Source organism: Prionailurus viverrinus, chromosome E1, assembly GCF_022837055.1.
Source record: "Prionailurus viverrinus isolate Anna chromosome E1, UM_Priviv_1.0, whole genome shotgun sequence".
Classification (NCBI taxonomy): domain Eukaryota; kingdom Metazoa; phylum Chordata; class Mammalia; order Carnivora; family Felidae; genus Prionailurus; species Prionailurus viverrinus.
In genome coordinates this window covers 49,916,080-50,052,402 of record NC_062574.1, presented here as the reverse complement: position 1 = coordinate 50,052,402, position 136,323 = coordinate 49,916,080, and the positions used below count along the sequence as shown (strand labels likewise).

At 60.5% G+C, this 136,323-nt stretch overlaps 5 protein-coding genes across 18 annotated transcripts in view; 3 read left to right on the top strand and 2 right to left on the bottom strand.

Moving 5' to 3' along the window:
* Positions 1 to 26,036, top strand: part of RBFOX3 (RNA binding fox-1 homolog 3) — a 450,332-nt gene extending 424,296 nt beyond the window's left edge. Inside the window, exons 5-15 of one of the 4 annotated variants that reach the window (XM_047833696.1) lie at positions 5,900 to 6,154; positions 11,581 to 11,718; positions 13,728 to 13,781; positions 14,608 to 14,700; positions 16,162 to 16,222; positions 19,349 to 19,402; positions 19,605 to 19,737; positions 20,222 to 20,384; positions 21,295 to 21,356; positions 22,432 to 22,510; positions 26,000 to 26,036. In XM_047833696.1, coding sequence (XP_047689652.1) covers positions 5,933 to 6,154; positions 11,581 to 11,718; positions 13,728 to 13,781; positions 14,608 to 14,700; positions 16,162 to 16,222; positions 19,349 to 19,402; positions 19,605 to 19,737; positions 20,222 to 20,384; positions 21,295 to 21,356; positions 22,432 to 22,510; positions 26,000 to 26,002 — 1,062 coding nt within the window. In that variant the 5' untranslated portion in view covers positions 5,900 to 5,932 and the 3' untranslated portion in view covers positions 26,003 to 26,036. Of the gene's footprint in view, positions 1 to 5,899; positions 6,155 to 11,580; positions 11,719 to 13,727; positions 13,782 to 14,607; positions 14,701 to 16,161; positions 16,223 to 19,348; positions 19,403 to 19,604; positions 19,738 to 20,221; positions 20,385 to 21,294; positions 21,357 to 22,431; positions 22,511 to 24,156; positions 24,591 to 25,999 lie in introns of those variants that run through there. The other 3 variants (XM_047833698.1, XM_047833695.1, XM_047833697.1) reach the window with 3 other exon arrangements.
* Positions 26,037 to 28,129: 2,093 nt separating this feature from the next.
* On the bottom strand, positions 28,130 to 39,341 carry ENGASE (endo-beta-N-acetylglucosaminidase). Of its 7 annotated transcripts, none has more exons than XM_047833669.1 (15): positions 39,119 to 39,341; positions 37,524 to 37,591; positions 37,170 to 37,371; positions 36,259 to 36,407; positions 35,352 to 35,509; positions 34,655 to 34,803; positions 34,224 to 34,389; positions 33,225 to 33,328; positions 32,790 to 32,898; positions 32,430 to 32,620; positions 32,076 to 32,270; positions 31,731 to 31,879; positions 31,160 to 31,265; positions 30,754 to 30,868; positions 28,130 to 30,592 (listed from the first exon to the last, which is right to left on the bottom strand). In XM_047833669.1, exons 1-15 carry the CDS (start codon positions 39,223 to 39,225, stop codon positions 30,164 to 30,166), a joined length of 2,397 nt encoding a protein of 798 aa, XP_047689625.1. In that variant the 5' UTR covers positions 39,226 to 39,341; the 3' UTR covers positions 28,130 to 30,163. The 7 variants fall into 7 exon arrangements, with proteins under 7 accessions (XP_047689625.1, XP_047689624.1, XP_047689628.1 ...); XM_047833668.1 differs by having other exon boundaries at positions 31,160 to 31,268; positions 39,119 to 39,340; XM_047833672.1 differs by having other exon boundaries at positions 31,160 to 31,268; positions 37,170 to 37,367; positions 39,119 to 39,193.
* A 13,832-nt stretch (positions 39,342 to 53,173) lies between these two features.
* C1QTNF1 (C1q and TNF related 1) lies at positions 53,174 to 74,144 on the bottom strand. Of its 2 annotated transcripts, none has more exons than XM_047833703.1 (4): positions 73,789 to 74,144; positions 58,672 to 58,836; positions 56,156 to 56,295; positions 53,174 to 55,353 (listed from the first exon to the last, which is right to left on the bottom strand). In XM_047833703.1, exons 2-4 carry the CDS (start codon positions 58,818 to 58,820, stop codon positions 54,803 to 54,805), a joined length of 840 nt encoding a protein of 279 aa, XP_047689659.1. In that variant the 5' UTR covers positions 58,821 to 58,836; positions 73,789 to 74,144; the 3' UTR covers positions 53,174 to 54,802. The 2 variants fall into 2 exon arrangements, with proteins under 2 accessions (XP_047689659.1, XP_047689660.1); XM_047833704.1 differs by having other exon boundaries at positions 58,672 to 58,833.
* Positions 74,145 to 80,674: 6,530 nt separating this feature from the next.
* CANT1 (calcium activated nucleotidase 1) lies at positions 80,675 to 96,417 on the top strand. Of its 4 annotated transcripts, none has more exons than XM_047833687.1 (4): positions 80,675 to 80,784; positions 90,594 to 91,246; positions 93,202 to 93,405; positions 94,203 to 96,417. In XM_047833687.1, the coding sequence occupies exons 2-4, from the start codon at positions 90,616 to 90,618 to the stop codon at positions 94,571 to 94,573; spliced, it is 1,206 nt and encodes a 401-aa protein (XP_047689643.1). In that variant the 5' UTR covers positions 80,675 to 80,784; positions 90,594 to 90,615; the 3' UTR covers positions 94,574 to 96,417. The 4 variants fall into 4 exon arrangements, with proteins under 4 accessions (XP_047689643.1, XP_047689646.1, XP_047689644.1 ...); XM_047833690.1 differs by lacking the exon at positions 80,675 to 80,784 and adding an exon at positions 81,424 to 81,649; XM_047833688.1 differs by lacking the exon at positions 80,675 to 80,784 and adding an exon at positions 82,528 to 82,688.
* Positions 96,418 to 102,085: 5,668 nt separating this feature from the next.
* Positions 102,086 to 111,071, top strand: LGALS3BP (galectin 3 binding protein). The gene is made up of 6 exons (XM_047833682.1): positions 102,086 to 102,239; positions 103,617 to 103,691; positions 104,660 to 104,851; positions 105,428 to 105,559; positions 106,785 to 107,043; positions 109,675 to 111,071. The coding sequence occupies exons 2-6, from the start codon at positions 103,640 to 103,642 to the stop codon at positions 110,726 to 110,728; spliced, it is 1,689 nt and encodes a 562-aa protein (XP_047689638.1). The 5' UTR covers positions 102,086 to 102,239; positions 103,617 to 103,639; the 3' UTR covers positions 110,729 to 111,071.
* The last annotated feature ends 25,252 nt before the right edge of the window (positions 111,072 to 136,323 follow it).

Below are 136,323 nucleotides of genomic sequence, written 5' to 3'. Positions count from 1 at the left end.
AGCCAGCTCTCCGGGGACAGACCCAGCCCTGAAGGGTGGCACTTGCCAGATCGTGGGGTGTGGATGCTCCCACCCTGGCCGATCTCACGCTGCCAAGGTGAGATCACCAAACATGGAGTCGGAAAACGATGTTCCGGGTCAGCACTCGTGCACTCGTGAGCCGGCAGCAGCTGGAAGGGGCGGGTTCCAGCCCAGCACCGGGCAGGCCACCACCCTCCGCCTGCAGACTCGCCTCGGGCCGTCCCCCCCTCGCATCTGGAGTGAGCACACGTGCAGCGGAGGGTGTGGGACGGGAGGGCTCTGTGTGCTCACCTGCTCCGGAACCCCCGGCGGGTGCCCTGGTCTCTGCCTCCGTGCCTCCACTCCCTCTCTGTAAACGTGGCGATCGAAATACCCGCCCTGCAGAATTGAGAACATGAGATGCGGAGCACGGCCCAGGCTGTCCGCCCCCCACTTTCCCACGGAGCCCGGCCCCCAGGCTTGTTGTGGGGACTCCGTGCAGTGGCACTGGGGACACACTTAGCTCTGTTGGTGACCGCTGTCACGACACGTTCGCTCGTCCGCGAGGTGCGCCTCTGTCACAGTCCTACTGTGTGTCCTCACGCTCTGGGTGCAGGAGATGATCCGGCAACAGGTGAGGTCTGCCTGGAGACGGCGTCCTGGGGCGGGAGGCAGACCGTGCATGATGGCCGCGTCGGGACTCTGAGACAGAGAAGGGCAAAGCCAGGTCAGGGGATGGGGAGTGCAAAGCGGGGGCTTCCCTGAGAACGCGACCCTGAAGGAGGGGAGACCTCCATGGGGTGTGCGGGGAACGGCATCCCTGCGGAAGGAACAGCCAGTGCAAATTCCTTGAGGCCAGAACTGGATGTTTAAGGGACAGCAGGGACCCTTGTGACCAGCAGAGAACAAGCGAGGACGGTGAAGCAGGACGTGAGGACCCAAGATTAGGGGGTCCAGGTCAGGCAGGGCTAACGGGCCACGTCGGAACTCTGGATTTTACTCGGAGAGGACGGACTGTAGGGGCGGGGGCAGAAGCAGGGAGACGGGAACGTCGTGGGGGCCGGACCCAGGTGGGAGCGGTGAGTTGGTCAAGGTGGTTGGGTTCTGGGCACGTGTTGAAGGTGCAGCCGACAGGACTTCCTGCTTGATCGTTTGCGGTGGACAGAAAGGTGTCACCCCAGGTGTAGGGCTGAGCCCTGGCCTGTGGGCAGGGGTGTTTCCTGAGATGCGGAAGACCTCAAGAGGGGCAGTTTGATGGGGACCATGGGGAGGGGGAGGTCAAGCTCGACTCGTGCGTATGAGGCGTGCAGACCGCGGAATTGTGGGGAAGAGCCCGGGATGGAGATAGAACTTGGGGTTGGCCCACATACAGCGGCTATTTTAAAATTGAGACTGAGAACCTTGAGGTAGTGAAGATGGCCACAGAAGAGAGGGTCCAAGGACTGGGCTTTGGGGGCCTCTAGCGTCTACAGGTTGGGGAGAGGGGAGGAGACAGTAACGCAGACGTAGAAGGAACTTCCAACGGAGCCAGGGAGCGAACAGAGTGTGGCTTGACCAGACCGAGGGAGGACAGTGTCTCTGGAGAGGGGAGCGGTCCGCACCTCCAGTGCTGCTGAGGGATGAGGCCCAGCGAGGCTTTCAGCATGGCAGACGGCGGAACCTTGACGAAGGTGGTTTCGGGAAACGGTGCCGGGAAAGCCAGTTGGGAGTGGGGCTGAGAAAGTGTGGGAGCAGAGGGACTGGGGGCCAGAGGTCCAGGCGGCTCACTCAAGAGGCTCTGTGGGGAAGCAGTGAATCGGGGGTGTAGGCTGACGAGGCTGCGGGGTCCAGGGGGTTCTCCCATTCCGGTCACGGGAGGGATTGCAGTGGTCCCCCAGAGCTGAGCGACAGCCGAGTGGCCATGCCAGGCCTGCTTCTATCAGGAGTCAGTGAACTTAAGTGAATCGTTCAGGGTGATCTTCTGTTTTTCTCCCGCGGTGTGGGCCATGGAGTACAGTGGGCAGAGCTGGATCTTACTGGTTTTATCAGGCTAATGTGATGACACGAGAGAGGAAAAGGGAGTGGGATAATAACTGTCCAGCTACTCATCCATTCACCTGTCCACCCATCCATCCATCCATCTGTCCATCCAACCGTCTTTCCACCCATCCATTCATACATCCATCTGTCTGTCCATCCATCCGTCTGTCCATCCATCCATCTGTCCGTCCATCCATCCATCTTTCCACCCACCCATTCATACATCCATCCGTCTGTCCATCCATCCATCCGTCCATCTTTCCATCCATCCATCCATCCATCCATCCATCCATCCATCCATCTTTCCACCCACCCATTCATACATCCATCCGTCTGTCCATCCATCCATCTGTCCATCTTTCCATCCATCCATCCATCCACCCATCCATCCATCCATCCATCTTTCCACCCATCCATTCATACATCCATCCAGTCATCCACCCGTCTGTCCATCATCCATCTGTCCGTCCATCCATCTTTCCACCCATCCTTTTATCCACCCATCCTATCCTCCGTCCATCCATCCATCTTTCCATCCTTCTATCCACTCATCCATCTATTCACCTCTCCATCCGCCCATTCATCTACCTATTTGTCCATTGGTCCGTCCGTTCATCCCTCCATCCACCATCCCTCCATCCACCTATCCATCCATCCACCCGCCCACCCATCCGATGTGCATTGAGACTCTTCCGAGTGCGGTGAAGTGCTGTGCTGAGTGCAGGGACGCGGGAGCAGAGAATGAGTGAGTTGCCCTCGTGCTCTGGGAATTTCCAGTCCCCTGGGGAGCCAGACATGTTCACAGGCTGCTCTGAAATGCCGCCGGCTGAGACGAGCCCCCAGCCCAGCAGGAGGACTCTGCTCGGCTCATGCCTCAGAGCCAAGCCTCTCCTTGACTCTGGCCCCAGCAGACCAAGAAAGAAGGAAGAAAAAGAACGTGGTGACACTGGCCATGCTGCCCTCTTTGGGTCAGGCGTTGGCGAGCCCCGAGGGTGCACCTGGTACCCCCTGCTTTCCCATCAAGTCCGGCCCGAGGGCCCTCAGCCCGAGCTGCACATCAGCACCTCCTGGGCCAGTTTGGATGTAAATTGACTCAGACGCCCTGGGGAGGGCTCCAGGCGTGGGGTGTGCAGCCAGGGTGAGAGCCACTCGCTTGACCACAACCACCTCCAGCGCGGGTGTGGGGGAGACACAAGGCAGGGCTGGTGAGGATCTCCCCAAGACCCCCCGAGTCACAGTCGCCAGCCTTCATGCTGCACTTCCTCTGTCCGGGCGCCGTGACGACCTCTTGCAGATTGAGGGAACTTGTCAAAGAGGATGGATGGTCCCCCAGGGCCACCCAGGGGCTAAGAGGGAGCCCTGCCTGTGTAGCCCAGGCTCTGAACTCTGTCACTCAGCTGTAAAACCTCACCCCCCGCAGAGACACCCCCGCGAAGGGCCACAGTTGTGCGTGGAGGGGCAGAGGCAGAGGTTTGAGGGCCGGGCAGCCTGCGCTGCCTTCCCAGCTCCTGCCATGGCAGCCTGACCAGTCACTTAGCCCTTGTGCCTCAGTTTTATCGGCTGGGAAATGGGGAGCGCTGTTCGCCTTGTGGGTTGGAGGGGGATTAAGTGAGTTAATGTCTGCAAAGCAGAGAGCACCATGTTCTCAGACGTGCTGATTTATTGTCCTGTGCTAAATGGCCCAAATGCCACCTCCTGCCCACCCAGACGCCTCCGGACCCCGGCACTCAGTAACCACAAACATGCTGCCTGGTGTCCCGCCTTTGTGTCCAGCCCAGGGAGCCACTGCAGTGTGGGGCGGGGGCGGGGCGGGGAACGCCGGGGCTTCTGCTGTCACTCAGTCCCGAGGGGACCCAGGGAAGAGGGCGCTGGGGAGAGGTGGGGGTGGGGTGAGAAGGCACGGAGGGGAGAAGAGCCCCTCCTTCCCGGGCCTTGGAGGAGGTAGGGAAGCGGGGACACTGGGAAGATGTTAGTGAAGGTTCTGATCAAATATTTATCAGTTAATTGATCTCTGGAGGCTTCTGACAGTGCCCTCCCCCTTACCCTGGCCATCTCCTCTTCCTCCTGCCCCCTCCCGCTCCCCTCACCCCTTGCCCTGGCCTCCAACCCTCCACCTCCCCTCACCTGACCCTTCCCCGCCCTGAGCCCACCCCCTCCCCCGCCAGCACATCTGCTCACAGCAGGCAGTGGGACCTCCCGGGCTACTTTGGAGCGGTGAGGGGGGATGTCCAGCGAAGGGCGTGCACTCGCGAGTGTACGTGTGTGCATGCACACGCGTGTTCCCCTCCTGCTCTCTGGAGCTCCGGCACTGCCCGGGCTTCAGTCTCTGCAGACAGAGGTGGGACCCGGCAGCTTTGCACAGGACGAGGAGAAGGACAGGAGTTAGGGGCAGTGGGCGCTGAGAAGGGAGGCTGGCACTGGGTGGGGGGTGCTGGCAGAGAGTGGGCCCCCAGCCCCCCACTAGCAGGGAGGTGGGCAGGTGGACAGGGCCCCGGCCGGAAGACAGAACACCCAGCCCGGGGCGTTCGCGCGTTCGTCAACACCCTCCTGAGGCCAGGGCACCTCACGCTCTGGGTAATTGTCCGAATTTACCCCCGCTCCGGATTGCAGTCTGCACGGGCCGGGCTGCCCATCCCGCCTGACTCTCCGCCACGGGCCCTGGGCCTGGCGCCCCCACAGTTATGGGTGAATGAGTATAACCGATGAAGGACGGGGCAGAGGAGCACCTATCTCATACAGGGGGAGGGGTGGACAAGGAAACAAGCCTCGAAACCCGCCACGGTCGGTCGGCGTGACAGGGGCAACATGGGAGTGCACGGGGCTCCTCCCCAGGGAGACATCAGGAAAACACCGTAAGTCTGTGCAGGGGTCCTTCTGCGCGGGCGGGCGGGATTCTCAGAGATGGCATTCTCTCCCCTGGGGACACCCTCAGAAGGCCAGAGAGTGTCTCGCCTGCTCAGAGGGGCTGCTGAAAGCCCGCCCTCCCCACCACCTCCCCTCTGACAGCCTGAGGACCCCAGTCCCTTCTCTGGGCCCCTTTCTCCCAGGGCCACATCAGGGGCTCCCACAGGTGCCCGGGTTGCAGCAGGAGGTCTGGGGTGAGGGCGAGACCTTGCACTGCTGATAAGATCCCAGGTGATGCTGCTGGGTCCAGGCTCCCCATTTGAAGACCCCTCTGCTCTGCCGGGATCCTGCCCAAGGCCTGGGGCAGCAGCCCTGCAAGGGTGGGGTGGGGTCTTCTGGAGATGTGCTCAGGGGTTGTCGTCGAGACAGAGCCAGAACCTTCCGTGGCCCACAGACCACACCTCCATCAGGGCCATCAGGGGGGCCGTGTGGTGCGGACTCCGAGTTCTGTGGGATCAACTCTGATCACCTTCTGGGCAGAGGTTCTCCTTCACCTCCTTCACCAATGGGAAAATCAAGGCTGAAAGCCTTCCTCGGGGAGGAGGGTGTGGGTGTGGCGCTAAGGGTAACGAGAGAGAGTTCTGTGTCTTGTCTGGATCAGTGGGATGGCGTCACGAAAGGTCACCGCTGGCTGATGCTGGGTACAGGGTGCACGACGTCGCGTGGGGCCCTTTCCTACGGTTTCCTGTGACTTTAGTGGCCTCAGGTCCGACAACGACAAGTGTGTGCATGAGTGGTCTCGAGCCCTAAGCTCCCCAGACACCTGCCGCCCCGACAGTCCCCTCTAATGGCTCAGATCTGGAGCCCCGTGTCGGGGAGTCCACCACCCCGGGGGCCTGGGCAATGCAGAGGGGCCACGGGAGCTTCTGGAACCCGCCCCCTTCCGCCCCCGTTCAGCCCGTGAACTCTCACAAGGAAGGTGGGCAGGGACGGGGCCCGCCAACGGTCTAACCAGCCACTCTCTTTCCCCCCACAGGGCAATCAGGACGCCACGGCTCCGCCTGAAGCGATGGCCCAGCCCTACCCCCCCGCCCAGTACCCCCCTCCGCCACAGAACGGCATCCCCGCCGAGTACGCGCCACCCCCTCCGCACCCCACGCAGGAGTACTCGGGCCAGACCCCGGTCCCCCCGGAGCACGGCATGACCCTGTACACACCAGCACAGACCCACCCCGAGCAGCCGGGCCCCGAGGCCAGCACGCAGCCCATCGCTGGGGCCCAGACTGTGCCGGTAAGGGGGCCCCTGAAGCCCGGAGCCTCTGGGGGGGGGGGGGCATGCCCACCCAGAGGGGAGGCTCGGCAGGGCCGTGCAGGCCAGCAGGTCAGGGGCCAGGAGGGGCCTCGTGCTGGGGAGCCAGGTCCTTGCCCCCAGGGAAGGGGCTTTTAGCCTCGGACACCGAGGGTCTCTGTCACACCAAGGCCAGGCACCTCGGGTGGGCAGTGACCCCGCGGCCGGCCAAGGCCCGGGCCCGGGTGTCTGTGCAGGCGGGGACGGGGCAGCGGGAGAGGAGGCCTGGGGCCCCTCGCGTGTCTCGGGTTGCGGGCACGGCGATCGTTTCTAATCGCTCGTAATCTACCCGCCCAACTGCCCTCCAATCAGAGAGCCTTGATTATGTGGTCGTAATGCGGCTCCGAGGAGAAAGTGCTGAGCCGGCCGCTTCGCAGACATTCCCTGAGAAGGATTGTGGCCGGGAGCGAGCGGCCGGCCTGGGAGGGTGGGCGTCCCACGAGGGCAGCCCCCTCCCAGGGACCAGCCTGAATGAACCCCACCTGCTCCAGCCCTTCCCCGGCCCTCCCAAGTGCCTCCTCCAGGCGCCCGCCCCTGCCCGCCCCAGGGCGTTGGGGGCATCCGGCTGTCCCTGCTGGCTCCCTCCCAGCGCTGGCTGGCAGGGGTTGGGCAGGAGGCCAGCACACCCTGTGCCGCCCGGGAGGGGCCCCGCCCTGGCAGCGTCCCGATGGGCGCCCCTGCCCTGCGCTCCCTCAGCCCTCCCCCTGCTCCAGCCTGGCTGCCGGGGGTGTGGGGGCACCGTGTGGATCCAGATACTACCCACCTTCCCTGTGTGGGCGCACCTGCCCGCTGGGCTGGCCCCAACCCTCGTCTGGGGCCCAGCCGCTGCCCCTCCTCCCCGTGCGGACTGCCACCAGCCTCAGTCAACTTGACCACTCCCTGCGTCCCCACATCCCATGGGTGCCCCCCCCCCAGGGTTCCTACAGGGGGAAAAGGCGACACCGCGGGTCCTGGAACCCGGAGCTGACACGTACTTCTGGGGCCGCTCTGTCTGCTTCTGCTTCCTGAAACCTACGAGGGGGTGTGCTCACACCAGAGCCAGAGAGAGGGGCCTTTCTGTGCACTGTCAGTGCTGGCAGATGGGCCCGTTCTGATGGGAAAGCATGTGTCCGGCCAAACCTCCCGCGATGTGACCTCATGAGCAGACACTGAGGCCCGGGAATTTGCCCTGGGAGCAAGCACAAGAGACAGGGTGGCCAGACGGGCAGATGCCTCGGAGTGGGGGGCCGACCACGCAAACCTGCACGGCAGACACCAGCCAGGGGGCTGCTTGACATCCTGCGTCACCAGATGAGGCCTAACAGGGGAAAGCATGATGTCTTCCTTCACTGGGCAGACGGTTGTCGGGGGCGCGCACCGAGCCAGCATTGGGGGCACACGGAAGAAATGACCACCCTGCCCCGCGGTGGCCACCGGCTCCCACCAGTCAAGGACGTAAAAGTCAACAGGGGGCCAGTCATGGGACAGAGTATGGGTCGTGGAAGGGACTCAGGAGTCCCAGAAAGGATTCGTGCCAAGAGGTGAGCATCTCACTTCCCAGGCCGAGAGCCTCCCAAGGAGAGCGCCCGGGCCTGGTGAATGGGGAGCCTTGACCTTCCTTCGGTCGGCTCGGGTCTCTCCAAGTCCCTGCAAGGGGGTCAGGGTCCATAGGTCTTCCGTCCAGGGATATGGAGGAGGAGCGACCGGGACTCATCATGCCCCGGGGCCACCTGAGCCCTGCAGAGGACCTGAAGACACCCAGGCAAAGAGCTGGGCCACCGCTGGAGGCCAGGAGCACTCAGCCCCTGGAGTGTCTCCACAGGCAGAGGCTGCCCACCTTGGGAGGAGAGGAGATCTTGCTCTGAGATTCCACTGGCTACCTTCTTCTTTCCAGAGAAGCTGCCCAGAGCTCCCAGCTGAAGCCTGAACACCTCTGTGCTGGGTCACACATCCCATCCTTGTGGGCGGGGTCCTCCGCTCACCACAGCCTCCTCTCTGTCCTCCCCAGCCAGCAGGTGCCACGCTAGCAGGAGCTGTGGCCTTCGGTCCCCTGCATGCTTCGCTCCTGGAGCTTTAAGCTAAAGGAAAAGGGTGGACTTTGGTCGCAGCGCAGAGGGGAAGAGCAGATGTATCCGCCCCCCCCCCCGGTCCCCCCCAGCCCGGGGAGACTCAGCCGCATGCCGCCACCACGCTGGCAGGGTGCCGACAGACAAGGCCATCCGTCAGCGTCAGTGCAACAGGTGCAGTGGCCGGCAGAGAGCTTAGAACGTTCCGTGGCTCAGAGTCCGAGGTGGGAGCGCACGGCTCTGCCCAAGGAGGGGGCTGCCCCTTACGACGAAGAAGACGTCGCAAACAGATGGCTTGAGGCTACCCGCCCGTGGAGAACGCCTCCTCCCAGGCCAGCTTGCCAGGTCCTGGCCTGCTGCCTGAGTGCCCGCCAGGCCGCTGGCCCCCACTAGGGTCTCTCTAGGCCTCTCTCTGTGCTGAGTGACCTCGGGGAGCCCCAGGTGAAGGGGCTGCAGGCTCTGGGGATGGAGGTGCCCTGGGTGGCATGTGGACCCTGCCTCTAACCCACCAGGGGTCAGCTCCTGGCCTTGAGTGATGGCTAAGGTGACACGGAGAAGGACAAGGACGCTGTGGCCAGACGGGGCAGGAGGGAGGCCGGTGGGGAGGTGGTCACTGTTGCTTCATTCTTCCCTGCCTTGGAGCCCTGGGGCCAAAGATTGCTTTAAAAGAGACAGGAAAGAAATGGGGAGTCCCAGGGAAAGGCAGCACAGCCCGGCCCACCCCCCCACCGCATCCCCCTCCCCGCCGGGGACACTCGCCCATCTTGCTGTCTTACAGCCACTGAACCCGTTCACCTGCCTCTGCGTGTAGCTGCGCTCGGGTGAGGGGGCTCCTTTCTTGCTTGTGCCCTGGCCCCACTCACGATTCATCCCATATGACCCCCCGACGCCCCATTCCCCCTCCTGGCCCTCAGCTGGCTCCCCTTAAAGGCCTCTACGGTGAGGCCCGGAGGAGGCCCCCGGACCGTGGAGGCTCACAGTGGGCTCAGCCCTGCTGTGAGGACAGGCCCAGGGTAGAGACTCAGTCCAGGAAGGCCGCAGGCGCCTCACTTCGTCAGCGCCCTCCCGCGCCCCTCCACTGTGTGCCCAGGGCTCCCCCGCTCCTTTGGGTGCGAGCTGGCTAAGCTGACCGCTGCCCTCTGCTGGTCCCAAGCCGGCATTACATGCCCCTCCCCGGCCGAATCCCCAAATTTAGGGGGATTCCGTCACCCATACCCAGGAGCAACTGAGGGCACGGCTGCGTGAAATGCACTGGGCAGGGCGGGAGTGACAGAGGGCGCTGGGCCCACCCTGACCAGTGCACGGAAAGAGCCACACTTTGTCGTAACCTGAAAGCGGGAGAGTCAGCGGGTACGTGGCCGGCCCTGCTCTGATTCAGGGGCACCCACGAGCCTCTGGAGGACTAGCACAGGCTTGCTCTCTGCACAGCAGAGTGGGACCAAGGGAGGAAGACAACTGGGGGGGGGCGGGCCGGACTGTTGGGCATTTGCAGGTCCCTAGCTGGGCAGGAGGAGCCCCCGGCTGCCCCCCAGCACCCCCCAGGTGCCCAAAGGCAGCTGCCAGACGTTGCTCCCGCAGACCTGCCACCCACCCCCCCATCGGGATGCCTCAGCAGACTGGCTCCTGGGGCTGCTTGGTGGCCCCCAGGCCCAGGCGCCGCCATCACCTACAGCCCCACCCTCGGACACACGTCACTCTTGCCAGCCCGATAGGAGGGCTCAGAGAACACACACTCAGCAGAATGGGGCCCACCGCTTGTAGGATGGCCTCCCTGGGTCACACACGTCCCCAGGTGAACAGGAGGACGGTGGCTTCAGACCACACCTGGGATCGCACACCGTGTGCTGCAGACCCGAGTGCGAGGGACCAGTGGCCCCGGAGCTGATGACGTCCACCCCCCTCGCCTGTGGCACCCTGGCGCCTGGCCAGAGGCCTCCTGGCCGAGTGCCGAAGCAGGGCAGCGGCCCCCTCCTTCCAGAAAGGAGGAACGGTTGACCATTGAGGGCAGCCACTCAGGAGCCCACAGACAGACCTCTGGCCACTAGCCATCGCCTTGGACGAGGCTCTGACTCTCGGGCTCCGTTTCCTCAGCCGGGAGGAAGCCTCGGGCACAGGGCCTCCCCCTGCTCACCTGTCCGAACTCTGGGAGGCCTGTGGTAGCGGCCAGCGCCCCCTCGATTGCCGGCAAGGAAACCCGGCAGAAAGGAAACCAGCGAAGCGGCAGTTCTCGGAGGCCCGTGGGAAGCGGTGTCCGGGCGTGTCTCCCCGGGCTCTCTGCACCCCGACCGTCGCCGCTGCTCAGCTGTCCGTGCTCCTCCAGCCGTGAGCGAGGCCGCGGCCACCAGCACCTCCACTCTTGCGAAGTCCAGCCCGGGCTTCGGGGGACCCTCCCCCTGCGCTCCCTCCGGGCAGAGAGAAGCTCAGGGCGCCCCTCGTGTGTCCAGCCAAGGTCCCGTCCGAGGCGCAGACCCTGGACAAGGACGCAAGGCCACGCAGAGTGCCGGGGACGCGACCCCAAGAAAGCCTTGGCATCCCTGCGGGGCACCTGGGGACACAGTGGAGCCCCCGGGGTGGGTGCCACCCACCGTGTCTGTCGCTGGCTGATAGCTGCCCCTGGACACTCCCACTCGCCTCGCCAGTGAGCTGAGCCACAGTGAGACTCAGGTCGGTCACCTGCTCGCCCACCAGGCACACGTCGATGGAGCCCAGGCCGCGTGCCGTCGGCACCGTGCTTCGGCAGCGACGGAACCAGGCTGGGGGCCGGCCTGCTGGTGCGCTGGTGGCCTGTCCCTGCGGAGGGTCCGGGTGCTGCACAGCACGGGGGCTAGGATGAGGGGCAGCACCTCGCGGGCATGTGTGCCTGGGGGCGGGCTCTGACATCTCCCCGGCTTCTCATCAGGCCTAGGAAGCCAGAAAGGCCCCCGTGCTCCCAGAACTTGGGTTGTGTGGGGTAAGGGAGAACCCTTGACTTTGAGGGTCAGGATAGTCGGTGCAGCTGAGGGACTGCTAAGGTCAGACCTGTGTGCTCAGGGCTGAGCCAGGCGGTGACAGCGCACCCGGCCAGGGTCACCGGCCCCACGTTGGCGTCTGTGGTGTCGGGCACAGCCACGTGCAGAGGCCTGGAGGGGGGGGCCTCGGAGGTCAAGGTGCCGCCTGGCCGCACCTAGTGAGAACCGCCTGCCCGGCCCCCCTGTGGCCCCCAGCCCCAGGATCGGGAGGCCCAGGGAGTTGGAGGGTCCGGCCTTCAGAGCCTCCGCTCTGGACGGGACGGGACTGGACGGGGGCCGAGAGGGGTACCTCACAGCCCGGGTCCTCTCCCCGCAGCAGACAGACGAGGCGGCACAGACGGACAGCCAGCCGCTCCACTCCTCCGACCACACAGAGAAGCAGCAGCCCAAGCGGCTACACGTCTCCAACATCCCCTTCCGGTTCAGGGACCCCGACCTGCGGCAAATGTTCGGGGTGAGTGCCTGCGGCCCCTCCGTGCCGGCTCTCCCGACGTGGGGTCCCCTGGGTCCAGCTCTGACCTGAGCCTGCAGGGTGGAAAGAAGGGGTGGCAGCCAGACACGCAGCACCTCCACGTCCCACCCCCACCCCCACTTCCCCCGTCCTCGGCGCTTCTCAGAGGCCCCTCGAGGCCCAAAGGTTATCAGGCGCCCGCTAGGTTATCACTCCGCAGTCCCCACAGTCTGACAGGAGGGGACCACCACCCCTCAGAGGGCACCGGGAGGGGCAGCTTGGCCTCCTGGCCCCACGAGGCCCAGCAGCCGACCAGCCCTGCCTCTCCTGTGTGCCCGAGGGCTGAGCACTCACCCTCTCTGGGCCCGTGTCCTTGGGGCTCCGGGCAGACGCTCAAACCGTGGGAAGCAAGCACGCGCCACCGTCCTTCTGGATTCCCCCAGCTGGTTCCAGCAGGGCGGGCCTCCAGTCTCGTGGCGACTCTTTTGGGCCGCCTGACTTGCATGCAGCTGCCCGGTGGGCGAGCAGGCCGGCACCAGCCAGGCCATCCGTCCCAAACAGCGCAGCCACGGAACCCCGGGGGCCTGGCCCGCGTTTCTTCCCGCGCCTCCGCCCTCACCCCAAACCCTCTTTCCCGCCGCCAGCACTGTGCCCGCCCCCACCCCTGGCCTCTGAACCCCAGCCCCGCCTTCACGCCACGCCCCCTCCCCTTCCCCCCCCCCCCCCCCCGACCCAGATGGGATTTGCCAAAGGGGAGGTGCCATGAGGGGGGACTCAGGATGGACCTGGCACCCACACTTGGCCCCAAGTAGCCACTCCCCTTCTTGGAGGCCAGGCCCCATCGGATTGGGGGCTTAGACACAGTGAGGGGCCTCTGGGATGTGGAATCATCAGGATCCTGCCCCACTCGGCCTGGGCCCCGGCAGCTGCCAACCCCTTTGATCCTGGGGGTCCCCAGTTAAAGCGGCCGCTGTACAAAGCTCGCCCTGACCTCGGTCCCCAGGTCACGTCCCATCCCTCTTCCCCATACAGCGGACACCTACTGGTGTCAGCTGGCCTGTCCCCTCACCAGGGTGTCAGCTCGCCCATCCCCTCACCAGAGCGTAAGATCACCTGTCCTCGTCCCCGCTCCAGGGCGTCGACTCGCCTGTCCCCTGTCCCCTCACCACAGCGTCAGCCCACCTGTCCCCGCACGAGGACAGGCAGCACCAGCCCTGTTCCAGCCTTCGTCAGAGTTGAGATTGCATTGCTGTCCTCTTCCGTGTCACGTCACTGCTCCTTTGACACCCTAGTCCCAGTGTTGTGGGATGAGGGGAAGCCCATCGCCTACACATACCAGAGGCCTCGGAAGGGCCCCCCCGGGACCTGGTCTCGGGGATTTGGCCTTCACAGGTTCGTGGTCTCCTGCGACAGTGAGAGAGACAGGGCTGCCCCGGGGGATTCTGGGCCGGTGATGGGGCAGGAAGGGGGCAGCCAGAGCATCCGGGCCTGCCTGGCCGGTATGTCCCAGTCAAGTAGAGTTTGGGATCGGTTCTGTCCTGCACCCCACACAGCCCGGCCCCAAACAGCACAGGTCGCTGGCAGCACAGGTCTGTCCATAGCACTTTGTCTCTTCTGAGGGCTCCCGCCCATCGGCTTTTGGGAAGGACCTGTCTGTAGCCCTTTACCCTCTAGTGTGAATGAGAGGTGGCTATCGGTAACTGGGGGCAGGTCCCGGCAGGGAGAGGAGAGCGACTCCAACCGCGCTGCACCCTTCCCTGGTCCTCGGCCCCCACGCGGGTCTCAGGCAGGGAATGCACGCTCCGTGAGAATGTGGGGAGGCGTCTCCTGTCCCCCCACCATGCTACACCTAGAGCTCCTCCTACTCCCTGCAGGAGGCTGGGGGCGGGGAGGGGGGCTCGGGCCAGACCCGGGCAGCAGGCGAGGGTCTCCTGAGAAGCGGGCGAGCCGGCCGGCCGGCAGTCTTAACCCATCCTCCCTTGTCTCCCCACCCCCCCTCTCTGTCTCTGCAGCAATTCGGAAAAATTTTAGACGTGGAGATCATTTTTAACGAGCGGGGCTCCAAGGTGGGTGCCGCCCAGAGGCCGCCACCATTACAGCGCCGGCTGTAGGTCCCGCCAGGCTAACGTGTGAAATGTGCGTTTCCTTCCTGGAGAGCTTCGAGCCCGAGGACCCCTGAGCTACACGGGTGCTTGTATTCCCCGCTCCTCCGCCCCCCCCGCCCCCCCACCCCGCTGTCTGTGTTGTTGCTGCAGCTGCGATGCTTTCTGTCTGAGCTGCCGGGACCTCTCTGTCCGCGCCCCCGCTGAGCCCCGGGTCCCCAGCCGCCTAGCCGCCCCGCCAGGGGGCCGCCGGCCTGCCTGGGAGCTGGCCCCGAGGCCGGTGGGCACGGCCGCAGGGTGGGCAAAGACAGGCCCTGCTCCCTGCTCAGGGAAGAGAAGACCCCCCATCCAGGCTCCTAGGGTGATGGGGGGTGGGGCTGCCCCCAGGAGGTCCTGAAACCCAGCTTTGCCCCCCAGGTGACATTAGGGTGACACAGTCCTGGCCCCTGGCCGGGTTGGCATCTCTTTCATGGCTTTGGCCTGTCCTCTCGGAGGCGCCAGGCGGTCAGCTCAGGCCGGGCTCAGGCCAGGCTGGCAGCTGCCCCCGCCTGGGGCCGGACCCTTCCTGGGCATCCTGCCGGTGGTACCAGAACAGACCTCTGGGCTGCCGACCTCTCCTTCAACTCACCTGACTCAGTCCCTCTCTCTCTCTCTCTCTCTCTCTCTCTCCCCCCCCATCTCCCCCCGCCCATCTTTCTCTCTCCCCCTCCCTCTCTCTCCCTCCCTACTCCTCCTGTTTTTTTCCTTTCTCTCATCCTTTCTCTCCGTGTCTGTCCTTCTCCGCTCACAGGGTTTTGGGTTTGTAACTTTTGAAACTAGCTCAGATGCTGACCGAGCCCGGGAGAAGCTGAATGGGACGATCGTAGAGGGACGGAAAATTGAGGTGCTCAGATAAGTGTGCTGCGCAGGGCGCGCCCTTGAGAAACGCCACTGTCCCCCAGGTCCCCCACCCCAGCCCCGCGGCCACCCTGCAGAGATCCGGGCCAGGGTCCCCAGGGCAGGGAGACGGGGCGGGGGGCAGAGCCCAGCCCATCTCCTGCCACCCCTCGGGGGCCTACGCTTCAGGCCCACCCAAGGGCCCCCTCCCTCTGCTTTCTGGAAGAGGCCCCCCAACTGTGGGAGTCAGCCCGACACTGGGAGGAGCCCCCAGAACAACACGTTTGAGGCTGGCCAGCTCTAAGCACCACAGCCAACCCAGTCTGTCCCCCAGTGGGGAGGTGCTGTTAATCCCCTCCCTCCGGGGAGAAGCAGCTGTCCCCTGTCCTCCCCCTCCCCAGCTGCCAGGGCCTGGAAAGGGACCTAGCCCAGAGGAGCGGCAGAGAGAGGAGACCACGGGTCCCCTTCGGCCCCCCTCACCCCTTCCCTGGTGGGCTGCCCATCCCCCTCGCCAGTGCTGCGGCCTGGGAGCTGGGCTCCTGGACAGGCAGGGCAGCGGGGGGTAGCCAGGGAGGGGAGGGGTCCGCAGCGAGTGTAAAGTCCGTGGGAAGAGAAGCAGCAGGGCCTGGGGGGGCGAGGGGTTCCAGAAGCGGCAGCCCTGCAGGCACCGACCTCGGCCAGGCTCTGGTGCAGCACCCGGTGGGCACCGGGGGATGCAGCCCCAGGCCCAGGGGCTCACACAGGACATGGGGAGGCAGTGTGGCCCCGACTCCTCTCTTGAGTTCCACCACCCGCCCTATTCTCCGTCTCCTTCCACAGAGGCCGAGCCCCACCCTCCCTACACCCCAGTCGGGCCCCTGCAGGGACTCAGATGCCTGGAGTTAGGACCCACCCCCTCGGCGCCCGCTTGCCCCCTCTCCCGTCGGCCTTGCCCTCGAGGGGCACACGTGTCCCATCAGGAACTCTCCGCCGGCCTCAGGGGAATGGGGTGTTACCCCCCCCCCGACAAGAGGGGTGCCCATGGCTAGGAAGGCCTCGGCAGCCACCGAGGGCACAGAATGTCTTGGGGGCCGGTCTGCTAAGTTGGGCTGAGAGCACTTTGTGGAGAGTCCACCAGCCAGCTTCTCCAGTGGCCTCGGGTTGCCGGAGAGAGAGGCTGGGGCTTGGTCTGCGGGCGCGGCGTGTGGAAGGCAAGGGCCAGCGGGCCGGACGTGGTGCCTGAGCCGAGCGCTGGGAGCCGTGGTGGCCCAGGCTCGCTGGAGTGGGGGCAGCACGGTGGGGAGGGGAGGCCTGGGAGGAGGGCCAGCCAGGGTGTGGGGCCAGGCCGGCCGCAGATGCTGTCCCTAGCCCCCGGGCCCTCGGTGCGGCTGTGCAGGAGCGGTGCAGAGCAGGACTGGGGTGGCCGGACGCTTGCAGGGAGCCCAGTGCCCTGCACACCCTCAGCTTCTCCTCCCTTCTCTCCGGGCAGGTCAATAACGCCACAGCCCGCGTCATGACCAACAAGAAGACTGCGAACCCCTACACTAACGGTAAGGGCCCCAGGGCTTCTGGGAGGCTGCAGGGGCCCACCTCCCCGGATGCTGAGCGCCCCCTCGTGTCCCAGCTCCGCCGGGTCAGAAGGGGACAGATGGGCCGGAGCAGGAGGAGAGCTGGGGCCGGATGCCCCGGCCTTCCCAAGCACGGGACACCCCAGGGACAGGCCCCGGGCACAGTGGGCGGTGGTTATTTTCCAAGCGGTGAGGCGGGGCCCGGGCTAGAGACGCTCCCTAGTGAGGGAGTGTGACGATAATTCGGATAGTCCTTCATCCGGGCCTGGGGGACCCAAGTGTCCCCAAGGGGATCTCCCCAAGGGAAGCCTTACGGGCACATAATGCTCGTCAACTTAGTGGTCTTGTGCACCCACACACCTGACTCTAAGCAGAAGCAGCCAGTCTACCCTGAAGACAGAACCGCCGAGGCTGAGGGGAGGGGTGGCCCTCGACGCTTCGCGTCTTCACCCCGCCGGCCAAGGCGGGCTGGTTTGGGCGCAGCTGGCAGTGCGCTGGGGCCCGCTCGACTTCGTGCCCGTGCCGGTGAGCGGTAGCCTGCTGTCAGGATGAGTCTCCCTGCAGGGTGGGGGCTTGACGTCTCACCCCCCAGCAGGGGCAGAGTGACCAAGCCACCCCCCCCAGCGCTCTTGTCCTTGTGTGATTGGCCACCCATGGAGTCAGGTGACAGGTCAGCAAGGGTCAGGGCGCTGGGGGGGTGGGATCTGCCGCGTGGTGACCCACCAGCGGGGCCTCCGGGAGCAAGGCAGGGGTCTGGCTGAGCCACATTTAGACTAGATTATGGCTCCCACCCTGCTTTTTGGAGGACTGTCAGAGCTCACATTTTTTAAAGAAATTCGGGACACCCGCCTTTGCCAGCGTCCCGAGCTCCTGCCGAATGCTTGACACGGTAAGGCACAGTGGTAGGTGTGTTTGGCAGGTCAGGACGATCATCGGGGGCCCGTCGCCCCCATCACCTGGGAACCACACCCCCTGCTCTCCAGCCAGAGCCGGGAGCGTCGGGAAGCATGGAATCCAGAACGGAGTCCATCCCTGAATGACCACGTTTCTAGCCCGGGATGGGCGCGGAACCCACAGTGGTCTCACGACAGGGAACGGTGAGATGCTCACTGCCAAGGTTTGACCTGAGCATCCTCACCGGCCTGAGCAAGAAGGACGTGGGCTGCGGTCCGCGGGCCCCAGGTTCTCTGTGGGTTGATACGGAAGCCCAGCACGTGGGCTCTGGCAGCCTGGGTATGTGGCTTGCCTTCACCTGAACCCTCCAGAGAATCCATCGAATTCAGAAATTCATCGGCTGCGGGGCGGGGGGCCGAAGTGTCCACTGCAGGAACCAAACTCACCAGATTTGACCAGGCGTTAAGACTATTTACAGAAGAAACAAAGGAGTCACCCAGGGGGACCTCAGGCTGCCTCTGTCATCCGGGGTCCCAGACAGTGAAACGGGACCGGCAGCGACAGGAGGAGGCATCAGAAAGCCAGAGTGACAGACAAAGATGCCCAAGATTGCAGAACTGAAGGACCCACGGGAGCCCCGAGGACGGAGCCTCAGCAGGAGGGTGGGCTTGGGTCATTGGCCCCAGGACTCCGCTCCATCGTGGTTCTTACTAAGAAGACTCACTTCCTGGGACGAGTTCTTTTTAGGAGATGAAACATTTCTTCCCTCCTGATCTGGGATTTAGAGAAGATTCCAGAGTCTCAGCAGTAACATTCAGACACAGAATGGACCCCCGGGAGGAACAAGGCCCCAGACACTCCCGGCCGCCCACCCAGCAGTGGGGATGTTAGAATCTGGGTTGGAGGCCCACAGGTAGGGTCTGACACTGATGGCCTGGTCTCGTCCTTCGCCACGCTCTCCAGAGGCATGTTGCTAGCTGGCCAGTGGGTACGGGTCCCTTCCCTGTCCCTCCTCACAAAGCCAAGCGGGATAGGGAGCCAGGCTGTCAGGACATACTGCCCAAGATAAGACCAGGTACAGCGAGGCGGTCAGGGGCTGGGCTCGGTCAAAGACACCATGCCGCGCCCATGGTATCTGAACGAGCACCTGGGGCCAGAACCCACTCAAAGCCGGCTGCCGTCCACCCCTCGGACCCTCCGGTGGAAGCGGGCTTCACTCCTGCACGTGGGTCCCTGGTGGGAGGGGAAGACTGGTCCAGAAGCGGAGGGCCCTGAGCCAGTCCACCTGCAGAGGGGGACAGGTGGGCGCAGATTCGCTGGAGGCCAGGGAACGGCCAGGAATGTGGGCTGGGTCTGGATCTGGCTCTGCCACTCCCCCCGGCTCTGGGATGTGAGGCTGCCCTTCCTTCCTCCCCGAGCCTCCGCTAGCTCGTCTGTAAAAATGCGAGGGTGTGACACTTGGGTGGGTTTAGAACAGTGTGGCGCGCGGTGAGGTGCTCCGGAAATGTTAGTTGTCCTCCTTAGTACCTCCAGTCCAGAGGCCCTTCCTCCTCAGGAAGCCCTTCCCCTGGCTGCTCCGGGGAAAGACAGACCCAGGACGGTCGGGGCGGGACTCAGCCGTGGGGACGGAGAGCTCCACCCCAGGACAGGGGCTTTGGGACAGGAGGTGGCAGAAGCCACGCCCCCTCACGGCAGCCTCTGGCCCTCCTGGAAGGCAGCCCGGCCCCCACCGGAGACCGCGCTCCCGTGACTGGGCCCCATCATGTGCCGAAGCGCAGGTGGGCCGGACCCCTCGCCCCAGCTGTGGGCCCGCAGAAGTTTACAGAAGTGTTCCGGTTTCCCTTCCTAGTTCTCTCCCGCAGAGACTGCAGACTCCAAGCTGCCGGAGCTGGTGCCCCGCCCCCCTACTCAGGGCAGTCCCAGGGGCGGGTTGGGGAGGGCCACAACTTGAAAACAATCAGGAGGACACCCAGGCAGGGGGGTCGGGAGAGACTTGGTCCCTGTTATCTAGGGACCAGAAGGTCAGAGCCGGTGAGCCTGCAACATCCCCAGAGGGGCCCGGGGTCTCCTCTCCCCGCCCTGACCGCGGAGGGAGGTGGGCCGGCCTCCCGCCGGGCTGCAGAGGCCACGCCTAAGGTGGGAGGGTCCCAGGATAGTGTGAGGTGGGGAGAGAACGGGGGAAACGGTGACTGGGTTTCTTTGCTTCTCTTCTAGGCTGGAAGCTAAACCCCGTGGTGGGCGCAGTCTATGGGCCTGAATTCTATGCAGGTACAGGCTGGAGCGGTCACTCTGGGCGGAGCCGGGCCGGTGGGGGTGTGGCCGGCGGGTGGGTGTGGCCAGGCAGGGGCGTGGCCGTGCGGGCGTGGTTGGGCGGTGCCGGGCTAGCTGTGGCTGCGCCCTGGCCGGGTTGTTTCGACCTGGCCTCAGGCTTTCCCTCTCACCGCCTCTTCTCTGGCCCCCTTTCCTGCAGTGACGGGGTTCCCCTACCCCACCACGGGCACGGCCGTAGCCTACAGGGGCGCGCACCTACGGGGTCGGGGCCGGGCCGTGTATAATACGTTTCGGGCTGCGCCGCCCCCGCCCCCCATCCCAACTTATGGAGCGTGAGTATCTGGGGAGGCACTTGGGAGGGAGGCATGGGGGAAGCCCAGGGCGCGTGGGGGGGGGGGGGTGAGGCCCTGGGCAGCCGGAGGGGCTAAGCAGCCTTTCCAGAACTGCGGGAAGGTGGGGGGGAGGGGGTGTCGGGAACCCCCAGACCTTTGCACTGCGGTCGCCTCCATATCAGTACCCCAACCCCATCCTGCCATGGGCGCCAAGGCTCACTGGCATTTGGGGGGACATTTAGAGCCCTGGCGCCTTGCCAGCTGATTTAATGGGATGGTGGTTGGCCCTTGAGCTCAGCGAGGGCCTGCTCGAAGCCCTCCCTGGACCATTTCCCCGGGGCCCAGTGCCCTCTGCCTGGATGGGGGGACAGCTGCCTGGGCTGGGGTGGGGGGAGGGTAAGCAACAGGGGCCGCGGGGCCCCTGGCTTTGTGGGAGAGAGGAACTGACCAGCAAGGGTGTTACTCTATTGTTATACCAAAACAGGGCACTGGAGCAAACGCTTGTTAAAATGCCAGTCCCATGGGCAGGGCTGGCACCCTGCCCCCTCCCTCCTCAGCAGACGCCGGAGCCGGCCTGCCCACCACTCTCTTGTCCGTTTGCTTCCAGGGTCGTGTATCAGGACGGCTTTTATGGTGCTGAGATTTATGTAAGTGCGGTCCGGAGGGGAGGGCGGGGTGGGGCTTGTCCAGGCCTTCAGCTGATTTCCAGGGTCTTCCCCTCCCTCACCCCATCCCACTTCATCCTCGGAACCCCGGAGGGTGAGAGTGCCAGGGCAGTGGGTCCCTGGGGACCTCGGCACAGCGGAGCCTGGGCTGTCTGTGCTCATGTCTTCTCCAGTCCCCAGGGCGTTTGGGTGATGGGGGCAGGCGCGACTCTCCCGTATCCCTAACTGCATTGGGGTCACCGAGTGAGCCCCGGTGGGTACCCCATGTCCCGTACAGAGGCCCAGAGAGAGACCAGGAGGCAGGGGCTCGAGGGCAGACCCCTTGGTGGATTCCTATGGCTTCTCTCTCCCTTCGTGGGGCTCCCCCTGCTGCTTCCTCTAGCCCAGAGCCCCAGCTGACAACCCCTTCTCACACACCTACCCAGCTCAACACGAGACCTTGCTTCCATCGTGGGCATTTGCCCATAATCCAACAGTCCCTTTGTGCCAGGGCCGAGACGTGATCCGGGTTTGCCCTTGACCTTTCCCAGTATCTAGGATGGCACCCAGTCACCCATGGGTTCTCCACGCCCACGGGCATCAAAATCAGGGGCCCACTGGACTGCTGGCAGGTCTGTGGGCACTTAACATGTGTCAAGGCCACGAACACAGCCAGGCACGTAATTGGTACCCACCAGTGTGTTGAATGGGGAAGTGAACAGACACCCCTGCCTCACCTCAGCCCGGCCCACTTGATAATCTGTGGTCCTTAGGTCTCCATTAGGCCAGAAGCGAGGTGCCCCCAGGCCTGCACCCACCAGCCAGTCCTCACCTGGCTGAAAGGGGAAGGTTGACAGGCCACGTCAGCCCCACTAAGCCTCTGTGCCATCTCTCCCTCCCCCTTACCCTGCAGGGGGGCTATGCAGCCTACAGATACGCTCAGCCTGCAGCAGCAGCCGCGGCCTATAGCGACAGGTATGGCTGGGGCCGTGGTCGGGATAAAGACAGACGATGGGGTAACAGGGTCCCTGCAGGGCTGGGCTCAGACAGACGGGAAGACTTCACTACTGCTTGGGCCTGGGGCAGCTCCCCCTGGCGGCGGCACAGAATCTGGACAGGGAGAGCAGGTCCGAGACCCCTGAGCCAGCGCCACCCCCCCCCCCCCCCCCCGTTTCTTCAGTCCCTTCCTGCCCTGGAGGCCCCGGAGTGGGAAGGGTACTCAGGAGGCTGTGTTTCTGCCCGTGGGCGCGCCTCCGATCCTTCTCGGGGCTTCAGGGTCTGAGGCCCTTTAGCTCGGAGAAGGAGAGGCAGCAGCTTGGGCTCCCAGGGGCCGTGGCCATCTGAGAGCAGCCGGCCCTCTGCCCAGTGGCGGGCACACCCAGGGGCTGGGGGGTGGCTCTGTGTTTGGAGGCAGGTCCCCCAGGGGTGGCCTAGCCTAGCACATGGGCGCTTGGCCCATTGGGCACAGAGTTCCTGCTTAGGGGAGCCTGGCATGCATGTGGTGGGTGCCGGCCTGGGGACCACCTGACTGTCCCTCCTGGTGGCACCCGGGGACCTGCACCTTTCTCGAAGCTTCTTGCTGCATCTCACATGTGGGTTTTGTCCGGTGCACGGCAGGCCCTTCGGCCCAGCCCTGTCCTACAAGAAGGTGGCATTGCACACACAGAATTAAGTTGAGAGGAAGGCCATCAGGGGGACACAGGGCCATGTCCCCCCCCGTCCCCCCTCCCTGCTCTGAGCACTCTGCCCTCTTTCTTTCCGGGGATCGAGGTTTCTCTTCCTTCCACCCCAGCTCTGTGAGGACTCCCATTTCCTTCCACGAGGTCCCTGGTAGAACAGCCTGTCCCTCGTCAGGGTCAGCACACGCTGGAAGAGCTGAGAGGAGGGTGGCCAGCTGTGTTCCTTCCAGACGCTTCCTTCTCAACAGGCAGAAAGGATGGCGAGGAGGGAGGGGGGGCCTGGCAGGCGGGACCACACTGGAGGAGGTGGGGGGCCCGTTGCCACCCCTCACCTGCCCCCATCGCCCCCCCACACCTCCCTCTCTCCCCAGTTACGGCAGAGTCTATGCGGCCACCGACCCCTACCACCACACCATCGGCCCCCCAGCGACCTACAGCATCGGAACCATGGTAAGGAGCGGGGGCGCCGCCTGGCCTTACGCGCTGGCCGTTGACGAGGCTGGGGTGGGCAGGCCCTGAGGACAATGACCCAGACCTCTGACCGGCGCCTGGGAGGATCAAGGCCTGGACTGGGAGTCTGGGGGAGGACTTGCCCCTTTGAGCCCCCGGGGGACTTCGAGGGAGGCAGGTCCAGTGAGGACGTCTGGCCCTCTGGGGAGCATCCTGGTCCGCCCGCTCTGCCCAGTCTTCTGAGGCTCCAGAGGCTCGTGGGGGTGTGTCCGCCACCGTCCCCCTGTGTCCTGTCACTGCGCTTTTCCTCACGTCAAGGAGAGGGACAGGGGCTGCCCCCCACTTCCCACCCAGACCCGTCGGCGGCCCTGGGGCCAGCGCTCTCCCGGCACCCACCCCCCCACGCACTCCCGGCCGGCTCTCGGCACCAGAGGTGTGCAGGCCAGTGTGTCTGTGTGTGTGTGTGTGTATGGCCAGCTGTCGACACATGCAGCCCAGCTCACTCTGTACCCCGAAACCTGCTTCCAGTGGTCACCTGCCTCCTGTGCCCATCCACCCCTGGCCCTGGGGGGCGTTGATGTCGGTTTTTAGCTAGCTTGGCATCCAGCATCAAAGATGAACACGTTTTTCGGGGGGTAAGGAGGGAGGAGGTTCGGAGCCAGTACGGATATGTTGTTCCATCTCCCTTGGTCTTGATTACTCCCTCCCCATTTTTGTTCTGTCTTTGATTTTTTGACAAGTTCCCGGCATCCCAGGCAGCCTGCAGTGACAGCTAGCAGCCACAGGGGGCAGCAGCAGACCTCTTGGGGGCCGGCCCCTCCCTGGACAGAGGCCCCAAAAGTGCGCTCTGTGGGTCCCTCGGCTCCAGGCTCAGCTCAGGGCGCCCCCCACCATGCAGCTGCTGGCTAAAAGCTTTCGTTGATTCACAGAGGGGCCCCTCTTATGTTCTCATTTTTGCTTGTAAGATTTTCTTTTTCTCCCCTCTGGCACTTGCCGCTCCCATTTCCTGTTGAAATTGGTTGGTGGGGAGGAGGTTCCTGTGGAGACCTCCCTGACCCAGCGCAGCCCAGGGACACAGGAGCTGGAGCATCCAGGACCCGTCCTCCTCAGCCGGACGCAGGGCCAGGCCCAAGCGAGGCCCTGGTGGAAGAGGAGGGACCCCAGGGACCCCCTAAAGCTCAGAGGAGCTGGGCGAGCAGCCACAGCCTCTCCTGGTGGAGCCGAGGCCTGGGGAACTCTGACAGAGGAAGTCCGTCCACCCGCCAGAGCCCCCAAGGGGCTCTGAGGAGGTGGGGCCCTCGCTCAGACCTCCCCCGACCCATTAAAGAGAGAGGGGCCCCCGGAGGGCCAGGCCCGAGCCTAGAGAGTCGTCAAGAGACTTCTCAAACCTCCTTGTCCCGGAGTGCCAGGGCTGATGACCCCAGCAGCCTCCTGGCCCCCAGGCCACCACCACGACAGAACGAGGCCCAGGGCCCCCCCCCCACCCGCTGCCATGGTAACTGGTACCCGCTCTCCCCAAGGCCAGCCTTAAAACATGGGACTTAGCGATTTCTTTTTGGTTTTCCTTATTTTTTTTTTCTTTTTGCTTTTTCCCCCCCTACCACAAGGCGGTACTGATTGGCTGTTTGTCATCTTTGATGTTGCAGGCTAGCCTCTGCCGAGGAGGGTACAGCCGCTTCACCCCCTACTAGCAAGAGGGCCCAGCCCCTAGCAGCATTCACACTGACTGCCCAGTACACACCACACCCAGCAGGCCAAAACCAGGCACAGCCACCGGGAGGACAGTGCGCCCCCCCCAGTCAGCGGCACGCGACGCTAAAGTCCATAGGTTTTTCCTCCAGCCAGCTGGTGTCCCTGCCCCTCACCATGGCGTGTGTGTCTTTGACCCTGGTTACCCCTGTGTGTCTGAAACCTTGCTTCCTATTTTGACTTTGTTGACGTTGTGACCCCCAAGCCATTTCAGGTACGGTATGCACACAGTGGGAGGGGCTAGGCTGGGCACGACACCCCCTCCCCCTCCCCGAGAGCTGGCAGTAGAGCCCACCAGGGCGACACCCACCCCCCCCCCCGTCATCCCCCGGGGTCTGTGGAGCCACAGGAGAACCCCCCCCCCCCCCGCCAGCGACCAGCGGGGGGCCACAGCCACTGCCCCTCCCCTGGGGTTCAGGGAGGGACGCGGGGACGGTGCCCCCTTCCCACCTTCACCTAGTCACAGGAGTAGCCGTCTCTGCCCCCCTCACCCCCGTCCGGCTGAAACTAACATTTCTGATTGAAGTTTATTGACGTTTCCTGCCGAAGCAGTCACAAGCACACGTGCAAGGCGGAAACTGCCATGGCCACACCAGCCTCGGGGCTGCTGAGCCTCTGTTGTAAGAAAGGAAAATCTAGGAAGAAATTCCCCTGCACCCCGCCACCCCACACACACGCACGCACGCACAAAGCCATCCGCCCTGCAGGGCCCCAGGGGTCGCCCTCAGCCCACCCGCGGTGACTTCTGGCTGCAGGCTCTCCCAGCCCCCACCCCGCTCCACCAGGCCCCGAGGATGGCACCTTGGCCCCGCCGGACTTGGGGTCCCGGCCAGCCCAGCACCTGTGTTGGTATTTGGGCTACGGCACCCTTCCCCTCCCCCAGGCTTGGAGACATCTTTTTGCCAGGGTCCATTTCAGGAGGGGGGAGCAGGGGGAGGCCCATCGCGGGACTTCCTGGCGGAACAGCACTCGGTGCCAGCCTCCCCTCTAGAAAGGTCCCAGGACCGTGCGGGGTCCGGGGAGGAGAGCCTGGCTGGGGCCGCCGGTAATCCTGAGACAGCCCCGGTAGCTTCTGGAGGAGGCTTTCTTCTTACAGGAGAAAGTGTCTCGGGCCGGGGAATCCCAGGTGCCCTGACGCGCCAGAGTTGGGCTTCCGGGCGCGGCCAGCCAGCGGGTGTGGGTTCCCCGCCAGCCAGGGCACACCGGGTCCCGGCTGGTGGAGTGGCCGGATCGTGTCCTGGGCGCCGGGCCCTCTCTTCCCACTGCCCAGAGCCCCTCCTTCTCAGCCGCCTGGGTCCGGGCCCCTCGTGGCCTGTGCTGTGCCGTCCACCCACCACGCCCTCTGTCTTCAGCCGGCCGGAGCCAGCTGCCCCCCCCCCCCCCAGCTCAGCCCTAGCAGAGCCCGCAGGCTGCGCGTGCCAGCCAGCTTCACTGTGCTCTCTGCTCCTGCCGCCCCCCCCCACCCTTCTTCCCACTGCCAGCCCATACTCTCTGCCCTGGAGAACGAGGTCTGCTTTAAAGTCAGCTCACGGAGGATGATGGGTTCCCGGAAGCTGGGGGGGGGGGTGGGGACAGGCTGCAGCAGGGGGAGGCGCTAGGACCTTGGGGCCCGGGGCCCGGCACCCGTCCGCCCGCCCTGCGCCCTGCGCCCTGTGCGGGCCGCTGGGGCTGGTCCCGTCCTCACCGCTCGCCTGGCAGTTGCTTCTGTGAAACTGCAAGTCCTTTCTGTTTCTGTTGTAGTGAAAGCTTCCACCGTTTCCTTCTTGGACCATGAAGGGCAAAAACAAAAAACAAAAACAAAACAAAACAAAAAAAAAACAAAAAAAATCACAAAACAAAAAACAAAACAAAAAAAGATGTTAAGATCCAAGCAGCAACAAAACCAACCAAACCGAGAAGCATCCACCACGTCCGAGTCGCGCGTGGCAGCGCACATCGCAGCGAGGGAGCACGTCCGGCGGGCACCGCGCCCAGGAGAGCGCCCGGGCCCCCGCCCCTCCCCGGCCACGGCGCTGGCGGGATGGGGAGAGCAGGAGGGGAAGGGGCCTCGTTTTCTACCAAGTCTTCCTTTCCGGCCCCCCGCTCCCAGGGCACGTGGGGCCCAGCGGAGGAACGGGCCACAGGCCTGCGCAGGGGAGAGCAGCCAGCGGGACCTGACCTTGTTGCCGACCGTGCCGGTGGAGGGGACGGCTGGGCTGGGCTGGGCGCGGGGGGCGGCCACTCATCCCCGGGGTCTCTGGCTCCAGCCCGTGCCCGTCACCCTCACGTCCAGCTGTCTAGGCCCCAGCTCACCCACTCTGCCATGCCGCCAGTGCCCACATCCCAGCGAAGGCGTTTGCAGGCCACCAGAGCCGGTCCGTCCAGCAGCCCTGGGGCCCGACCCCAACACCAAGGAAGGGCTGACATGGTTCCAGAACTGTGGGGCGCCCAGGCCCCCCAGTCCGGTGAGGGGGCTCCCAGGCAGCCTGGACAGGATCATTCCCCTTACCTAAGAGCATCGGGAGGGTAAGGGCCTCGGGGCTGAGGACACGCTCTGGCTCTGGCCGGTTCCTGGAGGCGGCCCTGGGCCTGGTCTGTGGGAGGGAAGGCAGGCCTCATGCCGCCTGCTGGACCGGGCCCTCCTCACCACTGCCCTGCAGGGGAGCAGAGGGCGGGCGGGCCAGTGCAGCACGGTGAGGTCCGGAGTCAGGGTGCCGTGGGGCTGGACGGCCAGGCCAGAGCAGGGAGAGCGAGGGGGGGGGAAAGGCCCAGAGGGGTGCCCGGGTCCGGTCCCAGGGTGGCTGGAGAGCAGACCGTAGGCAGCAGGGAGGAGGCCCTGGCCAGGCAGGGATAGCTGGAGTAGGGAACAGCAAAAAATAACAAACATAGGCTCCCAACATGGCTCCACTGTCTCATGAAACGTAAAAATTAAAAAAAAAAAAAAAAAAAAAGAAAACCACCTCACTTTATATATTCAGCATCAGCTCCTGAAGTGAGCCCCTTTTCTATTCCTGTTGTACAGAGCCCCGCCCCGCCCCGCCCCGCCCCTCCCGTCCAGAGCCCCCTCTTCTTGCGGCAGCTCTGCCCCCGGCCCCGCCCTCCCGGCCCCCCAGGACTGCAGCCGAGCCCCAGGCTTTCTTTCTTACCATTCTGTATGCTTCCAAGGTGTGACCATTCAAATCAACAGTATTATTATTAAGATTATTAATAAAGATTTCTTTCTTCAAACCAGGACGACGCTTTTTGATTTGGCAGCTCCCGGGCGGGGCGCAGAGGGTGGAGGGCCGGGAGGAGCCCCGCGGCCCGGGAGGGGGGTCCGAACGCCTTTCTGGGCCAGACGGCAGAGCCCCCGCCCTCCGCACTCCTTTCCCGACCCGACCCGACCCAGAACAAGCCGGAGGCAGGGCTCACGCGTACCCCTGGAGCCTCGCCTCGTCCCCGCTGCGGTAATGCTTGTCACGTTTCGAGCACATTCCGGGGGAGACCGCCACCGGGGCCCCTTCCCAGTGAGCAGAGGCTACCCCACACCGGCGCCTGGCCGGGCCAGCCAAGTGCGAGCGGGAGAGGGTACGGGGCTGGGGGCGCCGTGGGGAGGAGGGCCCTCAGATCCCAAGCGCGCCCCGGGCTCTACCGGTGTGATGGGCGATGGGCAGAGCCCCGGTCCCGCACTTCAAGGAGAGCCCCGGGGGCGGGGGAGGGGAAGGGGGCGCCCCTGGAAGGCTGGGGCGCAGAGCCCTGCCATCCTCCCCACCCCCGAAGAGGGAGCAGGACCGGAAGGAAAGCACAGGTCAAATCAAGAGCTGAGAAGCCTTGGGCGTGGGGGACTGGGCCAGAGTCCAAAAGCAAGGTTGCCCCACGCACCACTCAGCTCACCAACTTGAATTCCTCCTGTTTTCACCCAGAACAATTTATTTGAGAGCGATTACACCCACCACAGGGGCACAGGCTGAAATGCTAACATACTAAGTTTCCTGCCCAGAGCCTCTGCTGTCTGCAGGCCGGGACGGAGCTCCCGGGGAGCTGGGGTTGCGTGGTCTCTCGCTTCTAATCGCCTGCCCCCCCAGACTGTGAGAAGGTCATGGCCGCTATAAACTTTCCCTCCTTCTCTGCATAAAACATTTGGGGGAACCAGCAATTAAAGAAGCAAACAGGCCTCGTGAATGAAGAGCTGGACGTCACAGCAGGCGGTCGGCTTCGGGGCACCCGGGGCTCCCCCCGCTGGGGACGCAGGGAGCAGGCCAGGAGCCTCCACCCCGGTTCCCCAGGGCACGAAGCAGGAGAGGCTCAAAGCGCTCCAGGGATAGTTCCAAACCGCGAACACGCTTGTGTGAGCAGCTCCGAGTGGCTCAGGTCCTTCCCACCAGTCTGCTGAGCCGTCCAGCTCCGCAGGGACAACCAGGGGTCGTGGGTGGCCTGCGCTTCCCAGCTGGTCAGTGGAGGCACCATCCTGTTCCACATGAAGCACTTCCCCCTCGGCCGGGCAAACCCATTCCCCACCGGGGGCTGAGCTGGGTAGGCCACGCACGGGACTCGGAGAGTAAAACTTTGTTCCTCTGTCTCACCGGGAAGGGGGCACGTGGGTGCCTGGGCAAACGTCAGCCCCGAAGGAGACCCCCTTTGCTGTCCTGCTGGCCGAGTTTACCAAGGCCACCCCGACACCCCTCTGAACCCCAGGCTGAGGCGGTGTGGCTGTACTGCCGCCTGGTGGCCTCTCTCCTCCCTACAGCGTGAGACCAAGTCCGTGGACCCCTGGCCTTGGACCCGAGGCCACCCCTTAGGTGTGACCCCCTGGCTGGGACTGTCTGGCCCTTGGGACCGCTCCACCTCTCATAGCACGGGTGGAGGACAGAGAAATGGGCAAGTGACCCCCAACGTTGGCCCTGGGCAGCCCCAGGGTGAGACCCCGGGAGTGACGACACTGCTCTGGCCCAAGAGACGAGCCGGGCAAGGCCACGGGGTGGAGAGCCCACCCCTAGGAAGTCAGCACAGTGGCCCAGCGATCGACAGGGGAGCTGTGTGACTGCAGGAGCCATCTCTGGCTCCCTCACCCCCTCCCCTCCTCCCCATGCAGAGCCACTGGCAGAGGGAAGGAAGGTGCTAGAAGATAGAGAAGGAGGCAAGAGAGGAAGGGGGCCCAGTGAAGAGAGTCCCCGAAGGGCCTTTGCTAACACTTCTCAAGGGGCCATAGCGCGGCCCACCCTGGGAGAGGCCGAGGCAGGCGGATGTGATGGAACAGGGCAGCCAGAGTGCCCGCGGACAGGCTGGGGCCGGGCTGCAGGCCGAGGGCCTTCCTGGGCCTCCCGGGCTGCCCCAGGGGCCCAGAGGACGACGTCCGTGCAAGCTTCGCCAGGACCAACAACCCGGGAGAGACACAGCAGGACCCGCGGCCCGTGAGATGCCCCACAGGTGGCCCCAGCTCACGGGGACAGCGAACTGGGAAAGCTGCAACACAGGATGGTCTGGACTGGGGCAGCCCACCTGGCCCGGGAGCAGGTACGACCTGGTGCCAGCCCGGCCAGGGGCTCAGTCCTCAGCACCCTCCCCCCACTCCGCCCTCAGCCCTCACCCTGGGAATCGCCCCTGGGCTGCTCAGGGGCCACCACCTGCCTCCTTCAAGCCTGGTGAGCGTAAGCGTCTCTCGGCCCATTGGGAAGCGGCCTTCGCGGACGGACGGGACTCACTTTTCCCAGTTCTGTCACTTGCAGAACCGTATTCCACAGAGGAGACGGAACAGAGCTCCTTCACCCCAGGAAATCGCCCACCCAGCAAACGGACCTCTCGGGTTTCCGATTAGCAATGTCCCCCACAAGAAAGCCCCAGCCCGCAGCCTCCCAGGGGCCTGTGGTCATCTGCACGCTTCGCGGGGCCCCGGCGCAGAAGCAGCCGTAGCCTCGAGGCCGGGAGGGTCTTTGCTTTAATGCTCGCTCACGTGTGGGGCCCGGAGTAGAGCAGGGCCGCCCGGCCCCACTCGGCCTTCGGCACCAGAAATCCCTCCCTGGGGACGGGCTCCACCAGGAACTCCATGCGGCCGTCCGTGCCTGGCCCCGCGGCTGCCACCGCCAGGTCCACTACGCGATACTGGTTGACAAACGCCAGGCCCAGGAGCGCGGGCTTCTCCGGCCCCGGGGGCCCCTCCGCAGGAGAGCCGGTCGCTCTGCAGCAGTGGATGCGGAAGCATCGGACGTGAGACAGGGGGTAGGACCAGTGCAGAGCACAGCTGAGCCGGAGCCGGGCCGGGCGCTGCTCCTCCTCCTCCTCCTCCTCCTCGGGGGCGGCCCGCTGCCAGCGCACCCGGGAGACACTGACGGCCTGCACCCGGGGCAGAGGGCTGAGCAGGCTGTTGGCATCCACCACCTGGCGGGAGGGATAAGGCTCAGCCCGCGGGTGCCGAGGGCGCCCGGCCCCACGCGTTCCCACTGGCTGGCACCCTCACCCCTCCGGCCCGCGAGCCGCGGGCGCAGGCGGGGCTCGGCTGCAGGCGGCACCCCCCTCCTCTGCAAGGGCGCCCGCCTCACCTGGAGCTCTCCCAGGCGGCAGACAAAGGCCTCCTGCTCCCGGCTGCCGGGAGGCCGCGAGAAGCTGACCCAGAGGTCCTGCAGGACGCAGCCCCGAAGGTTCACCTCGTAGCAGCTGGGGGAGGCAACCGGAGGCCGGTCACAAGGAGCCCACCTCAGCTCAGCGCCCTCCAGGCCGGCCGCTCCGAGGCCCCGAGCCACGTCGGGAAGGGAGACCCGTCCCAAAGCGGTCCCTGTGGTCAGCGGGAGACCCCAGCCGTGAGGCATGACCGTGACGGTTCCCAGCAGCGTTCCTGGGTTTGTGTCACGGGGCCACCTGAACCCCTCCGGTTCTGGGGCTCCTCGGGTGCCCCCCACCACGTGGCCATCCCCTGCCGGAGTCTCGACAGGAAGAAAAGGCACTCACCGCTGGACCCAGCCCCCGCTGAGCTGCTGGCCGCAGTGGCCCATCCATCTGGCCAGCTTGGTGGGGGGCACCCGGAGGGGGCGGGGGCTGTGCCTGGAGCTCGCTTCTGCTGCGGGAGGAGACCCAGGACGTGAGAATGAGGAGAGTCCAAAGGAAACCACACGGGGAGGCGTCTCTTCTGGAGGCCAGAAGGCTCCCTGGTGGCACCAGGCGCCCAGGGCCTGCCAAAACAGGCTGAGGCCCTCGGGGGAGAACAGGGTGGAGAGCCCCCACACCCCCAGGCCCCACAGACGTCCTCCTTCTCAGTGCCATGGCTGGCAGGAGGCCTGATCCCCACATCTCCGTGGGAACAGAGACCCAGTCCCACAGGGCACGCTGTGCTGCCCAGTGGGGGCCGTGGGCCGCAGGCTCTGGCTGGCTGAGGAGTCTCCCTGTCAGGCCTGGACCACAGCAGAGGCGGGACCTGCCTGCCTCCGCCCACCCCGGTGCACTTTCTAGACCCCCCTTCCCTGAGGCGTCCCCTGAAACAGAGGAGGCCTTCAAGAGGCAGGGGCCAACCCTACCCCCTCACCACTCAACGTCGAGATGCCACCGACGTGACAGCTGCCCGCGTCCCCGGTGGTGAGCTCCAACGCCACCCCAACATCCGAAGGCCCTTCCAGCTTATACACCATGGACAGGAAAATTTTGGGGGGCACCGGGACGTGCAGGGAGAACAGCCTGTGGGAGGAGGCCAGCGATGAGGGGCCACAGCGTAACCGCGGAGATGCCGCAGCTGGCTCCGGCTCACGCCCGCCAGCCTCTCCCCGCGGGACCCGGGAGCTGGGGCAGCACAGGGCGTGCGCTCTGGTCCCGCCCGAGGCTGGGGACGGCCCTCCCCCCGTCCCCTTCCCCCCAGGCCACATCCTTCCGTGACCCAAAGATCTTGGTTCTGCGACTCCACAGGAACGAGAAGCGGTCGGACTCGGCAACGGCGAGCAGGGCGGTGGCCGGGTGGGGGGCGGGGGGACGGGAGCTGCTCTGCGGGACCAGGTTCGGTTTTGCGAGGCGAGGAGGTGCCGGGGTGGTTTGTGCAGCCAGTTCGCGCTGCCGCCCCACCCGCTCAAAGACGCTTGAGACGGAGAACCGGAGAACCGTATGTAAAAACCACCCGGTTCTGTCTGTCCTCATCCCGGCTGCTGCCGCCCAGCCGCCCGACGGGTGGGGGTTCGCGATCGGCAGGGGTGGGGGGAAGCGGATGACCCCACGGGTCTCATCCCCACCCGCCTACCTCACAGCCACGTGCGCGACCTCGGGCGGGATCACCCCGCGGATGAGCAGGGAGCTGCCCCCGTTCCAGGCGTCCTCCAGGCAGCAGTGCGTCCTCACCCAGCCCTGCCCGTCCCCTTCCGGCCTGTGCTCTGCAAACAGGGGCTGGATTTCCTGGGCGCTCGGGTGGTACCAGGGCCCCACCGCCTCCTCCTGCAGGACGAGGCCACGTCAGAGGAGGGGGGGGCTGGGGGCCCAGGGGGCACCGTGTACACGGGGGGACGGGGAAGCGCAGCACGGCCATCCCTCGCACGCCCCCGAGCCCCCCACCTGTCCCAGGGCACACCAAAGGTGACGCGGCCCAACCGGGAGCCCCACGCACCTGGCCGTAGCACACTCTTCGAGTCCCCATGCCCAGGCAGAAAGAAGTGACAAAGGGCAGAGAGCAGATGCTGTGTGGGGGCAGGTAGCGTCCCAGCAAGCCCCAGAACCTGCAGAGACAGCCTGGACTCACTCTCTGCGACCCGAGGCCCCCCCCCCCCCCCCGCATCCCTCCCAGAGTGGCCACAGCTGTCTGCGGAAGCGGCCCCTCAGGGTCCTCAGGTTCCACCCTTGCCGCTTAACTGGTCGCCAGGACCCTCCCGCCCGCAAGCACCCCAGGTAGCTGACTTCTCTCGAGCTGAGCCCCTCCCCCTGCCCGGTGTGCCCTGGGAAGGTCAGTGGAGAGCAAGGCCTGAGCTACCCGGAGACACCCTCGAAATTGCCGGAGCCCCCATGCGGCCATCACTACGCCCCTGGGCCGCGGGACAGGACTCACTTGTCCTGGTTCTGGAAGAAATCCCTCTTCTCCAAACACTCGTACACCCAGCCAGGGGCAAAGAGAGCGGCCGAGAATCCGTGCTTCCGGATCAGCTCCAGCGACTAGGGAGACAGCAGTCAGGGGACGCCCCTTCCCCGCGAGCGCGACGCCTCCCTCCCAGCTCCGAGGGGGCCTTCGAACTCAGTCCCCGTCGTTCCTCAGCCCACCAGCAGAGGCCGCTGCAGCAGTGCCGGGAAGGAAGGCTCTGGGCCGGCAGGGGGCTGCAGGGGGGCGGCTCTCACATGCTGCCTCTCCCGCGCCGTACCTGTCATCACGTTATCAGACTCGCAGCGGGTGGAGAGGGTCTTCGGTTATTGGATTAATTTATTCACTTAGAGCTTAATTAATGAGCAAGAACATCCCCGTGGCACTGGGGACGGGGCGGGACTGACAGCCCGGGAGACAAGCTGACTCCCTACTTACCCCACACCAGGAGCTCAGCCCCAGCAACCCCTCCTCTCTCTCCTCACTGCTGCCTTGCCAGAAAAACCTCTCTAGCTATTAAGCCAGCAATTCCCCAAACCGCTCTTTTGCCTGGGTCCTTAGCCCTGAGCTGCCGGGAGAAAGACCCCCAGCTCCCTGCCAGGGTCCCCCCGGCCCACCCAGTGGCTCAAACTGCCGACTCAGTGCCCTTCCGGAGCACACGGTCCCGACAGATGTAAAAGCGAGTCAGAGACTCGGGCCGGAGGTCCGAACGGTGCTTCTGCCCATCAACACCTAACACACGTACCGCCCGAGCACAAGAAGGGGCTGGAAGTTAGGATTTCGGGGCTCGGCTTGGCCTCGGGGCAGGTCACCGGTGTTCCCCGGTCCTCAGTTTCCCCACTCTGGGAAGAAGGTCGCCTCAGTTTCCCTCGAGTGCAGGTGGGAACGGAAGGTCCACAAGAAAACCAGGCCCACGGAAGGCACGCCGGCCACCGCCCCCACCCCACCCCCGGCCCCGAGGGCCACCCCCACCTTGTGGGTGTCGAACTGGCCCCCGACGACGTTGCCCCGGGCGAACACGTCCACTCCCACGTACACGTCGGCCCGGCGCCCGCCGGCCTGCGCTACCATTCTGTCCAGGTGCTCCTCCCGCCAGTTGTAGTTAGTGAAGAAGCCGTGGCAGGAGTCGAAGAAGATCCTGGGAGGTGGCGGGGACCGGCCGTGAGGCTCGGACCCGGGGGCACGGGGGCCGCCCGCGCTGGACCTCCCCCTCCCTCGCCTCCACTCATAACCCACAGCCGGGGCTGCCTCCAGGCCCAGGACGGAGGCTGCCCCGGACAGCGGGGCCCCCCGCCGCTCTCTCCCCTCCCGCTCCCCCCCCGGGGGCGGCCGAGTGCGCCAGGCCTCCGGGAGACACGCGGCACTGCCGGCGACCCCTCCACCCAGGGGGCCGCCCGGCTCACCGGTTCTGTTCATTGAGCTCATTCTGCCACTTGACCTGCCCGCTGCTCACCACGCTGTCGTACCAGAGCACCAGGCCCCCCGGGACCTGCCGACAGAGCTGCGTGCTCAGGTACCGGAGGAAAGGGGGCACGTTCCCCACGGCGGCCAGCTGGAGAGGGGTGAAGAGAGGGCCCTCGGTGAGGCCCAGGGACGTCGGGCAGAAGTGCCCACACAGGACGTAGAGGAGGACCCTTCACCCCAGAAGCAAATGGATGGACACACACCAAAGAAGCCACGGTCCCAGGAGCCCCTCCACCCCACAGCCTCCGAAGGGCGGGTCCAGCCACCTGTCCTCTAACTCTCCTCCCTTCCTGAGGCAGGAAGGCTAACGGGCACGGCCACCAAGAAAAGATTAAAGGCCACGAGGGGGGAGGCTGGCGGGAAGGGAAGCCGCGCGCGTGGCCCAAGAAAAGCAAACAGAGGAGGAGAGGGGTCTCCTTGAAGGAGAACACGGAGCTCGGCCAACCCAGGTTTCTGGACACAGCGCCAGAGAAGGTTCTGCGTCGCTTCGAAGGAACGGAGATGCGTGGGGCCGGCTCCCGCCGCCGTGACGGGGAGCCGGCCGCAGTGCGGGCCCCGCCAGGCCTAGCTAGGGAAGCGGCAGGGGGACAGCGCCTGCGACAGGGCTGGGCAGGCACCGGAGAAGGTCGTGCTCACACTCAGAGAGCTCTCGATGTTGATGAGCCAGCCATCAAAACGGAAAAACTGGGCGATCAGGACGAGCTGATCGGCCACCGCCTGGTAGGAGTGCTCGTCCCCGGCCAGAAAGGCTTCACAGAGCCGCCCACCTTCTTTCCACTCGGCGATGAAAGTCCCTGCCAGGACAGAGAGAGACGAGGTCAGGCGAACCCAGCAGTTAGCAAAGCGCGGTTCCTGCCACAGTACATCAGCGTGGCCTTCAAGGCAGACGTTCAACTTCTCGGCTGTCCCCGGACAACTAGGGAACCAAACGCCCTGGGGGCAGGGCCCAGCAGTCAGTGGTAAACAAGCCAATACATGTTTCAGAAAGCTTGAGAAGCCTCACTCCATCCAGGGACCGGCCGGCCACCTGTGGCCTGCAGACCACCTATTTTTATAAACGCAGGTTGTCGTTTCGTTTTGTATTGTTTTGTTAAGTTTATGTATTCATTTTGAGAGGGGAGGGAGGGATGGGGGCGGAGAGGGAGAGAGAAAATCCCAAGCAGGCCCCACGCCATCGGCGCAGAGCCCGACACGGGGCTCGAACTCGTAAACCGAGATCACGACCTGAGCCAAAATCAAGAGGCGGACGCTCAACCGACTGAGCCCCCCGGGCGCCCCTATAAACGCCGTTTTCCAGGAACAGAGCCATGCCTACCGGTCTGCCCGCCGCATATGGCTGTGTTGTCTCTCTAGCAATTGCAAGAGTGGCCCCGTGGCCGGCCCCTTCCCGAAGTCCGCCTTGGCCGGTCCTGACCTATCGAGGCGGCCCCAGGCACCGAGCTCTACTCGCTCAGAAGCAAAGGCCTAGCCTTTTCGCCCCTGCGACACCTGGCAGGTGTGCGACCGAGCCTGGCTGAGCGGGAGGTGAGCCCTGGGATCTTACCCAGCACACAGACCCCGTGCCTGTGGGCAGCATTGGTCCAGCCCACGGGGGGGATGGTCACCAGGTGATGGCTGAAGTACACAAAGATGTCAATACACTGCCAGTGGTAGAAGCAATAGGGATTTTGCGCCGCCGAGCCCTGAATGAACCTGCGTGAGAAACACAGCAGTCGGGACCCGGGACACGGGACCCCAGAGCGAAAAGAGACTAGCGAGGCCCCAAGGGAGGATCCTCTTCAGTCGCGGCCAGTGATGCCGAGAGCTCGCTGCGCACGGTGTAGACGCTGGGTCGAGTGAGAAACAGAACGACACCTCAGTCCTTATCTCGGGAGGTCTTAAGGGAAACGTGTTCACCGGGCCGCGCAGGCAGTCACCCCCGGACCCCACGGCGGGTTTGAGCCTCCACAAACCCAGACAAGACAGAAGAAAGGAGAAGCGGAAGGCCTCACGCAAACGTTCCAGGCGCCTGGTGTCCCCCACACTAGTCCCTTGACGGTTCCTCCAGGATGGTCTCCGTGCACGTAAGGTCGGGCGGGTAACCACATGAGCCGCACCCGAGACGTCACCACCTGCCTCGGCCTGTCCCTTGGTGGCCGACTCTGACTCAAGCCTGCCCATCTATCGTCCCGTCCAAGATATTTTATAGACGTTTAAGACCCCTGAGCGCACCGCCAGCGACTCTGGAGGAAGCGTCCCTGGCTGGGGGAGAGGCGGAGTAGGACACTCAGAGCGGTGGGCCGAGCACGGAGTCAGAGCCAAAGGGACGGGCTCCGGGCCTGGCGGTCTGGTCCAGAGGCCCGGCTCCTGGCTGTCTCTGCCACACCGTCCCTCCCTCCTTCCCCTCCATCCGGTCCCACAGAAGGAAAACACGCAACAAATTTAACGTCAGGCGATGTCCTCGCAAAGCCTTACTTGTCATCCAGGTATCCGCCCATCATGTCATGGCACAACAATGTCCGGGGCCTCTGGCTGCTCAGAGGGGGCTGCCGACACTTGAGGGGTTCCAGGGCCACATTAAAGCTGTCCTCCACATCGGGCGTCCACGCCAAGAGTTCCTCCAGCGAAGGTAAGTAAAAGCTGATGGGTTTGGTGGTGTCCTTGTCATAATATCTAGCTGGTCAGACGAGGGAACAGTGAGGAATCGATGGATTAGCAGAGACGCTCTCACAATAACCGAGCGAGAACGGAGACCAGGAAGGGGCGGGCCTGCCCCGAAGCCCCAGGGGTGAACTCGGAGACAGCGTTCAGAGCCTCGGTCCTTCTCACCTGGCAGAGGATCCCGGGTAAAACTGACCACTTCACGAAAGACTGCTTCTTCTTGTTCCTCCTCGATTCTAAGCAAGGAGGAAGTTAAAAACATTTTTTAAGTAAAAGGGTAAAGAAAAACAACACTGAGAAGCACACGGACTAGGCTCCATCCAGACGTGTGGAGGGGAGGCGGTGCTATTCTCTGACTTAGGGTTTGAATACAAGCTACGGGAATATACACATAAAGAGGCCAGTAGGCGCCGATGTTCCTGCTGTCGGAAGAACAGCCCATCCTCTGTACCAGCCACCCAGACATCACCCTGCAGGACCAAAGTCATGCTTCGCAGAGTCCACGGGTTCTTGGCCAAGGGCCAGGAAACCTCACAGAACCAGAGTTTCAGGGCCCCAGAGAGCAGGGCCACACTTCCTCCCCAGTCCACGTTTCCGTGGGTATGTTCTGTGGATGCCACACTAACTCCCCAGCTGCCGTGGAGGATTCTAACAGAAAAAAAAAAAAAGGGCACTTTCAGTATGTGAAGTTGGAAAAGCCTGGATAAAACCAAATTAGCTTTCTTTTTTTTTTTTTTTTTTAATGTTTATTTTTGAGAGAGAGACAAAGTGTGAGCAGACAAGGGGTAGAGAGAGGGAGACACAGAATCCACAGCAGGCTCCAGGGTCCGAGCTGTCGGCTCACCCTCGAACCGTGAGATCGCGACCTGAGCCGAAGTCGGATGCTCGACTGACTGAGCCCCCCAGGCGCCCCCAAATTAGCTTTCTTTTAAAAACAATTATTGTCATCAGGGTACAAGAAGACAGGGCCAGCTACCATTTATTGGCCGTGGGCTTCAAAGCGGAAGTTTTCTAAACCTACCAACATCCATGGCCTCTTCTTTGTGACTTTCTTAGGAGACCCTGAGACCTGCCAGGCGAGTCGATGGGATGAGACATTCAAGTCTCATTAAAGTGGATGTGCTAAGTGCTTGGGAAGTGCTCCCTTGCGAATTTCGTCCCATCGCTGTGCTCTTCCCTCTCTCTCCCTTCATGATTGCTCGGTCCTTCAGCTTGTCTCCCCCAATACCCCCACTCCAGGAACTGTCAGAACACCTGTTGGTCTGTACTAGAGCGTGAGCCATCTCAACATTCCTATGCAGGAGCAAAAGCGTCCCCACCAGCGGGCAGCCGCTTGCACTCCATCCCTGTTCCGTCTGAAACACCCCTGGTCTCCTTTTGGGTTTAACACGAAGCTAGGGATGCTGTTTCCAAGAAGGCCATAGAGGGGTGCTCCTAACGTCCCCCCAGGTGAGCAAAGGTCCCAACAAAGAACCAAGCATGGGCGCCGAAGGGCACGTCCATCCCTTCCGTGCCTCAGCCTTTGCCCACTCCGTTCCCTCGTCTGGAACACCCTTCTTCCCATTCGCCACCTGCTCCCTAAAGACTCGGTACAGATATCCCCGCGCCAGGCACCACCCCCTTCCTGTCCAGCAAGGGTACGAATGACACCAGCCGGCCTCCTCCGCGAGGACCCACGGCCGACGGCGGTGGGCGAGGGCGAGGACACACAAGCTTCCCACCCACAGCACCGCCAATGGCGGCCCCGCCGGACCCCCGCCCACCTCCTCCGCTGCCACCGGCGCACAGGCCGCCGCTTCCGCTGCTCCTCCCGCGTCGCGTGCGCCCCAAGCCGCGCAGCCGCCCGGGTCCTAGGCCCCGCGGTCTCCATCACCACGCCGCTCCCGCCGCCACGGCCGGCCTCCGGCCAATCGCAGGCCTGGATCAGACCCCGCCTCTGAACACCGGCCAATCGCTGGCCTGGATCCGGCCCCGCCTTCGGCCGCTAACCAATAGCAAGCCAGGGCCCGCCCCCCGCCCCCGCCCAATGGGGTGACTGCGCCGTACGGCTGTTCCGCCCCACCAGGCCGCAGGACTTCCAGCTCCTGCTCTGGGCTCGCCCCTGAGCGGTGGGGACTTTGTAGCCGGAGGACGGCCTGGGGCGGGGCCTCGGCGGAGGGCGGGGCCACGGCGAAGCGCGAGGGCGGGTCCGTGGCGGCGCTGAGGCCGGCTTTTGGAGACCTCGTATTGTTTCGCTCCGTTCCCCCCAGCCCCCTTTTGCAGACGAACAACGTCCCGAAGGTCCCAAAGTCAGTAAACTGCAGCAGTGAGAGCCGAGCTCGGTTCGTCTGAGATAATTTTCAGGAAAACGTGAAATCCTAATTCTCATTCGGGTTTTAAGTAGGGAGAAGTGATAAAGGCTTTATTTCTACTCGTTAATCAGAGAAGCAAGCAGCCAGACGTTAAAACCAGTTCAAAGAGAATAGAAAAGGAGACCCGTTTATAGATGAGGCGCATTGAAATGAACATGTAAGTGGAGACAGAACTAGTTTTTCTGCAGGGTGGGGTTGGGGGCGGGGATCCCTGAGCTCCCCAAGAGACAGTCTACACCTTGTGAAAGAGAGCAAGGCTGGGGTCAGATGACTGCTTGGATGTGTTCCACTGAGGCATGGATATTTTTCTACACCCCGAATCTGCACTCTGCAGTAGGTAGGGCCCCCAAGCTCACAGGGCCTGAGGGTTTCTCACAGGAGGCACGTTCCCAGCATCTTGGGCACTATTCACAGTAAAAGTAGGTGGAAGGAGATCTGAGCAGGGAGAAGTGTAGTCCGGCAGGAGGAATCCATGAGCACCTGGCCCCCGCGGTCCCAAACAGACCAGTCTCAGGCAGTCACCGCTGAACAGAATCCAAAGACAGAGAAACAAGCAGTGGGGAAACAAGAAAGGAATTTATTTCAGGGAGTCCAGCACTGGGAAGACAGCAGACTATCGGCTCAAAGACTGTCTCCAAAGTGCTGAAAAGACTTCCAGGTTGATATAAGGAAAATGTGGGGCAGAGGTCGGTGGATACGTGCAAGTGGGCAGCGGAGGTCAGGCGGATCACTGTCTTGGGGTCAATCATGCGGGGTCTTGCCGGCTCAGGGCAGTTCTTGATGCTTGAGGGGGGTAGTTTTCCGTTCCCACCACGGGATGCTTTGCCCGAAGGATCTGTTGCCCGAGTTAAGAGATAAGCTGGAAGAACTGAATCGGAGGTCAGAATGGAAGTAGTTGACGTCCTGTTTCAGACGCAGGAAGTTCAAGGAGGCCAGACGCAGGGCTGGGGCCTGCAGGGCCAAGCGTGGGCCAGCCTGAGGCTCTCCTCTCCCAGCTGCTGACACCCCTGTGTGCAGCTGGGAGTGTCCAGCGCTGGGCTGCAGCTGTTCCGAAGCCAAGTTGAGTGGGCCTCTTTACCGTGGTTGCAGACTTTGAACTTGATGAGGCCCCAAGCGTCCATAAACCTTGAGCGCGGCGTGATGATTCAAGCTGTGGAATTTGAGCCCGGGCCACACTGCCGGGAGGACAGCCCATCGTGGAGCAGGGGACAGCGATCCACGGGGAGGACAGAGATTGCAAAGTGCTGGGGAGTTCGCCGGGAGAAGGGGGAGCAGGGCCACAAAAGTCACTCCAGCTGTGATCAGGTGAGCACAGAGGATAGGAAGTCTGTGGTCCGTACTTAACCAGTTGTTCCCAAGCACTTACCCGCAGCTTAGTGATAAATGTAAATAAATAAGCTTTTTGTCCTAACAATTAAAACATAGTTCTTAGAGATACATTAAACAGTCCTTAGGTAATGCTCAGTCTCTGGGGGGAAAATATGCCCAGGCCTCTCTTTTCTGCCCCTCTGCACAGCATTAGCCTCTGGTCTAGGCGGACAGGGGACAGTCAGGTCTTGTGACCTCTGTGTCGGCCCCTGCTTGCTGCCTTCCCGGCTGACCCTCATGGCTCCTGGCCTCTCTGGGGATCAGGACGAGCCTGGAGGTCCCCGTGTCTGCCTTGAGGTCACACTGCTCCCTGCTGGGGCTCTAGACCTCTCTGAGATCTGGCTGGGCCCCCTAGAACCCTAACCCTTGTAGGATTTCCAGATAAAATACAGGATGTGTTCCCCTGCATGTGGCCAGCCTGTGTGCCTCCCTCTGTGGACACACAGTCACTCCAATGACACTAAAATGGCATACCCAGACTGCCTGCCCTTGCCCGGCCCCTACACAAACATTACATTCACTTTCCCCTTTTAAAAATTTAAAGTGCTCTAGAGAAAATTAAGGTTCCTTTTAACCCCCCTCCCTCCTGGTTTCCTGGCCTCCCCTTGTCCTTCAGAGATGCCTCAGTGTCCTACTGAGGACATCATCAGCTAGGCCTCTTTCCTTCGAGATGTTTTAAAACATCTGGGGCTCTTGGGTGGCTCAGTCAGTTGGGCGTCTGACTTTGGCTCAGGTCATGATCTCGCGGTTCACGGTTCGTGAGTTCAAGCCCTTGTGTCAGGCTCTGTGCTGACAGCTCAGAGGCCTGGAGCCTGCTTCCGATTCTGTGTCTCCCTCTCTCTCTCTGCCCCTCCCCCCATTCATGCTCACGCACTCTCTTTCTCTCTCCCTCTCAAAAATAAATAAACATTAAAAAAATAATAAAATACTTCCAGTAGTAGCTGGAACTACAGAACATTGTTTGTGTCTTATAAAAATAGCATCATGTTGTACAGATTACTCTGTGTCTTGCTTTTTTCACCCAGCAATCCTTTTGAAATCGAACCATGTTGAATTACATGGCTCTAACATGTCCGATTTTACTGTTATTTAATACGCTGTCACTTTAACACATCACCGGCCGCTTTCCAACCTGCCCACCTGTGGCCATTCAAACAGAAGCATTTGTTTGCTTTTATTTTTTGAATGTTAAAATGAACATCTTTGTATAAATCTTCTGGGACACCCATAGGCTATTTTTTTTTCTTTTTCAGGTAAAAACACAGGAGTCGAGTTGCGAGCGGTGATCACGTGCGCATTGTCATGCTTTACCTCGCTAATGAGCTGGTCCAAAGGGGCTCTCGCGTTGACACGCTTCCATGCACCCGGTATGTATGTGTTGCCCCCCAGCCTCTTAGTCCTGATATTATTTAACTCGGATTTTCTGCTCACCCGATGGGTGCACCTAGCAGTCTCTTTTTTATTTATTTATTTTTTTTTTTACATTTTTTTTTTTTTTTTTTTTTGAGAGCGAGACAGAGCACAAGGGCAGAGAGAGAGGGAGACACGGAGTCCGAAGCAGGCTCCAGGCTCTGAGCCATCAGCACAGAGCCCGACGCAGGGCTCGAACTCACAAACCGTGAGATCATGACCTGAGCCAAAGTTGGACAGATGCTTAACTGACTGAGCCACCCAGGTACCCCAAATATAGTTGTGGTGTGTGTGTGTGTGTGTGTGTGTGTGTGTGTGTGTGTGTGTTGCAGATATATAACTTCCAGATGCCATTGGAGGTAGGTCTTTAACATTTTATTTTCCTTTTTGGTTGTTGGTCTGTTCAGATTTTTCTTTCTTCCCGGGCCAATTTTGCTAATAAATGTTTTCCTGGAAAAGTGTCCTTTTCATGAGGTTTTTCAAATGCGGGGTATTAAGTCCTGATCCTAGTTTTTAATCTCTTGGTTATGCCCTCTCTTTAATTCCAATGTTGTTTATTTGTGTTTCCTTTTTTTTTTTCCTTGATGCTTTTTGCCGAAGGACTATTTTATTAGTCTTTGCAAAACACAAGTGCTTGGGTTTGTTCTATTTTTTGTTTGTTTGTTTTCTGTTTCCCTAATCTCCGCTTTTATTTTATTTCCTCTTATTTTCTTTGGATTTCTTTTGTCATTCTTTTTCTGGCTTCAAACATGGACAGTTTGGTTCACTTAGTTTTAAATCCTTCTTGTGTTTACATAAATACAGCAGGGGAGGGGCGCCTGGGTGGCTCAGTCGGCTGAGCGCCCGACTCTGGCTCAGGTCATGGTCCCCTGGTTTGTGGGTTCAAGCCCTGTATCGGGGTCTGTGCTGACAGCTCAGAGCCTAGAGCCTGCTTCGGAGCTTCGGATTCAGAGCCTGTGTCTCCCTCTCTCTCTCTCTCTCTCTCTGCCCCTCCCCTGCTCATGCTCTGTCTCTGTCTCTCAAAAATAAATAAACATTAAAAAAAATTTTTTTTTTGAATGAAGCAAGGGAATCCATGTGTCTCCGAGAGTGAAATTGCACTGGAGCCCACAGGTTTTGATAGGTAGCACTGACATTTCCATTCAGTTCTAAATACTTCACAATCTCTGTTAGCTCCTCTCTACCCCGTCCAAAATGGTCCTTAATTTGCTACAGGAGAATTCATCAGTCTGGTCTGTTATGGTTAGTACTTTTGTGTCCTTTTCAAAACGTATTTCCCTACCCTGAAGGCATGAACATATGGAATGCCCCATCATAGTGTTTTCTAGAAGCTCTGTTGCTTTGCCGTTCACCTTCAGCTCTGCATCTCGGGCTGCATTCATTTGTGTTTACGATGTGAGGGAGGAGGACGCGTGTTTATTTTTTATCATGTGGATCCCCAGTCATTCTGTGGTTTTTGGAGGAAAGACCGCCTTCATCCAGTGCTCTGCAGAGCTCCTCTCTGGAAAATTAGTGTCTGTACATGCTTGAGTCTGTTTGGGGCTCTGCGATGCTGAGATTTTACAATAATGTGTATTTGGTCTTCGTTTCTGGCACAGAGCTCCTAAACCCTTGGAATACTCCCTAAATGATAAGAGCCATTAAAGTATCTTTTGTTAATCCCAACAAGCCCCTTTCAACCACACCAGAGTTTATGCCAGTGAGGAGACTTCTGGAAAGCCTCTAAGCATAGAAGCTGGTTTGACAGGGAACCAACCTGGATCAGAGAGTGGGAACTTTCAGGACCGTCCCCACCGCCTCCTGGGAGGGGAAAGGAACTGAGACGGAGTTCATCACCAAGGGCCAATGATTTAATCAACCGTGCTTGTGTAACAAAGGCTCTGGAAAACCCCTGAGCTACAGGGTTGGGAGAGCTTCCTGGTTGGCGAGCCCATGGAAGTGCCGGGAGGGTGGCACGTCCCCCAGCGAGCCCATGGAAGCTCCGTGTCCCTCACCCTGCCTTATGCGTCTCTTCCAGCTGGGTGTTTGTTCCTGAGCCATGAACTTCTAGATCGTAAGTGTCGTGTACATCCCGGGCTGCCCTGGTGTTTGCTTCTCAGAGGGCAAGAAGCAACAGGCTGTCCACAGACTGAGACTTTATATCGTCTGAATAATACTGTGTAGTTCTCCACACAGACATCCTACACACCTACTGATAGATTTGCTCCTGTAGGTAAATGGCAGGTGGAAGTGGCATTTTGGATGGGTTACAGGTGGTTACGGGTGGGTTACAGGTGGGTTACGGGTGGCTGCAAATTCACTTCCTCTCCTCCCAACAAAGGAGGGAGTCTATTACCCACTCCTTCTCTGGGCTGACCGGTGGTTAAGTAGCTGTGGGAGGGCTTCTCGGTCTGGGTCTCCAGAGGTCTTGGAGATTCCGCGCCTGCCCTCTCGGCCCCTGTGCTGAGAGCACCGTGCTGTGAAGAAGCCTGGCACTCACGTTAGGCTGACAGCCACCCTGCCATCCTGAGGCCCACAGAAGCGCCCAACCAACCTGCAGACTCATGAGAAACAACGAAGTGTGCGTCTTTCAGGATACTGAGTTTTTTAGGTGGTGTGTTATCTTACAATGGATAATGCATCCAGCATGTTTATTTAGAGAGCAGGGGGAGGGGCAGAGGGAGAGGAAGAGAGAATCCCAAGCAGGCTCAACACTGGCAGCATAGAACCTCACGCAGGGCTCGATCTCACAAACTGTGAGGTCGTGACCTGAGCGGAAATCAAGAGTCAGACACTCACCCGACGAAGCCACCCGGGCGCCCTTATTTACTTTTTTAAAATACTTACTTATTGGGGCGCCTGGGTGGTTCAGCCAGTTAAGTGTCCAACCTCACCTCAGGTCATGATCTCGCGCTTCATGAGTTCGAGCCCCGCATCGGGCTCTGTGCTGACAGCTCGGAGCCTGGAGCCTGTTTCGGATTCTGTGTCTCCCTCTCTGTCTCTGACCCTCCCCCGTTCATGCTCTGAGGTCTCTCTCTGTCTCAAAAATAAATAAATGTTAAAAAAAAAATTAAAAAATAAATAAATAAATAAATAAAGTAAAATAAATTATTTATAAATGGGGCTCGAACTCACGAACCCGAGGTCAAGAGTCACACGCTTCCCCGACTGAGCCAGCCAGGTACCCCCTCCAGCATTTGTTTTTAAATTTCATGTTCAGCTTGTTGCTGGTACAGTGATCTTTGTGTATCGACCCTACACCCATCAACTACTAATTCTAATCATCGTCTGCAGCTTCTTTTGGATTTTCCGTGTAACTTACCAGCTGCAAAGAATGGCAGTTTTATTCCTTCATTTCATAAATCCTTACATCTTGTATTTCCTTTCCTTTCCTTACCACACCGGCCAAGACCCCCAAAGCAATGCCGAGTACGTGCCATCACCCATCACCGAGTCCTTGCCTTTGGCCCCAGGGCCCGAGAAAGAGCTTGCCACCCTCCGCCTCTAGGGACAGTGTTTGTTAGAGGACTGTCCGCAGACCTGCTTTGTCCAGCAAGGGAACCTGTCTTCTGTACCACGTTTACGAAACTTTTCCATCCGAAATGGAGATGATTTCTAGAAGCCTTGAAGTGGTGATATGACTTTCATTCTTTACTTTGTTAATGTGGTAAAACACATTGGCTTGATGACGTTCTGCAAGGCTGCCTTCCCGAATAAACCCAGTGGGTTTGGACAGTTCACTGTCCCTCTTACCGCTGGCTTCGGTTTGCGGGCACGTTGTGGAAGATTCTCCCTCCTGTGCTCGTGTGTGGCACCCGCCACGCTCTCCCTCTCCCGCGGTGTTCTCCCAGGTGTTGGCATCAGCATTATGATCACCTCAGTAAACTCACGGACTGTTTTCCGTGTCTACAGCATCTGGGGTGATGTTTGTTTCTTTTCCAACTTCATTATTTTCTTCCTTGTATCTTTGTTGTTTCTTTTCTTACTTTCTGTGGGTTAATTTGCCCCTCTTTCCCTAAGTCCTTAAAGGGATGCTCATCTCATTGATTTTCAGCCTTTCTTCCTGTATTGATACTTGAGTAAAAGCTGGACGTTACGCCTGGCTTTAGTATATCCCACGGGTTTTGATACATAGTGGGGGTGATTTCCATTTTAGTTAATTTCAAAATAGTTTCTCATTTTGTTACGATTCGCTCGTTTTTTTTAACCCATCGGTTATTTGGAAGGATATTTCCTAACTCCCAAACATATAATTTGCTTTTTGTTATTGATTTTTGGCATAATTGAATTATATACTTGGGTATACACTGAATACACACAGAGAAAATACCGTGTATGATTCAGTCCTTTGAAAGTAAAACTCACTTTATGGCTAAGATGTTTTTGTTGTTTTTTTTGTTTTGTTTTGTTTTTTCCAACGTTTATTTATTTTGGGGACAGAGAGAGACAGAGCATGAACGGGGGAGGGGCAGAGAGAGAGAGGGAGACACAGAATCGGAAACAGGCTCCAGGCTCTGAGCCATCAGCCCAGAGCCCGACGCGGGGCTCGAACCCCCGGATCTGGTCACAGCCAGATCGTGACCTGGCTGAAGTCGGACGCTTAACCGACTGCGCCACCCAGGCGCCCCTGGCTAAGATGTTTTTAAAAACAGGCCATGCGCTCGCCTGAAAAGACTGTATTTTGCAGTTGGTGTTCTATAAATGACCGTTAAGTTAGATTTTCTAATTCTATTTCTCCAATCCTCTATTTATTGATTTTTTTAAAGAATATGATTATTCTATCAGTTGCTGAGAGGGGTGTGTTAACATTTCCCACTATGATTCTGCATTTGGCTTTTCCTGTTCCTGTGCCTTGACGTATTTTTGAGGCTATGTTATTAGGCACGTACAGACTTTAAATTTACCTTCTCTCGTCCTGGTGAATTGACTGAGTGGTGATCTTGAGATGCCTGCTTTCTAGTAAGCTTTATGCTTTAACGTCTGACATTATAGTTCTTTTATATATATATAATGTTTATTTATTTTGAGAGAGAGAGCATGAGCCGGGGGAGGGAGAGAGAGAGAGAGAGAGGGAGAGAGAGAATCTCAAGCTGTGAGCACGGAGCTCGACGAGGGGCTCGATCTCACAAACTGTGAGATCACGACCTGAGCTGAGATCGAGAGTCGGGTGCTTAACCAACTGAGCCACCCAGGCGCCCCAACTGAGTGCTTTTTAAAATTCCGTCCCCTTCCATTAGCTTGGATGTTACACCCCTTTTACTACGATTTACTGGTTATTCAAGAGATTACCGCACACATCCTTCATTTATCCGAGTCAAATATTATGTTACTTTTACTTATTTCCAAGCCAACGTATGGATGGCAGAACACCTAAAACTCTATATGCCCCTGGATCCATTATTTGCGCATGATCGAGCTACATGTACAGGCAATATCTGTTTAGAATTACCACCCAGTTTACCATGTTTGTTAGCTCATTCGTGTCTGCATTCCTGACCTTCCCTCTGGGATCACTTTCACTTCATGTGGGTTTGCCAGGGGTAATCGGTCCCACGTTTTGTTTGCCTGAAACCGTCTTCGTTTTGTTACATCATCCTGGGGAATAGAACTTTAGATCAAAAAGCTGTCATCTTTCAGCCTTTTAAATGTACCATCCCGCTCTCCTTCGGCTTCCTTTCCTTCTGTTGAGACGACATTGTCAGGTTCATTACTGCTCCTTGGAAAGACAACAAGTCCCCCCTTCGTGTTAAGATTTCCTCTTTGCCTTTGGTTTGCAATGGTTTCCCCACCCTGTCCGTGCGGGGCGCGCCCTTGTTTTCATTCATCCCGCTGGGGATTCGCTGCGCTTCTGGAATCTGTGCCTTAGCGGCTTTCCTCCATCAGGTGACGTGCTCAGCCGTTGTCTTCTCAATATCGTTTCTCTTGTGTTCTTTCGTTTCTCCTTCTGGGACTCCAGCTGCACAGACGTTGGGGTCTCCTTCTGGAACTCCAGTTCCCTGTCCTGCCTGTACAGACATGTTCCCCATTCTGTAGCCCCCATGCCCTCACCTCTCCGTGCTTCTTTCTGAATATCTTCTTCTGATTTATCTTCTAAGTCACCGATTTTTCTCTTTGGCATACAACATGCTGGTGCCCTCGGCCACGGGGCTCTTCATGGTGGCACCTGGTTTTTTTTCCCCCCACTTCTGGAGTTTCCGGTTGATTCGTTCATGTTCGTCAGTTATCACGAGTTGCAAGTTCTCCGCCACAACTCTCGGTCTTTATCTCCTCAAATGTGGCGAGAACGGCTGTTTCCATCTCTGATTGTGAGAACGCTAATGGGGTTCTTCCTCCCCACGCGGAAAGCGTGCTGTACTCACCTGTCGGATGTCTTAGTAAGGACAGTCTCAAACTGAATGGACAGCTCACTGGATGGCTATCTCGATTGAGCGGTTGGCCCTTTTTCTTATCTCTAGGCACGGAGGTTTCCGAGTTATCTCGAGTGTGCAAACCTCTCCTCCTACTTGTGGCGATCTCTAAAGTGGAAATTTCTTGTCCTCGCCTGACCATCCGCGTAAAGAGCAGTGGGCCCCGCTCCATTCCGCCCCAGGAGGAGCCGGCTAGCAGGGCCAGCTGATGGAGGGCGTCTGAGGTCGCTTCGCCTCTCCAAGCCCTGCTCCAGCTGCGAGGGGACATCGGAGAGAAAGGCACGGTCCTCAATTAGCTGTTCCTTGTGGAATGCTTCCCTTGGCACCTGTGTCAGCCTCCCGCGTTTGAGTGACCTCATCCAACAGTTGGTTCCAAAGTTCTTGTTAAGTAATGCTCTCGGGAGAGCTAAAACCCTGACCGTCCCATCCCATCTCATGAACCTGGACCCTGACCCCACCCTGGGCCAAGCCCAGAATAGTGAGACTGGCTCTGAAGGTTACCCGCCTGGAGCTCCAGGGTTTCCCGGGGCCCGAACAGAGAAGGGCAAGGCTTCCAGCGTGTGCACAGGCGTGCGCTTATAACTACTGAGATCTGATTTACGCAGCACACAATCTGCCCGTCGCGAGCGCGCAGTTCAGCGGTTTCGGCGTCCTCACGGAGCTGCGTAACCACCACCGTCGTCCCTTTTGGAACGTTCTCATCCACCCCAAAAAGAGAACCCTGTACCTGTTAGCAGTCACCCCCTTCCCCCAAACCTCAGCCCCTGCAAACCTCTAAACCTATTTTCCATCTCTCCGGATTTGCCAGTTCAGGACATTTCCCACACTTGGTCTTTTGTGACTGGCTCCCTTCACTTAGCGTCGTTATTATATAGCAGGTGTCACTGCCCCCTTCCTTTTTTTTATTTTATTTTATTTTTTTTTTTTTCAACGTTTATTTATTTTTGGGACAGAGACAGACAGAGCATGAACGGGGGAGGGGCAGAGAGAGAGGGAGACACAGAATCGCAAGCAGGCTCCAGGCTCTGAGCCATCAGCCCAGAGCCTGACGCGGGGCTCGAACTCCCGGACCGCGAGATGGTGACCTGGCTGAAGTCGGACGCTCAACCGACTGCGCCACCCAGGCGCCCCCCCCCCCTTCCTTTTTACAGCCGAGTACTCTTCTGTTGTGTGGATAGACCCCATTCTGTCCATTTATTCATCACCTGATGGGCATTTGGTTTGTTTCTACTTTGTTTTGAGTAATGCTGCTGAGGACCTTTATCTACAATATTTTCATTTCTTTTGGATACACACCTAGGCGTGGGATTGCTGGGTCACCTGTAGCTGTCTGTTTAATATTCTGAGGAAGCGCAAGACTGTTTTCCAAAGCGGCTGCACCATTTTACACCCCTGCCAGCCGCGTAAGGGGGTGACAGCCTCTCTACGTCCTTGCCAACGTTTGTCGCTATGATGACAGCCATCTTGTTGGCTGTGAACTTGTATCTCACTGTGGTTTTGACTTGCATTTCCCTGGGGGCCAGTGATACTGAGCATCTTTTCATGTACTTACTGGTCATTGGTAAATCTTCTTTGAGAAATGTTTATTGACACCCTTTGCCTATTTTTTTTTTTATTTTAGAGAGAGAGAGGCAAGTGGGGGAGAGGGATAGAGGAAAAGAGAGAGATACAGAGAGAGAGAGAATCTGAAGCAGGCCCCATGCTCAGCAGGGCTCGATCCCACAACGCTGGGATCATGACCTGAGCTGAAGTCAAAAGTTGGACGCTCAGCCAGCCGAGCCACCCATGAACCCCCCCTTTGCATATTTTTTACTTGGTTTTCTTTTTTGTGTGTGTTTATTTATTTTTGAGAAAGAGAGAGAGAGAGAGAGTGGGGGAGGGGCAGAGAGAGGGGGAGACAGAGGATCCGAAGTGGGCTCAGCGCTGACAGCAGAGGCCCCAGTATGGGGCTCGAAGTCACGAACTGCCAGACCGTGACCTGAGCCGGAGTCAGATGGCCAACCGACTGAGCCACGTAGGTGCCCCAGTTTGGTTTTCTTTTAATTATTGAGTGGCAAGAGTTCTTTGTATGTTCCAGATAGAAGTCCCTTATCAGATCTATGATTTTCAAATATTTTCTCCCATTTCGTGCTGCCACTTTCTCAGTCACGTCCTTTGAAGCCCAGAATTTTACATTTTGATGATATTCTGATTTATCTATTTTTCCTTGTGTGGCTTGGGGTTTGGTATCACAGCTAGGAAACTACTGCCTCTGATACAAGGTTGGGATCATTTACAGCCAGACTGTTTCCTAAGAATTTCGTAGTCTTAGCTCTTCTGTTGAGGTCTTTGATTCACTTCGAGTTAATTTTTGTATACGGTGTGAGGTAGGGGTCCCGCTCTTTTCTTTGCCTCTGGGAGCGTCTTGTTTTATTTTATTATTTTCTGTAAAATTGTGAGTTTTCTTTTCATGATCTGGGCAAGAAGGGCTCATTTTATTCCAGTTACTGTGGCCCCCAAAAGAACAGTTTGCCATCATGCCATTGTGTTCCCATAGCGAACACCACAGAAACTCATCCCTGAGTGCAAACGCGCGCGCGCGCGCACACACGCACACGCAATAACCCCATGGGATGGGATGTGTACGCCTCACCGCTCCCACCCCTGGCTCCAGAAGCTCGTGAAAGTTGTAGCATAAACAGTTCTCCCCTTTGGCGGAGTCATCAGCTGTTTCTAAGTCCTTTTGCTAAAACACTAGCATTTGTTTTGCGACTGAGTTTATCAGGTCTTTTCCAGGAACGGTTAGCCAAGTCCTTACTAGCTGAGGTCAGGGCACAGGGCAAGGAGCCCATGCAAAGTAAGTTGCTTGGGGAGGGAGTCATATGGGGCAGATAACTAGGTGCCAAGCATCCACTGCTGAGGAGGCTACATCTGTGTCACACCACAGTTAACACCCCAGAAGAGTCCTCCGGAAGGCAAGTACCCTATCTCATTCGTCATGGCGTCCCAGCACCTAGCACATGGGCAGCCACCAAGCAGGCAGGGTAAATATTTGGAGGGTCAGAAGTGCAAACAGGAAGGGAACAGAACAATAGAAGAACAGGGGCAGCAAGGACTGGGTGCGGGGAGAGCTCAGAGAGAGAGAGAGCATTGGAGCTCTCCAATGGAGAGCAATGGAGCTGCTCCATTGGGCTCTGGAGCAAACGCAACCTCATCCCCCGCGTTGGCTTGGCGGGCGGTCGAGCAGGTGTTCCGCGCTCCGTGTCCCTGGAGACAGGGCAGGCAGGCGGTGGGCACCTGGAGGGAGCTGGCCCGTTCTCTCCGTGCGTCTTCAGGAGATAGCCTCCCCGCTGCGTAGACGGCACATCCTTCTAAATGGATGGCCTCGGCTGGGTGGAGGTGGGGGCCTGCCCACAGCCGAGCAGGGGCTGATCCCAGGACCAGGCAGAGGAAGGACACCAGCCCTGCTGGCACCAGAGGGAGCAAAGGCAGCTCCGGCACTGCCTGCTGGCCGCCGTCGGATAAGGGCTCTGGCCGCTAACCCAGTTGGCAAGCGACGGAGAGAAGAAGCGTCCACTCTTCAGTGCCCGAGCATAAGGGAGGCTGTTGGCGGGTGTATTCAAGCCAGCAGGTCATTGTATTGGGTTAAATCATGTCCCCCCCCCCCCCGCCCCAAGAGGTACGTCCAAGTCCTAACCCCTGATTCCCGTGAATGTGAAGAGGTCATTAAGTTAAGGATCTTGAGGGGAGATCATCCTGGGTGTAGGGTGGGCCCTAAATCCGGTGACTGGTATCTTAATGAGGAAAAGGAGAGGGAGGTCCGAGAGGCCCAAGAAAGAAGACAGAGACGGGCAGAGACCGGGGTGACACAGCCACACACCACGGAATGCCGGGGACCACCAGAAGCTGAAGGGTCCTCCCCTACGGGCGTGAGAGGAAAAGCGACCCCGTCAACACCTTCCTGTAGAACCTTTGGACTCTCGAGCGGGGCGACAGAAATGTGTGTTGTTGTAAGCCATCGGGCTTGTGGCGGGTTGTCACGGCGACCCGGGGACAGCAGCACAGTTGCCCGAGGCCTGCCTCCCGCCCGCCCCTCACAGACCCCCTCCGGCACAGGGCGCCCAACGGGCCACGCCCCGCTGAGCCCGGGAAACACGCCCGGAGGAACAAGGCAGTTCGGGGCCCGGCCTGTGCCCGCCGGTACCTAGGTTCCCGGTGCCAACGCCGAGGGCCCCCAGGCTTCCCGCGGGCGGCCGGTGGGCTGCGGGGAGGGGGAGAGAAAGGGGCAGGATGTGGTTCAAGGACCAAACTGGAGAGGCCATGATGCTCAAACGCATGGTTCCAAGTTTAATGTTTTCCGAAAGAGCACCGGGACAGCACAAAGCAGCAGGCGGACGCTCCACTCACCAGCACGCCCATAGAAACACCGTTTTGAAAGTCTGACCAGCAGAAGTCCTTCAGAGGGAAGGAGGCACGGGGCCCAGACCCGGTGGCCCGGCCCCCGGGAGGGCGGAGGGATGGGTCAAGGCCCAGGGTCACCAGGGAAGGACCGACCCTTCCCTGAGGGAAGGAAGGTTCCCGTAGGGGCTTAGGGGCCCGAGCAGGTAGGAGAGGGACCTTGGCCTTGGGCGTTAACGGAGAGAGGCAGGGAAGGGCCACCGGGCCAAAGTCAGCCACGGGCCAGAGCACCAAATCTAGGCAGCAGCCGCTTCGGGTGTCTCTACACCCCACCTCCCAGAGAGGGTTCTGACTCCAGTGCTTCAGACGTGCTTCTCTCCTGGTCAGAGGGACGGTGCCCCGCGGGGGCCCCGAGGCAGGCAGAGCCTTCCAGCCCCTTCTGGCTCTTCCCTGCCCCCGGGGCCCAGAGGAAGGCTCTCCCGCGGTGTCCTAGGCTACTGATCAAAGAGGCCTGGGGAGAGCACTGAGCCCTCAGGGAAACAGGACTGGAGACGGTGTGCAGGGAGCTTGTATAGCAAATATTATATAACCACGACAGCTGTTACAAAACTATGGCTCCAGTGCCTTCCATGGCTGACCCGTCTGAGAGGAGGAGCGGAAAGCCCGCGCCAGGGTGGCAGGCGTGAAGGCCCTGCCCAGGGCTCCGGGGCAGTCTGGGGCCGTGGGGGCAGAACCACGCCAGATGGATGGCTCCGCCTTGGTTGTGCCGAGCAGACCCAGGGACTCCCGAGGTCCCCGGCTGTTGTCAGGAGTCTGCGGGTTCCAACAAGCAGGCTGTTCGTCTCAGCCCAGAGGCCGAGGCCCAGGGCTTGGCTGCCCTGCTGAGAGCTGACATTCGCTACCCCCACCCCAGCCACCACCACCCCCCCTCGCTGTTGTGGCTCAGACAGACCAGCCGAACCCTCGGGGCAAGGCCGTGCCGACCCCAGGACGTGGAGGTCAGTCCAGCGGTTGCCAAAGAAGGCTCATGAATGGCCGAGGAGGGCCCCACGCCCTCCGCCCCCCTCCCCCGTGGCCCGCAGCGTCCACGTCGGGTCTCCTCTAGCAGGAGGCTCACGCAAGCTCAAGCTGGAACGGCCTCCCCGGGGAACCGGTGCGGCCGGTGGGAAGGCAAGAATCACAATGCCTCCCTCTTCCCACACGGCCCGATGTTGCTTCTTTTACAAACTTTACAATTTCCTTAATTACTTCCAGCCACGGGAGGGAGCGGGATGACTCTGGGACACCCTGCCCCGTGGCCGCGCCCCTGCTGGGTCGCCTGGGGATACGTGCGTGGACGGGAGCCGCCCCCCCCCCTCCCCGCAGGTGCCCACCCGGGAGCCCCCAAGGCCTGGAAGCACAGCCGATTCCCTTCCCCTTCAGCGAGGGGCGTGGTGTGGAGGGCCGAAGCTGGGCAGTGAGGCGGGGAAGCCAGGCCTGGGGGAGGGGCTGCAGCGAGACCCGTGCCCCCCACCCCTCCCCAGGCGGGGGTGGGGGGGACGCGGGGCCGGCGGGGCTAGGGCTCCAGGGCGTGCTTGACCAGGTAGCCGCTGAAGGTGATGTACGTGTCAAACTCGTCGCTGAAGATGGCGTTCTCCCGCTCGCCCTTGAAGAGACGCACCCACACCTCGTCCTGGTCCCGCAGCTCCAGCATCAGGCTCTGACTCTGCATGATGCTGCGGTCGCTCACCTGGGCAAACAGGATCACCACCTCCTCCCCGTTCTTCATGATGTGCAGGTACGTCTCCTTCTGGTTCCAGGTGTGCACGTTGAGGCTGAAGAAGTAGATGCCCGGCACGTAGCAGTAGAACTTGCCGGTGAACATGTTGAAGTGGCCGTAGAGATTCACGAACTCCGTGTCGAAGATCACCGTCTGGTAGTAGTCGTTGCTGTGGAGGGGCTTCTTCCGGCCCACCGAGAAGGCGGCGTAATGGTTCTTGCAGCGGTCCCCGGGGGCCCCCATGGACCCTTTCTGCCCTTTGGGGCCCGTGTGGCCCCTGGCGCCCGCGGAGCCTGTTTTGCCGTATTTCCCCTGCAAGCCTCGGTCTCCTCGGTCACCCTTCTCACCTAAAAGGGACGAGAGAGCAAAGCGGCGTCGAGCAAAGCTGGCCCAGCCGCCACGGTGGTTCTATTTTCATCCAGAAGCCTTCATTTTTTCCCCCTCCGGAAAGTGCTGGCCAAGCAAAGGGAACATGTGGGTTTGTCCAAAAGCGGCAGGCGCTGCGGCCGGGCCCACGGCCGACTCGCAGCAAATGAACTGCAGATGTCGGGCTCGCCCGGGAGCTTCCCGGTCAGATTTTTGCAGGGCTGCGCGAGGTTATCCGGACCGCGGCGGCCGCTGGCATTTCAGAAAGCGGGCTGGGGGCGGGGGGTGGGGTGCTGAGCCCCAGAACAGAGGACACAGAGGCTCGGATGCAGCCAGGGGCGGCGGGGGGTTGGCGAGACCCTGGTCCTGCGGGCCACTTCTTTCAAATCTGCCCTCTTGGAAAGGGGACAGAGCCTCGGATGGAATTTCCTCCTCCTCCACCTCTAGAGGTCAGCCTGCCTCTGCTCTGTGCCCTGAGGGGCGGCCTGCCTCATCCACCCTAAAGACCACCATCTTCCTGGGGTGCCTGGGTGGCTTAGGTCATGATCTCACAGGTTCATGTGAGTTCAAGCCCCGCATCGGGCTCCACGCTGACAGCACGGAGCCTGCCTGGGATTTTCTCTCTGCCCCTCCTCTGCTCTGTCTCTCAAAATAAATAAACTCAATTAAAAAAAAAAAAAAAAAAAGACTACATCCTCTCCCCCTCCCCGCCCCCCGCAGAACAGAGCACTCCCCACCCCCACCCGGGAGAAGGTCCCCTCGGTGGCTTGGCAGCAGCCTGACCTTTCAGGATGGTGATGTTGATCTGTGGCACCGGGACGGCCTGGTACACGGGCGTGCCGGGGTCACAGCAGCGGAAGCATCGGGAAGCGGGCTCGTCCTCCCCCTGCCTGGGGCTGTATTTTTCATGGTTCTTTTCATCCCTAAGGGAATAAAGACGTTACCGTGGAAGCCAAGAGCTCTCTGAGCTGGGACCTCTTCTCTCTCCTGCTGCCAGGGGGTCTGGTCTAACCTGCTTGCCTCCCCTCTCTCCTGGGCGTGCCAGGGCGTGCACTCGCTTTCCCTCGACAGAGGCAGCCTTGGCTCTTGGCGAAGTCTGGGACCCCTGAATGAAATTTCTGGAAGAGCCCCACCCCCCGCCTTCCGGTCACAGCAATCCTCACCAACGGCGATAACAAACACAGCAGTAATTTGCGGGCCGTGGGAGCCGAGCCCGGGCTGCTTGGAGAGCTCTGCCCCTCCGGGAGGGGTTTCAGAGGATGTGTGACAGTGCTGTGAACCCCCTCCATCAACTGTGGTTCTAGAAGATACTACATGAAGCTGACTCATTTGTAAATGAAAGGGCTCGGCCAGATCTTTACGGTTCCTTTGAGCTTTGAGCTGGAGACTCCACTCTAACATTTGCTACCCACGCTACAGGGGCGGCCGGGGCGGGGTGGCCGGGGACAGCTCCGTGCTGCCACCTCGCGGCCTCGCCCTGCGCTGCGCGGTGCTCTTTCTGGCTTCCCTGTTTGCTCCCAGGCTCTGGAGCTGACGGTACCATCTCAGAGGTAGTCACTCCATCTCAAAAGGCCGGTTCCTTCTCTGCCTCCGCTCCTGCTTTGAAACCCCAGATAATCCAGGAAACGGATCTGCACACCCTAAATTCAGGCCCCACAGGTGCCAGGTGGGGACTCCCAGGTGGACCCCCGCCTCTTGCCGGAAGTCTCCATCTAGACCCCGCAAACCCCACAGAGGTGATGTGTCCCAAAGTGTCGGCCCGTCACTGTGCCCCCGGAACCTTCTCCCTCCAAGCCTGCCTCACGTTACCGTCATCGGCCACCCAGAATGGAGCTTCAGGCTCATTTGGGAGATGTCTCTGGCCTCGCCACCACATTCTGAGGACCACGGGGTGCTGAGCAGTCAGCACCCCCCACCAAGGCACCTGCAGAAGCTGGGTCCTCAGGCCTCCCCATCTCTGGGGGACCATCACCACTCTGACCGCCCTCCTGGAATCTGCCTCCCCCCACGCCTCCCATCCATCTTCTCTGCCTTCTCCAGCATTCTTTCTGGAACCCCAGGACCCTGAAACCTCTCCATGACATCCCCAGACATCCCCACCTTCTCCGTGATAATCGTCCATGACTCCCTGTAGGATTAAGTTCAGGAGTTCCCTTCCCATTCCTACCCTCCACTACCCCAAAGCCACCCGGCAGGGCCGCAACTTCCCACACACCCTCCTTCCGCACCCGGATGCCCCCCAGGGTGTCCTTCAAGATGAGGTCACTCCTCTGCTCGGTCCCCCCTCCCACCGCCACCCCCAGCATTGCGGGCATACCTGTCCTACCTCACTGTTCACCACTCTGCTCCCCCATAGCCTCAGGGTTCCCGGAGGCCAGGGACTGTCATCTGTGCAGGTCCCCCCGTCCCTAGCGGATGGCCAGACCAATATTAGATGCTCAGTGTTCATTGAGCGAAAAGAGAGAGGAGGAGGAGGGGGAGGAGGGGGAAGTGGAGGACGAGGAAAAGGAGCAGGAGGTGACAGATGTCACCGTGTGCCGCATCGCATGCAATTCCATCGTCCTGTAAAGCACACCTAAAGCCTGGGGCATCAGGTCGGCCCGAAGCTGAAACTAATGCAGAAAGTCAAAGCATCGGGCTGGAACCTCACATGCGAGGAACGACAGTTTCGTGAGTAACACCCTAGGCATTTGGTGTGTCCCTACAAAATATTCCCAGCGGCGCTTCTCAGAGCCCTGGAAGATACTCTCAAAGGACAAGGCCAGAATGGAAAGACAACCCGAGGGCTGGGGTGGGGGCTTGGTGTACTCTTTTTTTTTTTTAATGTTTATTTATTTTTGAGAGATAGAGAGAACATGCAAGGAAGGGGCAGAGAGAGAGGGAGACAGAATGTCAAACAGGCTCCGCGCTGTCAGCGCAGAGCCCGATGTGGGGCTTGAACCCACGAACTGTGAGATCACGACCTGAGCTGAAGTCAAGGGCCAGACACTTAACGCGCTGAGCCACCCAGGCGCCCCTTCGGTGAACTCTTTATTTAAGGATGTGGCTGCAAAACCGAACAGACCCAATCCCTTTGGGGTTAGAAGGAGGAGGGGTACAGTGTTCGGTTTCAGGTAAAGCTCGCTGAAAGGGGAGATGGCTGGTCTGTCCTCAAGGATCGGCCCCCGCGAGGACCGTCCCTTGGCCTTGGCTGTTGCTCCCTCGCGTCCGGCCCCAAACGAGCCCCCTGCGGTGCTCCGGACCCCAGGCTCAACCCGCCAAGCCCGAGCGCCCGCGTGCACACCGCCCCGGTGTCTCACCTCTCCGCGTGGTCCAGCGGCGGCTCCTCGGTCCCCTCCTGCTCCTGCAGCTCCTGTGGGCCGCGCGGCGCACGGCCCAGCACCGGGCCACAGGCGAAGGCCAGCAGCAGGCAGCTCGCCAGCCCGAGTCTCAGTCCCCGGGAGCCCATGTTCCCGCGCGCCCTGCTGGGAAAGACACACGGGCAAGGACACGGGCTGGGAGGGGGCCCGCGGAGAGGCAACCGGAGGCGTCGCCAGACCCGCGAAGCCGGGAGGGGCTTCGGCCACGGCCCCTTCCGGGAGGGCGACCGCGCACGGGCCGCCGCACTCACACGCTCCGCGCACACTCATGCACGCGCCCTCGCGTCCTCTTGCACGAGACACGTGTGCACCCGTGCACTTAGTGCCCTCGTGCTTACACACGTGTGCACGTATCCTCGGTATTCTCACACTCACATGGACCCGTGCACTCGTGTACTCTCACGTGCCAGCGTGCACACGTACACTCAGTACTCCCACGCGGCAGGTGCACACGAAAGCTCACACTCTTACACGTGACACACTCTTGCGCTCACACACTTTTGCACAGTCCTAACACGTTTACTCGCGCTCACACACGCACACACCTCCGTGCATACCCACGCGCCCCGTGTACATATTCTCACACACTTGACACAGTCACACACTCTCACACACTCCCACACGCATTCAGCACACTCAGTACCTGTGTATACGCACACTTTCAACACACTTGTACCCGCGGGCATGCTCACACAGTTAACGTGCACACCCGCGTACTCTCCCACAGCCACACACGTGTGCACGCACACACATGCACACACTCACATGCACTCACACACCGTCATGTGCGCACGTCCTCTGCCCCCGGAGCCTCAGCCAGTGGGCTCTCCGGGTGACCATTTATCAGCCCTGTTAGAACAATAAGCACACTCCCGGATGAATGCGTGTGGTCACTGCCCTGTGCCGTAGGCGTGGATGGGGAGGGAGGGAGGTTACGCATCTCACTCAGGGAGGGGGTGGGGTCCAGCCCTTGACGCCTCGGTCACTCATCAGAGCCAGCTCTGTCACATGTCTCTCATGGTGTTCTCAGGCGAACGCTCTGGACAGGTCCTCACCCAGTATTGAAAACAGTCCTTCTAGAAAGACACATCCACTGGGGGTCCCCAGTGAGCCCATTAGGAGGCAGTGCTTGGGCTTAAAATAGGCAAAAAAAACCCCATCCTATCCACTTCCACCATTAGAGCCATCTCCCCCAGCTAACTTGGGGGAGCTTCTGGATGGATAGATAGACAGCTAGATGGCCTTGACTGCGTCTGGTGGGTTGGGAAACCTCCCCACTGCAGGAGTGAGTAACTGGCCAATCCCAGCCAAACTTTGTTCACCAAAACATACAATTCAACAGCTCGAAGGGCCTGCCAGGACACCCTGCCCAACACTTTCAGCTGCCCAGTGAGAGACAGAGGCCCAGTGACGATGAGAACCACCCTCCCCTTGAAGCCAAGTTAGGAGTGGGATCCAGGTTGTTACTGGCAGGCAAATCGCAGAAGGTCCCAGGTCTGATTTTCCTTCAGTTCCTCCTTTATGTTTAAGGAGAATTAAGTACTGAGACAGATTTTGTTTTTTGTCAGTAATTATCCACCCAGATGAACGTTCCTTTCGCTGATCATGGGAGGCCGTGGACTTCCCTCAAACACCCCGTTGCTCAGAGGCCTTGTAGCTGGTAGGTCGACTTGGGGGCTTTGTTCTTTATTCTGTGTGTTGGTGGGCTCGCTGTTATAGCTCTGCGGAGAGGGTGCTCCATTAGCCCTCCCTGCTGGAGCCCCTGGGCCAAATAAAGACAACATGGGGGAGGCAGACCGCCAGGAACCAGAGCCCTGGGATAAAAGGCAGAGGCCAGAGGTTCTCCAGATGGATCCTTGGAGATGTAATGAGCCTCTGCGCTAGGGAGGCTGCATCCCCAGAAACCGCCTCCTTCCTTGTCACCCGCACCTCCGCCAAGTCTTCAGTTGGCTGCAGCACTCCCCATCTCATACACCGCAGTGGATTAGCTGGGCCTCCCTACCTCTAAGTTCTCTGCCAACCAGCTATCCCTCCCAAGCTCCAGGACCCAGTAGAGCTTCCCAATGACCAAGAGACTGCTTGGACAAGCCCCCCACTCAGAATCTCTACTGTACGTGTTTATGTGAATTTATAAAATACATATTAAAATTATCTATCCGTCTATCTATTCATCCATCAATCCATCCATTCATCCATCTACCCATCTATCCATCCTTCCTTCCATCCATCCATCCATCCATCCATCCATCCTTCCATCCATACACCCATCTATCCATCCTTCCATCCATCCATCCTTCCATCCATCCTTCCTTCCATCCATCCATCCTTCCATCCATCTACCCATCCATCCATCCATCCATCCACCTATCCATCCATCCTTCCATCCATCCTTCCATCCACCCATCCATCCTTCCATCCATCCTTCCTTCCATCCATCCATCCTTCCATCCATCCATCCATCCATCCATCCACCCATCTATCCATCCATCCATCCATCCATCCATCCATCCATCTATCCATCCTTCCTTCCATCCATCCATCCACCCATCTATCCATCCATCCATCCATCCATCCATCCATCCACCAATCCATCCATCCTTCCATCCATCCACCTATCCATCCATCCTTCCATCCATCCTTCCATCCATCCATCCATCCATCCATCCATCCATCCATCTATCCATCTATCCATCCTTCCTTCCATCCATCCATCCACCCATCTATCCATCCATCCATCCATCCATCCACCATTTATGCCTGACAGATCATACATGACACCCCACTCTTCAGCTACCTTGTACAGCACCCCTCATCCTACGCCCAAGCTCCCTGCTTTGCAAACACTAACATACACACATACCACCTGGGAAACCTGATTTAAATGCAGGTTCTGATTCAGAAGGTCTGGGATAGGGCCTTGAGGGTCTGCACTTGCAAAAAGCCCAGATGCTGCCAGTGCTCCTAGTCCTCGGACCATACTTTGAATCCCAGCTTCAGCCGTGCTCCCCAAACTCCTGGCATCTGTCCATCTGTATGTATCCTTCTCCCCTGGCCAAGAGTTCCCCTTCTCGTCCTTCTACTAAAAACCAGCCTTGTTGGGCCACCAGTGCACCAGGCGCAGCCCTGAGCATCCACCCCAGGCATCATTTCAGTGCATCCTTCTAGCCCGGCAAGTTAGGGTTAGGTCTGAGAACACGTCCTCATTAGCAATTCTTACCCCGACATAGGCCTCAGAGGGACCTCCAGTGAATCCTTTAAGAAGACAATACTCATTCGTTATTACACCAACCTTACAGATGAGCAAACAGAGACGTAGAGAAGTTATTAGCCTCAGACTGCCCAGTCTTTAAGCGGGGGCTGGTGGGGGACACTGGTTTTGACTCAACAGGCTGTCCTCAGATCACATCATTATCCTACCTGGTCCTCCAGACCAAAGCCAAGTGCTTCCCCTTCCTCCCGACGCCTTCCCAGACCCTCAGCGGCCAAAACCTCTCCCTCCCCTTTTAAAACTTTGTTTTTCCTGTTGTCTTATTCTGCAGAGTTTTGCTTGGCCCGTAGGATTCTGCACAGCAGCCCGTGACCTCCTAGTCGTGTTCCTCTTGGACCGGCCAAGCATCCTGCAGCACCCTGAACTTGATTGCTACTCAACAAATATTTGTGAAATGGAGTTTTCTAAAGTTGTTTATTTCCCTTCTTCTGTATTTCCTCTGTTTTTCCTCGGCCCCTCAATAATTACTTTTTTTTTTTTCTGTAAATGCCAAGCTTGCATCACTTAAAAGGACAAGAGGTTTTCCTTTCTTTAAACCTTTTTCTTCCTGAATCCAAAGTTATATATATTCATTCGGGGAAAGTCAGGAAATAACAACAAACACACATAAAAAGCTACCTTGGATTCTTTTGTCCCCAGGGTTTCTCAACCTCAGCACTACTGACATTTGGGGCGGACTCACTCTTTGTTGTGGGAGGTTGTCCTGTGCGTTTGCAGGATATTTATCAGTATCCCTGGACTCCACATACTAGATTCTATTAACACGCCCCACTCCCAGCGGTGACTGACAGCCAAAGATGTCTCCAGACTCTGCTGCGTGTCCCCTGGGAGGCAAAACTCCCCCCCACCCCCAGCTGAGGATCAGGGCTCTGCCCCCAGTGGGAGCCCCGTTTGGCGTGTTGGCTTGTCTCTTACCAGTCTGGGAAAGGAATTTTCTGGACTTTGATCGGAAGAGGTGGGGACGAGGACGCAGCCGACCTAAGGGGGATGATATCTATGGGGACAGAGCCAGCAAAGAGTCCCAGGCGCCAGGCTGACGTCGTGAGGGCAGCAGAGGCTGGTGATTCTCCTCAAGAACCTCCTCTTTGGGGCCAAAGCAAACCGTGAGTGAAATCTTTTTCCTTCTTCAAAAATATCTTCAGAACCCGGGCGCCTGGGTGGCTCAGGCGGTTAAGCGTCTGACCTCAGCTCGGGTCACGATCTCAGGGTTTGTGCGTTCGAGGCCAGCGTCGGGCTCTGTGTGGACAGCTCGGGGCCCGGAGCCCGCTTCGGATTCTGTGTCTCCCTCTCTGTCTCTGCCCCTCCCCCGCTCATGCTCTGTCTCTCTTTCTCTCTCAAAAATAAATGAACATTAAGATAGAAGAAAAAATTTTACCAAAGGCCACAGAAAAGTCAGCATCACGACACCACCGTTTTCGTAACTTTTGGGCAAAAACAGTATTGCCCAACATCCAAACCAAACTTGCCTCCAAATCACTTTTAGCAATTTCCAGTGAAATGAAGTCACCTACAAAGGGTGAGGCTCTGCCCCCAGTAGGGTGACTCAGAAGAATATACACACACACAGCAAAGGCAGGTCCGGGAGGCGGGAATTCTCCGCCAGCCGTGGACAACCCTCACCGGCCCACACGGCCCGGTCTCCAGGCTGCCTTGTGGTCAAGGCCTCTGAGGCCAGCTCCAACGTGACTCAAGTTCCCGACTTGCCCTTCTGAAACCCTGTGAAGAAATTCATCTGCCAAATCCCACGTCAGCTCGGTGAACTCCATTTTTCTCCCGTTTCTGCCCCAGACTCTCCAGCTGGGGGTCTCCAGCTGCTCTCCCCTCGGCCCTGCCATCTGCCTCCTGCTTACCCTCCCCCAAAGGAAGAACCCCCCCCCCTCCCCAGGTAGGAGTGGGGGTGCGGAAGGGGGAAATGGGCCAATGGCAGGGTCTGGCGGAAGCCTGAGAACACGTCCTCGTTCATGATTTTCATCCGTTTGGGGCGCCCGGGTGGTTCAATGAGTGGAGCGTCTGACTCTTGATTTCAGCTCAGGTCATGATCCCAGGGTCGTGGGATCGAGCCCCGTGTCGGACTCCAGCTTGGAACCTGCTTGAGACTCTCTCTCCCTCTCTCTCTCCGCCCCCTCCCCAGCTCAGCTCTCTCTCTCTCTCTCTCGCTCTTTCGCTCTCTCTGCCTCCCTCTTTAAAACAATAATAGTAATTTTCACCCCCTTCTCAGACCTTTTGTGGACACGGGGTAAATCCTTCAAGCAGATGGAATTCATACCCACGTTCAAGTTTCCTGGTGTCTGTTCAAGACGGGCCCCACCCACCCCCACAGTGTCCCGCCTGCCTGTGCTCTGATGGGAAACTCGCAGAGTTTGGGCACCACATGTGTGCATTTTTGCCTCGATGCCACACCCAGCCCAGTGCCATTTGACAAAAGCATTTATGAAGTTTTCCCTCTTCCGAAATGCTCATCGGGTGGCCAGCTGTTCGGGGAGGCAAGGAGCCTAGGATCTCCCTGGATGAGAGGAAGCTTAGAAGACAAGTCCCACGGCCTGCGCGGCTCGAGATTTCCTCTTGGCAGAAGGCGTCACACGGGCCCGGCTTACTGAATGCCCACGATTTGCCCAGCCTTGCGTCGGAACTCAGGAGAAACCGACTCCACCACCAGTGAGGTTTCCTCCCTGACCTCGAGAAGATTACGGTCCAGCGAAGGAGACGGATGGACGGACGTGTACCGTATAGCTCGGGACGGGACAGGAATTGTCGGATCAAAAGGGTGAGCGGGGAACACCCCGGGCCTGTGCGGTCCGGTGTGCCTGCCGCTGGCCACGGCTGGCTATTTCATTTTAAACTGACCGACTAAGATTCAGAACTTCAGTTCCTCTCTCACACTAGCCACGTTCCACGCCCTCCGCAGCAACACGGCTTTGGTAGTTACCACGTTGGCCACAGCACAGAACAGGGCATTCCGATCGTGGCAGAAAGCGCTGTCGGACAAAACGCAACCAGCGGGGGGAGGAAGCGGGACTAAGAACAAGCAGCCGGCCGGAAATCTGGGAGTCATTTGGGCTCGTTCCTCTCATGCACCCGCCACATCGAATCAGTCACCGACCGCCTTGAATGTCTCCTGAAGGCCTCTTCTCCGTTCTACCATTTGCCTCTCTGTGTGATGCCTTCCAGGGGCTCTGGCTGCATCCCAGACCTCAATACCCCCAAGGCAAGTAACTTTGCCTGGCTTTTCTAGGGCCTGGACATCACTCCAAAATTTTACACGCGGCTCCCGAGGAAGCTTGGCGTGAGAGGAGGACTGTCTCCCACACCTGATGGCGTCTAGGCCAAGAACGCAATTCGGCGTGGTGGGCCATCACTCCTGGCTTCAACGTGGCATCCGACATCCCTCCCCTATCTGCTCCTGCCACCTCCCTCTCCCCGGCATCCTGCCAGCCGGAAAGGGAGCCCCGAGGCTGCCCCTCTCCGCTTGGACATCTTTCTCCCACTGAGGAGATCCGAGCTCTCCAGCAGGACCTCTCCTCGATGTCGATCCTGGGGTGCCCAGGAAGGAGAAAGCCCCATGTTGGGGCATCCCTCCGGCCCTGATGACCGTCAGGGTTTTCTCACACATGACATCTGCTTTCCTGCCCCAGACACCACGCATCACACTGATTTTCCACTTACGGAACTCCTCTGGTGACGGGAAGGAGGGAGGCAGACTGACTTCCAGTTGATGAATGACATTTGCTCACCAACTCCAGAAGCCCATTTAATATCGAATTTCCTCTTCTATAATCGGGCAGCCCAGTGGGTCTCAGGCCCTCTCCTGCTTCCCCCCCACCCCAAGCCCTGAAAAGGAAGCAGCAGTGGGCAGGATAAGGACCCCCTTACTGAAGGAACCTGGGTCAGTAAGGGTGGGGTCCCGGCATCCACGCCACTCGCTGAATCTCACCCTTTCCCCTTCTCCTAGAAGCTGCTCTCTGGCTTAGAGAAGAAGGATTTATTTTCTAAGGTTTGGGGGTTTATTTGGTGACCTTCAAACACATGGCCAGGGACAGAGATGGGGTCTTTCTAGTTAATAAGCAAGAGCTTCCTTTTCCCTGCACAGCAGAGAGGCCTGGCTTGGGACAAAACTGAAAAGAACAGAAGGCAAGAATCACCTCCCCCGGCCCCCACCCCATCTGCTGGGCGCCTGGCTGGCTCAGTCTCAAGAGCGTGTGACTCTTGATCTCGGGATCATGAGTTCGAGCCCCTCGTTGGGTGTAGAGATTACTTAAATGAATGGATAAGAACTGTATATTAAAAAAGGAAAAAGAATCCCTCCCCCGATTCCTAACACGTCTCCATCGCTCCTGGGGCAGCTGGGCCTCGGGAAGGAAAGGCTCACCCGGATGCAGAGGGGACACCGTGTTGTGCCCAGGCCCTGAAAACAGTGAGACCACGTGGGCTGCCGGCGTCGGGCCTCCGGGGGCACCTGGCCAGCCCAGCCTCCACAGCTCCGAGTCTGTCCCGGTGCAAACAAAGACCTCCTTGACTAGAGCACTGTCCTTAGATCACCTCCCAGCTGCGAGGCCTTGGGCTGCAGGCCTGCCCCTGCTTTGAGAGCTGCGTGACAGAGAAGGGCCACTGACAGCTCGTGGCCCGCCGTGAGCCCGCTCTGCAGGTGGCCTGGCCCGGGGCCCACGTTCCCACAGCAGGGACGCCCTCTGGGAGGAGAGAACCTGGGAGTTCCAAGGCCTGTGTCCCACCACACCCGCCTCTTTACAAGCGGCTCTAACGTCTGGTTCTTCTGAGGCCTGGACATCAATCGCCCCGACATCTCACAGACGCCTCCCGAGGAAGCTTGTCATAAGAGAGAACGTGGTCCCACACCTAAGGGCTTCTAGGCCAAGAACAGAATTTAGCTCAGCATGCAATCTGCAGTCAGGACAGGGCTGGCCACCTCTTCTGTCCCCGCTCTGGCCCAGCCTGCCTCCCAGCGTTCATCCTTCACGGACGCGCCCGCAGAGACGGGTGGCTACGGGGGCTGTGGCCTGGGCAGTCAGCCCCTCCCCCTCCAGACCCGCTGTCCGCCTGTCACTTTCTACAGTGACAGCTCTCTGAGATCCTCGTCTCCACTCCGGCCTGGCCTGAGGGCTTTTGTCCCACGTCCTCCGGAGCAGTAGCCACTAGCCAAGGGGGCCAGTAAAATTTGTTAAAATGAAGCGAAATGGAGAATTTGGTTCTCATCCACAGCGGGTGATGTTAGGCGACCAGCCTCTCAGATGGCACACCTGGGACGACATCTCCACGATGGCAGAAAGTTCTACAGGACAGCCTGGGTTATCAGTCTTCTGAGCACCTGCGCTCCGCTCTGCCATAGACCCGCGAACCCCTGAATTAACTCCGCTCCTGTCCCCACCATACCCGCTTCTCCTGAAGCTACAGCGGCCGCCCACACAAGGGCGCCAGGCCGGAAATCTGGGGGCCACTCAGACCCCACCTCTCATGCACCTGTCACCTCTCATCCACCACCCAGCTTCCCCAGGGCCTCCGGTCCCCTCCTCGCTGGCCGGCCACTGCTTCCTTCCCAGCTCTCCACTGCCCCGTCTCCCCTCTGTCTCGCCTCTGTCTTCCAACCTGCTCACCAGAGAGGCACCTTGCAGAATCGCCAGTCTGAGTCCCGCCCTGGGTGGAAAAGGCTTCCCAGGAAGTAAGGAAAGCGGGTAAACCCTGAGCGCCACCACCTGGCTCCTGCCTCGCCTCTGGCCAAGCTGCCGCCCCCCTGCTCCCATCTGGAGCCGCTCGCAGACCCAACACAAGCCACACGCTCTCCTCCGTCGGTCCCTTCCCCACCACCCTCTCCATCATGTGTTCTTTAGAGCCCGGTCTAGGGGCACTCCTCCAGGAAGGTGCTCCCCCAGCCTCCCGTAGGGTCTACACCCCCCGCCCCCGGACAAGGAGCCCCTCCAAGGCAGCTGTGTCTCCCCTCCTCGAGTCCCCAGTATCTGGTGTCTGATGTGCAACACAGAACTCCACGCTCAACCTTTCCGCAGAGCCAACATGCAACCAGGACTCTAGGATCCCACACTTCTTGCTAGGGCCTCAAGCCAAGGTGTTCAAATCTCTCTCGCGCTCAAGGTGGGGCTGTCTGGGGAGAGAGGAGGGAAGGGGGGAGAGTGACCCAGGGTGCCCCATAGAGTGCCATCGCAAGGCTGAATCCTGGTGTGGCCATCTCCAGCCACCTTACCCTCAGAGGCTCCTCTTATCTGCGCTCAGAAAAATCTCCTGCTTCACAAAGGGCTACATCCCCTGCTTCCTTTAGCCAAGGTTCCAAGCTCCAGGGGACGCGTGCTTCGAGTAAAGGCAGGTAAATAAATAAATAAAGCGGGGAGGGGCGAGCGCAGCCAGCCGCACCAATTAGCAACCTCTGTAAACAGATGACTGTTTGCAGACGTGGAAAGACGTTCACGATGAGTGAAGGTCGGGTTGGAAACACACACACATCAGTGCCCGTCTGTGTGCTCAGCCGCCGAGATCTGAAGGCCACCCACCTGGCTGCTCACAGCAATTATCCCTGGGTGAGGAAAATAGGGATGTTTGCCATTTTCTTATTTTGGCTTCTCCGATTTCTTTCCCCTGCCATAGTTTTTCACACGAAGTACACATTATTTTCCACTTAGAACAATGACAAATCAATAAGCCCCACCCTGGGGACGAAGAGCGCATTTTGTGTCTGGGGGGGGGGGGGCGGGGAGAGGGGAGGGGACGCGGTAGAGAAGGAGAATGAAGGAGGGGCTCGGGGACAGTGCTGTGGCAAATCTGTGCCTCATCGAAGTGGGGACCGCATGGAGTAGAAACTGCCCCGGAGCTCCGGCCTCGAGTTCCTGCACCAGCATTTATTAAGCGTCTGCTGTGTACCGGGCCGAGGGCTGGATTCCAGGGGCACAGTGCACCAAAGAGACACAGCCTACCCGGCCCCCTCCCGGGGAGCAGACCCCCTGGAGTTGCCATGGCTACAGGTTGGGCCAGGGAGGGCCATCTGACTTGGGCTAGAGTCAGGCCTGGTAGGGAGATCACGTTTCCCAGGAGGGAGTTCGTGTTCCGTCCCAGGCACGCCTCTCACTGCTGGCACCTGCTCCCGAAGGAAGCTGCCCGAGGCCTTGAAACCAAAGGCAACGGTGCCAAATCCTTGAGACCCTCTTTAGGGATTCTGGGCGATGGCCTGGAGAGCTAACGGGCCCCCTGGGAGCAGCCTCGGCATTTATCAGAGATTCCTTCTAACGAAGCCCTGCTACCATCACCTCAGCAAGCACCTACTACATGCCGGGCTCTGGGCACCGTGCTTTCTGGACGCCATTGAACCTGACCCCTCCAGTGCGCCCGAATGGTGAGCAAGTGGGCGCGGAGGGAAGGTGTGCCCGCCCCAGGCCCCACAGCGGGGAGGTGCTGGTGCTCAGGTGTGTGTGACAGCACAGTGCCTTTTCCACTTCACCTCCGGGGGGCCTTTGGAAAGAGGCCGGGTAGGCAGGCGCATCCTGCCACCCCACCCCACACCCGCTTGGCTCACTTGGTCAGAGCTGCAGCAGGGGCGGTGGCATCGGCTCTGAGGGGTCTCTCCACCAGCCGAGCCCTTGCATTCATTCATTCATTCATTCAGCAGGTTCTTGAGTGCCTATTCTGTGACAGGTGTGGCACGAGGCGCGGGGCGGGGGGCGGTGGGGGGTGGCAACCGTCTCCACCGAGGCCGTGCGCTGAGACCTCGCTGGCACCAGGCTGCCGGCATCTTAAAACCCACCACTGAGTTTAATCCCTTTGGATTTAGGCACAGGATCACCAGGAACCACCCCGCCCCATACCTCAAAATGTAAGAGGAGTGGGAGGTGTGGTCCGTTGAATGTGCGTTTTTAGAGCATCGCTCTTGCAGGGCGGAGAGAGCAGTCCGTTGGTGAGCCCCGGAAGGGAGAGAGAGAGAGAGGGGAGACCACGTGGTGGAGGGGTGGCAAATGGTTTCATCGGGCCCCCAGTGCTCTCTGAGGGACAGAGGCCGACCGGAGGGCCGGACTGCAGAGGAACCTGAGGCCAAGTGCAGCCAGCAGGAACCAGTGGTATGACCAGTTGCCGTTGCGGTGGGAGCCGCCTGGGTGACCTGTGTCTGCCCATCCTTTGGAGTGCTGCTGGGGATCGGGCTCGCGGGGAGCCCTAGTGGAGGCTCCTGCAGAGAAAGGGCTGGAAGCAAGAGAGTGCAGGAGCAGAGGGTGGAACGGAAAGGCGGGCGTCAGGCTCCAGCCCACCTCCCCAGATGCCGGGGTCTAGCTCTGTTTGCTCCCTAGGCCCGCGATTGGTTCTTCCCCAGGAGCCATGGGTCTTGCTGTCATAGCCCTGGCTCTGCGGGGAGGGGGGCTGCCCTCAATGCCAGAGGAATTGAAGGGCCCCATGGCCACCCCGAAAGCCACCGGGACCTACTCGTCTCTCTCCAGAATCCGCTTTCAGACTCCTCCCGAGGGGAAAGGGCCCACGTGTCTCTGAACACACCCCATTCCCCAACTCTACAGCCCAGCCCCAGAAACCTGCAGGGCAAAGTAGCTGGGCCCAGCCCGCTTCCGGCCTGCACCCGCCTGCAAATCCACCAGGGCTGGCAACTGGCCCAGGAGAGGTCTTTCTCCCTCCCCGGTCCCCAGGGCAGAGGGCGGCTGGTAACCAGATGTCCCCATTCGGGGTGGGGGTGCCACTCAAGGCAAAAGGTTTAGGGCGTTCCCCATGTGTGGCTCTACCAGCGGCCAGCAGGAGGCTCTGACCAAGCCCGGGGCACCTTGACTCCCGCACTCCTCCAGCCCCCGCCCTGCCTGCCCCCGCCTGTCTGCCTCCTTTCCCGTCCTCCCTTCCCATCCTGCCTCCCTGCCCACAATCTCCAACTCTGCTCCGTCTTGTTTCAAGGAAAATTCCTACAGGAGCCAGGGAGATGGTCAGACACTGAGGCCCAGCCTGGCCCACAGCCATCCTGACAGCCATCCCGGACAGGGCAGGACGCCCCGCAGGAGGCCTGCGCCAGTCCCGTCCAGAGCCGGACAAGGGGTCGACTGCAGGGGCCTCCAGGGCAGGCCGGAGACACCCTGGTGGGCAGGAAGGGGGGCCTCCGCACCTCCGCCCACACCTGTTCCACTTTGAGCCCAGTCCTAGAAAGCAAGCGTGGGCAAGAATGAGCGACTAGAGGGGGTGCCGGGAGCTCACGTCTCCCGCTCACAGCCCCGAGTCCCTCCCCGCGAGGCTGAAGGACAAGGGTCCGAGGACCCAGGCTGCCACAGCAGAGCTCCCCCCAGCAGGGCCCCGAGCACCCCAAACCCCAGGCTCGCTGGGCTGCCTTGAGGGAGTGGAGAGAAGCGCCTTGCGCACGCTTCGATGGTCCTTTTCCACTCTGCCCTCCAGGGGGGCGGCCGGTTCCTTGCACCGTGCGGGGGCTCAGGGAGACGCCCTCGTTCCTGTCCAGGGAGCTGCCTTAGTCTCCCTCGACTTTAAGAGAAGGCGGATTTCAGCAGGTAAAGACAGGAAAAAAAAATTAATAACCCTAGGCCCACGGAGTTGTCACATCACCAAGAAGGCGTGCCCGGGGGTGGGGCGGGGGGAGGTATCACCTCCACCTAAATATCTGGCCTCTCGGGGCAGGGAGGTGAGGCTGCTTCTAAACACCCATTTTCCTCTCCAGTGGATCCACAGACAGGGCTGCCTTAGGCAGTGAGTGCAGGAGGACCTCTCCATTCTTCCTTTCCTCTGTGAGCTGTCACCGCCACCCTGCCCCGGGGCCCTCAGCCGCCCCCAGCGCCAGGAGCAGGGTCCCACACAAGGGGCTAGCCCCCCTGAAGACATAAACCCGATGGCAAGCTTCTGTCCGGTGAGGACACCCAGCAGCACGACTGTATCTACAAAATTCTTTTCATCTTTGTTTTGATGGGTGAAGTTCAGTGCCAGAATATTTGGTTTATGAGTCATGCTAATTATAGCTGGGGGTGGGGAGGGCCCAAGGCACCAGGAAGAACAACAGAAAGCACGTTCTGAAAGATTATGCTGGGTTGCCCTGGATAGGAAGGTTTACAGCCCGGGAATGAAGAGGGGAGACGTCTGTGCACCTTTCTGGGATCAGGTCAGCTTCTCACTGTCCACCTGTGAGGGTGCCTCTCGCTGGCTGGCTGCACCTGTCCCGGGCAGGCAGAGGCCTCCTCTGGCCGGCTGGAGCCCCACCAAAGATCCCCCCTGCACCCTTGTTTCTCTGTCTCCTTGACCTGCTGCTCACTGGGAACACCAGAGGCTGGAGAAGGGAGAAGGGGGAGGGAGAGAACCAGAGGAGACGGCAGCATTCCTGGGAAACGGAACCCGGCTGTCCGTCCTGCCCCTGGGCGCTTTCTCCGTGGACAGCTGGGAAATGGATTTTTGCAGACTTGAGAAGCTCAGGTCCCAGCCTCCGTTTGGAGAGCTGGGCATCCTTGAGCAAGTTACATGCCCTCTCTGGGCACACAGATGCTGGTCCTCCATCGGGTCCTCTATCTACTGTCTGTGAGCAAGTCACGAGCCTCTCTGAGCTCTTCGGGGGTGAGAGTGACGTTGATGGAGTCATCGAGAATCCACGTTTGCTCAGCGCCTGCTGTGTGGGACACACACACACACGCGCGCACACACATGCACACGCACACACGTGCACCCATGGCCGCCGTTATTTTTATTGCCATTATTGTAACAGGTTACCCTAAGCTCCTCTCAGCTCTCAGGTCAAGGGAGGGGGAGGAACGCAGGACAGGAGAACCCAACCCTCTGCCCCCCATCTCCCCTTCCTCTGAATTTCTTCCCTCCTCCTGTCGCTGGGAACACTGGGCAGGCTTCCCCTTGTAGCAAACACAACAGTCAAATGCAATCTAGTTGTGACCTTGCATGTGGGGCTGGCTGCGTGCTTTCCTACCCTATAAAAAGCAAAGGCCCGGCAGCCTTCGAGGACCTCACATCCTCCCCCAGGGACCTGGGGTGTCACTCATGGTTGAGAAAACTCAGTTTCCCAGGACACTCCTCATTTTCAAAGCTCAGAAAGAAGGATCTCCAGTGTGCCAAACTGCCTCCATTCCTGGAAATGAAGTGACATGGAAGGCACGGACAAGTCGCAGAGGGAGGCCACTTCCTCCGATGGACCGGGAGGGACCCCGGAGGGCCCGTGTGCACCCCCGGAGGACACGGGGCTGCCCAGGAGTCGGCACACGGGGAGCCAGGCTAACATGATGGGGGTGCCTAGGACAGGTGGGGACCACACCTGTCCCCATGGAGCGCCTAGGAGAACAGGGCGGTTGACCCAGGGAGGTATTTGAGGTCCAGAGACTCAAAGACAGCTGGGTGACTCGGCCCCAGGCCAGGCATGGTTCTCAGTGGTGCAGGCAGCCCAGGAGCGTCCCCAGGGAAAGGGACATTATTCTCCCCTGTTCAGACTGATTCTCCTCCAGGAGCACCAAGACCATCAGATGCCGGGGCCAAAGTCAGCGTTTCCTGTTCTGTGTGGGGTCCAAACTGGCCACCGCAGGGCAAACCTGTCTCTCAGGTGACCCAGGCAATATCGGGGCGGGGCCCCCCTCGGGACAGCGGGGACTCGGGTGCCACTTGTTTTCCTCTCACACCTCGAGAAGTGTGAAGCAAGATAATCAGCCCACAAACACGAGGGGAGGCACAGTCATCCCCGACGCCATCCAGCTGCCACAGAGCCCCTGCTCCCTTGTCACAAGGGGAGACTGCGACCTGGAGCCGCGGAACAGGAGCGGAGCGGCCCCCGTGGCATCCCGCCCGCCAGAGCCGCCACCTACCTCCGGCCAGCGTCCTGGGGCGGCCTCTCGGGCTTAGAGCATCTCCCAGCAGCGTCGTAGCCTCCTCCCAGCCAGGTCGGAGGGGGCAGAACAGCCTGGTCAGCGGAGAGAGCGAGAAGGAAGGAAAAAGTCCTCCGGGAAGAAGGTGCAGAATGGGGGGGCGGAGGGGGGGGGGGCAGCCACCCGCCGGTCCCTGCCTTCCCGGCACCTTGACCTCCTCTGTTCCAAGGTCTCTCTGGCCAGAAGCGGAAGCGCGGTTTCTCGAAAGTAAAGGAAGAGCTGAAGAGAGCGGGACAGACTCGTAAAGAGCAAACCCCAGCCAGATGTGAGCGGGGCCGCGGAGCCTCCAACGCTCCCAGTGCGTATTATCCAAACAGCAGCCGCCGAGGATTAACTGTGTGTGTGCCCGGCGGGCAGGGGAAAGCCAGCACTGCCCTACCCCTGGCCACCCTGGGGAGCCGGCCCAGGCCGGCGGGTACGGGTGACCACTCCCAGCCTCCGGAAGTCCCTCCAGGTGTGGGGGTGGCTGGGGGCCGAGGACAAAGAGCGTTGGGAACCCCGACTTGCTGGGCGCTGGAGGATGGGCTCCAAGCAGCCCCGGGGGCACTTGTAGCCAATGCTGTGGAATCAAGCCCCCCAACGGCGGCAGACCCGAGAGATTTTCAATCAGAGGCTCCCCCTGGGGTCCAGGGACCACAGACAGGTTTTGGGGAATCTGTGACCCCCCCTCCCCCTAAAAAAAACCATGCAAAGCTGTGTGTGCACGCACGTGGGCACACATGTGCACTGTCAGACAGGGACGGACTTTTGCTTTGATCAGACTCTCAGAGAGCCCCATGAAGACCCCAGGCTGGGGGTGCAGACTTTCCAGAGGACCGTGTGGCCAGGGGACAACGAGGAGGGACATCAGCATCGCTAGATTTCTATCGGCCTCTGGTTCCTTGATATGAAACCCAGGCCTTTTTCCCAACTTAATCGCACAAGGTCTCACCAGGCCCCTTGGGCCCCTCCTCACACGCCGATAGCTGCTACAGGCTTCTCTGGAGCTGCCCCCGGGCCGGGCTGGTCTCCATCCTGAGTCAGAACAGACAGTTCTGGAGTCTTATCGTATCGCAAAAAAGAGGAAGGATCTGGCCAGAGTAACGGAGCTGCGCTGTGGCGATAACAGCATTCTCGCTGGCTTCTTTCTGAGCCACGTTCCCACGTTCTCCGCGAGCTTCGTGGATGTCACACCTGTGCCTGTTTGTCATTTATCACCGCTCCTCCCGAGGGCCCCTCTCTCTGGCTACCCGCGGACAGGAGATGTACAAACAGGGGTGCTGGTTTGGGGTGTTGCGGGCAAGGCACAGAGACCGCACCCCACCCCACCTTGCCTTGGAAATTCCTTCCCGCCACTGCTGCCCACGTGTCTGCCCGAAAGGCTGAGAAGTCGAGAGGAAAGGGGGCTGTGCGAGCCTGACACCCACCAGGCTCATCAGGTTGCCAGCAGAGCAGGGAACGTGGAGGTGGAAGGGGAGGGAAGGCTTGGGCGGCCCAGTGGCCGCTCCGCAGAGACACCGGCAGCCCAGCTGCTCCTGTGGGAACAAAGGGGAAGTGCCCTGACCCCCAGTGGCCCTGGGGGGCTCCAAGGGCACTCCGGTAAGGTCAAGTAAACACGGCCCACTGGAGACGGCGTTTCGGCTGGCGTGAGAAGATCCAGGAATCGCTCGTGCTCTCTGGCGTGTGTCTGAGGCCTGGCGAAACTTACAACATCCCTGGCTGCTTATCGACACGGGAAGCCCGGAGATAAGCGCGTCTTCGTTTCTGTGCGCAACACGAGGAACTTTCCCGGTCAGCAGGACCCAGGCCTAGCGCCCTGACTGACCTTCCGCCGGTCGCTCGCTCTGTCCTCGGATGGCCTTCGTGGCGGGGACACTGGAGGAGAGTCCTCAGAAGTCCCGTGCCCCAGGATCTCCCTGAATGCGGAGGGAACGCTCTCCACTGCAGCACCCCGGAGGCCCAGACCTTGGGGGTCCTGGATGGACACCACGGCTCAGGGCACACGAAGCCGGGCGTGTGGCTTGGAAGAGAAGCTGATGCAGAGATCTGCTCCCTTTCCTTACTCCATCTGAGAACTGAAAGACAGTTATCTTGAAGATAAGCCCAAGACAGAAATCCAGGGGCCCGACGGAGAGCAGGGCTCTAGAAATACACCCACACGATGACCCTCTCTTCCAGCGGCAGCTTCTCGTTCTAGCCGGCGGCCTTAAGTCCTGAGCCTGGAACGCTGCCCAACCCCACTGGGCCTTAGTTTCCTCATCTGTAAAGCAGGGACAGGCCCAGGACCTCTTCTCTGGACCCCAGGCAGCCAGATGTGTTCAGAGGACGATGCAGACATCACCCGGAGCATCTCGCCCCGCCGGGCTCGGCCGGATGCTTGTGGATATTTCCCAACAGAGGAGAGGCAGAAGCCGTGCGTGGCCTCACCACACTACAGGTCACACTGTCCTGTGCCCTCACGCCACACTCAGGGGGAAACCACGCTGTCAGGGCTTTTTGTATCTGGGGGACTTGGGGTTAAAGGATTGTGACTCTGTAATTGTCACACGGCTGAGGAAAGGACCGACGGAGCAGACACAAGGCCCGAGAGTGTTGGTTGCAACGGTCCTGATTGTATGATCTTTCTCCTTCCCCCCTCTTGGGTTGAGCGCCCACATCTCCCCAGAGATTAGGAAAGGGATTACTCCTATCTCTTGAGGCAGAAACCAGGAGGGTGACGGGTGCTGATAGTAAAGGTGGCAGTCAGGACCTGGGGTTTCCCAAGATGTCCATGTGAGACAGAAGGCTCAGAGGCGTGGGGAGTTCCAGAGAAAGGGAACTGTGGTCTGAGCACCTCCTGGGCACACAGCCCGCAGCTCAAGCCAACGGACAAATGGGCAAAATTTCTCAAGGCCAGTTCAGCCCTCAGTGAAAGAAAGAAAATCTGTCACCCAAACCCAGAGCTAGTCAGGCCCCTAGTGCTCTTTGTCACCCACTTCATTGTTGCTTTGACACGGTAAGTAGGGAAGCCACGTTGGTCTTGCAGACTATCTGAGCACCCCCCGAGCAACCGAGGCAGAAGGCTCCCGATCCAGCAAATATCTTCCCGTTGGAAAGTCCTGGCCAGCGCTGAGGACAAGAGTCATGGCCAAAACAAAACAAAACAAAACAACATTGACAAATCAGAACCCAAAGCCAGCAGCACTGCCTGGGGGAGATTTCATCAGCCCAGTGATGGGCAGAGGCCAGGGCCAACCAGAACCATGAACCCCCACACCCCCAAGGTCTCTCTCTTCGGTTCCCAAATGAGTTACAGGTCACGCCCATTCTGGAATTCCCTGGGAGCTCACACCTCCCACACAAGGATGTCTGGGCCAAACACCAGGGCTTCCTAAACATTCCCCAGGGGCCCCACATTCTCAGACAAGGGCAGCTCATGGGATGTAAAACCCAGAGACTCACGGGGGAAGAGAACATTCCCTAGAATCCCTGCCCAGAAGACAGCACATTCTATGTCCTCTGTTTGGCAATCCCTTCTCTCTCCCTGGGCATATCACTGCGGCTCTCTCTGTTTCCTCATCACGGGGAGAAAGCCATGTGACCTCGGTTAACGTCTGTAAGGCGCTCGGTGCCAGATACGCACAGCCTGTCATTAGGAGCGCTGTGATTTTTTTTTTTCCCCACTGTGGCCCCAACATTCCGCCTCTCCCAGCTATTTTGGGCCGGGCTGCCCAGTCGTCCCACAAGGGCAGAGACTGGTATTGTGAACTTCTGAATTCAGGCTCGGATGCTGGCGTCCCACTGCCAAAGGGTGGGGGGGAAGGCGTCTCTGTGGACTTTGGAGGGTGAAGCTGAGGTGGAAACTTGGCGGCCAGACCCAGCCTCCCTGGCCGCGGGCCCAAGCTCGTTGCTCCTGGATGGCGGTGCCCGCGTTCTGGAAGGCTGGGGGGCAGGTGGGGATCAGGGCTGCAAGGACAGAACAGGGCCATCTGCTGCTCTGCGGCTCTCACACCTCCCCTGTCGGAGGAGGACAAGCCTTCCTCTGGCGGGTCCCCCCTGGACTCGACGCAGAGACGGGCGGCCAGGGATACCTTATGTGCTTTCTGACTCTCAGCAGGCATTTAAAGCCCCATGCCTCGGTTTCCCCACTGCTCAGTCTTAGAACTTCCTTTTCAGCACTTTCAGAGACGTGCACAGACGGAACCATCAGGCAGCATTTTGCCTGCTAGATAAAATGGGAGGGCCCCCTGGTGGACCACACAAGCCTAAGCCTTAACCGCGCAATGAGTGAGTAAACACACGGTGGATGATTAAAGTGAAGAATTTTCGGTCTTTTATGTAGAGCCACAGGAACAAAAGGAGGAGAAAAGCTCCAGAAAAAGGCCATGGCGAAGCCTCCAACGTTGCAAAGGAGGGAAGGGGGATTCAAATCGCAGGAGGTACCCACGAAAAGCAGTTTCCCGGCACCGCCTGTCCGGAAGGCAGGAAGACAGGGTCTATTCACCAGGGGATGCAAACGCCCTCTGACCTAGAAATCTTCCTTCCAGGAATTTATCCTGCAGATAGACTTGGTGCTGTGCTCAAAGAAGCAAGTTCAAGGATATGCCCTGAAGCATTGTTGTAATGTAAAGATCACAGATATCCAAAGGGACGGCATTGGGGACCTGGTAAAAGTAACGGGACATTCCCCACAGCGGAATACTATGCAGCTGTTTAGGGAAGGGAACACCTCTCTACGGAACCATACGGAAAAAGCCGTGTTGTGAAGAGAAAACTTACAAACCTCATTGAAAAACATTAACAAAGACCTAAGTAAATGGAAAGGCAAACCGTGTTCTGGGTAGAAGGTTCAACATCAGAGAAATCTCAGTTCTCTCTGAATTAATTTATGGATTTAAAGCAATTCCATTCAAAACCCCAAAAGCGAAGGGTGGATGGAATGTAGGAGGGAGGTGAGGGGGAATTGTCCCACAGCACATGAAGGTTTATTCTTTTTTTAAAATTTTTAATGTTTATTTTATTTTTGAGAGAGAGAGAGACAAAGTGTGAGTGGCGGAAGGGCAGAGAGAGAGGGAGACACCGAATCCCAAGCAGGCTCCAGGCCCCGAGCCGTCAGCACGGAGACCAACGCGGGGCTTGAACTTGGGAATGGCAAGATCGTGACTAGAGCGCTGCCCACTGAAATGTTGGGGCATCTGCAGAAGAAGGAATATAAATGGTGGTGGGGGGGGGACCATAAGAAAGGTAACACAACTTCTCAGCAATCCAGACAATGAGAAGACATTTAATGCCATCAGATTGGCAAAATGAATACACCTGATAATATCTGTGGAGCGACGGGATCTCCCATCCATTGCATATAGTTTCATTTCATTTTTGTACAAGTTATAACAGGCATATATATTGTTGAGGGATGCATGTCTATACGCTAAAATTATAAGATAAAAGATGTGAGTGATTCAAGACTGCAGTCACCTCTTGGGAGGTGGGAGGGGTTGGGAAGAGGGAAGAGTATGGAGAGCTTTCGGGATAGCAGGGCCAGCGTTTTCTTTCTCAAGCTGGAAGGCATATGTAGATACAGATAGTTCGGTAAATGAAAGGTTTGAAAATCATTTAAAAATAATAGTAATATATGATATGTAGTTAGGACTCAGTTTAGCACAACAGGAAACAAGTGAATTCCAGAAGGGTTTGTCCCCTTTCCACCCCCCCCCCCAAAATGCAGAACCGAGTGTTTAGCAAATTTCCATTCGGCTTTTTAAAAAGGTAATTTAGGGGCGCCTGGGTGGCTCAGTCGGTTGGGCATCCGACTTCAGCTCAGGTCACAATCTCGCGGTCCTTGAGTTCGAGCCCCGCGTCCGGCTCTAGGCTGATGGCTCAGAGCCTGCAGCCTGCTTCCGATTCTGCGTCTCCCTCTCTCTCTGCCCCTCCCCTGTTCATGCTCTGTCTCTCTCTGTCTCAAAAATAAATAAACGTTAAAAAAAAATTTAAAAAGGTAATTTAACGGTATGTGTTCATGATTTGTTTGTGTGTCCCGAAATACCTCTGACAATAACCACGAGAAACTAGTAATAGTGATCGCCTCTGGGCAAGGAATGCAGAACAGGGGTGAGAGGGTTATTATTACCAGACACCATTTACAGAATCTGAATTTTTCTCTCGCGCCTGTTACCTAATGCGAGGCTCCCCCGGGACGGATGGGTGATTGCGCGCACGCAGAGGCTGGAGGTGCAGACCTGCAGCTCTGACCCTCGCCTAGCTCTCAGCTCTCGTGGGACACTTCACTGCTACCAGGCTTTTTTCATGACTGCTAAAATGGGCATCTTTGCAGGACTTGGGGGTGGAGGGCAGGGATGTCCATTAAAATAGCTCAGGGGCCAAGGAGGGGACCAGAGCAACAGGACGAACTGGATACCCTTATTTGGGACACTCCAGCCTGCAGACCTGAGCCCAGATCTTTAGTTTGGAACCCGAGCAGCTTTCCAACGTGGCGGATTAGAAGGGCGGAGGAGAGAGGGGCTCTCTCTGATGAGGGTGGCAGGAAGGGGTCCGCGCTGCCCCGCCTCCCGGGAGACCACAAGCGTCCTCAAATCTCGGCTGGAGAACTGATAGCCGCCTCCCGCCGTTGCTCCGCCAGCCTTCCGCTACAAAGCGGTGGAAAGGGCCTGCGGCTCCGGCAGCGCGAAGGTCTGCGCCGCCCCGGCCCTCGCCCCGGCCCTCGCCCCGGCCCTCGCCCCGGCCCTCGCCCCGGCCCTCGCCCCGGCCCTCGCCCCGGCTCGCTGAGCAGTAAAAAAAACTACAACTCCCAGCAGCCCCCGCCCGCGCCCGCGCCGGCGCGCAGCCGCGGAGCCGAGGCTGCCGGGAGCGCGTCCCGGAGACCCGGCGAGCGAGCCGGGCGGAAGTCGCCGCCCGCTGGGTCCCCGGCCCTGCCGCAGCGAGGCCCAGCCGCCCGCGGGCCCCGGAGCCAGGCCGCACCGGGTGAGTGACAGCTGCACCCGTAGCCGCCGCGCCCTTCCTCGCGACCGACCCGCGCCGCCGCCCTCTCACCCCGCCGCGCGTCCTGCCCGTGGCCCTCGGACTCCGAGGAACGGTCCCCTTCCGACGGGCGGTGGACACTCCACCCTCCGACTTGTGAGACACCTACCTGACAGACTTGCAGGACTCTCACTGGCTCTGCCTAGTGCGGGACACCAATCCCTTCCGACTCCTGGGACTCACACCCTCTCCGACTCTCAGGACACCTCCCCCCTCTGACTCGTGGGACCCACACCGTCTCCAACTCTCAGGACACCTCCCCCCTCTGACTCGTGGGGACTCACCCCCTCCAACTCTCAGGACGCCTCACCCCTCTGACTAGTGCAGGACACCTCCTCCTTCTGACTAGTGTGGGACATCACCACTTCTGACCCTGCAGGACACGTTCCTTTCCTGACTCACGTGGGACAGCTGTCCCTGAGCGCGATCCCTTCCTGCCCCACCGCGATCTGCCCTTTGGATGATTGCCTGGCCTCTCCTCCCCTCTCAGACTGGCACTTTAGTGCACCTGCAGCAGGCCAGCCCCACCCCCCCAGGCCTTCCTCTCCTTCCCCTCAGCCCAGCTCACCTTCCTTCTTTTTGCTGTCCACCACCCTCCTCCCCTCCCCCCTGTGGCCTGACCCTCTCATCCCTGGGTTCCTCCACCCCTGTTGCTTGGGGCCTTTCCTTTGCCCTCCGTGTCACCAGGCCTGGCAGGCCCCTAGCGCTCGCAGTCCCTCTTCTGTCTGCCAGATACACCTTTCTCGCGAGCACCTTAGTGTCCCCAGGAAGCCAGTGTCTCGGCTCCGTCTGTCATTCTTGTCTCTGGGTATGTGCTCGCCGTCTCTCCCTACCACGTTTCCAACAGCGCAGAGGTTTGGGAACAGGCGCCTGCCGACGTCCACCGACTCTCGCTGGCTGTTCAGGGCAAGGACCCAAACTTGGCAGAAGCATGGCGTCACCTTCGGGAACCTAGAGTCTCTGCAGCACCCCCCCCCCACCTTGCCCCTCCTCGTAGGAGCTGTGTGGGAAAGACCTTTCTGGGCAGGCTGCAGCCCCCCCCCCCCCTCCAGCTCCTGGCCCCACCCCACAGGCCTCAGTGGCACAGTCCATCGGGAGCCCGCGGGCACAGCGGGGCTCCTTCCAGAGCAGCCAGTGGCCTCCCCGGGCCCCTCCCTGATGGCCTCAATGAGCCTTCTATTCAGGCCTGGGGGCCGTGCTGAAAGATACATTGACCAGCCGGGCCTCTGCCGTCGGGACCCGGGAGGGGCGTCTCCTCCTGTGCGGGCCCGAGCGTCCTCCGGGAGGAGGGACTCAGGTGAAGCGCGGATTTGTTCAGGCGCTGTTAGGCGGCCACGGGAGTGGTCTCCAGACAGAGGAGTCTCAGTCCTGTCGCGGTTTTCCGTCCGGGTCAGCCGGATCGCAGAAAGCGTGTTATGTGGCAGGGTGGTGGAGAAAGTCACATACTTACAGGTGTGTGGGTGCCCCACCGTGTCCCCCGCGATCCCTCGGTTGAGGTGGACGTCTGAGTATTTGGTGCCTTGTGTTAGCTGAAAGCCCTGTTCCCCCAAAAACTGTACCCCAGACGCAGTTCCAGCCATACTTCCGTGGCCCGCAACCATGTAGCAAATGTTGGTTTAAGCAATTGATAATTGAGGAAATGTTTACCCGCCAGCCTAACTGCACGTAATCCGCTGTGCTTCCCTTGAGCCACCGAGGGAGTGAGGACGGACCCGAGTGTGACAGGTCCAGCTCCCTGCGTGTGGCCACCAGGCAGCCTCGTGCAGGCTCACAAATACAGCCCCTTCCACCGGACTCGTAAGACCTTCTGAGCGGCGATGTGGCGGGCCTCGTGGCAACCATATAGGGTAGGTCTATAGATGCTCTAGTGTTTTCTTGTTCAGAAACGGGACGGCCCCGCTCTGAGAATGTGGTCCAGAGTCCTGAAACGGATCCGCACCGGGACAGAGAAGCCGTTGCTGTGTTGTGTAGACATTTGTGGAACGGTACCTGGGATACTGGAAGGAAAATCCAGAAAGTACTGCCCTCCTTTTGCGAGTGCTCTGGAACGTGGAGGTTTTCTGGAAGGCTCTGCTTAAACGGCAACACTAAGGGAACGTAAAACGTTTGTTTTGATGTTTCGGGACTTGTTGATTTTCCTTCTTGTGAGACGAAGACAATTACTTAGAAAAAAAGAAATCCTGATAATAGAGCGATCTGGGAATACGTTCGGTTTTCTCTTTTTGTCTGCGTTTCCTTTGAATCCTACTTGTTTATCTGTAATACGTGCAGTAATGAAATGGAACTCGCTGCTCGGGGTTCCTATGCAGAGCGCAGTTCTCATCCGTGGGAACAGGCCATGGGAATAAGGCAGGAGCGGGGACCCAGATGGCATTGTGCCGACACCGGGTGACAGTGTGGATGTGAGTGTCAGATCAGAGCGCATCCAGAATGGCTTCAGGGGGTCCGGCAGGGCTGACCGCTGGCTGCATCCTGGGAGCCGGGCACCAGCAGAGCAGGAGAGGAGATGGGTTCGGGCAGGTGCGACCCCACCGTCTACGGGAGCAGGCCGTGATTTGGGTGGATGGTGGGATTTTTATTGTGTCCCCTTATCTTCAGGCTCTCTGATAACAGGTAGCGTTGTTTGGGACGTTGCTTTCAACCGGAAGGGTAACTTTTGCTGAAATTGCTCCTGATGGTTCGAGTTCATCACACACGGCCCTGCCGTGATGCAGTAAATACAGGCTCTGAGGCTGTGTGTGGAGGGTCCTGGCCCCTGGGAAGCTGAGGCTTCTTTCCCTGTCTCCCTTCTTGTGGCCGGCAGAATGATGGCCCCCCAAGATGTCCACATCGTGACCCCCAGAACCTGCAGGTGTATTATGTGGCAGAGGGGGCCGAAGGTAGCAGATGGAATGAAGGGTGCCAGTCAGCTGACCTTGAAATGGGAGGCGCATCCTGGATGACCCAGGTGGGCCCAGCCTAGTCCCAGGGCCACAGAGCAAGTGGACGCAGAGAGACAGGAGAGCAGGGAGGAGGGCGTGCGAGGCTCAGAGAGATGCGGCGTTGCTGCTTTGAGGATGAGCAGGGGCCGCACGCAAGGGACGCAGGCATCTCTGGAAGCCGGAACCATCTGGGAAGAGGCTTCTCCCTGGAGCCTCTGAGGGAAGGGAGCCCTGGATTTTAGCCCAGCGGGACCTGTCAGACTTCTGTCCCGCAGGCCTATGACATAAGTGTGCAGTGTTGAAGCACCACACCTGCCCGGAGTGGTCACAGCAGCCACAGAAGCTCGCTTCGCTCAGGTAGTTGACTATAAACAAAAACAGGGCTGAAAAAGAAGTTGTTCTGAGGTGTATTTAACCTGACCCGGGAGGCAGCCGTGAGTGCCTGCTGTATGCAGAGAAAGGGGGTGGGAGACCTGACCCGGGAGGCAGCCGTGAGTGCCTGCTGTATGCAGAGAAAGGGGGTGGGAGACCTGACCCGGGAGGCAGCCGTGAGTGCCTGCTGTATGCAGAGAAAGGGGGTGGGAGATGCAGAATTTAGTAGGATCCAGGGTGTCGGCCTTTAAGGAAATGATCTGGGAGGAGGGCCTCAGTCCCTACAGCACATGCTTGGCCACTGTGACTTTTTCCTTCCTGGTTTCCTTGTGCCTCTCACCCCGTCCAAATTTCAGGTGTGGTTTCCTTGCTGAGTGCAAGGCGGAAGCATGCCGTGAACCAGGTAACGTTTTCCAGGAGCCTGGCCCCAGCGGGTGTTCGGCATTCACTTCCCTGACCCTCCCGGCACTTCTGGAGTCCCGGAGCCCGCCAGCCCTCGCCTCTGTCTTTGTCGCTCCGAGGAGCTCAGGGCCGGCAGCCTCCACTCTTTTCTCCAACCGGGAGGTGCGGTGGGCAGCGAGCTCCCCCCTGCTGCCCGGACGCGCGCCCTCTTAGGAGCGTTCGGTTCCGAGACCGGGGCCGTGCTGGGGGAGGGGAGGCAGCCACTGTGCAGGGGTGAGGCGGCGCCTGAGCCCAGATCCTGGAAAGGCGGAGGTTTGCTCTGGCAGCTGCAGCTAAACCCGTTTGTTCTGCCACCTGTCACACACCTGTCCTGAGGGAAGCGGGGAAAGAGTCCCTCTTGGCTGTGGGCTCTGTCGGGAGTGGCCACGCCTGTCGTCTCAGCTTTATGTAGAGTCCTGTCGCGGCCTGAGGATGGCGTGAGAAGGTAGGGGTGGCCGCTCCCTCCTGGGGCTCGGGCGGGAGCGTCTCCCTAGCAGGGTCCGGAGTCCGGGGACCCACTTGGGAGTGGACAGACCCCGGGTCACACCGTGTCGCTCAGGCCTGTGTTACAAGGAAGTGCTGGCGACCGAAACCAGAGATGTGGGCGAGGCAGTGAACCGTTCTTGGTGCCCGTCTAAGAGAGGGGGGGTGGGGAAGGAAAGGAGGATTGGAGCCCCCCGTGGGGGGGGGGGTTGTCCCCCCGGGTGGCTCTTTCCCGGGACCTCTCCCGGCGGCGGTGTGGCTGGCGCAGGAGAAGGGAGGCCAGCAGGGGTGCGGCCCCCGGGTTTCCGAAGGGAGATCCGGAACAGGCGAGCGTGGCCAGCCAGAGATTGTGTGACATTTTGCCGTAGCAGCTAGGTTCTAACTTTCCTGATTGTGTAGGATCAGCCCATTATGCCGCAGACGGTGGGGTTGACGACCTGGTCGTCACGATAAAGCAAACATTTAAACGGTGTAGAGCTTTGAGGAGCGCGGGCAAGGAGAGAGCCTCACCCGGGCCCTCTCCCGGGAGCGGCTCTGTCCGTTTCGCTGTTGCCCGCGCGGCGCGTTTCTCTTGGGGTTCATGGCTGCACATTTGGGGTTGTGGTGGTGGGTGGAGGTGGTGGCGTTTCCTTTAAATACGAACGCGAGGCCCCGCGCTGCACCAGGACACAGGCCCCATCAGTTCTGAGAGTTCTGGGTGCTGAACCAGCCTGGGCTTGGGGGGGGCAAATGGAAAGACATCTGATTTTATCTCCACAAAATAAAAGTAGCTCCTAGGACACTAATGGAGGGCTGTCTTCAGAGGTTGGGTTTTGGTCCAGAGAGAAATTATTCCAGTCGTGAAGCTAAAGGGATTTTTCTGGAAGGCAGACAGAGCCCCCTGTCGTTCTCTTGTTCCCGAAAGGTGGTGGGGCCCCAGGCTCTGCCCGCCGGTCAGGGGCTGGGACTAGCCTGGCGGAGCAGAGCCCCTTCCCCCCAGGAGCTCAGAGTGGAGCCGTGGTCGCAGGGGGCAGCACAGAGGACGGCGTGGGAGGAGGTGTGTGTGTTCCTGGGGCCCTGCCGTGGCAGACTACCACAAACGTGGCTGAAAACCACACACATTTATTCTCTCCCAACGCGGGGGCCAGAAAGCCGGTATCGGTGTCACTGGGCCGACATCAAGGTGTGAGCTGGCGAGTGCTCCCTCCAAGGCTGTAGGGGACAACCTGGCCTGGCCTCTTCCAGCTCGGGGGCCCCAGGCACTTCTTGGCCACGGCCCCGTCACTCCCCTCTCTGCCTTCGTGGTCACAGTCTCCTATCATTGTCTAATCCCCCTCTGCCTCCTTTTGTAAGGACGCTCGTGGCTGCATTTAGAGCCCACCTGGATCATCTCCCCACCCCTAGATCCTTCACTTAGTCACATCTGCAGAGTCTTTATTGACAAATTAGGGGACACTCACAGGTTCAGCGTCAGGCCTGGATATCTTCCGGTATCCACAGGAGGGAAGCTCACTGGTTGGGGAGTGGGTCCTTCACCATCGATGGGGGCAGGAGGGGAAAGGGACAGCAGAAGCATCACTATCATGGCACAGCTAGGGGCCTCCAGGTGGTTCTGTGTGGTCAGAGAGGTTGGCGTCCCAGGCAGAGGCATCACGCACAGGGGTTTGGCTCACGGACTATGGAATTATAAACAACCCAGCGCTGCGTGCATGTGTGTGTAGGGCTGAGGAGTTTGTCCGTTAGTGGGAGAGCTTTAGGATCTAGTGAAGGGCTTCAATCCACGTTCGCTTGTTCGGGGAATCGATCTGTCACTTGTGTGCAGGATGGGTCCGAGAGGGTCCAGGGCAGGGCCCGGCACGCTTCCTCTGTGGAGAGACGGTCCTCGTGTTTGGCCTTGCAGGCTGTGCCGTCCTCGACCTTGCTGCCGTGCCCAGTACTTCCGGGACGGTCCAGCCGCTTCTGGTCAAGCCTACTTACACGGCTAGGCCCTCCGGGCAGGTGGGCGAAGGTGCTGGCAGAGTGAAGGGGAAGGTGGGGGGGAGCCGGCCACACGGCTCTGGGAAGGTGGCCCTGTTCCGTCCCGGCTTACACGTGAAGGAGCCGAGGCCCGGAGAAGCGAGCTCAGGCCTCTGATGGGTGGCGGGATGCAGGTGGGACCTGGACGGTCCAGATCCCCAGAAGGCCAAGGTGAGAGATGGCGCCAGGTGGAGGCCTTGGGGGTGGGACCCCCATCCAGAGCTGGGGTGCAGACCAGACCAGTGAGGGGAGAGAAAGCGAGCTGCCTGCTCCCCAGGATGACTTCTGAGGGCTGCGAGTGCCCTCAGCCAGCTCAGCAGATTCCTGGGGGAACCCGTTCTGGTGCCCGCGGGCAGACGAGGGGGCCCAGCGGCCGGGCCTGGAGTTCGGGGCAGAGGTGCGGGCGGGGAAGGCGCTGGGAGCCCGCACTGTAGCAGTTCTGCCCCTGGAGACCGAGCCCACCTCACGGAAGATTCAGGAGAAGAGGTGGGCTGCAGGGAAGGAGCTGCAGGCTCACTGTCCTCCTGGCAGGAGGTTCAGCCTTGTGACATGGAGCAGGACGGAGGGGCGGAGGGGGCAGAGGGGCGGAGGGGCGGCTCCTCCAGGATGGTGAGGGGCGGGGAGGGACCGAGGTGTCACAGTCTGCGGAGGGGTTCTCGTCCCTCAGACACGGTATTTACTGGGTGCATTCGGTGTACCTGAGAGTATAACACGGGGATCAAATGGCCACTCAGATGGCTGATTTGGACACATATGTAGATGGTGGAGAAGGAACCAGAAGAGCAGACATGGCTGAACTACCCCCAAGAAGCAGGAGTGGGCCCCTTCTCTCCAGACCCCTTGGACCAGGGCCAGGCAGCCTGGTGCATGGGAGGGGTGGCCATGTGGGCTCTGCCCTGGGCCCCCTCGTCACCTGCAGGAAGCCAGCGGGCAGGAGATGTGACAAGATGACCAGGGGCAGGATGACGAACCAGGAATGGAGAGCGGGCAGGCTAGGGGCCAGTAGGGCGACACCTCACGATGGAGACCCCTGGCGGGCATTGCGTCCACCTCCCCTGAGGCCCAGTGTGACAGCCGGGCCGGATGCGGGGGTGTGGATCTGCAGTATGACCAAGGTGGGGCCTGGGGTGGAGTTGAGGGACTGTTGAGGACGTGGGCCTATTTTTCATTCCTTCCGCAAATATATGCCGAGTTTCCACCGTTCGCCAGGAGTGTAAGTTCACAGTGGGCAAGTCCCTACCCCGTGGAACCACGGCAGCGCAGAAGTGATTATGTGGGTTGCTGAGGGCCTGGGAGAGGAGGGGCAGGATGCCGTGGTAGAGAATGGGCAGGCACTCCAGGGCAGCCCCTGCAGGGTGGGCGGCCGAGTCTTTCTGGGCAGCTGACACTTTAGAAAAATCCTGAAAGGTGAGGCAGCCACGCAGAGAGGCGAGAGCGTCCTGGCGGGGGGAGACGAGCCCCGGCCAGGGTGCACGAGGGCCACGGTGCCCGGCCGGCCAGTAGAGGAGCCGGCTCAGGGAGGTGGAGGTCTGGGTGGGGGCCGTGCCGCAGTGAGGGTTTACTCCCAGAACGCGCGGCGACGCGGTGCGATCCACCCGTGTGGGTAGAGCAGGTGTCGCCGGCCGCGGGGCAAGTGGGTCACCAGACGGGAGTGGCAGCAGACGGTGTGGTTGGAGGGGGTGGGTGGCCGAACTGCCAGGTCTCTGGCTGGAGCAGATGCTGTGGGGGGAGGGGGCGTGCCTGGGTTCTTCAAGGTGGTGGTGGTCCTCGTGCAGAAAAGGGCCTCTCCTGAGGTTCCGATGGAGATTTGGCCCCGGGCAGCAGAGAATATGGTGACTCTCCGTCACCAGCACTATTCCTGAGGGAGAGGTTGGGGGGGCGGAGAAGCTTGGGGAGAGCAAGCGAGACTTAGTTGGGAATAGTAAGTTGAGGAAGCGGTAGAATCCAGGCGGAACTGGGAACGGGAGGTGAGCGGGGGTTGAGAGCTCAGTGGCCACGTGGCAGAGGAGATGGGCTCTGGGTGGCTTGGGCCCAGCCGTGGTTTGGGAAGCCCTGGGCTTGGGTGCAGCAGAGGAGGGGCAGTGGCCGGGACCCCCGTCTCCCAGCCAGGAAGGCCTCAGCCGCCAGCTCTGTGGCCACAGCTGGGCCGCTTCCCGGGGGGGCAGGGAGCCCTCGCCCAGGAGGGAGGCCTGGGACCAGCATCTGAGGTGAGGCGGGGGGCTTCCCGAGCCCACCTCCCCCGCGCAGCACCCCTGCCCCCAGGGCCCCCCTCCCTTTTCTTCACCCGACCCTACGGGCAAAACCTACACATGTGTCCAAAAGCGAGAGAAGGAAAGGGCTGGCTTCCACGTGGAACCATGGCCACGTTTTTCTACCCGCAGAGCCAGCGGCCTGTGGTGTGGATGGGAGCTCCTTGGCCCCCCCGCCGTGGGCCGTGTGGACTGGGGTGCGGCGGGAGGGGGGGCTCGGGGTGGCGTGAAGCTGCCTAGCCCCCCGCCCTTCCCTGCTGCCACCCATTAGCAAGAGGAGCATCCGCCCCTGAAGTCACGTCGTTGGCCGTTTCGGGGCAGGAGGCAGAAGTGGCCTAGCGGTCCGGCCCGGGAACTTTCTCATGCCGGGACTTACTGAGTGACAACTGAAGACGGAGACCGAGGGCCGCAGCCCAGAGCCGGCTCTCTGCCGATCGTCCCCAGCTTGTCCGGCGTCGCTGTGGCCACGCCAGCCAGGCTGCCGTGGTCCGTGCCGGCAACGTAAGCAGGGGGCAGGTGGTGAAGAGCCGCGGTTCCTGGCCACCGCCCGGCTGTGGTAGTGCCCCGGGGAGTGGGCCAGGGTCCCACGGCTCCAGGCCAAGAGGGCCCGTCAGACTCTGGTCCCTCCGTCATGTGCATGAATAGAAGGGTGCCAGAGGACAGACTTTGCCAGAAACAGAAGTATTTCTGTTTGGTTTACGTCTGCTTTATACTTGTATCTGCATGTATACAAGATGCCTGGCCCAGGAGGAGGTGCGCACACGTCCGCTCTGTGCCCTGTTCTAGGAGTGCAGGACTCATGAACACGCTGATAGTTGTGTGCCATGATGTTGGGGGGCGGGGTGGTGACAGATGCCAAGGAAGGGGACATGGGGGCTGCTGTCGGGAGCAGAGCCCTTGGAGCGGGCTTCTCGGATGAGGTGGCATCTGATGAGAATGTAGCTCAGGAGCCTGTCCTGCCCAGACCCCTCGGCACCCCCACTCCCTCCCTCACCCCCTGCTGCTCCCTCTTTCTGAGCTTGTAAAGCGCCAGCCTCCACAGAACTCGCCCTCGCCAAGCTTTCTATCCCGCCAGTCAAGACAGAGGAGATGGAATAGTTTTGCTCTGGAAAGACTTCACATCTTTCCAAATAAGTAAACAAAGATATTGCTAGAGTCGGGTTTAATGAAGCCAAATCCTAACAGCCGCACAGCAGTGACAGTGCCGTTCCAGGTACGGCAGCCTTCAGGCCGTGCACCGTCTCGGGATTGGGAAACCGCTGACCTCTCTCCTCTCTCTCTGGGTGCCCAGGTACCGCCTGCCCTTCAGTCTGATGCCCGTCCAGCCCTCCAACCACCTGGAATGGAATGAGTCTATGCACTCCCTCCGGATAAGTGTGGGGGGCCTTCCGGTGCTGGCGTCCATGACCAAGGCGGCAGACCCCCGCTTCCGCCCCCGCTGGAAGGTGATCCTGCCGTCCTTTGTGGGCGCCGCCGTCCTCTGGCTGCTCTACGCCCACCGCCCGCCCCCAGGCAGGCCCCCCATACCCAACGCCCACAACTGGAGGCTCGGCCAGGCACCCGCTGACCGGTACAATGACACCTACCCCCTGTCCGCCCCCCAGAGGACGCCAGGCGGGACTCGGTACCGAATTGCAGTTATTGCTGACTTGGACACGGAGTCAAGAGCCCAAGAGGAAAACACCTGGTTCAGTTACCTGAAGAAGGGCCATCTGACCCTGTCAGACAGCGGGGACAAGGTGGCCGTGGAGTGGGACAAAGGCCACGAGGTCCTCGAGTCCCACCTGGCTGAGAAGGGGCGGGGCATGGAGCTCTCCGAGCTGATCGTTTTCAACGGGAGACTCTACTCTGTGGACGACCGGACAGGGGTCATCTACCAGATCGATGGCACCAAGGCCGTGCCCTGGGTGATCCTGTCCGATGGCGATGGAACCGTGGGGAAAGGTAGGTCAGGCTCTCTCCGCCTCCCGGCTTTGGCTGAGGTGTCGGGGGACAGGTTTGGGTTGACTGTCTGCCGGTCTGGTTTGTGCCCGTGTGCGGTGAACACGACCAGGAGGGACCACCGGGAAGAGCCCTGTCCCCCCTGCTTCTGGCCCCCGCCCCCGCCACCCCCCACCCCGAGCTGGGAGCCGAAGCCTTACGGGGCCTCGGACCAAAGCAGTTTCTAGCAGTAGGAGCTTCTTCCTAGAAGACTGGCCACGAGGCAGGCTCCTTTCTAGGACTAGTTTGAGGGCCCTGTCCACTGCTGCTCCCGGTGACCCCAGGATCGAGCCCTTTCTTCCATCTTCAAAGGTGTCTTCAGAGCACGCAGGGATGACACCCTGTGAGTGTTTTACCTTTAAAGCCATGGTGTCCAATTGCCCTCATTTTGAACGGAGACTTTATTGAAAAGGTAAACTTGCGCTGCCTGGGGCTCCTTTCTGGAAACCCAGCCGAGGGAGGGTCTGCGTAGCAGCGACCGCACTTGAGTGGGATCCGTGCTCAGAAACCAGCTGTCACCCACTGCTCTGCTGAGCCAGAAAGGAGTTACCGCTTTCAGCCCGCGGGGAGCACAGAGCTAGGAGAGGGAGCCAGAGCGGGCCAGGGCCTTCCCCGGGGGAAGGGGCCGGGAGGCGCTAGGCACCGGGGGGGGGGGGGGGGGGGGGGGGGGGGGGGGGGGGAGCTGACAAAAGCCCCGCTCTCAGGCTGGGTGTGCACCCTCTAGGAAGCTAAGCACTGCGGCCTCTCTAAGGCCGGAGCAGTGGCAGCAACTAGCTGGCCCGTGGGGCGCGCCGTCTGCCAGCCCTCCCCCTCCCCCTCCCCCCCCCCCCCCCCCCCCTTGATAAAACCCCTTCCGGGCTTGCCCAAGCCTCGGGCAATTGGCAGGGAACTATCTCGGCCTGGGTTTTAGAGAAAACATTCGTTGCCCATTTCCTGCCATGGTTTGTCAGCGTTTATGGGCAACCATCATAGTTCTGTTCTTCCCTGTCGGATCAGGAAGAGAGCGGAATAATGGGAGCCTTGGGTTGCCCTGTGATCAGGTCATCGGAAGGGACAAAAGACTGGTCAATGGAGAGGGCCTTATCTGAAAGTGACCCCGGGGGGTTGATGAGGTCCCTGAGACCACAAGGTACTCAGCGGGTCCCTCCAGAGCCACCTGCAGAGGAACATTCTGGAGGCCACAGCTCTAGGTCCTTGGGGCCGGCCAGAAGCTGGCAGAACATGTGGGAAAGCGGGCACAGTTTAGAACACGGGGTGCGGGGAACGGCTTTCCCACACAGCCTGAGCGCCCTGCAGCCTTCAGCTGGGCTCACAGTAAGTAAACCTGCCGAGAAGTAAACACGCTGATCAGAGCCGACTAGGAGCCCCCACCAGCCCTCGTAGCTCTGGCCACTGGGGCTTCACGTCCGCTCGACGGGTGCCAGGCACGGTTGCAGAGACAGAGACCGCTCTCTGCTACAGTAACCTCTCCAGGCACTCCCACTTGCCCGGGGTCGGGGGTATCCTGAGGTTGGGGCACACAGCTTGAGAAACAGGTCGGGGATCAGAGGAGACTGACCAGTGGCTGCTGGGCCATTGGGAGTGGGGGAGCAGGCGAGGCACCAGCGGCAGGAGCCATTGGAATCAGTTTAGGACAGGCTGTCCCAGCAGAAGGTCCCTAGATCCAGTGGCCAAAGAGAAGGTGACGGGTCTTGGGGACAGAGGACAGGGAGAATAGCAGGCAGAGGGCCGGTGCCCCACTGCTGGCCCTCTGGGAATGGCGCCCTGAGCCAGACTGTTCCCCACTGTCTTGTCATCGCCTCGTGTGAGGTCCAGCATGGGTGCCCTCTGATGCCCAAGGCTGCCGGACCCCCCGCGAACCCAGGGAGCAGAGGGGTGGCTGTCATCTCAGGCGCGCCCCCTCGTCTCCTTGTCCCCAGGCTTCAAAGCCGAGTGGCTGGCGGTGAAGGACGAGCATCTGTATGTGGGCGGCCTGGGCAAGGAGTGGACCACCAGCACGGGGGAAGTGGTGAACGAAAACCCGGAATGGGTGAAGGTGGTGGGCTGCAGGGGCAGCGTGGACCACGAGAACTGGGTGTCCAGCTACAATGCCCTGCGGGCCGCCGCGGGGATCCAGCCGCCAGGTAAGGGACCCGGCCCCGCCCGGGGTCATGGCAGATGCCGGTGCGCTGCGGGCGCGCTTTCTCTGGGCACGGCGGTGTTGGGCATTTCTGCCTGTGCGGTCTGTTCCCAGCCCCCCCGCATCCCTTCGCTGTCCCTGACAGAGCGCCTCCTGCTGTCTCAGACCACAGCCCCTCCTGTGCCAGCTCTTCCAGGTAGAAGCAAGGTGGACCGCGTTCTGGTTCTCCCCTCGCCTCCCGGGAGAGTGTCACGGCTTGAGTGTGTGTGTCGGGGCGGGGGGGCCGGGGGGGTTGGGATGCTCGGAGCGGCCAGGCAGCTCCAGGCTTGGGGGGCATGGCGCTGGGGACGTTGCTTCGCCCCCAGATAGGAGGGTGTGCTGCCTCCTTTTCAGCCTCGAGGGAGCGTCTCCCCCCAACCCTGATCCCTTCCTCACAAATCCATCGTGCTGGCTTATCTCGCTCCCTTCCCCCGGGCTCGCTCGCTCATCGTGCTCCTTGGTGGGCAGCAAGAACAGAACTCCTGGCCACGGGTCCCCAGGCCTGGGCGGTCTCGGTCTGGCTTTCCCGTCTTTGTCTCTCGGAGTGACCAAGGACGAGGACGGACGGAGAGCGCCGCAGGGAGCAGGGAGGTCTCGATGGGACGGAGTGGTGACGCTCCCCGGCGGCCCGCCCGCCACGCACTGCCAGCAGCGTGGAAGCCGGCGCCGCGGGCGCACGACCACGTGGTGGAGGGTCCCGTCCGCGCCCTGCTGGCGGGCGGGGCGGTCTGGTGACCCCGGGGGTCTGTCGTGTGTCCCCAGGCTACCTCATTCACGAATCGGCGTGCTGGAGCGACACTCTGCAGCGGTGGTTCTTCCTGCCGCGCCGCGCCAGCCACGAGCGGTACAGCGAGAAGGACGACGAGCACAAGGGCGCCAACCTGCTCCTGAGCGCCAGCCCGGACTTCGGCGACATCTCCGTCGGCCACGTGGGCGCCGTGGTCCCCACGCACGGCTTCTCTTCCTTCAAGTTCATCCCCGACACCGACGACCAGATCATCGTGGCCCTCAAGTCCGAGGAGGACGCGGGCAGGGTCGCCACCTACATCCTGGCCTTCACACTGGATGGCCGCTTCCTACTGCCGGAGACCAAGATCGGCAGCGTGAAGTATGAAGGAATAGAGTTTATTTAAATTTACAAAATTCAGACCAGCAAGGCCGAGAGGTGGACGGTGTTCAGCCATCGGGACTCAAGTTTTCTAAAAACCAGAGGACGGCGCTTTTCCGTGGTGTTTTGTTTTGCTTTTGTCTCTTCCTTTTCAGAGCTCAGGTGTGTGCCTGGTTCAGAGACCCTGCCCGCCCCCCAGAACGGGGAGGTCAGCCCCAGGGTGCGAGCAGAGCAGCCGCAGGAGGGGGTTCCGCAGAGCGCAGCGGCGGGCAAGGGGCCGGGACAGTCCCCCTTGCGGCCACCTGTTCCGTGCACTGCCACCTGGTGGTGGGAGCTGGTCCCTGCGGGCGTCCTAATCCGGGACCAGCCCTCCCGCCTGCCCACCTCCCTTTCTGTCCTTCCCTTTGTGCTTTCGTTTAATAAATGTTTCTTGAGCTCCCCGTGGGAACAAAACAGTGAGTCTGAAGTGGGACCTGCCCGTCGGGAACTCCCAGGCCACCCCCTTTTCTTCCTTCCTGGGGAACCTCGTGCGTTAAATCCACTCCTCGAGGCGCCCGGAAAGGAATCTGTCTACACTACAGGGTGTCACAGGGCTGTGTGGGCGAAGGCAGACCTCCAGGGACGCATCTGCCCACAACCCACAGGAAAGGACACAAGTTTGCTCGTTTGTCCTCAGCCTCACATCAGGCAGTCTCCGCTCCGTGTGGCTGACTCCACGGTTTTTCCCTTCAGGAAGCTTCTGTGGCCAGGCAACACTTGGAAGTTTTAATTATGGCGCTCGCTTTGCCAGCATGTGTACTGAGGTTTTAATTATTAACTCTTTTTAATTAAACCAATTTCCTTTCTCTTAGTGGAGTCACCAAATCTTATCACACAGACCAAAGTCCCATAGTTAACGAATTCATTCCCAGCAGTGGAGGAGGCTGGAATTAAGTTCTGACAGGCGGGAAGACAAGTGATTAAAGCATTTAGAAGTCCTCGGTCAGAAGATGTGAAGACAGAACATTAGCAACTGTCAGAAGTTGTCTTGCCTTTAGAGACTTCCACGAGTGACGATCTTTTCCTTCCTTTATGGGCCTGCCCTGGGTCAGGGGTGCTGGGCTCTTTCCAAGAGAGGTCATGTACGAGGCCAGCCTGGCCCTGTGGCTTCTGTCCCCTGACCTTTTGTTTCTCCCTCCCCGGGGAACTTGGCAGCTTCTCCTCTGGAAACTTCACACAAATCGCTTGCTTATCTGCGTCCCTGTGGCCTCTTCGTGCTCCACGGCAAAGGCGAAGGGTTTAGGACAGGTCAGCCAGGACCAGAGCCGAGGAGGGCCCTTCCCCTGAAGCTCCCTCACCCCTCAGGGAGTTGTAGGATGCCTGATGGTCTGGGAAGGGCCATCTTTTAGGCTCGGGTGTCACTGAGGACCCCTGTCTCACAGACTTTTCCCGCTTACAGACTCTGATACCGCTGCTAGGAAGGAACCCAGGGAGGCTCCCGCTCCCACTATGAAGTATCTGGCAAAAGCATGTGACACGTTTCTCTGGAACTCGATTCCTGCTGGACGTAGGCTGGAGCAGCCAAGTGTTTCCTGACTTTGCCTGGCCGGGCTCCCTGACCCACGTCCTTGATAAACGTCACTGACGTGGAGGCCGTGTGAGTTTTTGAAACGGAAGCAAAATTAGGAAGGTTGGACTTGGGACAGTCAGTCACTAAGCCGAGACCTTTCTGATGGCACTTCAGGCCTAGGTGCCCCAAGGGGGTTTTTCACAGTTAGGGATTTGGGACCGTTTTAAAGCTAGACGTTTTCTGTTTCTGTATTTGCTGCTGTAAGCATCAGGATTGTTCCTTCCTGCTGGAGCCATTGTTTTCTAAACAATAAAGTGCTAGAGGGGACTGTGAACGCTCTGTCTCCGGCTCGGCTCCGTGTTGGCTGTTGGCCAGGGGCCTCATGCAGGAAATGTAAGAAGGGTGGCGATTCACAAACAGGCTGGGCTCTCTCTGGGGTGCGCTCTGTCCTCTTCTGGGGCGGGGGCGTCTGACAGGCCATGGGAATTGGCGGGACAGGCGCCTTCGCAGACCAGGGAAAGACTTTTCTGGAAAACGAATCATCCAGTCCCAACTTTTCCTGTGTCTGAAGGCGCCCGTTTGGTCATTGCGGTGAAGGACACGGGCTGTGAAATCACTCACAGGTTCCAGTCCTGGCCCCGACGCTTCCCAGCTGTGTGGCCTGGGACAGCACGTCTGACTTCTCAGTCCTTTGAGTTCCTCGTCTGTAAAGGGAGGATGCTGCTGTGAACAGCCCCCGGTGCCCAGTTAGCATGCGCTCGCCCGTTCTGGCTCGCCGCGTGATGGGGTGATGAGGAGGGTCCCAGCAGAGAGGTTAGGCCGATCAGGGTGCCCTTGGCGTGTCTGTGGAGCTGCGGGGATGAGCCCGTTCCCCGGGGTGCGAACCCTCAGGAGCACCCAGGAGCAGCGGATGGGGAAGGGCTGTTGGAGAAGATGGGCCTGAGCTGTCGTAGGACCCAGAGGGCGTGCTCACAGGTCCTTTTCTCTCTTCAGACCCTCCCTTGCTCTTCCCCCTCCCCGCCCTGCTCTGCGTCCCCAGAGACTGACCTGGGGGGGGGGGGGCACGGAGGGAGGAGGATGAGCCGAAGGTCCTCAGTTCCCTCTAGCGGGGTCGCCTCCGGCACGATCTCGCGAGAAGGGGCCCCCCTGCCCTCTCAGCCTGTGCTCCGGTGACTGCTCCCTGCCCTCGGCCCTTCTGGCCTGAGAGTGGTCCACACTCCAGGAACCACTCTACCCCTCGTGATGTCCCTACCCCTGCTCACTCACACCTCGCAGGTCGTCCCTTCTTTAAAGCCTCCGTCGGTGACCCCCGTTTGGAGCCATCTGTTTCCTACTGGGAGCCTGACCATCAGATACCGCAGGGAGGTCAGGGAAGAAGGGCCGCAGAGGGTCCGTGGACTGAACCACAGGGAGGACCCGGTGTTCTTGGCAGTCCTCCGGAGAACAGCTCCAGGAGGGCCGCGAGGGGGAAGCCGGAGGGCGTCGGCCTGAGATGGAACCGGACAAGGAGTCATCTCTTTGAGAAGCTCCAGATACCGCGGGGTCTGGGCTCACACCCTCCTCACACGCGTGGTGACTGTGGCCTGCTGGCTGCTCTCTGTGTTCAGGGTATAATTCATCAGCAAAAGGAGAGCTCCCAAGCACCGTCTTGGAACGGAGTGAAAACAAGTGAGATTAATCTCTTCCCAAGCGTGAATCCTGTCCTATGCACTTTAAATTGGTGAGTTTCAAGGTAAATCGTATCTTAATAAAATCGTGTAAAAGATGCGACTCAAAAGCCTTCACGCCAAGAAGATTCCAAGGCCACGTGGTCTTACTGGTGAATTGCCCCAAAGATTTAAGGAAGAAACAATACCAAGCCAACACAAAACCTTCCATGATTTGGGAAATCGAGAACACGTCCTGACTGATTTTCTGAGGGCTCCACTATCCTGATACCAAAACCAGACACATCTTTTACAAGAAACGACAGATACAGACCAGCATCCCTCATGAACAAAGACGCAGAAGTCTTTGATGAAAATCTAGCCAGTTGAATCCAGCTGTATATCAAAGCGGAAGTAATTCACGAGAGCGTGTGTTTTATTCCAGGAAGGCAAGGTTGGTTGAATAGTCAAAACGTAACATAATCCACCGCGTTGCCCGAGTACAAAGGAAAAATCCTATAATTGTCTCAAAAGACACAGAAAAAGGTTTGGACAAAATTCAACACCTGTTCATGATTTTAAAACAAACAAAACTCTTAGCAAACCAGGCATAAGAGGAACGTCACTCATCACTTGATAAAGGGCACTTGCCGTAAACCTACAGCGAGCATCATACTTTGTGCTGAAAGACCGAAGGTCTTCCCCCCCCCCCCCCGCCAAGGCTGGGAACGAGGTAAGAATGTCCCCCCAACAACCTAGTTTCTTATGTTGGAGCCATTTTAAACCAAAACTCGCACAGAAGTTGCAAAACTAGCACGGTGCCTTCGCACAGCCTTCTCTGGTGCTAACAGCTTCCGGTTTTCACGAGCGTAAGCGCAGTGATCAGACGCGGGAAACTGACCTTGGTTTCCTCACTTTGATTCACAATCATCCAATGGGGTGTCCCAGAGCGTGCAACTGGGCAAGGAAAAGAAAGTAAAAGAGAGTAAAACTATCTTTATTTGCCAGAGACAAGATCAACGGGGCGGGAAAGCGTAAGAAGCCTTCAGAAAACAGCTACCAAAACTGAAGAGTTGAGCTTAGCAGAGCTGAAGGACAGATGGCACACATACAGAAATTCACTTGTTTCTGCGTAGCTGACGTGAACAATGGGAAACCCTGTGTAGTAGTTAAAACCTGGGAATGACCCAAATGTCCATCGGTGCACGTAAACGCTTACGCAAGTTGCAGTCTGTCCCCGTGGGGCACGACTATTCAGGAAAAAAGTGAGCCGAGAGCTGGTATTCGCATGTGGCACGAATGAGTCTCAAAAGCCTCGTGCTAAGTAAAGGCGACCAGATGCAGAACATCACACGTTGTACGTTTCTGTTTCTATGAAACTCTAGGACACGCAAAACACATCGGTAGTTGCCAGGGACGGGGGCTGGCGGAGGGGACTGACCGCAGAGGGGCATAAGGAACGTTTGAGGATGATGAGAATGTTCTGTAGATTATGGTCATGGTTGCCATTTGCACACCCCTGTCAAAACTCGTTAACGCATTTTAAGGAGTGCATTTTAACGTATGTAAATCATATCTCAAGAGAGCAGGGGGGAGGGGCAGAGGGCGAGAGACCGACTCTTAAGCAGGGTCCACGCTCAGCGTGGAGCCCCACGTAGGGCTCGATCCCATGACCCCGCGATCGTGACCTGGGCTGAACTCAAGAGTTGGACGCGCAGCCGGCTGAGCCATCAAGGCGTCCTGAGCCAATTTTTTTAAAAAAAGAAAAAGTGGGGGTTTGAATCCCAGCTCCTTCCCTTCTTGCTGCGCAGACGGGCGCATTTTGCCTCCCTCGCCTCTGTTTTCTCATCTGCAAAGGGAACCCCCTTTGCAGATACCACCCACGGGGGTTTGGGTAGCAAGTGGGCCGAGGCCCGTGCGAAAGGTCTATGGTAGACCCCCGCAGGAGCCTCCGGGGCCAGTTTCTGCGCTCGGCGTGCAGGTGGGGGAGACGCAGGAAAGAATACCCTATGAGCCGGCCAAGGGTCCTCGCCTCCGAAAACCCCCAGGCCTCTCCCTGCCGTGTTGGCAGTGGCTTCCTGGTGACAGCAGCCGGACCGTCGTCTGCGGTGCCCGGGGCTTTCTGTCCTACCGTCACGGAGTCCCTCCTCACCGGACCAGGCCCTCTCAAGCTCGGTTCCGCCTGGAGGGCCCCGGGGGAGCCCACACCCCGCACCCGGATTCCATGCAGAGGCCTTGGGCTCACACCTTCCTTGCCCGAACACGAAGGACTTTCCAGGACCGTGGGGCTAAAGATTCAGCAACTTGAGTGGGAAACCGTGCCACCGTGAAAATGAGGCCAAGGAAACCTCGGTGAGAATGGAGGGGGGCGGCGGGCGGGGGGGCTCTCACCCCCAGCCCTGGTTGACCACCGCAGACCCGGCAGGAAGAGACCGAGTCACTGTCCCACCTGGAGGAAGGAGGGTTTCTTCCTCCCCGCGCTGCAGCTCAGCCACTGGGAAGCCACTTACGCCACCTCCCAGTGTCCCCCAGGGGCCTTTCTGTTTATAACAGCCCCCCCCTTTCCTCTAAAACTGAGCCCCTTCTTCCTTGCCCGGTGGAGTTGCCGGAGCCTGCTTGCTCCGGGTAGCAACTCTTAGCTCTTCGTCAACAAACTGGTTTTTGCTGGTAAGATAGCTGGCCGTTTTATGTTTAAGGGTAACGCCACCACCACCTCCCAAAGGACTTCCTTCGTACTCTCTTCCTGACGGGCGGCTTGTGTGGGCAGAAATCGTGGAGACTGTGAGAAGGGGGGGTCCTGGGGGTTCTGCACCAACGAAGCTGAAGCCCCTTCGTCTGGATGGGATTTTGAAACTCACCACGGTCTCTCCTGCCAGCTCTGTTTCCAGATGCTTCTCCCCCTGGATATCTGGTTTCTCTGGAGGGAGCTGGAGGAGCCACACAGCTCCCTGAAACCTCACCTCATGGGCAAACAGCCATTCAGGGCTTGACCTCGGCGCGCCTTCCTGGGATCGCAGTGCCAGGGAACCCGTGTGTCTCAGCCCTGGCCGCCACGGCAGCCACCTGGAGGGCTTTACGTTGCCGATGCCTGTCCCCACCCCGGAGATCGTGACGGAGTGGGCCTGCACACCAGGAGTTTGTAAAGCTCCCGGGTGACTGTCATGTGCAGACCAGGCTGCGAGCCACTAGGCTGGGGAGACCTGGGGACATTCCAAGGGACAAATCATCCAGAACCGTGGCATGCAGGTGACAAAAACAAAAGAGGGTGTTCATTGCCTCATTTAACCGCGAATCCCAGGGCGTGACCTTGGCAGCTGGACCCAGGGGCTCGGACCACAGCCTCGAGACCTACGGCCTCCAGGTCTCAGCTCCACACACACACACACCCACCCTCAGATGGGCTCTCCCCGGGGCATCCGCAGCCTCCGGGCACACGCACCCTACAGGGACCCTCCCTGAGGCCGAAGCTGACCCCCACTGGGCCGGCCGCCCTCATGGCCTGTCTCTGACACCATCCCTGTGGCAAGGGGCCTGCAGGGCCCTGAGCTGCCAGGTCTGGGTCAGACTCCGGGGGAGCCTGGGCCCCCAGACAGCCTGGGAGTGGGAGCCGGTGCCTTCCCGAGGGAAAACTGCAGTGCTGCTTTCTGTTGGGGGGGGGGGAGGGGGGGGAGGGGGGAGAGATGGCTGTGTGGGGGGGGGGGCTCCGCAATTTACACCCGCCCTGCAGGGGTGAGACGCTGGGAGAACAGCCCTTATCGGGGGTGGGTGGTGTGCCCCCTGGAGGTCACTTGCTGGCTGCGTACTTGGCCGTGCTGTCTCGCGTCTCCGAGCCCCCGCTCGTCTCCGAGCCCCCGCTCGCCTGTCCGGGGATGACTCCGTGCAGCCTCGCGGAGGGCCTCTCAGTGACGTCAGGCTTGCCGCACTCTCAGCGCTGGGTGACGCTCGGTGAGCGGCCGTCCCGGCGGTGGCTACCCTGCCGGCCACGTGCCAGACCCAGGATACGGCCCGGAGCGTTCAGCGCGAGCCCAGGCCACACTGGCAGGTGCGGCCCCAGCCTGTCTGTTCCCACCCCCTGCTCTTCTTCCCGGCTCCCCCTCCCCCACTCTCCTCCCTCTCCCCCTCCCCGCCACCGCCGCCCTCCCCCAGCGCCAGCCCTTGGGGCCAGTCCAGCTTGGAAGGTTGTTTACAATCAAGCCTAGCTGCCGCTGTGGGCAGGCCGCCTCGCCCGGGTTATCAAGTCAGTTAGACTGCCCCCGTGAGGTCCAACATCTGCAGCCAGAGCTGAGAGGAGGGAGGGGACCAGGGAGCCTTGGGCCGGCAGCCAGTCCCAGAAGAGACCCAGGTCAGGTGGTTTCTAGAAATCGAAACTCCACTGTTTTCTGTGGCGTTTCCTGGGACCAGCATGCCCCGCTTCACACTGGGTTTTCTGGGTTGAAGAGGGGATCCTGCAGCAGGTAGGCAAGAGGATCCAGGGCAGCCATCAGTAGTGGCCTCAGGTAAGCTCATGCCTCTTGTTCTCAGGTGGGTGTCCCTCTCACTAACCAATGTAATCTGGTGGGTACAGTCTCCCTTTGGGTACCCAGCTGGGATCTGGTGCTCTCCCTCAGCCCAGAAACCATCATTGCCGCTCCCAGATCCACAGGGTCTCTATGTACAGTTGTCCAAGTGGTTCACTGCACAAGGACAAAGGGCAAAGAGGCTTGGAATTCAGCCCAGTGCCCTCTCACCAGTTGGTGTATTCCAGCCCAGGCCTATACCTATCCCAAGAAAGAGTATCTTTTTTCTAATTTGCAAAGGTCAGGCAGCCTTATCCCAATTTCCCATGTGAGGGAGTCAGGCTACAGCAGGTGGCCATGACCACCCCAAGGGCAGCCATATCTGCATACCACGTACCGGGTGCTTGATCGGCCACTGTTAATGCACAACTGGGTGCTGCCTCAGGGTCACCAGCCCTGAACTTGTAGGGGTGCCCACAATGGCGGCCTCGTTGCCCACTTGCTGGGCCCGGGAGTGGCGTGTGGCCACGGGATTGTCACCGAGACAGAGAGACGATGACTGGTTCCCCCACAGCCGGGGCCTGGCGGGCAGAGGCAGGTGAGGGGCAGAGGCTGGGATTAAGGCGAAAACCGAGCCCCAAGAATTGCAGAGAAGCAAGGACTCCAGGCGGACGTTGGAAGAGCTGCGCCCCCCAGGCTGGCTGTGTAGTCTCGGTGGCCCGAGCCTCTCCGCGCCTGTGTCTTGGGGACACTAACCTCAGAGGTGGCAGCACCAGGTCCACCGCTCAGCATCTCGCCCCCAGCCTGCTCCCCCGGCCCCCATCTCGTCCGCACCCCCACCCCCACCCCCACCCCCACCCCCACCCAGCTGCAGCCAGTCCCAGGCCTCAGCCCTGACTCCCCCTCCCAGCCACTGTCTCTGGCCCTGTCTGTCGCTCCTGCCTGGATTTCTGAGGACCTCCCGGCGTGTCCCCTCCCTTCGGGGGCCCACAGAGAGCTCTCAGGCACGCCCACAGGAGTCCAGCTGCCAAAAATAAAGCCCTACCTTCAGCAAGGCCCACCAGGCCTCTGGGGATCTGGGCTCTGCACCCTCTACAGCCTTGCCCAGGGCCTGGTTTTCGGAGATGGGCTTTAGTGCCCGCTGTCCTGCTGCTTAGAGACCTCCACCAGTTCCCCCCACCCTTCGTCTGGGCAAGTCTCACTCCCTCCTAACGTGCCGAGGACCACCCCTCGGGGGAGGGGCTCCCGCTGGGGGGGGGGGGGCACCTGTCACACTCACAGCTGAGAGCAGGGACACCACACGTAGGGTCTGAAGGATCCTGGTCCCAAGGGCTGCCCAGCTCTGCCCTCTGACTCTTCCGCTTCCTTCCACCGCAGGACGGGGGCCTCCCAGGAGAGCCATGGCCCTCCCACGACTCCTCTGGATGTGGCTGCTGGTTGCAGGGACCCAAGGTGAGCTGAGCCCCAGGAATGCCCAAAGCGGCCATCTGAGGGGCCACTGCTCCGCCTTCTGTGGGGCTGACCCCTCCTTGCGGAAAATCTAGGCAATGTTCTGCCTGGGTCACCGGGGTCAGCCCGGGTTCTCTCCTGCCTAGAGCCCTGGTGATCCCCAGTGACAGTGGCTTATAGGTTCTGGGGGGACACCAAGGGATTCTCCGTTTCATCCAGTGGGACCCGGAGGGACTGAGCACTGGGAGCCCATCACACAGGCCGAATGCTGGGAGTTGGGGGTGGGGTCACGAATCAGTGCCCTGTGGACCCAGTCAGACTTCAGAGTTCTGGATGCCTGTCTTCAGAAGTGTTCTCAGGAGGCCCTTCCTTGTCCTGGTGACCCCATGGAGGCCTGCTGCACCCCCAACTGAGAACTACCCTTTGACATGGCACCCAGCTCCTGCCTGACCCTGTCCCAGAACAGCCCCACTTTCTCTCTGCACCTGGCGTTTCCTGCCAATGTTTCTGGGGGGGGTCGCTGGGCCTGCCACTCCTGGACTCCCCCCCCCACCCTCCTAGGGGTCCGTGCTGTAGTGCACAGGCAGCATCCCCGAGCCCCAGACGCCCTCAGGGGGGGTCACATAGGCCCCTCCTCCTCCATTCTGGCCCCCGGGGTCCCGCCTCCCCCGTTCTCAGGCTTTAGGGTCCCAGCTGCCCCTCCTGCCCCTTCTCTACCAACAGAGGAAGGACTCAGACCTCAAAAATAAGAGGCGTTTTACCTCCTGGGGGGGGCATGTCCTCTACCCCTCCCCTATAGGTGAACCCCTCGACGATGGATGGAGGGCTTTAAAGTTCGTTGCACAGCAGGCACCCCGCCCTGGGGGGAACTGACAAGTGGTCCTCGGGGAGGGGGGGGCAGGGCGCCCGGATAGGGAGGGAGGTGGGCCTTCCTCCCTGCTGACCTTTCTGTTCCCTTGGGGACCCTGTAGGTGTGAAAGATGGCGACATGCGCCTGGCCGACGGGGACAGCACCAATGAGGGCCGCGTGGAGATCTTCTACAGAGGCCAGTGGGGGACGGTGTGTGACAACCTATGGGACCTGACGGACGCCAGCGTCGTCTGCCGGGCCCTGGGCTTTGAGAACGCCACCAAGGCTCTGGGCAGAGCCGCCTTCGGGCCAGGTAGGCCTGCTGATCCCCAGGTCCCAGAGCTGGGACCGGCTGCCGGCGAAGGGCCGGGCCTCCTCACTCAGCTTTGGCCAACACTTAAAGCAGTGCTAACACCCGAGCTGGCCAGGGGCACTCACACTGGCCTTGCCGGCAGCCAGTCCCTCAGGCCCTGGGAACCATACCTTCCTGAACCATCCCCCCCACCCCCGGGGGGGGGGGGGGCACGTCTGTGCACAGGACCGTTTCCACTGACAGGGCCCGTGATTCTGAAGAAAGGGAAATAATCCAACTATCCAGAGGCGGGGGTCGGGTAGAGATGATGGCTAGTTTGTGGCGCCACCGGAATAACCCCGAACCCGCACTCGGATCGCCGCCAGGTCACACCTGGGGACAGACCCCGCAGGGCAGCGTGAGGGACAAGGGGCCGCCGGCATGGAGCGGGAGGGCTGCCCGGGGCTCCCGTCGCCGCAGTAAACGCCTCTGCAGTCGGCAGTTCTGGGGGAGCAGCAGCCCTGTCCACGCCCCCCCCCCCCCCCCCCCCCCGCGGAGGGCGCCCGCACCCCCAGCCCCGCCCTTGTGTGCCTGCAGGCGCGGGCCCTATCATGCTGGACGAGGTGGAGTGCACGGGGACAGAGTCGTCGCTGGCCGAGTGCACGTCCCTGGGCTGGCTGAGGAGCAACTGCAGGCACAATCAGGACGCCGGCGTGATCTGCACCAACGGTGAGCCCCGCGCGCCGCACGCCCGCCCTCGCCCTCCCCCTCCCCTGCACCGCCCGCACCCTCCCTGCGCACCGCACGCCCTGCCCCGCCCCGCCCCGCCCCGCCCCGCCCTGCCCCGCTGCACGCCTGTCCCGGAGGGAGGGGCTCGGGAGAGCCTCTAGAGCAGCACCACGCCCCAAGCGATGCCCCATTCCCCATGGCCCTTCGCCCCCTTCGCCAGGCTGCTCAGAAATGCTCCCTTTAACCGGGTCCGTGGGCAAGAGCCGCCTGCCCCCTGCACGGGACACCTGCGTGCTGCAGGCTTGCGTCTCGAAGCCTTTTACTTTCCTTGGTCCTCCGTCGGCGACACGGAAGGAGCGCCCGCGTGCCTGGACGGCAAGCCCTAAACCCTGCCCCCGTGGCTCCCGCCCCTCTGGCCTCCCTTCCCCCTCCCCCTGCACCAGCACTCGGGCTGGCCTCTCTGGGCCACTCTGCGTTCTTCAGTCCCCGATTCCTATCTTTCTTCTTCTTCCTGGGCTTCACACGGGGCCTGGGGACCTGGGCAGCCCCCCCAGGCTTGGGGACGGAGCGATAGAGCCACCCCGTGGAGGGCTCCCTGGGAGCGGGGCGCGGGGGGGCCAGGCAGGGAGCCGGTGGTGACCGTGGGGGCGGAGGAATGCGGGGCTGGACCCGCTTGGCTGACTTGTGACCCATTTGTGAAAACGAAAGAACAGGTGGGATTTTTGTTCCCAGTTAGGCTTTGGGGGTGTCGGGACAGGGGTACATCACCCCCAGCACCACCTCGGGGCTGGGGGGGGGGGCTTCAAGTGGCTTCTCTAGGCCCCTGTTCCCTGAAGGAGGCTGCTAGGGACCCCATGGCTCTGAACTGAGTTTCTGTAAGACTCTCCCTCCTCAGACGGTCCAGCCAGGGAAAGGGTCTGGGTTTTAGAAGGCACCACCTGGGTGACTGCTTGAGCAGCTGGGATTTTAAAGGGGGGGGGGGGGGCGGGGGCGCTGGACGTAGGGGGAGGTGCTGCCCGAATGTGGGGGAGCAGAGGAGCTAACTGGGGTGTCCCACAGGGGTGGGGAGGCTCTGCACCACAGAAGGGGACAGCACCCCGTCTCCCCCGGAGTCTTCCTGAGTAGATAAGGCGAGGAGGAGGCCGAGTCCAGGAGGCAGAAGTGCTCTTGGGTGACGGCCCCTGGCCCTTCTTGCTAACAGTGTGCTCCCCTCCGCCCCTTTTAGAAACCCGCGGTGCCCACACCCTTGACCTGTCGGATGAGCTCCCTGCGGCTCTCGAGTGGATCTTTGACAGCCAGAGGGGCTGTGACCTGTCCATCAGGGTGAGGGTGAAGGACGACGAGGAGGAGGGCCTAGACGTGTGCGGCCACAGGCTGATCCTGTCAACCAACCCCGAGGCCGAGGCCCTGTGGAAGGAGCCTGGCCCCACCGTCACCATGGAGGTGGACGCAGAGTGCCTGCCTGTCATCAGAGACTTTATCAGGTGACCATCCTCGGGACGGGGGGTACCAGGGCCTGGGCAGGGTCCCCAGGGCTCTCCCACCTCCCTCCGGCGGCAAACCTCAGGGGCTACGGCACCGACCTCACGGGTGCTTCCGCAAGCACGTGCGTGGGCACGACACAACACACACTCACACCCGCGTGTGCCCCCACATATCCGCATGGTCTTCAACAGGCACGCCCACACCCTCACGTGGACACACGTGTGCTTGCACACGCTCGGGCTCACAGTTGTGTGCGTCCCACCCTCTCGCGTGCACACGCACACTCTTGTGCGCACACACAGTTGCACACTCTACACTCACACACACACACACACACACACACACAAATACCGACTTTCACAAAACACTGTATAAAAAATCTCCCAGCAGTCGCCGCCGTTAGAAGAGGCATCAAACCCTCTGTGGGTCACAAGTCCACCGGGTCCAAGACCTGGACCGGTTTGGTGAGAGGTCGCTGGAGGGGCCTGGGGCAGAGCTGGGAAGGGGTCCCGCACAGCAGAGGCCGCCGGTCTGGGCCACGGCCTCCGCCGAGGCCCAGTCGTGTGTGTGTTCGAGGAGGAGTCAGGTGGTCCAGAAGCACACACACCTATCTCTGAGGTCACGTGAGGTCACGGCCCAAGATTTGCAAGAAACTTAAACGTAGTTCCGAACTCACCCTCCTCCCCGTCTCGCTCTGACCTTGGCTTGTGTGGAAGGTGGAGCGCTTGTGACCCCAGACCCGTCGGGGAGTCTCCCCCGCCCGTGAGCCGGCGCCCCAGCTGGGGACACGGAGACACCAGGGGCCCGCCTCTCCGGGTCCTGGGCCGACCCTCCCGCCAGGCCGCCCTGCCGGGGCCCCCAGGGGCTTGTGCTCCGAAAGCACGTATTTAAAAAGAGCTGCTCCTTCTCCTTCTCCGGACCTAAAGCTCTATGTAGCTGCGAGCGACAGTGAAGAGAAAACAACAAATGTTGGCAATTAAGACAGATTGAAACGGTTTCTTTCCGGCTGCCCTGTGCTGCACCGCCCCCCGCAATGGGACCCTCTCTATGAGAACCAGGCAGGCGCCCTTCCCCCCCCACTGCTGCCCTGTGCCCCCCGCCCAGTGGGACCATCTCTACGATCCGTTCGAGAACCAGGCAGGCACCCTTCCCCGGCTTCCCAGGCCCAGCTGGAATCACACCCTTGGTCAGAGCTCAGGATTCTGGAGCAGTGGTGATGCCCCCTGTCTCTTTCCTTCTCTCTCTGTCTCTTCCCTTTTCTCTCCGTCTCTGTCTCTGTGCCCTCGCCAAAGGCAGAAAGGCTACAGCGAGCTGGATGCCCCTGGCCTCCGGACCCCGTCCGGCCCCGGGAAGGCCTCAGGAGACCTGATCCCCATCGAGGGCAGAGACTCCCCCCATTCCTCTGCCCGGGGCCCCCTGATGCCCGGGGCCTCCTCACCAGTTCCCGTGGTTTCTGAGGGTCACCGACGCTCCCCGTCCTTGTTCGAGTCTGCCTCTCAGGGGCAGGCCGAGGGACGACTGGGACCCCCCTCCTCACACCGGGGCCCACCTGAGGCTGAGGTGGGCAGTGACCGGCGGCCTGGGAACCTCCCGCTCCGGCCTGAAATGAGAATTGGGAGGGGTGGTAGCCACAGTCCCTCCCCCCCTTTTGCCAACGCACCTGCGGGGCCTACCACCAAAGAGGCCGTGCTCGGGAGGTGTGCGCCCCAGTGCCCTGCCACTGCCCCAGGGCGAGGCTTCAGTGATTCGGGCAGATACCCAGCTGGTGGGTGGCCGGCCAGCGGGAAGATGCCCTCTTCCCCCTGAGAGTTCCTGTCGCCAGCAGGAATCACACATTAGGCTCCGAGAGTAGCGAGTGCAGGAAGGGACAAGGAGGGGAAGACCCACGTCTGCCACCGTCACTGGGCACAGGGTCTCCTCCCAAGGGACCCCACCCACCCCATCCCGGGAGAGGACGGCAGGCCTAGCCCAGCATTGCCTTCTAGGCAGACCCCTTCCACACCTGTTCTCAGCCAGCACAGCGGGTCCTGGTGGCACCCCGAGTCACAGAGCCAATCATAGGTTGGGTGCCACCGGCATGGGCTCCCCATCAGCAGGGGAAGCAGACAGGGAGCAACCAGGGGTGATGCCCGTGTCACGGGGGCAGGAGACGGGTGCTGGGGACAGAGGAGCACTGACAGGCACCCAGCAAGGGACCGAAGGGGCCCTGGCCCGGGCTGTGACGGCAGGAAGGAAGGGGTAGTGTAGTCCTGATGCCCGAGGTGGCCAGCAGGTCCTGGTGCCCAGGACACCAGAGGGTGATGACCGTGACGGCGGAGGCAGAGCACAGAGGCTGCTGGTGCTGCCTCCGTCGCAGGTGAGGGACGGAGCGTCGTGCTTGGGGACCCTGGGATCTGCCCGCTTGTCAGATCTGAGCAGATGTGAGATTGGACTGTGGGTTGGCCCGAAAGAGAAGTCCGTGGGGCACCGAACGCCTCTCGAAACGGGGCACCGCCGGGGGTGTCTGTGGGTCGGCGGCAAACACGGGATAGACGGTGATGTCAGAGAGGCAGGCCCGGCACACGCCCGGCCCCCTGTTGTCCCGCAGGGGCAGGGGTGCCCGGCTGGTCAGCGCTCGCTCCCCTCCCCAGGTACTTCTACTCCCGAAGGTTGGACGTCTCCCTGACGTCGGTGAAGTGCTTCCACAAGCTCGCCTCCGCCTACGGGGCCTGGCGGCTGCAGAGTTTCTGCGCGAGCCTCTTTGCCATCCTCCTCCCCGAGGACGCCTCCTTCCAGACGCCCCTGGACCTCTATGCCTATGCACTGGCCACCCGGGACCCCATGCTGGAGGAGCTCTGCGTGCGGTTCCTGGCCTGGAACTTCGAGGCCCTGACGCAGGCCGAGGCCTGGCCGAGCGTCCCCACGGCCCTGCTGCGAGTCCTGCTCTCCAGGAGCGACCTGGCCGTGCGCAGCGAGCTGGCCCTGCTGATGGCCGTGGACGCGTGGAGCCGGGAGAAGCAGCCCTCCCACGGGGAGGTGGAAGGCCTTCTGGACGAGATCCGGTTCCCCATGATGCTGCCCGAGACCCTGTTCGAGCTGCAGTTTAACCTGTCCCTGTACCGGGGTCACGAGGCACTCTTCCAGAAGAAGACTCTGCAGGCGCTGGAGTTCCACACCGTGCCCTTCCGGCTGCTGGCCCAGTACAGAGGCCTGAACCTCAGCGACGACGCCTACCAGCCCCGGCTGTATACCTCGCCCACCTGGAGTGCCAACATCTCGGGCGATTCCCAGGCCTCGTCCGGCTACCCGTACGCTCCAAGCTGGTCCTTCCAGACCCCACAGCACCCCAGCTTCCTGTTCCAGAACAAGCTCGTGTCCTGGTCGCTCCTGTACCTTCCCACCGTCCAGAGCTGCTGGGACTACCGGTTCTCGTGCACCGCGGACGAGGTCCCCCTCCTGGGCCTCTCCAAGTCCACCTACTCGGATCCCACCATCGGCTACCAAAGCCAGGCTCTGATGCTCTGCGAGGGGCGCTTCGTGGCCGACGTCACCGACTTCCTGGGACAGAAGGCCCCGATCCCCGACGCCCTGGGCACCAACAGCTCCAGGAGCGCCTCCCTCTTCCCCTGCCCGGAAGGGTCCTTCACCAGCTTCCAAGCGGTCATCCGCCCCTTCTACCTGACCAACTCCTCCGACGTGAACTAGGCGCAGGCGAGCCCCGAGAGGCCAGGCGCCTCCCAGTCCGCCGCAGGCTTGCCGTGGCTGGCCGCCTCCTGTCTGCAGCCACCCGCCACACCGGCCACCAGAGGGCCCTCGCGCTTTCACTGATGTCTCTGAGCTTAGAGAAAGTACTGGAAGGTTTCAACTAACGTTCACCACCCGGCACAGAAGTCCCAGTTCCACCCCCACCGCCCGGCTGGTTTCCAGGTCGAGAAGCAGCCGGACCCGGGAGGGGCAGCGGCTGGACTTTCCACCCGGCCTTTCTCTTTCCCGGTCGGGTCCTGTGCCGTCCCTCGCCCGAGATCATTAAAATTGCACTGATTGCCCAGTTCCCGCGTTGGTGCCCAGAGTCACGCGTCCATTCTGCGCTCGGACGTTGGGTGTGCTGGGTCCTGGGGCTCAGAATGAGCAGACACAGCCCCTGTCCTCGTGAAGCTGCGACCCGCTTGGTGGGGTGGGCGGGGCAACACCCCCCCCCCCCCCCCCCCCCGGCGTCATCGCAGTGGGGATGGCAGGTGATGGAAAGCAGAGGGTGCGCAGGGCGGCGGGCTGTGGAGAAACGAGAGCCCGGGGCATATGGAAAATGGGGCGGGGGGCGGTGAGCCCCGGGGAGAAGGAGCGGCGCCCCGCGACCCCGTGCCTCCGCGAACTCTCGCGCATGCACACAGGGATGCGGACGCGGATTCTCCTGCAGCCAGGCTCCCGGGAATTGGAAACCACCGTCATGCACGTCAGGAAGGGGCCAGAGCCCCGATAAAGGACCCCCACGACGGGGTGGGCGGGACAGAAAGACGTGCTGGAGCGACCCTGGGCCACCCACGCAGTCTAAGCGAGGGCAGGGGACTGAGCCTGGGGTCCCGTGGGGACTTACCCTGGGTTCGGGGTGCTCAACCCTCCCCCCCCCCCCCCCCCCCGCCGAGAGCGAGGCAGGAACTCTGAACTGTCCCTGCTGCTGTGTGATATGCGCTCCAGGCCAGGGTCCCCGGAAACACGCGGTTGGCCGAGCCCAGGCCGCGTGCTCGCAGATCTTGGCCAGGGTCTGAACGGCAGCATCTGGGCTGCTCCGGCCTCGGGAAGGGGAGGCGCCCACGGGAGGGAGGGTCAGACGCAGGACAGGCCGGAAGGCAGCAGGCCCGACGCACCCTGCGCCCCCGCCCCCGCAGAGACAGAGAGCCTCCCGCCCGGCCCAGGCACAGCTTCGCCTTCCCGAGGGGTCCCCAGCTCCAGGCCCGCGGTCTTGGCCACGTCGGTGGCCGTGCCTGGACGTTTTACAAACGTTAGCGTTTCGTTTCTACCGCGCGCTGACTAGCATCAGCTCCTGTGTCGGGCTCAAACGCAGGTAGAGGTCGACGGGAAGGAAAGGTCGGTGGAAGTAAGCACTGAGTCCCAGAGGTGGCCCCGGGGACCACCAGCTTCCACAGCGGTGTTCTTCTCTGGCTCTGGGAGAACCACCTGCCGGCCTCGAGCTCCGCGTGCACCGAGGACCGGAGGGCGGTTATCGGCTTGTGTGGCAGCCCGTGATCGGATTCGTAAGGAATCTGGAAGCAGGGTGGTTCCGGCAGTACCGGCTGGCATGCCTCCAGGCCCAGGTTCTTCCGTCTCCCGCCCCTGCGGTCCCCGAGCCCTTCCGCACTCGTGAGTCACGGGGCTGCCCGCTTTAGATCCTTGGGCCTCGGCACCTGCGTGCACTGGGGCCAGGCACCACGCCATTCGGTTAGCCCAGGGCTGGTAGGACAAAGGCCAGTATGACGGGTGGGGAGGGCCAGTCCAAATCTAGAATAAATGTCGGATCCCTTGGCTGGAAGATATCCGCCAAGCACAAGTGCCCTCGGGGAGACGGCGGTTCCGCCTCGGCATCACAAGACGCCAGGGGAGGGCTCGGGAGCAAACGTCAGATCGCATCGGCCTGGGTGACTAGGCCAAGGTCACCGTGCACAGCCACCCTCCCTGCCACCAAGGCCACCTGGAGAGCCAGAAGAGCAGGCCACTGTGGCCGGGGAGGGGCAGTGACTCCCCCCGGACAGCCTGCCTGACCCCCATGGCATGAGGGCCTGTTTGGTCAGAGACTCTCTTTGGTCAGGCTCTCTGATCAAACCCTGCCTCCTCTGCAGACAAGGTGGCCCAGACCCTCTTCCCTAATGGGGAGTGAGGTGTTGCTCAACCTTCTGCCCTAAGGGAGGGCGACAGTGCCACAGCAGGCCTCTCCCGCCTGGTGTTAGCCAACCGTGCATCCTGAAACCAGGCTCGCGTCTTCCCCAAGAGGCTGCAGGTGGCCGAGGGAGGGGCGACCGATGCGCAGAATACGGCAGCCCACAGATACGAGCCACCCACTACTCCAGGGATTGGTCGAGCCACTCCTTGGGGACCCACTCCACCTGCTGCTGGGGGCTCAGATCCTGTCGAGCTCAGGGAGGGCTGCTCAGGACCCGTGCTCAGGTGCTGGGGCCCAAAGCTGGTTGTGGCTTAGAAGGAGAGAGGTTCCCTGCTGAGGACGGCATCGACTTGACTGCAAACGCCCAGATACCTCCCGGGTGGTCCTCCCACCAGGCCTCGTGGGCACCGCCCCCCCCCCCCCCCCGCAAGTGTGCCTTGGTGAATCCCAAGCACCGCTGGGGAGACAGCTCATAAAGGAATCCGTTCTGGTCCCGAGCCCCTCACGGACAGCTGGCCACATCCTTCTCCTTGTAGTCGGAGACCCCCACCAACTGGCACCTTCTTCCTCAGTGCATTTCCCCGGGCGTTCAGGCAAGAGGGCTGTCCGGGTCTGTCTAGATGAGGGGCCACAGATTAACTGCACATCGTGCACGTTTCAGGGTCCTGGATCCTGGGTTCCTTTCTGTGCATCGTAGCGAGGGCTTCATGGGTCGCCAGGAAGCCCAGTTGTCCCATCAGGCAGGTGAGACAGTTAGCACTACTCTCAGCGGCTCAAGCAACGAAGGCAGGTCTCTGATGGTTGTGCCTGTACTGGATATCTTTAGCTTCCGCTTCATATATCGAAAACCCAACAATAGCGATGACTTAGATGGGATACTTTCTTTTTCTCTCACCTGGGAGAGATGAGGCAATCATTCTGGAGGTGGGAGCCTCCTTTTCTCAGCGCTATCTTAGACTATGACTGCCATCTTTGAGGTTACTTCATGGTCCGCAGTGGCTGCTGGGATTCCGGCCATCATGTCTGCCTTTCAGGAGGAAGCAGGAAGGAGGTAGCAGAAAAGGACAAAAGACTTTCTTCCGGCTGTCTGTCCCCGGAGACTGGGTGCATCTTTAAATTTTGCACGTAATTTAGCTTGCTTGGTTCATCCTTGCTTCAGTCCCATTGAAAACAGCTGCCCCTTCAGCCTACAATCCTTGAATATCTTTGGTTCTTCATAGTATTTTGTGGGCAGCAACAGGGTCCCCGACATTTTGCCTCCAGTGGATATTTCATTCCAGGCGACCCACAGGCCAGTAACTGAAATCAGCTGGTTTATACACTGCCAGCCGTCTATCCCTGTATGCCAGGGGAGTTTTGAGAAACGGTGTTACTGCTTTACGACATATACGTATAAGGGTACAGATCTACATCGATGCATATATATATATACACACGCACACATGTATAAAGTATAGAGCTCAGTTAATCTTTATATTACGTGTGTACAACAAATGCCGACCCCTCAGATCTGGATTCTAACACCTCCCTCGGCCCCAGAAGACGCCCTCTTTCCAATTAGTACCACACCCCCGCCCCCATAACCACCCTTCTGACTCTCATCAACACAGACTAGTCTTTCCTGTTCTTGAACTTCACATAAATGGAATCATGCTGTGTGTACCCTTCAGCGTTGGCCTTCTTGGACTCAATATTTTGTCTGCAGGTTTCCGCACAAAGGCAGAGTTCCCTTATAGGAATTTGCCCCAGTTTTCCAACCTGTTCTACAGCTCCTGGGTATCAGGACTGTTTCCAGCGTTTTGGTATTTTAAAAGAAATATTTTCCTTATTTTGAAAGAGAGAGGAGGGGGCAAAGAGAGAGGGAGAGAGAGAGGGAGAGAGAATCCCAAGCAGGCTCCGGGCTGTCAGTGTGGAGCCCAACATGGGGCTTGACCCCACGAACCGTGAGATCGTGACCTGAGCAGAAATCAAGAGTCGGATGCTTAACGGACTGAGCCACCCAGGCGCCTCTGCCGTTTTGAGCCACCCAGCCACCCAGCCTCCGTGAACATTCTTGCGTGTGTCCTTTGGAGGACACGTGGGCTCATTGTCCCAGGGGTGCACCCAGGAGTGCAGTTGATGGGGCGTGCGTTTCGCTTTAGTGGACCCAGTGCAGACCTTTTCCTCAGTGACCGTGCCAGTGTCCCCCCTGCCCCCGCGTGAGAGCTCAGCTGCCCCGCGTCGTCCCCCACACCACGCACTGTCAGCCTTAACTGCAGTCATGCTGGGGGGGGGGGGTCCAGTGGGAGTTTCTCCGCTTTCAGCCCACCGTTCTCCAAGGACCGCTCGCCTGAAATCCACTTCCAGCACCGGCGTCTACACCAGCCGCTGCTCTCGGTTGCAAACAACAGAACCGAGTCTGGCGACTCTACGCGGAAGAGGGTTTAAGGAAGGAATCAGGAAACTCGCGGACCGGATGGAAGGGCTGGAGAACCAGGCTTGGGAGCTGGGCAGCAATTAGGGAAGTTAGTGTTTCAGGGAACTTGCCCACTAACAAACCGCTCCAAAACTCAGCCTCTTACTCCCGCCATTCCTGCGCGCATGGCCCTAGGGGGCGTAATTTGGGCTGGATTCTCCGGAATGGCTGCTCTTTGCTCCTGCGGGGTTGGCTGGGCTCCTCGGGTCCCGGCCTCACCTGGGTGGGACGGCTGGGAGCTTGGGGCTCGTCTGTCCATCTGGTCCTGGTGGCTGCTAACGCAGCCTCGGTCACCTGGTGGCAGAGTTCCGCGATGTGAGGCCACCGTAGACCCAAGGGTGCGGGGAAAACAGCATCTACCTCCTGCCGGGAGGAGCTGCCATTTGAAGTTCGCAGCCAGCAAGCTGAGAGGACGGCTGGGCCCAGGTAGCGAGGCTGGAATTTAGAAACCGCCGACGCCCCGTCGGGGACACGCTCTCTGCCTCATGGGCCCCTGGGGTTCCGGATGCCGCCGCTCCTCTTCTGTCCCCTCAGCAAGCTTTCTGAACCACCCCTGCCTCACTCAGCCACTGCTGCAGACCTGAGGTCCCGAGAGGCCACCCGAGAGCAGTCCTGGCCTTTCCAGCCCGCACAGTGGCAGGTGTCCCGAACGCAGGAAGGAGCTTCAGATGCCCCGAGAAATCGGGGACACGTTACGGCCCTGGAGAGGGGAACGTTCCTGGCTGTCTACCGAGTCTCTATGTCCCCACCCCCCCCAACTCCGGGCCCTCTCCCAAGGACCCAGCTGTTCCTTCTGGGACTGCCCCTCCCCCACCAGGTAGCAGCAGTGGGCGATCCCAGGGAGGGGCCCACAGGACCCCCACCCGTCTGTGCAGCTTCTGGTTTGGGGTGCAGTTGGTTGACGGGGAGGAGCACGTGACCCCTGTTCGAGCTTCTGTTGGGGGAGGGGAGTCGCGGGCGACCCTTTGACCCTGAGAACGCTTGTGGACCCCCCACCCCCCCGCCCGATGAAAGGTTTCTATTGCCTGCTTTTTCCATTTCGTTTTTATTTTTTAATGAGGAAATAGGACGTAAGGAAAGGTTTTCCAAAGCCATCCCCTTGCTGCTCAGGCCCTCACACCTCAAGCTCTGGCCACAGCCTGGCGCAGACGCGCTCATGACGCCCCGAAATGTCACAACCCGCGGTGGGTTCCTTGCGCGCCCCCCCCCCCCCGCCCTGCGTGGCCCCAGGCGAAGGTGGCGGGCCCGGGGCCTCCGTGAGGGCTGGACAGAAAAGGTTTGATGTGGCAGCAGCTGATCCCTCCGAAAGAATGTCGCTGGGGGGCTGCCAGAGCCCAGCGCCAAGCATGTGGTCGTTGCAAAACGGCCGGGAAAGAGCACAGAGCCCTGCTCCCGGCTCCCCTCCCGCACCCACGCTGCCCGGCCCTGCTGGCCCTCCCCGTCCGCCCGGATGCCCGCGTCGGGGAGGGGGCGCCTTCCCTTCTCGGGACCAGGGTGCAGGGGCGGCGGCCTCCCCCAGCCCCAGCCCCCCTCCCAGGGCCAGGAGTGAGCGGATGCCTGGCAAGTGTTGGGGGGGGGGGATGAGAGACGGGGAGGAGAGGGCGCCAGGGCCAGAGGCACCACGGGCTGTGACCTATGGGGGGGGGGGGCGGTGGAGAGGAGTGGGGTCCTGGGGACAGTCCAGAGCGGCCCGGAGGGTCTGGGGGGGCCCAGGTCAGCAACCAAACGGCTTCGGGGCCTCCGGGTGAGCGCCCACTGGAGTTGCCCAGGCGGGGACAGCCAGCACCAGCACCTGCGACCCCCACGCGCCCCTGAGCCAGCCTTCAAGCCTGCTGGAGTCGGCGGGGGGCGGGGGGCGGGTGGCCTGTCCAGGGGGCTGCACCGCGTCCAGGCGGGAACCGGCCTGTGTTAGTTTCCGGGGCTTCCGGCTGGAGTCGCCCCCACCCCTGCCCGGCTAGAGACAGCACAGGGGTACCTCTCCCAGTGCTGGAGGCCACGGTCTGAAATCAAGGTGTGGGCCGGGCCGGTTCCTTCCCAGGGCTCCTCGGGCGGTCCGCTCCAGGCCCGTGGCCTTCATGCTGGCAGCCCTTGATCCCTGGCATGAGGGCACGTGGCTCCCGTCTCTGCAACCAAAGCTCAGCTCCCCGTGTCTCCCGCCTCCCTGCCCTTTCTCTCATGAGGACGCCAGCGCCTGGATTCGGGCCCACCCTCCGTCCAGGGCGAGCTCATCTCCAAGTCTTTAACTTAATTACATCTCCAAAGACCCTTTTTCCAAACACAGTCACACCCTTGGGTCTTGGGGGTCAGGAACGGACATATCTTTTGAGGGAACACCATCACCCCACTCCTTCCCTAATCCGAACCCTGCTGGTGCCCAGGAGAGGGGTCCTGGTCCCGAGGGGGACCTTCTGCCTTCCTGCCACGGCACCCTTGGGGGCCCGGAGCCGGATGGGGGCCGCCAGCCCGTTTTCTCGTGCTTGAAAATGGGAAGCTGTCTCCCCTCCTGCTGGCCGGGGACTGACGTTCAGACTCAGAATATCTCACCCTTCCTGGGGTCTGCTTTCTTTGAGACACGGACTCTCCCACCTGACTTCAGCAGACCCCCGTGCCTGGTGACGCCACCTCTGCCCGTGCCAGGCCCGGGAAGCGACGGGGAAGCTGGCCCTTGGACACTGCTACAGACCCCGATCCATATGAGCTCTGGGATACCGGCGAGGGGGGTCAGGTGGATCGTGGACCGCGACCTCTTTCAAAGATCCGAGGGCCGAGGCAGGGAAGCCACCGGGACACAGGTTTTGGTGTAATGTGACAAGGGGCATTCTAACCATCAGAGTGAGACGGGGACGCACAGCTGGCGCTTGTTGGGGACGGCCACGGGGCAGTCGGCCGAGACCGGCCGGCGGGCCGGGCACCTGAGCCCCTGTCCTCAGCTGCAGAGCTGAGCGGACTGGGGCCCCTTATCCCCAGCCCCAGGCTCCTCTGTGCAGAGGGGACCCTGCCGGCTTCCCAACCCTTCCGCCTCCCTTCCATCTGTCACGTCCCCACCCTGAACCCAGAGCGACCTGCCTCTCCTTTCCGGAGCCTCCCCGCCACACAGCTCTGCCATCGTCCGGTGACAGTGCTGCCCCAGTGACAGTGCCACGGCAGGGAAGCGGGAGCAGACTTCCTAAGGTGCAAATCTGTTCTTGGAGCTGTAGCAAACGATGCCCCACTTTTACCGGTCAGAGGACCCACTGGAAGTCTCCCAACCTGACGGACAGAGGCTTGGAGGCCCCGGACAAGTGGAGGAGAGCCACCAGGAGTGTCCCCAGTCGTGGTCCCTTCACAAGGAAAGACGCTTCTCAACATCCACCCCCACATCCTGCTCTGGTGGGTGGAACTTGTTTTCCCTCTTAGAGCGCACACGGACCAGAATGTTCTTCTGGAACATTCTTTCTCTTCCTCTTCACCGGGTAATTCCTACGCATCCTTCAGGTCTGAGGGCCTCTCAGATCTCAGGGGTCTGGCGGAAGGGGGCCTGAGGTTCTGCTCCTCTAACCAGCTCCCTCAGACCACACTTTGGGGCCCAGCGCCTTAGACGCAGGACCTCTGGGAACGCTTCTCTGTCCTCCTCGCCGAGTCAGCTGCCCGGCCCTGTGCCCACGACACGCGACATGCCCCCCTGCCGCAATCCTCCCACAGGGCATGGCCATCCCCACCTGTGTCTCTGCGGCCACTAAACGGAATCCTTCTTTCCGAGGTCGGATCCCAGGGATGCCCAGCACAGAGCGGGAACACGGTCAGCCCTGAAATCTTGGTCAGATGAAGGAACCAACCCATGCGTTCAAACGCACGGTCCGTCAGACCTGCGCCCCCCTCCTCCAAGAACACATCTACACCCTAGGGGAGAAATCCACTTAGAACACGGACCTCGCATCGAGTCCCAAGTAGAGGAAACAAAACGGCTGTGGAACATTGGGCCAGCTTAAGTCAACTTCCGATGGGATCATCTAGACCAGCAGTTTTCACAGCGGGGTCCCCCATCAGCAGCGTCAGCGTGGCCTGGGAAACTTGTCAGCAATGCAAATTCTCGGGACTGCCCCAGCCCTTCCGAGTCAGGAGCCCTAAGGAAGCGCCCGGCCTGCGCGTTCCAGAGCCCCAGAGACGCCAGCTCCCGCAAATGCAAGAGCCCGGGTCTCCACCCCGTGACAGCTGCCGTGGCTGCAGGTGGGAACCCCCCGGGGGGCTCTGAGCGTTCCTGAAACCCCTGCCCTCTGTGCCGCTGTCACCACCCCTCTGACACTGAAGGTTGTCACACTGAGGGCTGTGGAGGACCCTGCTTCCTGACACCTCCCGGAGGACTTTGTTTCCGACCCTTCTCCGGCCCTCAGACACCAGCTGCCTGGGGTCAGCGCGGACCCCACAGGCTAAGGGCTCCTGTCCCAGGAGACCACTCCCACCTCAGATGCCAATCGCGGATCCCCCAGGGGGGTTCCCACCACCCCCTGCTCAGGCTTGATCGTTTGCTGGAAGGGCCCACAGAACTCAGGGAAACACCTGGCCTGCCGTTACCAGTTTATGGTAAAGGATACCAGCCCGGCGTGGTGGCCGAGGGCAGCCCTTACAATTCCTTGTGTGCGGTGCCCTGAGCAGCCGTTCCCCATGAGACCAGCCTCCAGCCCTTTCCCGGGAGCTGCGTGCAAGAGGCTTTGTGCTTCAGTCACGGCAGCCCCGTGTGGGGATGGGGAGCGTTGCCTTGGCAACACGGAGACTTCGGGGGTGGCGATGGTGAGAAGGCCTGCGTTTGACCTTCTCGCCATCCCATCTCGCGGGGCTGGCGGCTTTCTCGGCTCCCTGCTCTGCCACCAGGGCTGGGCCCAAGCCCTCGGCCGGGTGCGTTCCCCAAGGGAGGCCTTGGGCGCCCCCTCCCCACGCCCTCGGCTCAGAGGGCAGCCGCCTATGACATTGGCTTCACCAGGAGGCCCCGAGGAGTCTTGTGCCCATCTGGAAGCAGAGCCCCCGCCTGCACCAGGATAACCAGGGAGCCCCCCGCCGTGGCCACACCTTCTGCTCGCTCGGAGGCTGTAACCACACAAAAGCAAGGTGATCTCTGAGTTCCGGGCGGCGAGTCAGGTCTCCGTCTCGGCCGGGTGACCTCAGGCAGAAGGCTTCCCCTCTCGGGGTCCCGGCTCGGCGACCGTGACGTGCGCACTGACACGCCGCCTCTCTCCGGGGACTGTCGTCAGAACCACGTGAAAGGGTATCTGAAGGCTTCCGATGTCACGGTCCCTCTTATCACGATGGCGAGGGCATTGTCTCTGCACGCTCAGGCGGCTCTAACAGAGCCACCCGCAGACCAGGTGGCTCAGAAACGACAGGAACTCGCTCCCCTCAGCCTGGAGACTACACGTCCGAGATCAAGGTGCCGATAGATTTGGTGCCTGGTGGGAGCCACCTTCCTGGTTCAGAGATAGCCCTCTTGGTCCGCTGTGTCCTCACAGGGAGGAAGGGGTGAGGGAGGCCCCGGGGTCCCTTTTATAAGGTCACTAATCCCATCCCTAAGGCTCCGCCCTCCAACCTGAACACCTCCCAGAGGTGACACCCCCTAACACCATCACACTGGGGGTTAGTTTCCAGCGTGTGAATTTGTGGGGGGACACGAACATTACCAGATGCTTCCGGGAGCTCAGCTCTGTGCAAGGCCCTCCGGGAATCTTTACTTGGTTAGGGACCCAGGTCGGAGACCTCAGTGCCCTCCCGCCACGGGGCCCAGCCGCAAACTCCCCCACCCCCGCACTCTGGACCGCAGGCACGGTTGCACATTTGGGGTCCTGGCTTCGCAATGGTTCCAAGGCTGTGCGTTGACGGGGGTTCGGGGAGGGGAGGCGGGCCGGCCCCAGCGGCCGGGGTGCATCTGGTCTGCCCTCCTCGGCGGCCCCGGCCTGGGGACGTGAGGAGGACTCACCCCTGACCACGCATGGGTCGGGCCAGCTGCTGCCCCCCCGGCCCCCCCCACTGGGCCAGTCGTCTCCCTCAGACCTTGGTGGGGTCCCTCGGATCCAGGCTTGGGCAGCCTGCCCGGTCTCACGCGAGGTCCGTGGATTTCGGAAAATGCTTAAAAGCTTCAGCTCCTTTAAGAAGGCTTTTCTCGGGGCACCTGGGTGGCGCAGTCGGTGAAGCGTCCGACTTCAGCCAGGTCACGATCTTGCGGTCCGTGAGTTCGAGCCCCGCGTCAGGCTCTGGGCTGATGGCTCAGAGCCTGGAGCCTGTTTCCGATTCTGTGTCTCCCTCTCTCTCTGCCCCTCCCCCGTTCATGCTCTGTCTCTCTCTGTCCCAAAAATAAATAAACGTTGAAAAAAAAAAAAAGAAGGCTTTTCTCCAATTTGGCACGGTGGGGTGTTTCTGGGCTGTGGGCTGCCCAAAGCCTGGGGCGCCTGTGTTTATTCACCCAGGGAGGAGGGTGAAGGGTGTTTATTCACCCAGGGAGGAGGCCCGGCCGCAGGAGCTGGCCGTGCTGTCCTCCGAGAAGTGGGTGTTGGGGACGTGTCCTGGGTTCCCTGGGGTGGGGGGGGGGAGGGGTGGGTGCGCACCCTCCGGCCCGGGAGGAAAGGAGGCCAGTTCGGTGGGTCCCCTCCAACAGTCAGGGTGGCCCGGCCACCACGGCCCCAGGTGCCGGCCACCGGGGGAGTCATCATCGGCCGGCCCCGGCCGGCCCGACCCGGGCACCTGCTCCCCGCACAAGGTCAAGAGGGCGCCCCCGGAGGGCGTCCAGAGGGAGAGGGGTCCCCGAGGCCCACGAGGAGGAAAACTAGCTGGGCCCCTTTAAGACTCTGCGTCGCCAGAGGAGAGAGAATGCAGAGCTTGGGTAAACATCCGAGGCCTTGCGGTAACAACTACCAGCTGTGTGAGGGGGCGCTGGGGGGGGGCGGGGAGGCCGCCCCAGCTCGGCTGGAGGGTGGGATGGGCTGAGGTCAGTCTGGGTGGGGACGGAACAAGAGCGAATGTAGGGAGGACGGCGGGCCGGGACCCGGAGAGGCGTGCGTTCGAGGGCAGGAGCAGCGGCCCAGCCCCGAAGCTGCCGAACCGTCTGGGCCTAGAAGCTTCCACCGAGGCTCCCAGTCTTGTCCCACATCCTGCTGGGAGATCTCCAACCCTCCCCCGACTCCCCGCAGCAGCCGGGCAGTGAGGACAGCGGGAAAGGACGGTTTCAGCCCCGTGGGGGCCGTTTCTTCGAGACGCTCCGATAGTCGCGTCTTCGCCCGACAGGGGTGGCGTTCGGGATCTCGTTCTAGAGCGAGTAGTACCGAGCCCGGCACCTGTGAACTGCCCCTCGGCAACGCCCTTCCCCAGACCCGTGGCCTTGGCCCTCACCTTCTCTTGCCTGGAAGCTTGGCTGCAGAGCCCTTTGTGTCGTGGCCACGGGCCACGCTGCAGAGCCCTTCGTGTCATGGCCGTGGCCACGTGGCCCGTGGCCCGTGGAGCCACCGTGGTAGTGATTGTGTCTACAGCAGCCAGGGTGCTTTGGGATTATGAGAACGAATCCACTTCAGAAAGGCTTAGCCTCTGGAGAGCGTGTTTGTGGGCATTAACGGGGACGTGCGGAAGCCGGCGGCATCGTGGCTCGCTGAGCCCAGCATTCGGCCGTGTCTGAGGGGCCTGGGGCAAGGCCACTGCTCCTTTCTGCTTCCTGTAGCAGCCTCTTCATGCTCACACCGCTCCCCTTCATGGCGCCAAAAAGGCTGCAGTGGCTCCGGCTGCATGCTGCATTTAAAAGGCAGGACGAGGGACGCTTGGGCGGCTCAGTTAAGCATCTGACTCTTGCTGTCAGCTCAGGTCACGGTCTCACGGTTCAGAGGTTTGAGCCCCGCGTCGGGCTCTGCGCTGACAGCCCGGAGCCTGCTTCGGATTCCATGTCTCCCTCTCTCTCTGCCCCTCCGCCCCACTCTCTCTCTCTCTCTCAAAAATAAGTAAATATTAAAAAAATTATAAAAGGCAGACTGAACCTTTTCTTTCAGAACTCCTGTTCCGGTTATCTATTTCTGTATAACAAATCACCCCAAAACCTGGTGATTGAATCTTTTATTTTTTGCTCATAAATCGGCGATCCGGGCTGGACTCAGCAAGAACGCGGTCAGCCTTGTTCTGTGTGGCATCTGCTGGGGCAGATCAGCCGGGGGCTGGAGGGTCCGCTTCAAGACGGCTCGCCCACAAGGCCCGCAGATCCATGTGGCTCCTGGCCGGGAACCCAGGAGGGGGGCTCTGGACTGGGGGCCTCAGCCCCGCTCAGGGAGAGCTGCTCAGACTCCCTACCAGCACGGTGGCTGGGTTCCAAGGAGACGAGGCCAAAGGGCACGGCGTCTTTAGGACCTGGCCTCGGAAGTCACACCAACTTACTTCCATCGGACTCTGGGCCTGCCCAGCTTTGGGGGAGGGGCCGCAGGTCCCACCACTTCCTGGAGGAGGGTCGAGGCTGCCCTGACGAGGACCATGTGGGGTCGGAGCTACGGGTGTGGACACCTTGGAAAACCTCATCAGCCACAACCCCCCGAGGACGTCTTCTCTGTTCCCACTGAGCCACTTTGGGGCCCACGCCCAGCACCAACCTGGTAACTGAAGCCAGGGCACAGGGGAGTCTCAGCTCTCCCCATGGTGTCCGGGATGTGTGAGGAGGTGTGGGTTCCAAACGAAACCAGCAGAGTCCCCCAGAAAAGGAAGGGGAAGCCCAGGATGTAATCACAGTGTCCCCGAGAGCCACATTCATTGAGCACTTACTATCATGTTTATTTATTTTTGAGAGAGAGAGAGAGACAGAGAGTGAGCAGGGGAGGGGCAGAGAGAGAGGGAGACACAGAATGGGAAGCGGGCTCCAGGCTCCGAGCCGTCAGCACAGAGCCCGACGCGGGGCTCGAACCCACGAACCACAAAATCACGACCTGGGCCGAAGTCGGACGCTCAGCCGACTGAGCCACCCAGGTGCCCCTAATGTTTATTTATTTTTGAGACAGAGAGAGAGCATGAACGGGGGAGGGTCAGAGAGAGAGGGAGACACAGAACAGGAAGCGGGCTCCAGGCTCCGAGCCGTCAGCACAGAGCCCGACGCGGGGCTCGAACCCACGGACTACGAGATCACGACCTGGGCCGAAGTCGGACACGTAACCCATTGAGCCACCCAGGCGCCCTGAGCACTTACTATAAACCTGGGGCTGTGCTGAAAGTTTGATGCTCATTCAACTGATCACTTCTCCCCACAACTCAATAGACTGGGCTGTTGTTCTCCACTCTTTGCAAAACCCAAGGTTTGCAACCTGCCCGGGCTCGCAAGGCCAGAAGACAGCAGGGACAGGGTCGAAGGTCAGGTCCAAATGGCTCTGAGTCTCCACTACTAGCCAGTCTGCAGCAAAGTTCAAGACGTCTGGTCTGCGGCTGAAGAAAGCACAGACCAGACTTTGACTGTGGAGGAAGCACGTAGTCTGGTTGCACTGGCAGCCATTTTGGGACAGGAGGCCATCCAATCTGAGAAAGAAGCAGGTGCCTGGAGGAGGGGAGGACGTTGATCGAAGACAGCAATGCCTGCCCTCCCCGGGGACACTTCAGCTGCCTGGGCCAGGAAATCCACTTTACCGTTTAAGACTGTGTAAGTATGGTGCACAGTTACTTATAATTGAAAATATCTTAACCAATACAGAAAGCTACTATAGTGTTTTTCCTGTCTCGTTGCAGGGGTGATCTGTAGGTCAGTCTACGCAACCAGACAACAAGGGGCTTAAGAGGAGGGACCAGACCTCAAGCATCTCTGTCCCCAGTGCCTAGCAGAGCGCATGAACCCTACTCGGAGAGAAAGTAAAGGGGAACAGGTGTAGCTTTTCCTCCAGAATTTTTACGTGTTTATATCAGAAGCTTCTCTCTTCTCTGCATCTACACCTGGTGACGACTCACTGCGTCTAATTTTTTTTCTTTAATGTTTATTCTTGAGAGAGACAGAACACAAGTGGGGGAGGGACAGAGAGAGGGGGAGACACGGAGTCCGAAGCAGGCTCCAGGCTCCGAGCCGTCAGCACGGAGCCCGACGCGGGGCTCGAACCCACAGACCGCGGGATCGTGACCTGAGCCGAAGTCGGACGCTCAACCGACGGGGCCCCCCTCCCCCCCCAGGCTCCTCTTGCCTGTCATTTTCAAAGCTGAAATGCGGGAAGGAGGCTGCCCTGGAGTCCCTCCGGAGGCGACCTCGGTGGAAGAGGGCAGGCACGTGCGTCTTCCCAGGGCAGCGGGAGGAGGCCGCTGGTGCTGTTCTGTTATCAGCACGTCGCCTGGTGATGGCTGTGGCCTCAGCCCAGGACACGCCGCCACCCTTCGAGGCCGGCTTCTCATGAGTCAGATTCCCTCCCACACCCAGGCTACGGGGGAGCTTTTGCACGTGAAGCAGCTTTGTGGAGCACCGATAAAAGAAAGCCTCGAAAACAAGCGTGTTCTGAGAGTCGGTCTGACAAAAGCATACCCGGCCGGCTCCCTCTGCACCCGGGGAGTGTGGGCGCCCAAGGCCTGAGCCCCGGGTTCGCGGCCCTTCCGCCAGAACCAGCCGGTCGCCGTCCCGAGCTCAGGGCCTTCTTCACCCGCCTGAGAGACCCCGGCTCCTGTCCTGACGCTGGCCCTCTGTCTGGCCTGCCAGTGAACGAAAACCCACACTCAACAGGTGTAGACAAGAACGGTTTGAAAACGTCACCTGACAGGGAGCCCGGAAGCAGGGTCCCAGGGCCTGTCGACTCAGGGGCGTCACGACGTCTGACATCTTCTCGTTGTCCCGGGGAGTGGGACTTCCCCTCATGTGTCGCCTGTGCTTCTGTCCTGTCCCAGGGTGCTCCCCCAGAAAGGGAAGGGAGGGGTTGGATCATTCTGGATGTTGCTGACTTCTCCTCTGACATGGTCACCCGATACGGATAAAGACAGACGGACGGTTGCTTAGAAATTCAAAGTCTAACTGAACCAAGCCGTGAGTACGTATTTTCTAAGCCAGTAAAATCATCTTTGCAGAAATGACCGGACAGGTTTTTGGCACATTGTGTGTTTGAGGCGGCCTGGCCTAAGATAGAAGCCTGGCAGAGTGAGTCCCGGTGCCGGTGGTCAGGGCCGAGGTCTAAGCAGGGAGGAGTGACCCGGAGGGGACACGCAGGAGGTGGTGCTCCACGCACGCTGGTGATGGGCCATTTCTTGTTCTGGACGGTGGTCGTGAGCTGTGTGCACATGGCAGGGATGGACCGAGCTCCATCCACCCTTAAGGTCTGTGTTCTCTGCATGTGTGTTGCATTTCAACAAAAAGTGGCCTTGGCATCTCCCCATGCAGGGGTCACACGATGTTCACTGTAAGGGCGGTGGGGGGGGTGGGGTGCACAGGCACTCACCCCTCAAGCAGCTGGAGCTTGGGGGGTGACCCACTGGAGGCAGAGAGGGTGGCAGAGAATCTCACCTGTCATGACTCCCTGGCTGGAGACCAGCAGAGGCTTTAAAAATGTTTTTCTTAACATTTATTCATTTTTCAAGAGAGAGAAAGAGAGGCAGAGTGTGAGCAGGGCAGGGGCAGGGAGAGAGGGGGAGACACAGAATGGGAAGCGGGCCCCGGGCTCCGAGCTGTCAGCACAGAGCCCGACGCGGGGCTCGAACTCACAGACCACGAGATCGTGACCTGAGCCGCAGTCGGACGCTGGACTGGCTGAGCCCCCCGCCCCAAGGCGCCCAAAGATCAGCAGAGGCTTCAGCCCCGAGCCCCCAGCACAAGTGGCTGAGCTGCCCGTCTCGCGTGCGGCTCCGTGCACGTGAGGACGGGACGAGGGCCGTGGCGGGCCTGGGGAGGCGGGTTGTGGGGTCACGCGTCTGAGAACGGCTGGAACTTGGGTGGCCCCGGGACTCTCTGCCGTTCGAGATCGTCACACCCTGCTCGGGACTTGCCGCTAGCACACCAGCCTCGTGTAGATGTCTTCCTGTCATGGGTCACTGGAGTCATTAGGGCCACCCATCCCTCGGGCCACAGGCCTCCGCATCAACCCCCGCCCCCCCCCCCATTATTTCACTGCATCCGTGCAGATGAGGACACTGGGGGAGACTTCCGGGCGACAGGGCTCGCGAGCCCACCGAGCCCAGCGCTTCCTGCGGCCCCAGGGGCCACCAGCGGTTCGCGGCTCGTTCTCCGTCCCGCGTGGCGGCGCGGCCGAGGGTCGGGAGGACGGAGGATCTCAGCGGCGTCGGGAGCGTGGCCCAGACCCAGCCCGTTTCCCTCCACGCTCCCCCAGAGGTGCTCTTGTCCCCCCGCGCGGGGGAGGGTGCTGTCACACAGAGGGGGTCACCTGGGTTTAGCCAGCTAAGGGTCCGCCTTCAGATTAGGTCATGATCAGGTGGTTCATGAGTTCGAGCCCCATGTTCGACTCTGTGCTGACAGCATGGAGCCCACACTTGAGGTGCTCTGCCCCCCCCTTCAAAAATAAATGAACATCGAAAACAATTAAAAACAAAGAAGATAATCAATACTGGTTCAATCGAGCCATCAAGTCAAATATGCGTGCGCCCCCCAAATTCACGTTGAAATCCTACCCCCGCAACGAGATGGTGTTAGGAGGTGGGTCCTTTGGGGGGGGAGAGGGGGTCAGGTCATGAGGGGACAGCCTCATGAGGGGTTAGTGCCCTCGTAAGGGAGACCCCCCCGAGGGCTCCCTCGCCCCTTCTGCCCCCGCCGGCCCCCCAGTGTCAGGCATCCAGCCTCCGGACGTGTGAGACAGCTGTTTGCGGTGGGAGCCGCCCGGCACGGTCTGGGGCGTGTTTGTCACAGCGTCCCAGCAGACCGAGACATTGTGACCCATGTGTCACACTGCGTCAGGTGATACCAGCAGGGAACCCCGCGCTCTCTGCTCAATTTCCCGTAAAACTAAACTTACCCTAAGACCTAAGCTCGGTTCCGTGAAAACGACGAATACTGCAGATTTAATGAAGGTATTACACTCAGGCCGCAGGAGGGCCCCGGCACCTTGCCCAGCCCGCTTTGCACAGTGCCCGTGGCAGCCTCCCCCCCCCCCGCCCCCCGCGGAGTCCCCACATCGTCACCCGCTCCCACCCCATGTGCTTGACTTCCCCACCTTTTCCCGCCCCTCCCCCGTCTTCCGTGGCTTTGATTTGGTTTGCTCTCCCGCCAGCGGATCTCTGCCTTTGCCAGCCTCCAACGAGGAGCCAAGCTCCCCTCCTGTTCTCCTCCTGGCTGCCCACGACTCCCAGCCTGGGGTCCGAGGCCAGGAGCCACGCCAGCAGACTCGTGCCTTGCTGCTCAGATCACCGTGCACGAGTGTGGCTCCCAAGCAAGCAAAGTCCCGGGTGTTGCCAAACCTCTCTTCCCGGGAGCACACAGCTCGAACCTTCCCCTCCTCCCGCCCCGCCCCGTCTTGTGCCCAACGTCCCCCTGGCGAGCCTGAGGAGCTGTCCCCGTGTGTCCGGACACTGTGGCCTGAGGGAGAAGCCGGAACCCCGGCTCCTCTCATGAGCGGCCTCCTGCTGGCCCCCCACCCCGCCTTCCGCCTCAGCCTCCCCGCCAGCCTCTCCCTGGGTGCCCTCTGCCCCTGCCAGCCTGAGCTCGCCACGTCCTGCCCACAAGTCAGGCTGGCTCCCCTCTCCGCCTCGGGCAGGCCCTCCCCTCCCCCTGGCCCAAACCCCACTATTCAAACCCCTTTCTCCTTCCTTTTTGACGGTTACTGACGCACGATCCGGATGCCGTGTAATTCATCCCTTGGAAGGGCACGGCTGCATGATTGACAGCGATATTCACAGCTCTCCAACCGCCTCCACGGTTCATCTTAAAACATTTTCACGGGGGCACCTGGGGGGCTCAGTCGCTTAAGCGTCTGACGTCGGCTCACGATCGTGATCTCCGGTTCGTGGGTTCCAGCCCCGCGTCGGGCTCTGTGCTGACGGCTCAGAGCCTGGAATCTGCTTCGGATTCTGTCTCTCCCTCTCTCTGCCCCTCCCCCGCTCGTGCTCTGTCTGTCTCTCTCTCTCTCTCTCTCTCTCTCTCTCTCAAAAATAAGCATTTAAGGGGCGCCTGGGTGGCTCAGTCGGTTGAGCATCTGACTTCGGCTCAGGTCACAATCTCGCAGTCTGTGAGTTCGAGCCCCGCGTCGGGCTCTGGGCTGATGGCTCAGAGCCTGGAGCCTGCTTCCGATTCTGTGTCTCCCTCTCTCTCTGCCCCTCCCCCGTTCATGCTCTGTCTCTGTCTCAAAAATAAATAAAAAACATTTAAAAAAATTAAAAAAAAATAAGCATTTAAAAAATTTTTAAAAACTAAAACATTTCCATCATTTCTGAAAGAAAACCTGTGCCCTTAGCCGGTCCCCGCCGTCTTCCCCTCCCCTCCCCTCGGAGCCCTGCAGCCCTAACGGACTCGGTCTCGACAGGCTTACCCGTCGGGTGGAGGGAATCGTGCAGTACGTGGCTGTGTGTGCGGCCGGCTCCTTGCACGGTTTTGAGGCTCATCCCCGTCGTAGCAGGAGTCAGTGCTTCGTGCTTTTCTGTGGCCACATAGTATCCACTTTACGGGTGCCCACGTCCCTATCCGGCCATCACAGTGACGGACACTGGGGTTGTTTCCACCTCTCGTTACAACGAATCCACCGTGCACACCGAAGCTTCTCCAGGCACTTCTCCAGCCCCGCTAACTCCCACCTACCCAGCCCGCGCTACGTGCCAGGCTCCAGACTGCACTCTCGCTCATGACCGCGAGGGCCGGTCTCCCCGTACCCCGACGGGTGCGGCACAGGCCATCGTTCCCGTGTTACGGATGAGGACACCCGAGTCCGGAGAAGTGAGGAGATTGGCCAACGTCCTGGTGGAAAGGACCCCGACACAGGTCTGCTCTGCAACCTGCAACCTCCCCCGCTATTGGGCATTTGGGCATTTACCCCTTGTTTCGGTGGGTCCTGTGTATTTATGGGTCTCCTCGAACTACAAGCGTCTTCCGGATAAGGACCACGTCTCTTGGCCCTTTGGTCGGCCTTCGGGGGGCGGGGGGAGCTCTATGCTTTCTGTCTGCTAAGCATCCTTTCCCTCACCCCCCTCCTGGCTACAGGATGGGCACGTGGTTCGGGCCTGGCCACTCACGGCCCTTCACTCCACTGGCTACAGTGATTGGCTCAAGGATGGGCACAGGCTCCAAGCCTGGCCAATCAGAGCCTTCCTTGGGTCTTTTGCCATAGCAACGGCTGAGGCCACCTGCTTCCTCTTTGGGACCAGGGAGCTATAAGGACCATGAAGCCTGGAGCTGCCCCTGGAAACTTCTTCCTGCCTCCCGGGGACAGTCTACACCAGAATGCCATGCATGCAGATGTTAGAACTGATGCTGCGGGAAGCCATTTGATGGCACCGAAAGATGTTCGCGATACCTTCCCCGGGTTTACAGTAAGCAAGCTACGAAATAGAACATGCAACATCACTTGCTCTCCGTGTGTTCCTCTATGTATGAAAACATATGCACACACGCACACACGCACCCTTTAGAAATGGATGCCAGATGCCAAAATATGAACAGTGTTTCTTTCCGATCCTACGACTTGGTGTATTTTTTCTTCCTGTGCATCTGAACTTTGAAGCCTCGGCCTGTTAGAAGTTGTTATGCTTGTTCTGTTTTGTTGAAGCCACAGTTCCTGCAGGACCCCCCCCCCCCCCCCCGCCCCACCAAGAAGTCCTGTCGAGTGCCCTCCTCCCTGGAATTTTTAGGTTCAGCCTGAGTCATGTCGTCTTGGCCTTTTTAGAGCACACAACTTTTCCAACAATCCCATTTTCTGCCCTGGTCCTGGGCGCTCCCCACCCTCGGCCTCTCTGCTCACCTGCCCCACCCCCTGGGCCTCCAGGCCTGGCCGTCCAGCTGTGCCTGAGTGACGCCATCCCCCAGTGTCTTCCGGACCCTCAGAGAAAGCCAGGCCTTTCACCCCCACCCCCAACCCGCCCTGCTGGGTGCTGTGTTTTCATTCTCAGCTCACAAGGAACCTGCAGAAAATATTTTCTTTGGCAGCCGATTAGGGAGTAGCAGCCCCGGACATGCCTTTCAGGCGACGTCCGAGCCTGGGCCAGCTGCTGGCCTCCACAGCTGCCCCAGGAGCTGTGGCCACGGGCAAGGCCAGGGTTTGGACCTCATCCAGCTTGAGTAAGGTTCTCTCCCCCATCAGGTTCTGAGACGTCCCAAGGCCCCACGGCGCCCTTCTGGCAGACCAAACCTCTCCCAGGCCACCATGCCAGGGGGGTTGGCGTCTGGCCTTCCAGAGGCCCACCCCCTGAATGCCTTCTCCCTCTGCCACAGGGTTCAAGGGTATGAGGGCCTCCCAGGCAGGGAGTCAAGGGCCTCATGTCCCCCTCCCCGCCCGAGTGTCTCCTTGTGGGGGCCCTGCCTTCCCTCCCTCTTGGAGGGGCTGTTCCCACTCCCCTTCTGAGCAGGCCTGTCCTTCAGATCTAGGCCCTGTCCAGCTGCCTGACCCTGGCCGGCCGGTCAGATCCACACTGATAAGAACGGGACCCTAGCAGAGAATGAACTGGATGACAGGCTTTGAACCAAAGGGCCGGCAGCTGTAGGGGAGCAGCCGGACCAGGAGAGGCAGGGAGAGGCGAGGGCCGGGCTGAGTCACCCAGGGGAGCAAGAGGAGGAAGGTGGAAGGACCCCTGGGGGCTCTCAGGTCCCGGATGCACAGCTGCACCTGTCAGTCTCACCACGTTCTCTGCTTCCTTCCAATAAAGCCCACTTTGGCTAAACATCCCACCTGGATATTTATTCCTTAAAGCCCAAAGATCCAGACGGATTCACTAGGGCACCTGGGCTTCCCCAGGTGGGAAGAGCCTTCCTCACCCGCCTCCAGGAGGAGGGCGTCCTCCTCTTGTCCCTCCCGCTGGCTGGAAAGGCCCCTTTTCTGCTCATCCCCAAGGGCCTTGAGCTCTTGAAGAAAGTGCTTACCTGGGTCTCCTCCAACCCTGGTGTCCAAGGGAGGGGGCTCAGGGCAGAGAGGCCTTCCGGGTCACAAGCAGAAGTCACCGGGCAGCCTGGTTCAGTGGACCCTGACTGGGCGTATGGCTGGTGGAAAAGAAAAAGGTAGCATATTTTGGAGTGTGGCAGATTTGGGTTTGAATCCTGGGTCCAGCACCTGCCAGTTTATGCAGCCTGCTCTTTGTTGGCCCCGAAACACCAGTGGCGTCCAGGACTTGCCACGCCCTGGGCCCCCTCCTACACTCTCCTCTAGACAGCACTGCTAGGAGGGTCCCGTTTTTCCAAACAAGGAAGCAGAGATGGGAGAGGTTAAGCGATCGCCCACAAGTTTCTCTCAGCCGGTGATGGGAGAGAAACCCTGATTTTTCTGACTCTGGGGAGCTGGTTTTGCCCTAAGAGAAGAAAAAAAAAGTCTGGTCCTAACATAAACCCTCATGAAATAAAGCTAACGTGCTTCTCTACACAGAGGAAGAGTAGATAACCCTTCCAAAGAAAAAAAAAAAAAAAAGCTCTTCCCGTATTTACCCAGGAACTACAACATCTGGGATTTGCTTTCAGAAGATCCCACTGGGGCCGGTGCTGATGAGCTGATGGTTCTGGAAGCTGGGGATGGGTGGCTCTCCCTCCATGTGAGTGTGCTTGCGAGGTTTCATAATACAATGGTTTTTTTTAAAGTAGCAAGAAGGAACACGGCCAGGGTGGAGAAGCGCTCTTGCAAAGGATGTCAAGGTGCAGACAGCGAGCCCCGAGTCCCGCCAGGAAGGGAGCCCCGAGCCCCTCCCTCCCCACGGCCCGCCGCCAGCCGTGCCCCCTCCCCACGCCTCTCCCTGTTGACTCCCTCGTGGTCCAAGAACCCTCGGCTCTGAGTAATAAATGTGCGCTCTCTCGGCGGGACATGTGTTTCCAATCATTCTCCGCAGTGAGTGACCACCGACGGCTGCTGCCTGTCTGTCCCCCACCTCGTACCTTCAGATCCGCCATGACCACAGCCCCGGCCCAGCTCCCACCCCAGGTCTGCGCGGAGCCCCCCCCCACCCCCCGTGCCCTCCCGCCCATGTGACTTCACGCAAGCAGGCTTGTGTCTGGAAGAGAGTCCTCTGCACCGCCCCTGCCCCCGGTGGGACAACTCCGACCACCCTGTAGGTCTCGTTTATCCCAGCGAGCGTCCCAGACCACCTGCCCCCGCCCTCCGCTGATGCCCTTCACCTGCTTGTACTTGTTTCTGTCCGCGTTTCTGCTAACGGCCGGTTGCTGCTGGAGGAAGAACCGGGCCACGTCTGTTCCCTCCGGGCGCCCGGCCCCTGCACAGGCCTGGCAGATGGCGGGTGCCCAACACATCCTCACTGAATCGATGAACGGACAAATGAGCCATAACCTTAAGGAGCAGGGAGTCGAGGGGAAGACAGACACAAAGACGAGTAACCTGCTAGGGGACACGCAAGGGGCCTAAGGAGGCCAGACGGTGAGCTATGACCGGGTCACGTCCATCCCCACTCCCTCTTAGGGCGACCCATTCTCCACGCAACTCCACTGGGCGCCACCTTCGGCTGGCTGGGCCCGCGGCCTGGGGCACAGCAAGGAGGGATCTTGGGCCACACCAAGGCTCGGTGGGGAAGGAATGCTCGGGTCTGCTGGAGGTCGGGGGTCGGGGAACACGGGCCCCCCCCCCCCACGTCCCCGAGGAGTCAGACCACAGAGGACCTGCAGCGCGCTCGGTGCAGGAACATCACCACCCCCAGACCCCAGCGCCGCCCCCGTGGGCATCTAGGTCACACTTGTTGGGGTGTGCTGAGTGGCAGCTGGAGAATGCAGGGGACACTCAGGTGGCTGGCTTTCAGGCTTGCCTCTGGGGCCAGGAACCCTAGGACAGAGCTTGGGGTCCCCGGGAAGAGGAGAGAAGCAGGGGGATATGGTGTGGAACCGCTCCCATGGTCCCACCTGCCTCTGGGGGCTGGACCGTCCCTTTGGCGTCAGACGCAGGCACCGAAGGGTGTGGAGCCCGGCAGGTCCCCCCAGCCAAGGAGGGGCTGAAGGTGCCAGTGGGCCAGACCCAAACTCCAGAAACCATCTGGAGATGGCCATAAGGACCCAACGACTCACTTTCTAAGGAGCTGCGTTTCTCCTTGCCTCTCATGGCTCTGCTGTCTTCCGATCTTTTCGTTGATGACCAGGGCCACCCCACCCCTGCTCTCTCTGTTGTTCTGGCCTCCCTGGGCGCCGTCTTGGGGCTGGGACCGAGCCCGTACATGCCAGGGCTGGTCAGGGAGCCTCACGGAAGGCGGCAAGAGCCTGGACCGGTGCTGGCCACTGGGCGAACCTTCAGCATCCCGGAGAAGAGAGGGCCAGGGGAGAGGAGGGGAGGGAAGGAGAGGCAGGAGAACAGGAAGAAAAATAGGATGGGGAGAGGGAAGGAGAGAGAAAGGAAATTCTTGGGCACCGTCCTAATCATAGCCTTGAAATGAAATTTACTGCTGCACTCAGCATGGGGACGCCAGCCAGCACCAACCCCCCTTCTGTTTGGATTAGGCGATGACATCATGGCCACGGCCAATCACTGCCAGCACCAAAGAAGCAGAGGATGGTGGGGGGAAACCTGAGCCTCCAGCCCCCCCCCCCCCCACTCCCCGTGCTTCCAGGGAGGGGAACCTGAAACCAGCAGAAGTCAGTCTCAACACACCCCTGCTGAGCTGGGCCCGCCACTCCGGCTGTCCTGCTCTCTGCCAGCACCTGGTCCCCGGGGCCCCGCCAGCTGAGGCTGCCTCCCGGAGCAGGCCAGGGGCGGACGCAGCAGTGCCGGGTTCCGGTCTCCGCTCTGCTCGCTGGCCCTGCTCCCCGACCCGCCCGTGTGAAGGAGGCACATGACACATGCCCGGGGCCAAAGGCAAGGGCTTGGGCACGAGAGAGCACAGAGCAGGCGGCGTGAGAGCGTGAGAGCCGGCTCTGGTCGGGTTCACCCTGCTCTGTGTTTTGCGGCGACAGAGTCAAAGGGTGGGTCAGCAGGGAGCCCACGCTGGGGGCCTGCCCCCGCCGTGCCTCGCGGGCCGGGAGACCCTTCTGCGTCAAGGCCACCGTGCCGAGAGGCGGTGCCGGCTCAGAATCCGGGTGGGACGAGGTCCGCGAAGGCTTCGGCCCAGGGGACACGGCGGGGTGGCATCAGCCCGCCTCCCCGGGGGGGACGGGAGTGTGATCGCTGCTCCCAGACGGCTCAGGGGTGGCCAGTGACTTCACGGGCTGCCTGCTCACAAAGCAACAGCCTCCCTCACACCCTCCCTCTCTCTTTCTGGAGTTACTCTAGACTGGATCAGAGCAGCACGGGCAGGCGGTGTTGGGACGGCATCCAGGCCTGTGGAACCTGTGCCCTGCGGAGCAGGCGGGCGGGCGGGCAAGGCCGGCATCCAGGCAGGCGTGCAAGGCGGGTGCCTGGGCTCCGACTGCCTTTCCCCACGGGGCGCCTGCCTGGGAGGAGGCAGACAGTGAAGGAGAGAGAGGCCAAGCCCTTGCCTCCGTCCTGCAGGATGGCATAAAATAGCAAAGGAAACCCCGTGGGGAGGCAGGGGCTGAGGGAGTGTAGGTGACCGCGTGGGATCATCGAAGTACCTGGCTTGGGGAGCTGGAGCCAGGACAAGCCTTGAGAGAGCCAGGCAGAGAGCCTAGAAAGTATCCAGATTTCGGCGCCAGGAGATACCCGTCCAATCTGCATCTGAAAATTGCCTTCCTCGCCCCAGGGGCAGGATACGACGCTCATCCTGGGTCACCAGGTCCCATCACCTAGAGAAACTCCACGAACTTTCTGGCCAACACCCTCTTACATACTCTGCCCACGCAGATGTGTAATTTCACGTAAACGAAACACCGTGCATACTGTTTTCTCAGGGACGCTTGGAGAAAACAAACCCTTGAAACACGCCTTGCCCTCCCTGTGTCCCCCGAGAGCCGATGTGGACACACGGATACGCCGTCCTGCACAGCTACCTCCCGAGAGCATGACCGTGTCTCTA

Excerpts from the sequence above, each read along its gene's own strand:
- ENGASE (XM_047833668.1), bottom strand. The coding sequence starts at position 39,225 with ATGGAGACCGCGGGGCCTAGGACCCGGGCGGCTGCGCGGCTTGGGGCG. Across the intron at positions 36,408-37,169 it reads GGCGGATACCTGGATGACAA|GTTCATTCAGGGCTCGGCGG; the intron begins GTAAGGCTTTGC and ends TTTCTCACGCAG. Across the intron at positions 34,390-34,654 it reads GAGCTCAATGAACAGAACCG|GATCTTCTTCGACTCCTGCC; the intron begins GTGAGCCGGGCG and ends GCCACCTCCCAG.
- C1QTNF1 (XM_047833703.1), bottom strand. The coding sequence starts at position 58,820 with ATGGGCTCCCGGGGACTGAGACTCGGGCTGGCGAGCTGCCTGCTGCTG. Across the intron at positions 56,296-58,671 it reads CCGCTGGACCACGCGGAGAG|GGATGAAAAGAACCATGAAA; the intron begins GTGAGACACCGG and ends TTATTCCCTTAG. Across the intron at positions 55,354-56,155 it reads CAACATCACCATCCTGAAAG|GTGAGAAGGGTGACCGAGGA; the intron begins GTCAGGCTGCTG and ends CGTCCCTTTTAG.
- CANT1 (XM_047833686.1), top strand. The coding sequence starts at position 88,238 with ATGCCGAGTTTCCACCGTTCGCCAGGAGT. Across the intron at positions 88,267-90,593 it reads TTCCACCGTTCGCCAGGAGT|GTACCGCCTGCCCTTCAGTC; the intron begins GTAAGTTCACAG and ends CTGGGTGCCCAG. Across the intron at positions 93,406-94,202 it reads CGCGGGGATCCAGCCGCCAG|GCTACCTCATTCACGAATCG; the intron begins GTAAGGGACCCG and ends GTGTGTCCCCAG.
- LGALS3BP (XM_047833682.1), top strand. The coding sequence starts at position 103,640 with ATGGCCCTCCCACGACTCCTCTGGATGTGGCTGCTGGTTGCAGGGACC. Across the intron at positions 103,692-104,659 it reads GCTGGTTGCAGGGACCCAAG|GTGTGAAAGATGGCGACATG; the intron begins GTGAGCTGAGCC and ends GGGACCCTGTAG. Across the intron at positions 104,852-105,427 it reads CAGAGCCGCCTTCGGGCCAG|GCGCGGGCCCTATCATGCTG; the intron begins GTAGGCCTGCTG and ends GTGTGCCTGCAG.